Consider the following 123,428-nt stretch of genomic DNA (forward strand, 5'->3'; position numbering starts at 1 on the left):
TCTACTGATTATGAGTTTGCAAAATTCAGGTCATATTACCATTTTCTCCAATTTAGATCTTAAATCCAACAGGTTTCTGGCTGCCATTAAAATGACTTCCTTCGAAATATCCACCTAAAGCAATGTCTCCTTAAATCCCTGACAGCCATAAATTGTTACTTGAAACAACAGCTATTAAAAAAATGTCCTGCCTTAATTTTTTAATAGAGAGAAGGACTGACCAACTGCATATATTCAGTTCCTTAAAAATATTAGTATCAAATATTCTATAGTTTTACTGATCCATTGAGAATTAACAATCTGTAAAATATCAACATATTTGATACCTATCTGGCCCGCTAAAGGAGAATCTACTTATGCAGTGATCTTCAGAAAGTATAAATATATGGTGTGTGTAACACACTCCTCTTATCAAAGTTTCTCTCCATTGTCAGTTTGATGCTTTTCCTACTTAATTGGCCAAAGAGCATTGTAGATGCACTTCTGTAAAGCACCAGCTTTATGATTTACAGTAGACCAGAGTTACAAACTGTCTTTGCTCTCCCCCTATTATGCCTAATGAAGAGTGTGCCAGGCCACTTGCTAGTTAGACAGCAAAGCTGCTGTGCTTCTTGAATGAATCAAAATGCCCTTGGACACAGTGTGGAAGGAGAGAAATATTTGCCAAATGGGTGAAATGAATGCAAAGGAAACGGACAAGAATCTTTCAGAATCATCCTTGAAAAATACCTGCACTATGCAATGCAGAGCAGAAGGCTCAAAAGAGCAAAATCTACTCTACCTAATAACATAGGCCAGTTACTTTATGCATATGTCCCTGTCTTTTCTGAAATATGCAGGGAGATAATTTTATTCATGTATTTGTCACGCATGTCTAAAAGGAAATTATTTCTCTACTGAAATTTTCTGTTCAAGCTATTGCATCCAAGGGTTTGGTTTGGTTTGGTTTGGTTTGGAAGAAGGTTATGGAATTTGGGGGGTTTTTTCCCTCTCTCTCTTTCCCCTCCCTCACTCCCCCCCTCTCTCTCAACAATTACACAATTTTCTGTGAGATTTATTCTGAGCCACAGTTGAAGGCTCAGAAACTATTTTCAACATCAAGCCTTAAGTAAGATGCACCAAGATACATCTGATACTGTTTCTGATAAGGGGCTGCCTTTGTGAATTTCCACTTGTCTTCCCTGGCCAAGAGAAATAGATCAGCCTTGGGCAAATGAGATTCCCCTCCAAGGATCCTCATTCACTTTAATACTTCAGACCGGCACCAGGGCTGTTCCTGTTTAATGGGTGACTCTTATTCCATTTCGGAGATTTCCTCAACCTGGTGCCTGGCAGGTGTGATGAGATCACAACTCTCATAATTCCCACCTGCAGGGTTGCAGATCTTGCTGACTGAGGAATGTAGCAGCTCTGCTTCCAATACTTCTGAAGGACACCAGATTGGGGAAGGCTATGTAGATTAAAATGATGCCATCTCGCCTCTAGATCTCTCTATGTCTTCCTAAGAGAAGGAAGTTTATTCAGTCATCCAAAGAAACAGGAGGAAAAGTGTAGAGTTCTGGAAAAACATTCATTGATATCCATCACTAAGAGAACCTAAGATAGGTAGGGCTTATGTTCTGACATAGAGGGACCATCTCCTGCTTCTCCTGAAGACCATGTGGTCATTTTGTTCTCAACATTGTAGCTCGTTCTACTTTACTATTCTTGGTATCCATTTAATTTTTTATAATATTTATTACTACTATCTAACAACATTTCTCTGCTTTTTTTTTTTTTTTTTTAGTATGCTGTCTAGATTTGCCATAGCTTTAGCGCCAAAGAATTGAGGCCTTTGAACTATGGTGCTGGAGATGGCTCCTGCGAGTCCCTTGGACTGCAAGGCGATCAAACTGGTCAGTCCTAGAGGAGATCAACCCTGACCGCTCTTTAAAAGGCCAGATCCTGAAGTTGAAACTCAAATACTTTGGCCACCTAATGAGGAGGAAGGACTCACTGGAGAAGAGCCTAATGCTGGGAAAGATTGAGGGCAAAAGAAGAAGGAGATGACAGAGAATGAGGTGGAGTCACTGAAGCAGTAGGCATAAGCTTAAATGGACTCCAGAGGATGGTAGAGGACAGGAAGGCCTGGAGGAACGTTGTCCATGGGGTCGTGATGGGGCGGACACGACTTTGCAACTAACAGCAACAACAAACAACATTTCTATGGAAGATATTTCATTTGTTCTAGTCAGGATATCTTATGTACCCAGAATCTCTACAAAAATAGTGTACTTTGCAGGCATAAGTGGGTTACAATCTGAATTATCAATTTCAAAATTAACAGTGGAGTTTTATTTCTGTCTTGGGTTCAGCAACAAAATGCCCAAAAAAATCACACCCAACTTGGGGATTGATATTAGAATTGAAATCACAAAACAGACTAGATTTTGAGTCTCATGAAAGTTCAGTTTGGTTTGGACAGAATTTATTCTTTCTTTCTTCATTGACACTCTGGAGCTGAAAAAATGCTAATCTCTTTGGCATGATACGGACTTTCTGAGTGAATGCAATTGATTGTTCCATATTACAATATATTTTCATGTGCAAGACTATCACAAGAAACCTCGGTTTCCAGAATTTGAAGAAATAAAGAATAGATCTTGATTGAGTCACAAACTGGGTCTGTTCTTGGTCACTCGAGGAATCTTTATTATTGATTCCACCTATCCTCAGCTTTTCCCTGAATTTCAGTAAAAAAGAAAATCCATTCTACCATCTTAGATGTTCACACTAAAGGCTAGGCAAATTCTCTTCTTAAAGCAGATTATTTTCCTTTCTCCCCTTCCTAACGTCTACCACTGCGTTCAATGGCATTAATGCTTAGACAAAATACAAATGGAAGATTAAATAGGGCAACAGGTTCTTAAAAACGTAGAAGCCAGTGTGGGTTGGGTCGTTTGTTGAATCACTTAAAACACCTAATGGTAATTTTGCTCCTCCCAAATGACAAAGTTCTTTCATCCCAGGCTGTTCTTGTTGCCCCACGTTTTAGCATTTTTCCAGTTATTTCTGGTTTTAACAGCGTTCTACTCAGGGCCGGATTTTCCTATAGGCTAACTAGGCTTCAGCCTAGGGCCTCAAGATCAAGAGGGGGCCTCAAGATCAAGAGTGGCCTACATTCAAATTGTTAGCAAAATTAAAATTACACTTGCACTATAGGTGAAAGGGCCTCATAAGTGGAATAGCCTAGGGCCTCTTTTCATCTAAATCCGGCCCTGGTTCTACTGAATTATTGTTTTGTGTTAAAAGGAGGAGGAGGAGCTTCCCTTAAAAAGTTGCTATTGAGCAGTCATCTTGTGTATATGCTGTACTGAACTCTTTAAAGCAGGGGTGAAATCCAGCAAGTTCTGACAGGTTCTGGAGAACCGGTAGCGGAAATTTTGAGTAGTTCGGAGAACCGGCAAATACCATCTCTGGCTGGCCCCAGAATGGGATGGGAATGGAGATTTGGCAATATCCTTTCCCCAGGGAAAATTTTTGGATTTCACGCCTGCTTTAAAGGAATGGAAAGATTGGGTATGTCAACAGCAAAGAAATAAACCCAGCCGGGAGGTATAAAATATAACAGAGGAGGATAGCAGGGGATACCCAAGAGTTTAGCCACTGGCATCATGATGATATTTTCCATTTCTGCTTGCTTCGTACCAGGAAGTATGAATGGTACATTCATAGGACAATTGGTTTGCATTTTACAATGACAGGAAGAACCTTCCCCACCCGGCTGCAACTTCTGCTCTTCCGTCTCATATTCTCCCTCTTTGCCAACACAAAGGCGCTGCACCTTCTCCTGTGCAAATACAGCTTGTGTGGAGCGCTGGTGACATGTTGTGGTTAGGCTAGCTAATCACAGGTGTTGCGAGGTTGCCTTTAGACGCTCAGCTCCTGAGCTGCTTGAAATTGCAAGCTCTGCTCCTTTGCACTGGGAGCCAGAGAAGAGGGCTCAGGGAGTCAGATGTAACGACAAATATCTCAAAGGCAGAGAAGTCTTTTTGTGCTTATCAGAAAGCAAATTACTTGGAAAAAGCTAAAAGGCCCAGAGCTGAAACAAACAAAATTGGGTTGGTATTTGCAAAGTTCTGTCCTATGGTCACTCAGAAGGGGTAGAAATTGGCAAAGTTGCAGAGGGAAGCAAGTTAGGGCATTGTCCACTTTTAAAAGACACTTCTTCCATTCACCATTCACCACTACATTGGCTTTGGTCTGAAATTCAGATGGGAATGTAAATTTCAATCAGAATAGAGCTGGAAGGGACCTTTGAGGTCTTCTAGTCCAACCCCCTCCTCAAGCAGGAGATCCTATACCATTTCAGACAGGTGACTGTCCAGTATCTTCTCCAGTGATGAAGCACTTACAATTTCTGAAAGCAAGCTGTTCCACTGGTTAATTGTCCTCACTGTTAGGAAGTTTCTCCTTAATTTCAGGTTACTTCTCTCCTTGATTAGTTTCCATATTGCTATCATGTCACCCCTAGTTCAGTGGTGGGTTGCCCCCGGTTCAGACCAGTTCACAAGAACCGGTAGTAAAACCGGTGGGAGGCTCCGCCCACTGACCCAGACATCATCATAGGTGATCTGCGCATGCGCAGAAGAGCACGCACGTGCGCGAGCAAAGCAATCACACACGTGCGGGCGCGATGCAAACCGGTAGTAAAGGTAAGTAGAACCCACCCCTACCCTAGTTCTTATTTTCTCTAGACTGGCCATACCCAATTCCTGCAACTGTTTTTCATGTGTTTTTATCTCCAGGCCTTTAATCATCTTAGTTGCACTTTTTCCAAAGTTTTCCAAAAACAGGGGTTCTCTTACCATTTTCTTGCTTTTCTTCCATAAGATCCATAATTTTTTTCCCATAAGATCATGGTGAGAAACTAGTGGTATAAACTAAGGGTTCCTAAAATTTTTGACATCATGCCTTCTTTTAGTGTAATCTTAATTTATACATCTCCCCTAAAAATCTAACCACCAAAATGAAGACAAATGAATAATGAAAATAATGCTATGACACTTGGGTAAAGAAGGGTTTATTGTAAAATGTACGACTAAAACATTCTTCAGATCTCCTCTAGTCTCTGTCTACACCTCCCCAAAGTAGGGATACCTCACTTTGGGAAACCCTAATAGAACCAGATTTATACCACCATGAGCATCTAAACAAAGATAGATTAATGATGGGTAGAAAAAGAATTGCTAGGCAGTTGCTCATATTGGTCTATTGCAATAACAACAAAAACCATAGGGAATCTTAGAGATGAACAAACGTCTACACTTTCATGGTTATTATTAAATCTTGTAGCAATGGTGAACAACTATTTTTGAGGGGCAACTCCCAGCAACCTTGAAATCAGGAGAGCTTGTAGCATGAAATAATACATAAATAAATGAATACTTGCCATTGCAAATTATTTTTCAAGTCCATCAAGACTCGCTGGAATGCACCTGGTGTTCTTCCTCCTCCTAAACATGTTATTAGCAGGTTCTAGAAAATTTCTCCAGATCTTTAAGGTTGGACTAAGGTGGCATTTTTACATTGGATATATATGCATAAGCACCAGGGATATAAATAGGCAAAGAGCACATATTTTGCCAAGGGATCTAAAAACCAGTTCTGTTTGTTTGTTTGTTTGTTTGTTTGTTTGTTTGTTTGTTTGTTTGTATCCCACCTTTTAATATATATAAATAACTCAAAGCAGTGACCATACCTAACCTTCCTCCTCCTATTTTCCCCACAACAACAACTCTGCAAGGTGGATTAGGCCAAGGTTGCCCAACTGGCTTTCAAGCTTAAGGCAGGACTAGAACTCAGAGTCTACCGGGTCCTAGCCTAAAATAGGTTTTATTAAAATATGTAGTTGTAAACCAATAGGAAACTGTTTGTCTGGCTTTCAGCTTATTTTTTAAAAACAAGTTGGTACAGCTCCTGACATTCTATGACACCAGCTCAAGGATTTCATAGGCATTAGAATTAATGTTGCCCAATTAGTTAAATGTTTACTATAATTACCATTTGGGTTATGACATATAACCAAATCAAGATTTTCTTAAACAATCCTGCCTCTGAGCTTAGGGTTGTTTTTGTTTGGTGGGTTTGTTTTGTTGTGTTGTGTTGTGGTGGGCTTTTTTGTGGTAGATTGCCATCGCTGGAAGAGTTAGAGTTTCCTGAACACTTAAGGCATGGCTTGAAGGAGTCTGATGAACTGATTCTGTCAAGAAAGGTTTGTATAATCTTCTGGGCTTGTTAGGAAAAAGGAGGAAAATCTAAATGCATTTTGACATTTGTTTTTCAAACGTTATCTGTCAATTCTGCAAGGAACGGAATCACAAATTTCCAAAGCTGCTCTGTGGCTATCTAAGGTATCAGTAGCAATATGTAACTCATACACATGATTTAGTTTGAAAGTCAAATGTCTAAAAATACAAGGAAATTTCACAACTGCAAATGCATACACAAACATTAGAGTGGTTTCAACAATGGGAAGAGGAGAAAAGTGATGCCCGACAAACTTATCTTAGAAATAGATATAAATCCAAAGAGGTCATACATTTGTGGCACTGAAAGTAATTTCATGGCGTTCAGGTGAAGATACGCAGACTATAATACTAGTCTAGGTGAGGCCGAAATTTCTGTTGCTAAGTGAAAATTTTGTTAAGTGGGTTTAGCCCCATTTTACAACCTTTCTTGCCAGAGTTGTTAAGGGAATCACTGCAGTTGTTAAGTTAGTAACACGGTTGTTAAGTAAAACTAACTTCCCCATTGACTTTGCTTATCAGAAGCTGGCAAAGGGTACTTATGTGATCGTGGGACACTGGAACCGTCATAAATATGAATCAGTTACCAAGCGTCTGAATTTTGATCACATGATCACGGGAATGCTGCAACAGTCATGTAAAAATCAGTTTTGGGTCACTTTTTTTCAGTGCCGTTGTAACTTTCAATGGTCACTAAATGAACTGTTGTAAGAGGACCACCTTGTATAGCTTTGTATACTAAAGCTAGAAATATTAACTATTTATTTGCCCTGAGGAATCAAGACTTAAGACTATTCCACCTTCCTTCACCCTATTTATTCCCATTCTCAGCCCTCTTTAGGGATTATTCATACAAAAGATCTATTGATAAAAACCACATATCCTCAAAGACCTACCCAAGAAAGGACAGCAACCAGTTTCTTTCTGTTGCAATGTTTTCAGGATCAGACTCAATAATAATAGTGAGAGTTAAAGGTTTAAATATACTTCCTTTTATTTACAATAGGCATTCTATATTCACTGAATATTCACAGATAGAAGCGAGGAAAAGGGTGTAGGTGGCTCCTTATATATACAATGGGTGGAGCTGTAAGTGGGAGTGGTGAATTATGAATACATTAAGAAGTGAAGAATAAGTTAACCCCTGATACCCCATTCATATATTATTTACACATTAGAGAATAAGGCATTTATATCTGACAAATCCCCCTCTAAATGCCGATTCGTTATACAACACCAATTACATTCAGATTCAGGACAATACAAGACATACAATTTAGATGTTAAATATTTGTGTTGCTTAGAAGGTAAAGGCTTTGTCAATATGTCAGCTAATTGTTCTGAAGTATCACAATGCACTGCTTTAATAAATCCGTCTTGAGATAATTGCCTCACATGTTTAAATTTTATATCTATATGTCTGGACCTTTGTCCAATGGCATCAGATCTAGATATTTCAATGGCTGCTTTATTGTCTTCATGCATAACAAAAGGCAAAGCAGGTTTTTTCCAAATATCTGAAATTAAATCATTAAACCATACAAGGTTATTTGCAGCTTTGGATAAACAAACATATTCCGCTTCCGTCGTTGAAGTGGCTACTAGTTCTTGTTTACCAGTATACCAGTAAACTGGACAGTCATTTAAGAGAAAAATATAACCAGATGTACTTTTTCTGCATGATGTGTCTCCAGCCCAGTCCGCATCTGCATAACATGCAAGCTTTGGTTCTTTGTTATCACTAGGTTCTAATACTAAGCAAAAATCTAGTGTACTTTTCAAATATCTTAAAATTCTTTTAACAGCTTCCCAGTGATACATTGTTGGTTTGCTGACGTGTCTGGATAATAAATTGAGTGGTAAGGCAATATCTGGTCTAGTCCAATTAGATATATAAAGAAGTGAACCTATGATTGATCTATAAAACGTGTTATCCTTGAATTCAGGTGAAGATTCATCAGTATTTCTAAGAAAATCAGTTTGCATAGGAGTATCACAGGGTTTGGCATTGTTTAAATTGCATTTATTTAAAAGTTCTATAATCTTATCTCTCTGAGTAAGTTTGAATCCCTTTCTAGTCTTATTAATTTGAACACCAAGATATTTGTTCACTTTACCTAGAGATTTCAACGAGAAATGTTCATTTAACTTATTTACAAAAGTTTCTCTTTTCTCTTTGTGTTTTCCTATATATAAAATGTCATCTACATAAATCAACACAAATTCAACGTAATCATCACTTTTTTTGACAAAGAAACAGTTATCAGCAGTGGTAGCGTTGAAATCCATAGTCTTAAGTACTTTTACTAAACAATCATACCATCTTTTACCAGATTGTTTTAATCCGTATAAACTCTTGTTCAACAGCCAAATTTCATTTTTGTTGGTGTATTGACTGTGAGGTGCTCTTACGTATATTTCCTTATCTAGTTTTGCGTGTAGATACGCAGTCTGTATGTCATATTGAAATACATCAAGATTGAGTGCTGATGCTACCACTAGAGCTGTTTTGACACTCTCTGTTCTTACAGTGGGGGAATACGTGTCAGTATAGTCCTCCGGATATTTCTGTGCATAACCTTGTGCAACTAATCTAGCTTTATATAGAGTATTGCCTCCTTCTAAGTTCTTAATTTTATATATCCACCTGGTACCAATAATTGTTTTATCTTTAGGTGCAATTGCAGGTGTAAATACATTTAATCCTTGTAAGCTTTCCATCTCTTTTTTCATAGCTAATTCCCATTTTTCTTTTTCTTCACGAGGGAGTTTTAACACTTCCTCATAAGTATTAGGTGTTATTGGCTCACCATCCATATGCATTATGTAATCTCTGTATTTATTTGGCATTTGATTTCTGTTGTTTCTAATGACTCTTTCAGGTTTGCTATTGTTATCATGCAAATATTTTGCTTCCTTTTTTGTTAGTGTGTCTGTCTTTATTTTGTGTTGGCTATTTGTCCAAGTTTTGGTTTTGCTTTTATATTTGTTGATATTCTGTTTTTCTATGGTCCCTTTCTCATGAGATTTTGTATCTTTACATTTATTTGGAAATATTTCATTAAGATGTAATTTAGACCAGTTGGCCTGTTCATGGAACACAGCTGTTCTGGAAACTATAAATTTGTTATTATTATCAATGAATCTGTACCCTTTGGTGCCAGTTTCATATCCCATAAACCTGAGTCTTCTGGATACGTTTTCTCCCTTTCTTCTCAACTGTTTGGGTATGTGTACGTCTGCAGTGACTCCAAATATGTGCATGTGTGCTAATTTTGGTTTTCTATTATACATTACTTCATATGGTGTCTTATTTACAATACTGGACCAGGTTCTATTTTGAGTGTAATTTGAATAATGTAAGGCTTCTGACCAAAATTGTTTGCTTAAGCCAGCATCCTCCAATGTGCATCTAATCATGGTTTGTAATGTGGAATTCTTTCTCTCTACAATCCCGTTCTGAAACGCAGAAAATGGACTAGACGTGTAATGTAGCATTCCTCTATTCTTTAACCATTGGGAGAATTCTTTAGACATGAATTCACATCCCCTATCTGTCATAATTTGTTTTATTCTGATATTGTGTTGTGTTTCTATGCGTTTGTAAAATTCCTTAAATTTTTGAAAGGTTTCATCTTTGTGTTTTAATGTATAAACAAACCCATAACGGCTATAATCGTCTACTATTGTCAGGAAGTAACGTTTTCTATAGGTGATTGATGGAGTTAATGGACCAACTAAGTCCATGTGTACTAAGTCAAAAATTTTGTTAGTTGATCTAGTAGATTTTCTTGGCCTGGGACTAGTTTTTAGTTTTGTAGATTTACATACTGAGCATTCCAAATAGTTTTCACAATTTTTTATTTTGACACCTTCTGCGTGTTCAGTCATTTTTTGTACTACAGGAAAACTGGCATGTCCTAACTTCCTATGTAAGATGTGAGCACATTCATCATGAATTGGTTTACCTATTTTTGGTTTTTTTTCATTGTGTGTATCTGCGTGATCATGAGATATTTTACATTCATCATTGTCACTGTTGCTAATATTTTCATCATCTGCTTCAATACAATCTTCCATGTTTGAATCAATGTTATGCAACCATTTTTCTTTTGTTATCAGATAAGGTAGGCCTCCTTTAATCATCACAGTGCCTATATTTATTTTATTCTTCTCTAAAGTCGCTTTTCCCTTTGAGAAAACTATATTAATGTCAGAATCTCTACTTAGTTTTATGGCACTTAGTATGTTATGAGGTATTTCAGGTATTAACAATACCCCCTCTATTCTTCCTAGACCAGGCAAGGTTACATTTCCTCTGCCTAATACTTGAACCTTTTCTTGGTTAGCTACCTTTATTACAAATTTATCTTCTGTAAATGAAGACAATATATTTTTGTCATTAGTGGTGTGATTAGTTGCTCCAGAATCAATAAGCCAATTATTGTTCTCATTTTGCTGTATTTTAGTGTTGTCTTGTTTATTTAATCCATTCAGTGAACCAGATTTTCTATCCTTTGAATTATCTCTGCCCCCTCTATTCTCTTTGTAATTTGGTGGGCTTCTATATCTATGTCTATCTATGGAAGACTGTCTATAATTGTATTTGTTCCTATATTCTGACCTATGTCTTTCCTTTGAAATTTTGGGACAATCTCTTCTATTGTGTTCCCTGGATCCACAATTGTGACATTTAAATGTTTCATTATATTTTTCTTGGAAAGCTACTTTCCTATAAGGTTTGTGTTCTGTGTGATTGCTAGAACGATTTCTTCTTGAATTGTCTTCTGCTATCAATTTATTGGATAGACTTTCTATGGATAAATATCCTAGATTGATAGTGTCTAAATGTGACATAAAACTGTCCCATGATGAATCAAGTGAGTTGATAATAACACTTTTCATTGTTTGGTCTGAAATCACCTCCCCCCTCAAATGCAGCTCAGCTCTTATTTTGTTTAAAGATATTAAATGCTCACTTATGGAAACCCCTGGTTTCACTCTAGATGAAAAGAAATCCTTAGACATTCTTGTGGTGGTAGCCACACTATCGCTGTGAAACAAATTAAACATGCATTGAATAATTTCTGAAACAGTCAGATTAGGTTTGATGCTATGATACATTGTAGGAGACACACTAGATATTATTAAGAAAAATGCTCTATGGTGTAAACAATCTATTTTTAAAGTCCAAGGTCTTTTTGGGGGACTAGTGATAAAAAATAGTAAATTTTCCTTCATAAAGACAACCTGGAGTTGTTGATACCATTCTTGCAGATTAATGCCATCAACCCTTAATTTTGGGAAGTCACTGGGTAAATTTCCGACATTATTTTGTCCATTACTTACGACCTGGGGCAGTCCGTGGTCTCGCAAGTGTAGAAAATTGCAAAACGGCATGGGGATGCTCGCAACGAGTCTGCGTGGTTCTCTCGCCAGTTCATGTCTTCCCGGACCGTCTGCGTAGTTTTGCGCATGCGCGTTGTCCATTTCTTCTTTGAAGTCGTCGTGGAAGGTTCTCTCCATTGCGGCTCGCTCGCTCTGCTCAGCTTCAGACGAGTCGGTCTCTGGTTCGACCTTGGGAGTTCTGACGATGGCGGCTGCTCTCCTTTTTCTTTTGGGTGCGTTGGCACTTGCTTCGGTCTGTGGTGTAGGGCGGAATCGACAAGGCTCTCTGGGTTCGGGCGTCGTCGCCTTCGAAGTCAGGATGGGAGCGGGCAGGTCTTGAGGTATCGGCTTGCTCGCTCGTTTCTTCGGTGTCTCTTTGGTAATTTTTAGTTTTGGCCCAAATGCAGCAAAAAGTGTTTTCATTGCTGATTTTATTTGGGATTTTGTTGAGTCATCTTCACTTTCTGATTCTGATTCTTCTGAGGAGTTCGAATCTTCTTTTTCATTTTCGTTGTCTGATAACGTTTTTCGCGCCAGAAATTTTGAATTGAGCATTTTGATTGGCTCTGCTTCGCTCATCTTGGAGGCCTGTTGAAACCAAGATGGCTGCCATTCAAAATTTCGCGCGGGATCACTGTTTTTCTTCTTCGTAATGACTTTCTCTGCAGTTATATTACTCACTATTTTTGGGTCTTTAGACTTCTCATTAGTGATGTTTTTCTCTCTCGCTGCTCCGCTGTTCTTCAGCATTTCTTGGAGGTTCGCGATGAGGCTTTCATCATTCTTCTGGCTTTTTAATAGTTTTAATATTTCTGACCTGAGTTCGTTATTCTCTATTTCGGTTTCCTCCTGGTCTTCATTTTCGTCTATTATTTCTTCGTCTTCAGTGGTGTATTCTTCGGATTCTCTCGAAATTGCGTTTGTGGATTCGTTGATTATTTCTTGTTCTGTTTCCATTTCTTTGCTGTAGGCCCTGGTGTTGGGCCTATCTTTCTTAGACATTTTTAAGTTTTTATTGAGTCAATTAACCATCCTCTGCTACCAGCTTGTTGCAATGTTTTCAGGATCAGACTCAATAATAATAGTGAGAGTTAAAGGTTTAAATATACTTCCTTTTATTTACAATAGGCATTCTATATTCACTGAATATTCACAGATAGAAGCGAGGAAAAGGGTGTAGGTGGCTCCTTATATATACAATGGGTGGAGCTGTAAGTGGGAGTGGTGAATTATGAATACATTAAGAAGTGAAGAATAAGTTAACCCCTGATACCCCATTCATATATTATTTACACATTAGAGAATAAGGCATTTATATCTGACACTTTCTTATTCCAAGTCATTGGTGCACCATGCAGCTTATAACTCTTCCCCCAATGTCCATATAGACAGTAAGAATGGCTTGCTGTGTGTGTGTGTGTGTGTGTGTGTGTGTGTATGTATGTACACCATATGCATAAGCTCACCCAATAAAAGCATAGCCCTGAATTACAGATGTTCTAGCTTTCATCAAAGGCTCACCTGGAAAATGATCCACACTGAAACCCTCTGCTCTGTGGACATTTATTATATATGCCTGGGCGTATGCCGAATCTATGGCCATGATGGCGAACCAGGGGTGGCACACAGCGCCCTCTCTGATGGCACGCAAGCCATTGCCCCAGTTCAGCTCTGCTGCACATGCACCTCCCACCGGCCAACTGGTCTTCGGGTCTCTGCCACGAATGCGCAGGGAGGTGGGGTGTATGCGGGTGGCACACGCATGCTTGGGCAGGGGGTGTGCAGGGGGCGCACGCGCATGCAGGGGGCACATACAGGGGGGCCACACACACATTGCATTTTGGGGGTTCGGGCACGCATGCACACATTCGCACACGCTTTGGGCACTTGGTCCGGAAAAGGTTAGCCATCACTGATCTATGGGATGAGCACAACAGCAGAATGGAGCTACATAGCACTGTCTTACTTTTGGCATGCCTTCCAGAGATGAAATGCAGAAGTATTCTACTGTAAACATGTACAGGTAGTCCTTGACTTACAACAGTCCATTCAGTGACCATTCAAAGTTACAAGGGCACTGAAAAAAAAGTGACTGATGAACATTTGTCACCGTTACGACTATTGCAACATTGCCATGGTCATGTAATCAAACTTCAGATGCTTGTCAACCCACTCATAAGCATGGCGATTGCAGTGTTCTGAGGTCATTTTGAGGTCTTCTGATAAAGTCAATGGGGAAAGCAAATTCACTTAATAATCCTGTTATTAACTACTGCAAGTGATTCACTTAACAACTGGGGCAAGAAAGCTCATCAAATCAGGCAAAACTCTCTTAATAAATGTCTCACTTAGCAGCAGAAATTTTGTGGTCAATTGTGGTCATAAATTGAGGTCTAATTCCTATACATACATATCCAAGGATAGTTTACTTTGATGCTTCTTCTAAGCATTATTTGCACTATTTGTGAGCAAATATATTAATATTATTGAAGGTCAAGGATTATTTTTCTATACATGGAGTTTACCTAGTGGATTTATCTCACTACAGGAAAAAAAAGTACCTACATTATTGGATTTGCTTAGTTCCCTATTTTCACACTGGCCCAGACCATGTAGTTGCTATCAAGCAAATTGCTATCAATTTACATTTAATTTGCTCAGAACACTTTCTGCCATTGCAATCTCATTCAGTCAAACTCACTCCAAGGTGATCTGACTAGAAGCTTCCAGCAGTCACATTAGATTCCTATTTCCCATCTGTGCTTGTCATTTTAACAATATGCAACAAGCCCTATTATTAAATAAAATATAACTGTATTGTTCGGAACAAATTTTGGAAGGTTATATATTTGCATTGCCAATGTTACAGAAAGCCTGACCTCCCAAGCCTGCTGTACATTACATTTGATACTTTGATTTGTACATAGAAACTGCATAAACTGATGAGACATTGTACCGTAAGATTACAACAAAACTGCTGATGAGATATAATATAGAGAACTTCGATGTGATTCAAATAGGAATTCAGTGGAGACACTGGCTCCTCCAAATAATTTGAAATCACACATAGGGTGTTGATGGGGTTTTATTTCAGCTGATTATAATATTTCCAAAACCGAGTGCTATGGTTTCCCAGCCAAAGGAGGATCAAAATTCATGTGTAAATCACCTAATCAAACACCAGCCTGCATTGGTGTTTGATCAAGCATTTATTCTAACAAGCCGGCCTGGCCTAAATCTTTCCCTTTAAAATGTAAATTTTAATTTGTTTTTAAAATTATTGGGTGTTTTAAATTTGTCTTGGCCAAATTGTTTAATTCGGTTTTATTCTGTTTTTAAATTTTGTATTTATGTGTTTTATTCTGTGGCTGTTCACCGCCCTGAGTCCTTCGGGAGTAGGGCGGTATACAAATCCAATAAATGAAAATGAAATGAAATGAAATGAAAATGAAATGAAATGAAATGAAGCTATGAAAATGGCAGGTAAATTAAGAGAAGTATTGAATGAAACCTGAACCCAGACAGAAGAACATGGACCGCTGTGAAAAGTTGGAGTAAGATTTATTTCTTAGTAATTGAATTGAATTTAATTTAAGATCCCTTCCAACTCTGTTATTCTGTTAGTCAATATATTTCAGTCTTTTTTTAGGTGCACTGGGGAGGCATTTTTTCTACAAACTCAGAGGAAATCAAATGTGAAAGACACACACATGCCAGGAAGTTACTGATGTATCTATGGAATCAAAGTCAATCAAAGAGAATATTTATAGCTCAAGATTGAACTGTGGGGTCCTTGTGTTCTCTGAGCTTGGTTGTTTTTCTTGCAGAAGTTTCATTTTCATGGCACTTTCCAGATGTGCACTGTAGTGGTGGAATTCAAATTTTTTTACTACTGGTTTCTGTGGGCATGGCTTGGTGGGTGTGGTGTGGCTTGGTGGGCATGGCAGGGGAAGGATACTGCAAAATCCCCATTCCCTCCCCACTCCTGGGGGGAGGATATTGCAAAATCTCCATTCCCACCCCACTCTGGGGCCAGCCAGAAGTGATATTTGCCGGTTCTCCGAACTACTCAAAATTTCCACTACCGATTCTCCAGAACCTGTCAGAACCTGCTGAATAGCATCCCTGGTACACTGATGATGTTCCCAGCTAAGTAATGAAACATCTGCAAGAAAACAACCAGGCTCAGAGAGTACCAAGGATCTCAAAGTCAATCAATTGTTCTGGATGGGATGAGTCCATCTTTGAAGAACTAGTTCTTGCTTGCATGGGAGGGAACCAGGGGTGGGTTCTACTCACCTTTACTACCAGTTTACAACAGGGCCACGTGTGCGCTCTTCTGTGCATGCGCAGAAGCATTCTGATGACGTCGGGGTCAGTGAGCAGAGCCTCCCTCCAGTTTTACTACTGGATCTATAGAACCAGTCCAAACCAGGGGCAACCCACCACTGGAGGGAACCTTTGGCTGATTTGTTTCAACTATCAGACAAAGTATACCAGTATATCAAAGTATACTAGTATAAATATGCAAACTGGTTTCTGAGTTACATATTGACAGAAGAGTTTCTATGCCAGGTTTCCCCAACATTGGTACTTTTCAACTCAGTGGTGGGTTGCCCCCAGTTCGCAACGGTTCTATAGAACTGGTAGTAAAATCGGCAGGAGGCTCCGCCCACTGACCCTGATGTCATGAAAACATGACATCATGTTTTCTGTGATGCACTTTTGTGCTTGCGTGCGGCCCCATTGCGAACCAGTAGTAAAGGTAAGTAGAACCCACCCCTGTTTCAACTATATGGGTTTCAACTCCCAGAATTTTCAATAATGACTTCAGTGGCTGGGGAATTCTGAAAGTTGAAATCTACACATCTGAAGGTTCTCCAGGTTGGGAAAAGGACTTGCATACTGAAAAAGTTCTTTATTCACAAATTTTACTTTACTCATCTTGAAGTTAGTGTCTCCTTGTTTTCTTTTTCTTTTTCTTTTCTTTCCCAGCAGTTTTTTTCCCCTTTAAGTTCTGAATGTGCTTATATGACAATATTCCAAAAGTAAATATACAATACATTTTATTATTAATATTGTGTGCTTTTGAATTCTCCATCTTCTAAAGACGCAGTGTAGTGTACAGTGATGGGCGAGATCAGGCTATGAAGTTTCAGGATAGGCTTGCTTGAGCAAAGATTCAAATTAGACTTCTCCATTCAAGTTTGCTCTCGGATCTAGTATTCCATAACTCCTATTTTATTCAAAACAAATAATATTTTCCACAGAAATTCTGGGATTTTTTTTTCTCTTTCTAATAAGGTCAGACCAATGAGGGCCCCTGGCATTCTGGTCATGTTAGGAGTTCAAAATTCAATAAGAGCATCAGCAGAACAATCAATCCTATGCAGTAAATTCCTTTTATTGCAGTGACTTCTTTATGGTTGTTAACGCAAATGTCCATGTTGTATCTTTATTATGACTACTGTGGGATTTCAACTAGAATAGCTTTATATAGAATACAGGATACAGAATGACAGGGTTGGAAGGAACATTAGAGTCTTCTAGTCCAACCCCTTGCTCAGACAGGAAGCCCTATGCCAGGGGTGAAATCCAGCAGGTTCTGACAGGTTCTGGAGAACCGGTAGCGGAAATTTTGAGCAGTTTGGAGAACTGGTAGCAGAAATTTTCAGTAGTTTGGAGAACTGGCAAATACCACCTCTGGCTGGCCCCAGAGTGGGGTGGGAATGGAGATTTAGCAATAACCTTCCCCCAGGAGTGGGGAGGGAATGGGGATTTTGCAGGATCCTTCCCTTAGAGTGGGGTGGCAATAGAGATTTTGCAGTATCCTTCCCCTGGAATGGGGTGGGAATGGAGACTTTGCAGTATCATTCTCCTGCCACGCCCACCAAGCCACACCACACCACACCACGCCCACCAAACCACACCCACAGAACTGGTAGTAAAAAAATTTCGATTTCACCACTGCCCTATACCATTTCAGACAAATGGTTGCCCAATCTCTTCTTAAAAACTTCCAGCTTTGATCACAATCTAGAGACAAGTTCAGATATTATCAATGGTTCAGCAAGTTTTGCAAACTACTTGAATAGTTTATAGTTGGAGAAATTCAACTTTAGATGAATCACTGGAGACCGGCGAACTCTTTATAAAGTTTTTTTTTTTTTTACAAAGTTATATGCAGAGCAAACAAATGTTAGCAAACTTTATCAGGCTGTAGTGACCTACCCTGCTGATTTATACCCAGAATTTTATGAGACATCAGCAAGAAACTATACTGAGAAATGTAAAGAACTTCAAGAAAGATGTGGTGGAAAAAACTAAGAACACAGCAACACCTGGAAGAAATCGAAAAATGTGTTTATTAAAATTAGCAAGTTACAGTGAGTTGTGCAGTTGTTAAAGTGAAGAGAGTCATCAACAAAGTTAGTATAGAGCAGGGGTGTCAAACTCGCGGCCCGTGGGCCAGATGCATCACACACTGGCCACGCCCACCCCTGGTTTAGCAAAGGGGGGGAAGTCGTGATACGTCACGTGACAATGATGTGATGATGCGAGTTTCACACCCCTGGTATAGAGTTACAGAGATTGAAGATGAATACTCAATTCATTTGATCATTGATAGACAATTGTTTTACCACTGATAAGATGTACAGATAACAGTACATAGGAATCTGGGCATCCCTGTGTCCAGAAAAAGAACATCTCATAATGTAGGGCATTTAGCTTTTGAGAGTATGATTGCCAACCAAGTTGTTCTAACTTCTTGATCCAGCATCCCACTTAAAATGGGGAGAATTGTAAACATACTTCAGATGTCCTTTGATTTGCAAAGTATGCCTCTGTAAACTAAGCAATCTCCATAAACTAAGCAAAGGAGAGAGATATCCTTGAGTTTATGGAGGCATCGTTTGCAAATCAAAGAACATCTAACAAAGATTGCAACGCCAGAAGAACATACGGTACATCATGAGAGAGGTAACTGTGGCATGAAAACAAGGAAGACTGTTAAGGCTATTGTGACTAGTAACATTGACTTTTAATGTAAACAGGGAAGTAAAAAATAGAGATCGTCCCAAAGGTGCTTTTTCAAGAGGCAACTGGACTTGCTGGTTTTTCTTTAAACACGTTTTGCCTCTCATCCAAGAAGCTTCTTTAGCTCTGGCTGGATGGTGGGAAATGGAAAGATTTATACTCCTTGCAGACAGCTGGTCATTTGCAAAGGGACAACCATGACCCGGATGACTGACAATCTCTATAGACATTTAAAAATTAGCAATATTCAGGAACCATTGATGACCTAGACATGAGCATGAAGGAGGCATTTCAAACAATAAGAACTCCCTCCTTAAAGGAAACCAAAGAAGCAAAATCGATTTCCATAGTTGGCAACATTCCTTTTCATATTTCAAAACAAGAGGGTGAGCCATATAACAAACCAGAAGAGAGAGAGAGAGAGAGAGAGAGAGAGAGAGAGAGAGAGAGAGAGAGAGAGAGAGAGAGACGGGAATTTCCTCCAGAAGCAAAGAGCAGTGTGGTTATTGATGCATAAACTATCAAACTGGACACCTGATGCAAAGTTTGACAGGAAAGCAGACCATACAGCATTTCCAGGATGGGCTTCCAAGCCTGTGTCATCAGTCTCCTTTAAGTAGGGAAACAATAATTCCCAAAAAATTATTGCTACAGCAACTTCTGGTCCATTCTTCTTTCAAGCTGCAGTCAGAGCCAGTGACAATGGCAAGAAAGAGAGAGAGACGGTCTTGAGCAGCTGTCACTCTTTCCTGCACTGTCCTGCTGTCTTCCCTTCTTCACTAGACTGGTGACCTGATCTAGTTCAATCTGGCCTAAGCAATTTATGTTTGAGAGGGGAAAAAAACAATATTTCTATCATATGGAAAGCTTTATTATGAGAGAGTGGAGGAAGATTGATTCCATGGACTGTGACCTGCAATGTGCCAGTACTTTTAGCGGAGGGTATAAAAGGAATTGCTCAATTGATATGTCAATAAGGAAGAATTTCACAGATTATACCTGTAGATTAAACTGTGAGGCAGAAACAGAAACACCCAGGTTCCTACTATTTGGAAACAAACATGTGAGCAGCTTCTCTGTAATTTAAAAGCAGGCAAAGTTTACTGCAGTTTTTTATAGTTTAGCAAATCTGATGAATGTTCCTCTTCCAAATACGTCAAGAGACGAAGAAAGCCTTTATTCATATTTGTTTCTCCAGATGGAAAAAAAAAAAAAAAAGGAGGCTGAAGCAGTTTAACAACCATCAGCATTCTAACTGGCACCAGACAACTATCTATGCTGTAGCACCTTACAAAACTGGACTAAACATTTCTTCCAGTTTTGTTTTTTTTTAAGAAGGCAAACAGAAGCAAATACAGAAAACTACATCAGAACTGTGGGCCATCTTATCATCTTTCTGATTATCTGTTCTGTCAGAGATTTACCATCTATGGCCATCTTGAGGAAAAGTTATAGCCACCTTATTCATCCAATCAGATAAAGCACATTCTGTGTGGATGAGACACCCTACGTTTCATTCAGTGGCTTTGTCCTCGCAACCCTCCTTACAGCATCAAGAATAACAGAAAGTCCAGTTGTATTATTTTGTATTTTTACCTAACAGATGTTGCTTTTTTGGACACTTATTACATGACAAACTATCTCCTTCTTCTGGCAGGTTGTTAAGTTTTTAATCAAAGCACTTTCTATGTGGGTTTTTGTTTTTGTTTTTTTGCTCTTTGGTAATGCATGTATATAATAATAAGAAAATAAAATATATTTGTTTTGTTCTTTTGATGTTATTTTAAAAGCAGTAAAAAGTTTACGTTTTTTACTCATGTTGAATACTCTGTATGATTCTGTGGTTCTGTCTTTGTGCATCGTGTGTGTGTGTGTGTGTGTGTGTGTGTGTGTGTGTGTGTGTGTGTGTGAGAGAGAGAGAGAGAGAGAGAGAGAGAGAGAGAGAGAGAGAGAGAGAGAGAGAGAGAGAGAGAGAGAATGATCTTTCAACTAACATCCTGAGGACCTTCTCTATGTAGTTTGTGTGGGAAGGGGGGAAGCACAATTCACAAAGCTCTATGGGCTGCAAATCCATATTACTGGCTTGTGCTGTTCCTTGGGTTTCACCAATGTTCCTGATTGAAATATGTCTTCCATTCTTCAGCAGACAGGCCATTGTAAATTTACTGTATGTATGCCGATGAAGATTCTCAGTCATCCAGGTATTCTATTCATCTGGAAACTGAATCACAGCAACTGGACTTACCTTCTTGTTGGTTTGAGGCATTTCACTGCCCGTCCAAGCAGCTTTTTCAGTCTGAACAAATAGGTGGAGGGAATCCTAGTAGGCAGAGTCTCATTGGAATGTGCCAACTCCTAAACTGTATGTTTACTGTATGCAAACTCCTTGAGTTTGTGTACAGAACAGACTTAAGAGCACCTGACCTGGTCTCAGTGAATGTATACCTGCACTCACCACCTCTATCTATTGAGTAACACACTATTGAGTAAACCGATTCTATTTCATCCCATACCTGGCCTGCAATCTACTAATCAGAACGATTCTTGAAACCAGTCCTAAGTAGATATATAAACTGGATCTGCAGAATGGGGCAACTATCCTGCTCCAGGCCTTGCAAGCTTCCCATTTTCAATGAGATGGCAGAACACATTTAGTTACATTTTTTTTGGCTCCCTCTCCAAACCTACAGAGGGCATTTTCATACATGTCACTCAAAGCAGTTCTTGATCCCATTAGTTGCTGATGGGACTGTAAAAGAGCTGTGTTGGCCACAGGCAGTTTGAGACATGGTTCTGAAAACACTCATTTGCAGCAGGCCTATGCAATCTGCAAGCTACCAAGATGAATGTAATGCCCCAGCTACAACAGCAGTTCTCTAGGGACCTGATAAAACTTCAATTTTCTTGCCAGCCTGGAGATACACAACCTCGCAAGGCAAAATAGGTGAATGGAAGATTACATTCATTTTCCCAAAGGGAAAATTGTGCCTGTCAAAGCCGTCGTTTCCTCAGGTAGTCTGTTGGGTGCTGCATGGTGTTCGCAGACAGAGATAAAAGTGAGGATGGACATTTGTAAAGGCTCATTGACCTCTTATGCTGAGCCATAAAGTCTGGTTTTGCTTAGCATATTATAAAAAAACATCCAACCATGGCTGATTCAAGAAACAATGATTAGAGCAAACATGGTTTAGTACAATTCAGTGTCTCTTTCCAATACCCTCCTTTGTCTGATAACCCTTTTTCTCCTTCGCTTTCTAAATTTTCTCTCACGCAGTAGATTTCAAGAAAGAAAAATCATCAAACAAATATGCAGGCTGAAAAACATTTGTACATATGTGTGGGGTGTGTGTGTGTGTATAAGGATTTTTGTTATTCCAGGACTGGTAGTAACTCAATAGCAGGACACTGATTGGATTTTGGCCTTTGAATTCTCCTATTAGCATGCGAGCACTGTCTGGCTATTGGTATTTTTCTCTCTTGAGGTCAGCAGAAGTGATAGTGAGCACAGGTTAGTTTGAAACTGCATCCTCTTTGCCTTAACTTTTGAGAGGCAATTGATATATAAACTTATGCCTATTTTTTTTTTGAAGTCACATACCAGTGAGAAGAGATGAACCTTACTTAATTGGCCCGCACAACTCCATATGTCAACTGTGAGCTTACATTTGGCAAGGAAGCACAAGATGCAACCTCCCACATCTGTAATTTCCTTTCTGTTAGGGTGCGGTGTGATTAATCAACACCCAAGCAACTGTACGGTGTTTCTTTTTTAGTACGACATATGCAAAGAGAGTATAGTTTCTGTATTCTGTGACCCTTTGTATGGAAACACGAGTACACAGAAACATAATTTTGTTTGTCACAATGCAGAGTTTTAGCAATTTAAACTTTATTTTTGAGCGTAAATATTAAAAAAATGCAAAGTTCATTTAGAACATCACGCGGGAGATGCAAACTTCAATATCTAGCTAATTGTGTCCCTGCATGAAGTAACACTAGGAGAAGACCATGTAGTTAAGTTTGTATAAAGTGCATTGTATTCCGAAGTGAGCTGGTGGTAGCTCAGAGTATAAACACAGCTGCTATTTTATTCACTTAGCTCTACAAAAGCATTGCTGTCTGGCACTGTGGCCCTAATGAACAGCTGCAACATATTTTACAAACCAAGGGAACATAAGAGGGAACAGAGTCTTTAAAAAAGAAGAAGTTGCAAAATATGTTGACAGCCAAATAAAATATGGTGTTTCATTGACAGCCTAAATATCAACCTATTTCCAAATTCTGCCCTCCATTGAAAAAAGTATCTCACATTCCTATTATAAGTTGCTTTGAGGGGGAGAAAAAATCCCACGGAAATAAATAGCAAAAATGAAAGTAGTTTTAATAGATGCTGCATATTCATCCTTCAATATTGACCAGACATTTGGTACTTCAGTGTAGAAGAAAAGGTTCCATTGTGAAAATTGTAGTCAAATTCCCCAGTGGAACGAATAGCAATATTCAGAGTTGTCAATTCTTTCCTCGGACAGGCCGTGATTTCTTCTCCTACCAATTCAAATTAGTTCTTCATATTCTAGTCTCATTTTTCTTTCATTTACACTTTCAATAAAATTAAATTATTGTGATCTTCTTAGTTTCCCATGCTTCTCTGAACTGTAAATTCAGTGCACGGCCTAATTTTATTCAACGCTTAATTTAAATCTCTTTTTTCTTCCCTGAACCAAAGATACTTTCGTTTACAAATCTTGCTTTCAAGAAGATGCCTAAAAGTGTTCAATTTAGAAGGTCAGTGAAGAAACGTGTCTGGAAAAACTTTTGCTCAGTTCATGTTCAAATTTGATTCCAATCACATATCTCTTCTATCTAATTTCAAGGAATGAGGCTTTTCCTGTGTAGAAATCCACTCTCTTTTTGCCAGATACATTTAATTAGTATGGAAGATGTATGTGCAGTGAAACATACAAATCCCTTTTGTGAGATCTGCTACATAAAAAAGAAAATCTACAAAATCTCAAAATGCCCAAATATCTTGTATTAGTCATTTTAACAAGAAGCAGCAAAACTAACCATGGGCATATCTCTTTGGGGAAAGAAGTTCTAATATTTTAGCCACCCACATATACTTCTTCTGTTGCATGTGGGGGTGGCAGGAGAGATATTCTCATCAGGTCTTCTATAGATGACCAGACTGGGACAAGTTCAATTTTTGCAACGTGCATAAATGGGATTACATGGGAGAGACTGTTTGGGGGAAACAGACACTGAATTCCATCTTTTCAGGTCTCTTGGAAGAGACTCAGTTCAGTGGTGGGTTGCCCCTAGTTCGCACCAGTTCTATAGAACCGGTAGTAAAACTGGTGGGAGGCTCCGCCCACAGACCCCAACGTCATCAAAACGCTTCTGCGCATGCGCAGAAGAGCGTGTGTGCAAGCGAAGCAAGCACACATGCACAGCCCCGCTGCGAACTGGTAGTAAACATAAGTAGAACCCACCCCTGGCTCAGTTCATCAGATGCTTTGAGGGACCTTTACAGTCTCCTCCCAAAATTAGATGTTTGTCACACAGCTGTAATATTTCATGAAGTCAACCATAGTATTTCATGGGAAACTGTGCATTTCCCAAGCGACGAAGGCTTTTTTTAATCCTTTGAAGATTTAAGTCATTATTTATTTGTTTCTTTATATTGACTTTTCCTGAATTTTATATGTACATTCTGTAATCCACCTACAATCCTTCTGGTTTCAGATGATAAACAAAAAATAAATACATGAGTTTCTTTCATTCATACGAAAGAACGAGAATTAAAACCGAGGTCTGTCTTTGAACTATGTAATCCTTTCTTGGTTGGGGTGCCCTTCAACTGTCTAGACTTCAACTCCCATAATTCACAGCCATGGCCAGGACAGTTGTGGATTTCTACAAAGTGAAGCTCTCCCTATCTGGATAAGGTCTCCTCCAAAGCTGCCGGAGGTTTTGAGAGGCATGTAATCCATCATTGTATCTTTCCTCCAGAGACACACTTGGTTGTATCTGCTTACCTTCTAATCAATGTAGTTTTGGTTTCTATCATCCACTATTCTTATCTGATGAACTTGGGGTCACTACTATCAATGACCTAATGATGAAATGTAAATTACTACCAGTTCTGTGGGCATGGCTTGGTGGGGGGGATAATGTGACTGGGTGGGCGTGACCATTTTTTTTTTACTTTTTTAAAGCATTTTTTACAACCTATTCGCCTGAATAGGTTGTAAAAAACTTCTTTTAAAAGTAAAAAAAAAGGCTCTGATGATCACAGCTGTGGTGCGCCTTTTTTTTACCTTTTAAAGCAGGAAGTAACGACACCTGGGTGGATGGGTGGAGGCTCGCACCGCCATCGCTACCGGTTCTCTGAACCAGCTGCTACAATCGCTACCGGATCACCCAATACGGTCCGAACCGGGAGCATTTCACCCCTGCGATGACCCCGGTATCTGATTATGGCAACACAGCTTTACATGTATTTTCTCTGTTGGTATGAGTTTACGGCAATTTCCAAAGAAGCTGCCTCTCTTTTTCTTTACTCAAAATATTTCACCAATCTTCAGTGACCACTTCACTGAATGAGCTAATTAAATGATGTTTCAGGGAGTTTTGTTTTAAAAAGCCATTTCATCTAATCCTTTTCAAAGTGAAGATGATTTTCCCTAAGGAAGTGTGAACAGCTTCTAGGGGATGTGTTAAGACTTTTCTGGCCTGTGAAGAGGTTCTCCATAAGCACGTTTTGCTATCATTTGCAGAGAATGGCAAGGCTTGGACACAATTGTGTCTTCTTCGACTAAAAGAATGAACTGCATTGATATCCCTGCAGGGAAGGGGCATCAAGTGTACACATTAAGGGGAGAGGCTCTATTATTGTAACTCTTCTAATTTAATCTAATTTAGCCTACAGAAATAATACACTGCAGTTTGCTAACCATGCAAAACTGCCCTGTGTCTAGGACACCATTGGCATCAATCAAAATACTTCCAGAATGGATCTGGGGCACCTTGATTTCTGGGAGAAGAGCTATTTATAACTCTGATAATCCATTAAATCAAAAGATAGCTCTAAAGTTGCCCTAGTCAAAGGATGAAATATTTGCATTCCTGATTTAAGAATAGAGTTACAAAAGAGTAACTGGGTAAACATCATTCTTATTTAATTTATGTTGTGTTCAATGGACTTATTCCTTTGTAAGCGGAGTTTAGGCTGTAGGCCTAAACATGTTTACTAGAGAGTAAGTTCTGAAAACAAGAATGTGTTGATTAAGCATGGATAACTTCCGAGTTCAAATGGCTCAGCCCCTACTTTCAACTTGTGTCTTGTTTTGAAAATATTAATAGCAATAGCACTTAGACGTATATACCACTTCACAGTGCTTTACAGCCCTCTCTAAGTGGTTTACAGAGTCAGCATATTGCCCCCAACAACCATCTGGGTCCTTATTTTACCGACTTCAGAAGGATGGAAGGCTGAATCAACCTTGAGCCAGTGAGAAGCAAACTGCCAAACTGCTGGCAGCAGGCAGTCACCAGAAATAGCCTGCAGTACTACATTCTAACCACTGTGCCATCACGCAATAGTTAGAATGGTGTTTTTGTTTTATTATTAAGGTGTTAAGGTGTTTCTTTTCCTTTATTCTCTTTGATCTGATACTAATTACTACTGTCTTCCCTCCATTGCGACCCATTGTGCAGAAGGGTTCCTAGATATTAACTAAGCTCTTCCTTCAACTTTCTAATCAAACTAGAAGGAAGTAATATCTAGGTGCTCAAGAAAGACTAACATGGGGAATCAGTCAGATAAATGTTGCCTTTGCTCTATAAATGAGCCCCCATACTCATCATATTCAATTGGGGTGGGGGCTCCAGATCAAGCCTGCAGAACATACAAGGACATGCAAACACACAATGACCAGTACAGAACATACAAGCAGCCTTGTGCAGCTTACCAGCATTTACTAGTATCGTAAATTCACCATGCCCACCTCCAATATGGGCCTTTATTGCTTCCAAGCATCAGTGTCATACCTTTTTGCGTTTTGGTACTGTCCATGGGGTTTTCATGGCAAAGATACTGGAGTGGGTTGCCATGTCCTTCTCCAATGGATCAGGTTTTGTCAGAGCTCTCCGCTATGACCTGTCCATCTTGGGTGGCCCTGCATGGCATAGCTCATAACTTCACTGAGCTATGCAAGCACCTTTGCCATGACAAGGCAGTAATCCATGAAGGAGGGGTTGGACTAAATGACCTATAAGGTCCCTTCCAACTCTGGAGCCCTGGTAGCGCAGCAGACTAAAACACTGTTATTAACATCAGCTGCCTGCAATTACTGCAAGTTCAAATCTCACCAGGCTCAAGGTTGACTCAGCCTTCCATCCTTTCTAAGGTAGGTAAAATGAGGACCCAGATTGTGGGGGCAATAAGTTGACTTTTTATAAATATACAAAAAGTATGAAGGCTATTGCTTAACGCATTGTAAGCCGCCCTGAGTCTTCAGAGAAGGGCGGCATATAAATCAAATAATAATAAAAAAAAAAACCTCTGTTAAACTGTTAATCACATCAGCTCCAGCAGTGCTGCCATTCTGCTGGCCACCAAACAACTGATCAGCACATCAGGTATTCCTTGTAAGCCCATGTTGCTGTTCCTGTATTAGCAGCCTGGTGCTTTAAACATGCCATCAACAAGATATAAGCACTATGATTCCCAGCCATGTCTTATACTGCCACTATTGGAAACAATAGCAATCGTGTTGTGTCTCCTGTACAACAGGCATGCAGGAGAGTGTGGCAGGCGCAAGGAACATAAACAAATTCATGACTAGGCCAAAGCAGTCTCTTTATTGTTGATCACCTGTATTACAAGAATCTTTCCAGATTGGCTGTATTCCCTTGGGAACCAGTAGATAAGGCTTCACTAGTCTAGTCTATGAAGTTTCCTCCACTGGAACCATTCTGACACACCTCATTACTCCTCCTTCTCCTTTAGTCAGTGTTTCCACCAGAGCCTGACCGATTTGATCCTGTAAGGTTGGCACGCTCAGGATTGCTTTGATTAAACAATGTCTTCTTTCAGAACTTGTAAGCATACTTTCTCTGAAATGGCACCTGTCTTCTGGAATGATGTGACCCCAAGATCCAGGTGGTTCCCCACTGCTGTTGTTTAGGACAATCATTAAGACTGAAGTACTGGCTTTTCTCCCAACCTTCCGGCAAGGGACAGTCCAAAAAAGACCCCTATTTTTACATTTTACGATTTACTGAACTGCAGTGGCACAGTGGTTAGAGTGCAGTACTGCAGGTTACTTCTGCTGATCACCGGCTGCCAGCAATTTGGCAGATGGAATCTCACCAAGGTTGACTCAGCCTTCCATCCTTTCTAAGGTAGGTGAAATGAGGACCCAGATTGTGGGGGCAATAAGCTGACTTTGTATAAAATATACAAAAGAATGAAGGCTATTGCTTAACGCATTGTAAGCCACCCTGAGTCTCCGGAGAAGGGCGGCATATAAATCAAATTAAAAAAAAAAAAAAATGAGGATCCAGATTGTTGGGGGCAATAGGCTGACTCTGTAAACCGCTTAGAGAGGGCTAAAAAGCACAATGAAGCGGTTATAAGTCTAAGTGCTATTGCTACTGATTATATTGTAATTTCTTTGCTTGATTGTTGTGAGTCACCCAGAGTCATTGAGAATTGAGTGGCATACAAATTAATACACTATTATTAATAATAAAAGATATCAACAAATAAAAATTTTGTTCTTCGGGAATTTGTCCAATCTCTTTGGAAACTATTTCTTAAAAGTCATTGTGTGGTAATGAATTCTTCAGCTATCCCAGTGGTGGGTGGCCCCTGGTTTGGACCGGTTCGCAAGAGGCTCTGCCCACTGCCCCGGATGTTGTCATAGGTGATCTGCGCATGTGCAGAAGCTCAGCGCATGTGCAGAAGCTCGGTGCGCGCATGAGCAAAGCAAGCCCGTGCATGCGATCCCGTTGAGAACCTGTAGTAAAGATAAGTAGAACCCACCCCTGAGCTATCCCTATAGGTGAATAAGTCAGAATCATTATTTATTAATGGATTACCAACAGTTGTTTCTTTTTCGAGAAAAGCACGAAATGCATTCTTGAAATGTTTCTCAAGGTTTTTTTTTTAAAAATCCATTTTATCCACTAGGTGGTGATCAGAAAGATCATTCCAACTATGTTCAACAGAATTCTTTCAGCTCTTTTCCTTGTAGTGAGAATGTTAGATATATCTCTGTCACACAAATTGTTATAATTGTATTGCAGGCTAAGGAAATGTCATCTCCAAGAAACACACTTAAACTGAATTTGAACTGAAACAAGAACCCAGTTCAGCAAATTGTTCAGCACCAATTTAGCGGTTTGCTCCATTTTGCACCCTGGCAAAGTTTATGCAGCAATTGTCAAATCCTTTCATTGTGACTTTGCCCTGTGATGTTGCACACAAAATGGGTTAAGCAGTGCCAGTACTTACCTGTCATCGTTCCTGCGCACAGATTTCAAAAGATGCTGCCTGGAGACAAAACAAAACAAAAAAAGCATCGTCTATTTGGTTCACTTCCATATATTTGCTTACCCAGATCTTTACAAAATGGTTATTTTCAATAGGCAATTATCATTGTGGGTAACGCCTGCATTTCCTTTCCCTCTGAATTATTTTTATCTTAATTCCCCACCCCAAACACAGGTGGGTGGATAGCCTTCTTCCTAACCTAACCTTGTCTTTTTTTATATCTCTCAGGACATATTTCACAGAAGACATATTTCAGATAAGAAATCCCCCATGTAACTCAGTGAATTGCTGAAGATTAGTAATACCATTTTCTGTATTTTCATTGGGAAGCTGTTTGCGGCTGAGGCTTTTTGCTACATACTTAAAGAGCAAGAGTCGTAGAGGAATCAGTCATGTTATATTCCTAGAACCAAATTCCTTCGGATTTCCTTTGTCATAGTAATTTTTAATATTTTAAGTAAATTGGAATAATGTTAGCAACAGCCAATGTGTTCACAATGTGCTAATATATTAATTAATATATTCTGCAACAAAAAAGAATCCTTGAATTTTAGGGCAATTTCACATGGCCTCTTTAAGCTGCTTAACTGTAGACACTAGCTAGAAATAAACCATCTGAAGAAATTAATGCCTGGATTTCAAGCTCTGCCAATAAAACTGACCAAATGTTTTCTCCATAGTTACCACTTAGCATACCATTTGTGGACTCTCCTTGGTCTTTGTCCTTCACTCCCATGCAAGGAAAGCAAACATTTCTAGATGGTTCTTTAAGGATGTATGATTTCCACTGATAAACCTTTTGTAAGAGCCCAGCTCTATGGGCTCCCATTCGTGTGCTTGACACTTTCCCATTGGGTGTATCCACTGGTAGTGGAGAAAAGATAACCTCAATTCACCCAGAAGAAGAAACAGGAATAAATCTTGCAAATTTCACCCCCTTTTTTTAAGTCCATAGGAAGAGGGGAGGGAGAGAAATAGAGAGAAAATATAGTCGTTTTATCATTCTTCCTCTCACCCCAGCTAGACAGGAAACTGGCAAAATTGTCAATGTCATCTTTTAAAATGAGGAAGGAAGGAAGGAAGAGAGGGAGGGAGGGAGGGAGGGAGGGAGGGAGGGAGGGAGGGAGGAAGGAAGGAAGGAAGGAAGGAAGGAAGGAAGGAAGGGAGGGAGGGAGGGAGGGTTTTATCTCCCGTTCACTTGAATCAAAAGAGGAAACTTCAACTGGTTCCTTAAAAAAGGAAAGGAGGGACCAGCCTTTCATCAGTCCAAAAGCCCTGGATAAATTGACCATAGAGAGCAACAATTGATAACCAGAGGGAAGGGTCAGCTCACCTCAGCATACAGTAGCCAATCAGAGCAGAGAAATGAAAGAAATTTCCTATTGGGAAATGAAGGGCAGCAGACAGACCACATAGCGGGCCTTGTGCTATGTGGTCTTACTTATATGTGGCACAAGCAAGGACAGGTGGAGCTTTGCAATGAGCTGGGAGCAGGTCAAGGATAGCATTGTGGGTTCCTGTCTTTCTAATGTGGTTAGTGGGCCTTCCTTGCACCAGGGAAGCAGTTCATGCAGATGAGAGCATGTTCTGCTTATCTCAGAACAAGTTGCTGCAATCTAGAAAGGCAGATGTTCCAAGCTCCTCAACGGAAGACAGCTACAGTTCTTAGATTGTTCTGTCACTTAAACAAATTAAGATCTCTCAAATTACATATTATTTAAACACTAGGTATGATCTTCATATCGAAGAGTGCTATTCCATGGAACTCCCATTCCTGATTCCAAGCATTTTTCCTTCATTGGTTTCACTTTTAAGCTTGATTCCACACACACCCTAACTTGCAGATATCTGGCAAAATGAATGCCCCTTATGGCCCATCTTCAGGCTACTTAGTGCAATGCTGGAGCTATGGAAAAAAGGGAACTTGTTATAGGAGTTCACAGCAGCTGTTAAGACACGATTTTCCAATTTATTGTGTGTCTCATGTTATTTCACATGTATGATGACATTGAAGATGCAAACGAGAGAGCAAAATATGAAAATGAGTGGAATCATTTCTACCGAAGGTTTGGAGACTAAAACACATGAAGGTTTGCAGGAACTGGCTATGACTAATCTAGAGAACAGAAGTACTAGGGGTGACATGATAGCAGGGTTCTAATATCTGAGGGGCTACCACAAAGAAGATGGGGTCAACTTATTTTCCAGAGCATGAAAAGGCAAGACAAAAAACAATGGATGGAAACTACTCAAGGAAAGAAGCAACCTAGAATTAAGGAGAAACTTCCTAATTGTGAGAACAATTAACCAGTGGAACAGTTTGCTTTCAGAAGTTGTGGATGCTTCATCACTGGAGGTTTTTAAGAAGAGACTGGACAGCCACTTGTCTCAAATTGTATAGGGCAGTGTTGGCAAAACTTTTAGACACCGAGTGCCCAAACTGCACATGAGTGCATGCCCAATTTAAAAGGTGTGTGTGTGTGTGTGTGTGTGTGTGTGTGTGTGTGAACGTACACATGCGTGAATGTGTGCATGCACAAACATGCGCATGTGTGACCATGCGCATGTACAGACATGTGCACGTATGCACATCAGAGACCCAAAGACCAGCTGGCCGGTGGGAGGTGGGGCATCCCAACACCGGCAATGCGGCAAGAGGTAAGATATTTTTCTTTTATGAGCTTCTGTTTCATCATTTGCAGGGAAACAAAACGCCACAGAGATCTGCCTGGGGCGACTGCATGCATACCAGCAGAATAGGGCTATGCGTGCCACCTCTGGCACACATGCCATAGGTTTGCCATCATGGGTATAGGGTCTCCTGCTTGAAGCAAGGGGTTCGACTAGAAGACCTCCAAGGTCCCTTCCAGCTCTATTCTGATTGATTGATTGATAAGATGAGAAATGAGGAGGGGAGAAGAATAAGACAGAAAGAAACTGAGGGCAGGAGGTAGGGAGGAGAAGCTGTTCAGAAGATTGGTTGAAGGAATGATTGAATGCTTATTCTGCATGGACCTGACATTTTTCAGCAGATTGTACTAGCTGGAAGCTCCCATGGTCCAGGCATCCACAAGGCATCAGGCCATGTTATATATTTAGTTTGCCAGCCAACAGACTGCCCTTCATTCCTTGTCCCCAGGCTGCTTGACTAAATGCCAGGATTCCTCCAAGATTAGAAAGTGATTTTAGGGTAGCAGCCAAAAATAAAAACAGCAAAGCTATAATCTGTTCTGTTTACTGGCTTCCTTGAAACTGGCCCCTTCCCCAATCTGCATTTTCATAAACACAATGAGACAGGGAAAAGAAGAAACAAACATTTTCTTTTATATTTATGCAAATATCCAAGTCATAGTCATCTGCAGTTCTCATGCTGAGTAAATAATGATGCTCCATTTTCTGGAGTAAAGTATGGAAGCTAATTGTGAACTTCATTTGTAAAAGTCTTTACGATTCTGAAATGTATGAAAACTCTGACTCTGTAGCACTCTTGGAGTAACTATATTTAATTGTTAGTGAAGAACACTTAGAAAACAGAGTAGACAGAGGTTGAGAAAATTAGAAGCAGATAAAAAAACAATGCAATATGAGCGGCATGGTGGCCTAGTAGTGAAGATGCTCACCTCCCACTCAGAAGGTTAAGAGTTCAAATCTAGGAAGCAGCAGGTTTTCTCTCTCAGAGCGCAAAGAGAAAATAACTGCTGTGAACTCCGTGTAGGCATCAGGAAGGGCATCTGGGCCAGTAAAAGTTCACCTCCAACTAGCCACACTGACTCTACCCTGAATCAAGGGACTACAGAGTCATTAAAAAAAACAACAATCCAATGCCATTGGTGTTATAGAATAAATACATTATATATGTCCTGTTGAGATTGACTTCATTTGGATAGACTTATGCATCTCTTAAAATAATTAATAAATAAATGAGGGAGCAGCTGGAATTTCAGCACCATAAAGTCATTGCATTGAAATTCACCTAATATGTCTCATAAACTCCTAGCTCAGATATAGCTTCTTTGACATGAATGGAGAGAGTACATCTATAATCATTTTCTCTGATGCTATTACAGCACTACTAGCAGTTAAAATAGGTTAACAGGGGCACACAACTTGCAAATATTTAACCCCCTGAGAAATATTGAGTTGCAAATATAGAATGGCCTTTTCTAGTCACACAATCAACATATCTCACATGTCTGTTATGGGATATTTCTGCAAATGTCAACTTTCACTTTAAAAAAAAAAGAGGAAAAGTTTATAATCTTATACGTATTGCATCAGAATAGCGGAGAATGAACCCAGCAGCATTTGAACAATTTTGTTCACTACAAAGTATGTTTGTCACAGTTTCCAACACCATAGCTATTAAAATGCTTTGGGTGGAAAGTTTTTTGTTTTTTTTTTTATTGAAAAAGTTTTACAAGTACAAATTTTTTCCCCATTTCCCCCCCCCTTTCCCTCCCTAACCCTCCCTAGCCCTCCCCTCCTCCTATGACTTCCCCAAGGTGAAATCCAAATCCACATCATATTATATCATACTTTACCGCCCTTCTAATCTAGTTTTTATCTATAGTAATTAATCTACACTGTGCTTATACTTGATTTTTTTTTCTGAATTGTTTATAGGACAAAAAAAAAGTGACAAAAGAAGTGGAGAAATATGGGAATTTCATGAATTTTGTTAAACATTTAGTAGAATTCCAGAAATGATGTAGGGTGATTATATCCTGAAAATCTCTTCTGGAAATATCCTATGAGGTTAATATTACAATATCAACACTTCCACCTTCATTTTATTAAATGATGTGTGTGTCTGTAATGGTATGTGGAAATGATCTTGGAGGACAGAGGGAAGATCCGCAGCAAGGGCCAGGGTTAAATAAGAGTCAGTTTAGCCCACAGCAAGAATGTAGGCATTGCAAATGTCTCAGAAGGGATCATCCTCCCTAGTTTCTTGGGTTGTAAAGGTGACGGGGAGAAAGGATGGGAGAACCTTGCAAGGTTCTGTTCCTAGAATCCATTCATCTGGGTGTCTTCCCTGGACTACTTCACTAGAGTGACATCAATGGGGCTCTTGTACTCTTCCAAAGAGAGGCAGATGATCCTCCTGACAATTTTATAGACGGCCTCTTTTCCAGCTTGGCTGTAATTCTTCCCTGTCTCCCAAAGTCATTTCCACATGCTACAGCATCAAGTTTGAGCCCATAGAGTGAATAGCTGGAGGTCTTAAGTTCTCTCTCCTAGAAGCCCTTTAGGACTATACAACATCTTGTCTTGCTTTGCAGTTTGATATTACTGCTATCAACCACATATCTTCCAGTGGGATATCTTTAGCTGGCCTCACACATCCCTACTGTCGATGGATGTAAGAATATAAGGTTCACACAACCCATTAATATTACAGCCACGTAAAAGGAAAATTTATTATATAACACCATCTCTTTGTCTTGTGGAACTAAAAGATGTGACTAGGGAAATTGGCCTTTTTCCCCCTTGTGAGTAGACCTATCTCACAAGAGATAAATACAATCCAACTTTATTTTTTTAAATAAAAAAGGGTGAAAGCTAAATGAAAGGAATGCAAATGGGAGCCACTTTGGAGGCAAACAAAATCCTTTATAGTAGTGCGAAACTGATTAGGGTCTTGTCAGGTTCAGGGGAAGCCAGGGCAGCCTTCTAAACAGCTAATTAATGTCACAGAGTTGAGCTTGCTAACCTGACTGTTTGTAGCTGCACCTTTTCCTATCAAATGATTAAATTCGCAAATTTTCCCTTTTTTCACAGCAGGGGTTAAATATAATCTTCTTGGTTATGGTATAATACAGGTAGTCCTCAACTTATGACCACAGTTGAGCCAACATTTCTGTTGCTAAGTGAAACAGCTGTTAAGTGAGTTTTGCCCCATTTTATGACCTTTCTTGACAGTTAAGTTAATCACTGCAGGTATGTTACTAACTTACCTGCAGTGGTTAACTTAACTGTCAAGAAAGGTCATAAAATGGGGCAAAACTCACTTAACAGCTATTTCACACAGTTGTTAAGTGAATCTGGTTTTCCCATTGACTTTGCTTGTCAGGTGGTCATAAAAGGTGATTGCACGACCTCTGGAACACCGTAACTGTTATAAATATGGAACAGTTGCCAAGCTTTGATCACATGACCTTGGGGATACTACACTGATTGTGTGAAAAACTGTCATAAGTCACTTTTACAATGCAACTATGAAGTGGTATACAAATTGTCCTTCACTTACAACAGTTCATTTAGTGACCATTCAAAGTTACAAGGACACTGAAAAAAATGACTTATGACCGCTTTTCATACTAACGACCGTTGCAGCATCGCCATGGTCATGTGAACAAAATTCAGATGTTTGGCAACTGACTTATATTTATGACGGTGGCAATGTCCCGGGGTCACACAATCAGCTTTTATGGCCTTCAGACTAGCAAAGTCAATGGGGAAGCCAGATTCACTTAACAAACAGCTGCAGTGATTCACTTAATAACCGTGGCAAGAAAGGTCATAAAATGGGGCAAAATTCACTTAGCAACTGTCTTGCTTAGCAGCAGAAATGTTGGGCTCAATTGTGGTCGTAAGTTGAGGAACTATCCATGCTATTGCTATTGCTATTGCAACGTCAAACAGTCACTAAACAAATGGTTGTAAGTCAAGGATTACCTACTCTTTGTCTCCCTGCCTTTGGTTGGCAATCCTAGTAAGCATTTGGGGTCTAATCTAAAGGAACAACAAAGTAACAAGAGTTGTGGCCCGCTGGCGGCCAGTGGAGCTGGCAGCAGAGTCAGACAGTGAGGAGGTTGGGGAGGAATTTGGGCCAATCCTGGGGGCTGGGGAAAGCTCAGACAAGGGCTCTGCATCAGAGGCAGAGAGGGGGCCAAAGCCATCTGATAGTTATGTGCTGCCTCCGGAGTCTCCGGAGCCTGACATCAGCGAGGCAGAAGAACAGCGGGAGCCTGTTCCCAGTGTGCACATGCACAGAGCTGCCAGAAGACAAGAACAATTAAGAAAACAGGGTCGACTTGGGAGTAAGGCTTAGAGATGATTGGCCTCTCTCATAAGATATAAAAAAGGAGCGAATGGAACATGAGCTTTTGCAGGAAGCAGTTAGTTCATCTGGTCGGTTCAAGCTTTGAAAAGTTCTGTTTGACTCTGTGCCAAGTTTGGCCTTGCCCTGTGTTTGGCAATTAGTTCTCTGGCAGCATTCCAAGGGAGATAAGGTGGGTGTTTATAAACATTCCCCTGAAAGACTGCGAAGCCTTGCGGACTGTGAATGACAATAATTCACAGCCGTGTAAATAAAAGAGGTTTTGCCAGGACTAAGATTGTGCTTTATACTTTCTAAGGAAGCGTAGGTCAGAACACCAAGTTACTTATCTTATTTTCAGGTCAATGCCATTTCTCCCAGTCTAGCTAGGGTAAATTCTGTTATCAGTCTTTATACCTTTTGGCACATCAGGGGCTGTAAAGGACTGGCTATTGATAACATGCTTTTTAAAAAAAAAAAAATCATCACACCCAGCCACAGAAACAGGCCACATATCTGCAGTATAAAATGGGCTTGCTAATAGAAAATTAAAGCCTGTCTAAGAAGAGAAATGGGTGCTATCTTGTCACAGCATGCTGATGGCAGCATAATCCACCCCTCATTATTTCTCTGTGGGTTTCTGCAAACTGGATTTTGCATATAATCAGCTCAGTGTCAGCAAAGCCGCCTCCTTCGCTCATTTCCTGTCTCTCAAATGCTATTGGTTTAAAGCTTGGTTCTCACAGAATGTGGTACTAACAATACACCAAATCATTCAAAGTGCTCTTTTTCAACAATAAGCTTTCTAAAATGCGTAGGGATGAAAGCTAGTACATCAGGTATCCTAGAGGAAATTTCAGTCTGAATTTTCACGTAGTTTTGCTGACTTTCCACTTGCAGGGAAGTTTGTTGTCTGTTTTCTAGAAAACAAAATGGGATCTGGAAAAGAAATGATACTATTCAATTCAAACAGCTCAGTAGGGGGTACATGTACATCTAGTTCAGTTTTCCCCTGGTGATGCCCAGATGTGTTAAAACTACAACTCCCAGAATTTCCAGGCAACAGTGCTTGGCTGAAAATTCTAGGAAATTTAATTCCAGGATATTTAGAGGGCATTTGGTTCAGGAAATATAATAAGCCTCAGAATGCAAGGGATAAAAAAAAACCTTCCATCCTTCTAAAAATTTCTATTTCTAAACCACCATGAAGTGCTAAGTGTTTGACAATGCTCTTTTCAACTGCTTTAGCTTTCATTGCATACAGGAGATGGTTGAATATTATTCTGAACTGTGATACTATAATTAGCAAATAATCATTTGTAATAGTTTTCTACATTTTGTTTTCTCTTAAAGGCTTCAGAACTCATTTGCTTCTCCAACAGGCTACATACAGTAAGACAGTTGGAGAAGCTTATTTAAAAAAGAAAAACCTGCAGGCCTATGTTAGAAGTGTATATAAAGAAGCCTATAGACACCTTATTAAGTTATTTCTCACAGAAGCAATTCTGAGCAGCACACAAGAGTCAATAAAAACAGCAAATATATAAAACAGTCATTATTAAAAAGAAATTATTGTCATTGTTATGTCCGTATATGGGCATTCCCCACCAGATTGGCTAGTCCACCGGTGGGAGATTTGAAGATTTGTCATTGGCCGGCTTGCCTGCCGACTCCCTTTATAAGGCGAGCCCAGCAGCACAGTCGGCTGCTCTGATTCTCTCAATAAAAGTGCTGAACGGACCACTCGCTGCTCGCGTATTCTTTTTCCCTGCGCCAATATAACAGTCATCATCGTTTTAGCCATTGTCTATCCACTCCATGTTTCCAACCAATATGGTCCTGAGCTTTCTTTTGGCATTTGGGCCAGTAATACTTGCTGATGTCATCGATCCATCTTGTCTCTTTTGTGGACACTTTTTATGAAGTGGGATCCATTTTATGACTGCCTTGGTCCACCTGCAATTAAGAGATCTTGTTGTTCTCTTCTCAAAAGACCCAGAAGCAGGGGTGAAATCCACTTACCTTTGCTAGCGGTTCGCAAATGTGAGTGTGCGCGCCTCCTCCACGCATGTGCACAGCCTTCTGCGCATGCATAGAGGGTCAAAAACGGGACGTGAGCCAGCTGAATTTCACCACTGCCCAGAAAAGCTACGAAGACACATACAAGAGCTGCACAAAGCAGGAGAACCATTTGGCTTAAAAACAAACTTATGTTTAATAAATTCACCAAAGATAGATAGATAGATAGATAGATAGATAGATAGATAGATAGATAGATAGATAGATAGATAGATGTAGGTCTTTGGTTATTCGGGTTTTCTCCCACGTAAAATTGGAAGTGTCTTGGTGACGTTTCGACGAAGTCTCATTCGTCATCTTCAGGCTGGTGTTTTGGAAGACACTTCCAATTTTACGCAGGAGAAAAACCCGAATAACCAAAGACCTACATACAAACACCCACAAAAACCTCAGAAAACATATATATATATATGGAGAAGAACTAGACGTAATGGAATACTACATCTAGTAGTTTAAAAAAAACTACATATACTTTGGCCAACGGATCTCAATGGAAGGTTGTACAATAAAGGAAATTGAACAGCATATTAAAGTGTGGTTGGCAGACATTCAGCAAGGTAAGCATAATTTTCAAGAACAACCTCCCACTATGCCTGAAGAGAAAAGTTTTCGAACAGTGTGTGTGCTACCTGCTCTAACGTATGCCAGTGAAATATGGACACTAACCTCACAATCGATACAAAAGCTACAAGTGGCGCAAAGAGCCATGGAAAAATACATGCTCAGGATTACAAGGCAAAATAGAAAGACCTGCACATGGATTAGAGAAGAAATGAAAGTATATGATATCATCGAGAGAGTATTTATTTATTTAGTGTATGGCTGGTCACACACAGTATTAAAACAGTTCATTTTTACAAGTTAAAAACAATTAAAACAATAAAAAAAGCAGTAAGGTCTTAAAAGGACCGTGGGGTTGTATGTGAAGCCAGGAGATCCTCGTGTCTGGCTACCAGTCCGTCTGTTACTCATTTAGCACCACCCAGGAGGCACGTGTGACTTAAGGATTGCCACGGACGCGAGTAACTTTGCCTCCCATCAAGGGAGTAAAAGAATTGAAATGGAAATAGGCTGGTCATGTAGCAAAAACAGATTATAAAAGATTTAAAATCTACAGACCACAAGGAATGAGTAAAAGATCACCCACAATGGAGCCACCAATAATAAATCATTATTACCCTAAGTGCACTTTCCTTTGTTCTTTCAGTCCTTTCCCATCTTTCAGTGTTGAATGCACTGAAACAAGGAAAGTAGAGCAGAGAACTCCACAACCTCAATTTAAATAGGGAAGTTTCAGCTAATGAAACCAGACTTAAGACCCAGGCGTTAGGTGCTACTCCTAACAGAATCGCTTGCAGAAACCTCAGGAGAGACAAAAGCCGTCTCCAAATTTCGCAAGCACATTTAGCTCTTTCTTCAGAAATCCCCTTTTAAAACTACCTATGCCAGGAGCCATCGCCTCCCCATTTGAGTCCTTTTGAAATATCAACATTGAAGAGTTTTTGAGAACTAAAGCAATCAGAAAGGCAGAGACATTAGTCTACCTGGGGCCTAAGATCCCAACCTATATAGGAGTCTCAGATGAGCTTTTTAAACCAATGTAGAAGCGGTAGGCTTTTTGCCTAGGCCTAATTGCCACTCCAGAAAGGTGAGGTAATAGATTTGCCATTGGAGAGGAAAGAATTAATTCTGATCTCACCACTTTCTATATGGCAATTAGGGAGGGGTAAAAAAAATAGTGTCAATGGACCCGAGACTCTAATCCCTGCAGCATCCTCCATGCAACAATTAGGCTTGAAGGAAGAAAGTTCTCTTCTGTTAAAAGCAATGGAAGCTTTTGAAAAGCCCAGTTACGGGAAAACATCATACCTATTCTCCAAAAGGAAATGGGAAAGAAAGAGATGAAAAAGTCAAAGACAAAGAAAGAAACACATTTACTGTTCAAGAATAAAGAAACAGGCTGGAGGCCTTTTCCTAAATATCATAGTCCAGGAGTGGGCAACTATGACAACTTTATGATCTGTGGACTTCAATTCCCAGAATCCCATGCTGGCTCAGGGATTCGGGAATAGAAGTCCACAGGTCAAGTTGCTCTAGTTGTCCACCCTGTCCTAGTAGAACTTAACATGCGAGACCGCCTTCTGCCTTCTGTAGAACTTAATTTGCAAGACCGCCTTCTGCCGCCAATAGCCTCCCACTGACCAGTACGCTCCCACAGAGAGGGACTCCTCAGGGTGCCGTCAGCCAGGCAATGTCGGCTGACAGCACCCTGTCGGCTGCCCCCAGGGGGAGGACCTTCTCTGTGGCAGCACCTGCCCTCTGGAACAATTTGCCCCCAGAGATACAAAGGATAACAGATCTCCGGGCCTTTCGCCGTGCCCTAAAAACTTTTCTTTTCCATCAAGCAGGGCTGGCGTGAAACACCCCCCCTTTTTTTTAGCTCTTTTTAGCTTTTTAAGTGTAAATTTGGTTTTAATTGGATTGTTTTAAATTGTGGGCCAAAGCTGTATAATTCTTTTAATTGATTTTAAATTTTGTATTGGTATGTTTTTTATCCTTGGCCGTGCACCGCCCTGAGTCCAATAGAAGGGCGGTATATAAATTGAATAAATAAATAAAACATATATTTGTACTATGGCACCTTTTTATGCTCCGGCATGTTCTACACATGTATAGATCATACACAGGGAGAAACAAGTTCTTTCTGTATGGATGTGATCTCTGTGTGTTGCTGTAGAGCAGGAGAATCAGAAGCTGCAGAGAAAAGGGGACATCCAATGTAATGGCTCCTTTCCATCTTCTTGCTCTCTCTTTTCCGCCTTTGCTCAGCCTAACCTCCTTGTTTCAGCTTCCCATTCTTGCTTCATAATAAGCTCCCTCCATCCTCTGTATTTCTTTATAGTCTTCCTCTCACCTTATGTTCCACTTTCCAGCTTTGCTCTTGATACTTTTTTTTAAAAAAAACCATGCAATTATATAAATATGCCTTACGTCTAGGAGTATCTACATATGGTCCAAAAAACAAGATGGCAGCCACCACCAGGTGATTGAAACTCTTAATGTACATAAAAACTAGCAGTTTTGTGTGTGCTGCTGTAACCACTATTTTGACTTTTTGGACCCTATCCTGTGGACATCAGGGTAGCCTGCATCAAATATGATGGCTACCCAGATATGCCTGTGCCACTTCCTTGATACTAAGGCAGTGTTTCCCAAACTTGGGAACTTCAAGATGTATGGACTTCAACTCCCAAAATCCCACAGCCAGCCATGCTGGATGAGGAATTCTGGGAGTTGAAGTCCACACTTCTTAAAGTTCCCAAGGTTGGGAAACATTGCACTTAAGAGACCACCATTGCCTTCCTGCAGGATGATTTCTTCTCTATCTATAGATTAACCCCTGTTCTGAGTCAACTAAGGTCAGCTAGGCACTGCCACCTGCTGTGGTCATTTTTAGCTCGCATTATATTTATGATGATTGTCATGTATGAAAAAGATAATTCCAGAAAAGACTTGGATGAAATGCTGAAGCTGAACCTAATTGAGAAATGAAAAATTGGGTGACCTTTCCTCAGTTACTCTAAGCTTGTTTTGGGATTAGTTCTGGTCAACTGCATAAAGGTCTAGTTACAGCAAAAGTTATCATTTTAAATATGCAGCCTGGGCTTCTATTTATCTCATTAATTGATGGTTTTGTTTTTAATTCTTTTCCTATTCAGAATCATAAATGTTTATTGTAATTAACAATAAAAAGAACCCTAGAAATGTACAATTGAATAGAACAGAATTCTTTACTGGACAAGTGTGATTGGACACCCAAGGAATTTGTCTTTGGTGCATATGCTCTCAGTGTACATAAAAGGAAAAAAGGAAAAAAATACATTCATCAAGAATAAAAAGATACAACACTTAGTCATAGGTTACTAATAAGCAATCAAATCATACTAGGAAACAAACAGAACAATATAAATCGTAAAAATACAAGCAACATGGTTATAGTCATGAGTGCCGGCTTTATTTAAATCTTGATTTATTGTTCACCCCATTTTTACAACATCCCTGTAAGAAAAGCTGAGCTCAAATATAGAGGCTAGTAAACCTGAGATGAGACTGTATACAATTAATCAAAATGATTTTCTTTAATATGCAACAGCATTCCCCAGCCTCAAGTCCCTGTTGAGCTACTCAACTCCGTGTAAGCTTTTCTTCGGAGCCAAACTGAAGAGGCTTCCCTATGCTGACTTCTAGTGGTGGTGATATTAATTTGCGAGTCTACCCTCCAGCCTTGGATTTCTTGGTGGTCTCCTTCCCGAGGAGAAACCAACTCAGACCCCGCTCAGCTTTTTCAAAATCAACGTAGAGGCTCCCTTTGTTTTGCACACAACTTTTATATAATATTGACTGCATTTATCTCTCGGAGCTCAAAGGGTTTTTACTCTTTAGTATCTCGACGGAGGTAGAGATTCACCTGAGATCTATTGGCCCCGCAAGACGTGGGGGGGAGACACAGCTGTTGCAAACCAAACCCGATTTGGGTCGAATGAGCGACATAATTAGCTCCCTTTCGGGGAGATTATTTAATTTAGCTTTGCCTAGTTGTAAATTAAACCTGGTTGTTCGCCATTTGCACACGCGCGTTTCTCCGGATAAAGCAATCAAAAAGCCAGGCTCGTATCCCAGGAGCCGGAGCTCAGGATCCACCGTCCCACCAGAGGTAAGAGAGCGCGGCGGGGCTTTGAGCCACCCACCGGCCGCTTTTCCCCAGCGTTTCGGATCCCGGGAGAGGCGACGAAGGGGGCAGCTCCACGGTACTTCCCCAACAGAGGCCGAAGCCCCCCACGCACGTAACACGTGCACCGGCGCCAGCCCCGGATCAGGAACGAACGAGGCAGGCAGGCAGGTCGAGCTCGCTCGTGGAGTGAGGCGGGGAAAAGCAACACGGAGCTGGCGGGAGGAGAAAGGGGGAGGAGTCCGCCGTTTTTAATCCCCTCGCCCTGCGAGCGCGGCCAAATAAAATAAAAAAATATATATATTTTAAAAAAGCGCCCACTTTCAACCTCGCTTCGCCGTCTGCCCCCCACGGACCCCGTAGAGCGGTGAGTAGAACAGCAGCCCGAGCGGGGGAAACCACGAAAAAGCGTCCCTTGGGCTTGGACTCCCGATTCGGTCGCTGCGTGGCTGAATGCCATTTGCTGGCCGTGCGTGGAAGACCCAGCGGAGGGAGGGAGGGAGGGAGCGAGGAGCGAGCGCTTGAAGAAAAGCGAGGGGAAAGGGGCGCTCAAAACGGGAGCCCCTAAGGCGCCGGAAAGGGCCCGGACGACAGGCGACGCTGCCCTCTCCTCCTCCTACCCCGCTTTTCCCCTTCCTCGGGTCCCCTTGCGAGCCACAGGCCGCGCCCCTCAATGGCAGGTCTCAATGGATGGCCGCCCCTCAATGGAAGGGCTTCGCAACCAGCTGCCTCCCCCCCCCCCCCCGCACCCCAAACGAGACACGCTTTGCGAGACGCATCCCGTCTCGATGTCTGTCTCCCCCCCCCCCCCCCCTTTCACCCTCCTGCTCTCCACATTAGCTCGCCTCGCCTTCCAGTTCCGGGCAAGTCTCCTCTCCTCTCCACGCTTGCATTTCTCTCTCCGCTTTACTCTAAAAGCCATGATTTTCCTATTTCAAAGAGTCTGGCGTGTAGAAAGAGGGAAAAAAAGAGTCAGTTTTTTTTCTTTTTCATCTTCCCCGCCTCATCGCTCGGCAGCTCTCGAGTCTTAGAGGAATCATCTGCAAGATAAAAAGAGGGCCGTTTACCGGGCTCCGCTTTCTGAAGCTTGTGTGTAGCAGGGTCCGGTTTGTGGTGGGTTCCGTTTTAAAGCGACGGTGTAAGAGTTACCTGAAACCTGTTTGGGATGAATGTCGGTCTTGGGGTGTATATCGCTTGTAGCGCTACTCCGTCGCCTGCTCCTCGTTTTCCACTCGGTGCACCTGGATTACTTTTCTATAGTAAAAGTAGGCTGTGTTGCCTCGATTCGTTCTGTTGTGGCGACCTTGCCCCAGTAGTAGGGGGGAAAAAGTTTCCAGTAAAAAGCTTTACGTTTACGTTATTTATTAAATTTATTTGATATGTTGCCGTGGGGGCTACTCTGGGTGACTTATAATAACAAACAGGAAGAAAAATGGAAGGAGTGTAAACAGAAGTAAAACTAAACAATGGCAAGGAAGGAATACAGTGAGGATAATACGTCAATAGAGTAGGTAATTTTTAAAAACGCCTACTTTTTCAGTTAGTTCTGTATCTCAAAGGGGAGACCCATTGAGAGCTCTAGGCAACGAAATTTTATTTTCATGTAAGTTGATTAGTGTATATTCAAAGTGACAAAGTTATTCTAAGTCTTAAGTTCTAAGTGTATTAGCAAGATTTATTAAAAAATAACTGCTGGGCTCGCTCTATTGATTGATTGATTGATTGATTGATTGATTGATTGATTGATTTGATTTATATGCTGCCTTTCTCTGGAGACTCAGGCAGCTTACAATGCATTAAGCAATAGCCTTCATACTTTTGTATATACCTTCTTAGTAGGGCTTTCGTCCCACCCCCCTAAGCTGTGTTCTTTTTTATACAAAGTCAGTTTATTGCCCCCACAATCCGGGTCCTCATTTTACCTACCTCGAAAGGATGGAAGGCTGTGTCAACCTTGAGCCTGGTGAGATTTGAACTTGCAGTAATTGCAGGCAACTAGTGTTATTTAACAGTGCTTTAGTCTGCTGCGCCACCAAGACTCTGATGACTTCATCATGGACCTGATTTTGTTGGAAAGAATAGGGGAGTTGTTTACCCCTGCTCTTTTCCATGATATTTTTTTTTAAGTTCCCAGTCTAACTTGCAGCCTTATGATTTCCGGGTGGTCCCCCATTCAAACATTAATCACATCGTGTGTTGTTGTTTTTTAATCCACAAAGCAGAGTTAGATGGTGGCATCTGAGCAAGGCAGACTCAAAATACTTAACTGCCTGAATGCTGGATTAAACTATTGTGGAGAAAATTATACCTATCAGCTGCTATTTCATACCTATTGTGAACAGTGGATTAGAGTAGGAAGGCATGAGATTTTTCACCCTGTGAAAGTAATATGAGGGAAAAGATGAGCTTTTGAATGAAACACTCCATTGATTCCCCTCTAAATGTTTTTATTGTGGCATAAACTAGCCTTCCCAGTTTGGTAACATCAGGATTTGTTAAAGACTACAAATTTTAGGCCATGCTGGTTGGCATTAGCTTTTATGGATGAAAAACTTCATTTAAGAAGTTTTTTTTAAAAAAAAAAAAACTCTGTATGTTCAGTCTACTCATTGTGAATTTCTCTGCCATCAATTCTTAAATATTTCCTAACTTTTTAAATGTGGTCACAAAAGAATCAATTATCAGACATCAAACATTCTCTACTGCACCTCTCTTGATAAGAATTTGCCTTATGCCTGCGAGTATATCTTACAAGCAACATCTTTCTTTGCCTAAACCATGTTCCTCAACCTTGGCAGCTTTAAGATGTGTGGACTTCAACTCTCAATATTCTTCAGTCAGTATGCTGAGTAAGAGTTAAAATCCATATCTCTTCAAGCCACCATGGCTGAGACACTTGGCCTAAACTAATGATTGAAAGCTAGTGTAGTGTAGTGATTAAGGCACCAGGCTAGAAACTGGGAGACCGTGACTTCTAGTCCTACCTTAAAAACAAAGCAAAGCTGAGTGACCTTGGACCAATCACACACACTCAGCCATAGGAAGCTGACAAGGGCAAATCTCTTCTAAAATCTGGCCAAAAAAACCCAGCAGAGACTTGTCCAGGCAATTGCCAGGAATCAACATTGACTGGAAGGCAAAAAAACAAAAAAAGCTAATGATTAAGAGAACAAATGTTTATATGGGTTGTTATACATGGCAAAATGCCGATGGCCAAACTGTAAGTTAAAAAGAGTAGAATTTTGTCAGAAAAATTGTACTTCTCGAGCTTTTTTGCCTTTGTTAAAAAACTTGTTTCAAAAACTTCTTTTTTGGAAAAAAAAAAGTAGCAATAAGGCAGATCTTGCATCCTTAGTTTCAAAGGAAAAAGTTGAAAACTGCTCCATTTACTGTTTTTTTCTCGTAGTTGCTAACAGTTGGCAGGAGGATACATGGATCGATTCTAAGTTTCAGTGTTCTTAAGACGTCCATTTAGCTGCTTTGGTATCTGTGACAATAAGTGTCCCACATTCTCCCTGTGTATCAGAATGGCTCTATGGTAACAATTACTCCTGGAATAAGATGAAGTTCTCTTGGCCAGTTCATTGCAGGATATAATTCCATATCACCTGCACCAATGCCTGTACACAACAATTTGTGACGATGTTGGCCAACAGACTTGGGGAAGGAGAAATGTCATACTATCTTTAAGATCTCCAAAGGTCCCTCAGATTCAGAAAAGGGAAGAGGAAAGAGTATCAGATACATTTTGGTAACATGTAAGGGCAGAGGAGGTTAGAGATCAGGTGTGACAAATTGCTTAGTTGAAGAAAGTTAATGAATGTATGTATCAGTTATCTTTCCATTTGCCATTATAGTCTTTATGGTACACTCTCTTAACTATTATTCTAGCCAGGGCAGATATGCATTTATTACAGGAATGTGATCTTTTCTCCTAAGAACATTTAAATTGAAATAAACCATTTCTCTCCCCCCCCCATTTATTTATATATATTTTCTTTACATACAATAAGTGCTTAGTAAACAGCGTACTGAGTCAGTTGCTTACATAGTATAATACTCTTTAAAATCCTAATTTCTACCTCTGTTATCCAACCATTGATAAAACAAATCCCATGTTCGATAGTACTCTGTGTCTTCCTTTTCTTTTATCTTCAGTGTTAATCTGTCCATTTCTGCACAGTCTAATATTTTTAAAATTATATCTTCTTTTGTTGGTGTTTCCTCATTCTTCCAGTATTGTGCAAATACAGTTCTTGCTGCTGTCAAGACATTTATCATATTTTTCTGCCTAACAGAAATAGTTCTGGCTTATAGTCTATATCCATGATGGTGAACCTATGGCACGGGTGCCACAGGTGGCACACGGAGCCGTATCAGTTGGCACGCGAGCGTTGCTATAGCTCAGCTCCAGCGCACATGTGTGCGCTGGCCAGCTGATTTGGGGGCCTTTTGGTCCTACCAGAAGTTGGGAAATGGGCTGTTTCCAGTCTCCGGAAGGCCTCCCGGGGGGTGGGGAAGGCTGTTTTCACCCTCCCCAGGCTCCTAGAAAGCCTCTGGAACCTGGGGAGGGTGAAAAAACGGGCCTACCGGGCTCACTGTGCCATCATGTGCTAAAAGGGGGGGCATGCACAGGGGTGGGGGGCATTGAATTATGGGTGTGGGCACACACATGGGCAACCTTCCCCCGCTTTTGGCACGCGACAGCAAAAGTTAGCCATCACTGGTCTATATGCTGTCTTAACATTCTTTCTAACCACTTAAAGTGAAAAAAAGGCCAAATAGAGTGGAGGAGGCAGTAACATAACAGTGTTAAATTGTCTCGACCTTATCTTTGTTTGTTTTTTAATGTATTAGGCTTTATTGGGCTGATCACAGTAAAGATCAGTATTTGATCAGTGCTATTTTGAAAGTCAGAAATATATGTATAGCAAAAAGTAAAGGGGCCAGAAACACTGTAAAGATTGCCAACGCGAACATGGACTAATATGGGAATTCACCCTGTTGAGAAAGCAAGTATTAGACTGTACTGGTAATTATACAAGGAAACAAGCTGTATACTACTAAAACTGTCGTCATGACTTTTACTTGGACAAAGTAATGCATCATAGGTCAACAATTTTTGAATCGGGGAACCACAAGTAAGCTAACTTACAGAATGTGTCCAAAATCTGGAACCCATGACCCAGCATTTGGAGAAGCTGTGGCTGCTGCTGTGCCACTGAGCTGCTCCTGCAGTCAAGTGATCTGCATTTTCAACAATCTAAGACATTTTCCCAGTCACCCATTTCCTCCCCTACTCAGCACTTACCTGCCTAATGGAAAGCGGAGGTCACCCTATGTGCCTTCCCTGGCTCACACAGGATCTCTTGCTCATCCCCATGATAGGCCAAGCCCAAAGAACCCAACAAGATTCAGTCAAGTTTAATATTTTATTTTGCTTAACACTTAATGACCAGAGTTTTGTCAAACTAAAGCTATAACTTTTTAACCTACTAGATACATCCTGACAGATTCTAGGGTGTGGCTATCCTGAACCTCTTCTTCCCTCTCCCATCCAGCTTGATACAGTGCAGTTTGTTGCCAAAACCTTTATCCACTGATTCTTCAGGTATATATTCCATCCTTAACCCACACGGCACCTCCTGCATGCCTCCATGCACCCTTCTCAATCCACATCAGCCCTGACATGTGCAGCACATCTTGGGTAGTCCATGCACCCTTCCCAACTAATGCCAGCCTCCTGTGCACCATCTCTGGGCTGCATGGCACCTCATGCACATTCTTGCACACTCCCAAACAACTTTCTGAATCCATATTGCCATCACCCACACACCATCCCTGACCTGCACGACACCTGTCACATTCTCCTGTGACCCCCATTGATTCTTCTTGACCTGTGCCGTCCCCCTGACTGTCCACCCTGCTTGACCCGTGCAGCACCTCTTACACATCCTCATGACCCCCCATTTCTCAGCCTATACTATCAACCCCCTCCCGTGTGCCCTACCTAACTCGCACATTTTGTGGATACCAAAGCACCCTTCCTGACCTACAGTATACCCTCCCCAATCATGTGGCACACACCACACACACACTTTCCAACCATCCAGCACCTCTCACACAACCCCATGTACCCCCTCATCTCCTCTCTCACCCAGCAACAGCCACTTGCTTGCTTGCTAGCCTTGGACCAACAGGTGCCCCCCAGCTTCCCCACTGACTTCTCTCTGGCATCGCTTCCCAGAAGCAAAGTTAAATTCTCATAAAATATTTTCAGAAAATAATCCACAATGAGAATTCTGGAAAAAGTGTTTCATTTGCTATGCCCAATTCAGCAAACATATCAGTGCTAGATCGTCAATAAATAACTGCAATATTAAGACACAGTATTTGTGACACTGAAATCATGGCTGATCTATGTTGAGTAAAAAGGTACAGAAATTGGGTAACTAAGATAAAAAGCAACAGGAAGCATCAGTCATATATTACCTCGTATTAGAAATTAATAGGGCGATTGATTTTTGTTTCTTTACTGTCACTGGGCAAATTTCCAAGAGATTTAACTTTAAAGAATGCCAGAGAGATGGGACTTCAGATCAATTAAGCCTCTCTTACTTGATTACCCATAATGAGCAGAAACAAGCATCATGGAAAATACGATCAATTCTACCTAAGCCTTTTTGTAAGCAATGGGATAGGTAATTTTACAACAAAAGTAGGGAACAGGGAACATCTGAATTTCCACAAATCCCTTTTTGACCCAGTTTTATTATCTAATGCAGCTCAGGCATCCAAGTTTACAGATCAGTTCACATTTTGAATTCAGTCCAATAGAAGCTTTCAGTAGCAAAAAAGAAATCTCATTCTGAAAGCCTTTCTGGCTGAAGAGCAGAGTATAAATGCTCTGAATAATATATAAACGGCAGAAATATATTGATTGTCAGCTAAGTCCATATTACTTATTTATAATCTGTTTTGCTAACTTTTCCATATGAAGATGGTGGGGTGGAGTGAAATGTACCTTCACAGCAGCCCTGCAGTGTAGGTCAAGAATACAGGTAATCCTCATCTTACGACCACAATTCAACCCAACATTTCTGTTGTTACCTGAGACATTTGATAAATGAGTTTTGCCCCATTTTATGACCTTTCTTGCCACAGTTGTTAGGTGAATCACTGCAGTTGATAAGTTAGTAACCTTGTTGTTAAGTGAATCTGGCTTCCCCATTGACTTTGCTTGTCAAAAGGTCGCAAAAGGTGATCACATGACATTGGTACACAGCAACGGTCATAAGTATGAACCAGTTACCAAGCATCTGAATTTTGATCATATGATCATGCGGATGCTACAAAAGTTGTAACTGTGAAAAATGGTCATAAGTCACCTTTTTCAGTGCCATTGTAACTTTGAATGGTCATTAAATGAACTGAAAGAAAGACCACATTTTCTCTCCAAATAAGTTACCTTTAAACTTAAACTGAATTATCAGTTTGCTGAGAACATGGTGATGGAAGCAGTCGAGGTCTTTCCCCCACATGGGAGAATTAGTTTAAATCTATCTCCTTTTCAGATTATTATCGACAGCTCAATGATCCCCAAAAATAATTTAAGAGAATCCTTTAAAATCTAAAGAGAAAAAAGTATTTTGCAAACTAAATGAAAGATGTCCAAGTTTCCATATCAATATTAAGGCCAAGATAAGCAATTGAATCAACTATGAAATACTTCTGATTTGCCATAATACTTTTTTGTACTATTATTTGAACCTTTTTATCATTTTATTCCTATAGTACTGTACTATTTTTTATTGAAAAAAAAATAACAGTGATCATACAAAACAACAGGTCTTTCACCTGGATGAATGCTGTTTATTGATTGCATAAATTAAACAGTTCATCAAAAATTTAGATAACTTATATATTACATTTAAAGGATTGCTGTATTGTCAACGGAATGATTCATCAAGTAAAGATTTGTTAATAGAAAGTTATAAAGTAGCAATTATCTGGATAGAAAAACATTTCCCAAAAGCAGTTACTCCCCACCTCTCAATCCAAAATAATATGGATTAAGGAGTTAGACTATGAAAAAGGATTTTGGGGTAATTGCTTTTGTGCATTTCTTGGCAATCAGATAGCAATTCAATTTTGTTTTTCAGGGCAAAGAAGTCAAGTTTAATTTTTTTGACCAGACAAAAAAGAGGGATAGGGTCTAACTTTAAATCTTGCACCTGCTGTTTGGAAGAGAAGAGAGACGAGAGGGTTGTGGGAATGAATAGATGTTCCCACCCAATTTGGTTTCATGGTTTCATTCAATACACCCATCCACACATACAAAACACACACCATGGCCCTCAATTTATTCCCTTTAAGTACACAGCTCTCTCAAAATACTTTTTCCAAAGTGGCAATTGATTGATTTAATAATATAATAAATAATTATTTATTATTTAATAGTAAAGAAATTAACTGTTATTTATATAAATGAGATGATAGATAAATATCGTTTTTTCCCAAAAATAAAACCCTGTCTTATATTTTTTTGCTTGGCCTTATTGCCATGCGCTCAAAAGCCCAATTGGGCTTATTGTCAGGGGATGTCTTATTTGGGGGGAAACAGGGTGGACAGACAGACTGAATTACTCAATAGCTTTTGTCCAAAATGATATTTATACACATGAGGATAGTCAATTGTGGGAATTATCAATAAAGCTAATAGTGAGCCAATTGATCTTCAAGCTATAGATTGACAATGCTACATTAATTTTGCTGCCATGCTAATTTTTTAAATACTGAGGATCCAGTAGGAACATTCTACAGAATCTTCTGCAATGTTTTGCAATGGAGACCCTAGCCTTGTACAGGTTGCAATCATTCATTTGGTGATGGTTTGAAGTTACAACAGCCCTGGAAAAAAAGTGAATTATGACCGGGTTTTGTGACACTTAACAACCATTGCAGCATCTCCATGGTGATCATGGATCAGAATTCAGGCGCGTGGCAACTGGTATGTGTTTGTAGCGGTTGTACTGTCCCAGGGTCACATGATTACCATTTGTAACCTTCCCAGCTGGCTTCTGACAAGCGAAGTCAATGGGGAAATCTAGATTTACTTAATATCTGCATGATTCTCTGAACAACTACAGTGGTTCACTTAACTGCAGCAAAAAAAAAAGATAGACTGGGGCACAACTCACTTAGCAAATGTCTTGTTTAGCAACAAAAATGTTGGGCTCCATTGTGGTCATAAGTCAAGGACTATACTGCCAAATTCTGTAAATCAGGGCTTAGTCAGATCAGATCAGTTCTTAAGAAACTGAAGACCTGGAAGGGAGTTAGAGATGAGTTAGAGTTTCCCTGTTAGTAGAGAAGTTTTGAAGAGAACCAGGACCCTTACAGAGTCAGGATCCCTTATCATACATGAGTTGTAACTACAGTTAGGAATATGGTGTCAGTATTTCTTCACTCCTTTTTTGTAAAATTCAAGCTTTAACTTTCTTCCATGTGTCTCTAGTTTTCTTTAGGTTTAGTACACAAAACACACCTGACTATGCTAAATAGGTTTGGATGATTTGTGGCTCACTGTGCTATGAGTCAGATAATTGTATTAAGCAATCATTTTTGGGGGCAAAGAATGTTTTATAACATTGGTTTAGCATGTGTGGACCCAGTCTCAGGATTTCTTAAATCCTGCTTAGGCTAGAAAAAAGCCAGGCTTCTTATGTATGCTAACCTAGCAAGATCCTCCCGTATTTCCCCAAAAATAAGACCCAACTGGAAAATAAACCCTAGCATGATTTTCATGATGCTCGTAATATAAGCCCTACCCCAAAAATAAGCCCCAGTTAAGGTCTTCAGCCAGACGGATGCATTTAGTACTGTATTCCCCTGAAAATAAGACCCAATCAAAAAATAAGCCCTAATGCGTCTTTTGGAGCAAAAATTAATATAAGATCCGGTTTTATTTTCGGAAAAACAAGGGTATAATTGCTTGGGAAACAGTTAGCCAAGCAACAATATTTTGCAAACAGGCACAGGGAAATAATTTAAGGGATGAATAAATACAGTATATCCGAAGGCCTAGTTAACTCAATAATAATAATGACCCTTGAAACTAAGCTTGATTTTGCTATGGCAACCCACAGGACTATTATCGGATTCATGATGTTGGATGATAGAGTGGGTTTGCTAGGACCAGCTTGCTCACCCTTCTGCATAAATGGGACCTCTTACCAGCCTTTTGTAGTCTTTCCACTAATCCCTTTTTTGGCATTGCACTGACTCCTTTCGGGAGATTTAGTGGTAACAGAGCTGATGTCACAACTTTCCGGCTGCTATTTAGAGGCAAAACATGTTAGGTCATAAATTTGAATAGAAACCGTGCCTAGGAAAACAGATCAACTTCAGGTGCCAAAATAAAGCACCTGAAGTTGAAAAAGGTGCCCTCGGGGATAGCGGGGAAAGGAGGAGGCGTTGAGCAGTGAGGAGAGCTAAACAAAGCCTTTAGAAAAATAAGAGCACCCCGCCTTTGAACAGTGAATACAATTTGACTGGGATCGGAACTTACAATATAAATGATTACATCAATTATATCAAACCAGTCAGGGTGAACGACCATTTTCCTGTTGAGGGCTGTGTATTCATGGGATTGATAGGAAGGGTATATGCCAGGGGTCCCCAACCCCCAGGCCGCAGCCCACTACTGGGCTGTGGCCTGTTTGGAACTGGGCTGCGCAAGTGGCGGGCCGGTGTGTGCAGGCCGGTTCCCCTCACACACACACTCCGACCTCCAGGTCATCAAGTCATATGCCATCGGTGGGAGGCTTTAAAGCCGATGGCGATAATGGCAAATATGAGCAAGATTTCCTTCGTTCCTTCCATATCCCTTCATGCTTTCTTTCCACTCTTTCTTCTAAAGACTGCCAGGAAGGGGGCAAATAGCTTTTGCCAGCGGTCTCAATTAGTCACGGGGGTGGGGGGGAGGCTGTTTTAATTAGGCCAAGGACAGCATAAGGCCCTAGAGCATCAAGCTGATCATCTCTCCAGCTAGTCCACCAGCCACACGTATCGTATTTTCTCTGCTAGAAAATCCGGGATTTGGCTTGCTTTGGAATATGTGACTTCCTAGAAGCAGCGCAGAATTTGGGGGAAGAACATGTAAATTGCCTGCTGCCCTTTAAAAAGAAAGAAGCAAATGCATTGAAAGTACCCTTAAGTGATCAGTCATTAGCGGTTGCTAATGTGGGCAAGGAAGCAGCCTGTGTTTGTGTGCCAAAAGCAGGCTGTTGTGTTGTATCCTGTTGGTGCTTTGTTGTGCCTGCTTACTTGCTAGCAACCTTTGCAGATGGCCGTGAATGTGTCTTGCCTACAACAAAACATTTATGGTTTTAATCTGCAGATTTAGCTAAACCTGTAGAAAAATGATTCAGTTCCAAAGGGATTCAGTAGCTGTGTCAGTACAGAAGAGAATGCTGAGTATCACTCCTTAACTCCTTATCTGCTTCTAAAGAAGCAACTACAGAATATTTATACCCAGTAAGTTATATAATATGCCTTAAATGTGGATATTGTGCTCCAGTGAACAACAGTATTAGAGAGTAAACTACCAAACATTAGAGTTTCGGTTGTTGGACTAAACAGAATGTGGTGTGTGTGTGTGTGTGTGTGTGTGTGTGTGTGTGTGTGGCGCAGTTGTTTAGTCCAGAGGTAGGTTTCAAAAATTTTCGCTACCGGTTTGGTGGGCGTGGCTAGAGGGCATGTGACTGGGCGTGGCCAACTTGACGTCACCCTCGCCCACTCAGTCACATGACCCACCCCCACCTAGCCACGCCCACAGAAAAAGGTAGGAAAATGTTTGGAATTTCCACTTATCTACCCCCACCCTCCCATCACCAGTTGCCCCCGGTTCCCCTCCTTTAGCAGTCCTGGCCCTAACCACGCTTCCTCCCCCACCACCGCCTCTTTGTTCGGGCCGTTTACTTCCACGGTGGCTGGTCCAGAGTCTGGAAGGAAAGCTGACCGGAGATTTTGGCAGCCTGCAGCCAGCCGCCGCCTCTTTGAGAGCCATTTTGCAGCTGCAGTGGCAAAGTACCGGAGGTCGCGGAAAAAGCTGCTGCCATCACCGCCATGTTCTTCGTGCATGCACATCCCATTGGACTTGCAAGGCAATGGGATGCGCTTGCGTGAAAAACATGGCGGTGATGAACATGGCGGGCAGGGCGAGCGACCGAGGGACTAGTTTGGGGGTGTGGCCAGCCAGCCATCGCTACCGGTTTGGCGACCTTGGCCAAATTTCCGCCAACAGTTTGTGTGAATCGGTGCAAACCAGCTGAATATCACCTCTGGTTTAGTCCCAGTTGTATTTGCTATATGCTAGCTGGACTGGTAGCAATTCATCCTATTGTGCCAGGATTTAATTAAGCATCCAGGCAATATTGTGAGCTATATGTGAGGATTTGGGAACATTTCAATGTATGGAGGTAGGGAAAGTGAGTCTCTCTTAATCAAGTTTGATTCCTATCCTGGTGACTCCATGGAGAAGTTGATGTTATATGATAACAGTGATAGGCCATTTCTGGATTTTCATTCAGTAACTCAGCCCAGCCTACAGCTTGCGATATCCTGCTAGTCTCCCATTCAGGGACTAGCCAAGGATGACCTTGTTTGGTTTTCTTTCAATCTAGGTTAAAAGAGCCTTGGTAGTACAGTGGTCTAAGGCACCGTTATTAAGCTGGTTATTAAGACCAGCTGCCTGCAATTACTGCAGGTTCCAATCTCACCAAGGCTCAAGGTTGACTCAGCCTTCCATCCTTTCTAAGGTAGGTGAAATGAGGACCCAGTTTGTGGGGGCAATAAGCTGACTTTGTATAAATATACAAAATGATGAAGGCTATTGCTGAGCACATTGTAAGCCGCCCTGAGTCTCCGGAGAAGGGTGGCATATAAATCAAATTAAAAAAAAAAAAAAGTACTTGGTCATTGAGCCATGGCCTGTTCTTGTAAACCTTCCCATTTCCAAAGCCATCAAAGAAATGTACTGCAATCCTGCCTCAGTAATAGAAAACTTTGAAAGTCAAGGGCAGAAAATAGAGAAGCAGGACCACACCCACATAAGAAATAAAGACATGAAAATTCCTAATATGCAAGATTTGGCAACAGTCATTCAAAATTATGCACTCTTAAACCAGAATTTTATCTTGTGTGTTTTTTTTTTGTTTGACTTCAGATACGTAAAAGAAAGTGAACTCCTTTTCAAACTGAAGTCATCCCATGGTATTCCATACTTGATCCCGTGTCCATCCCATACATCGTGGATGCATCTATATCAGTGTTTCCCAAGCTTGGCTATTTTAAGATTTATGGACTTCAATTCCCAGAATTCCCCAACCAGTATGCCTGGTTGAGGAATTCTGGGAGTTGAAGTCCATACATCTTCAAAGGGTCAAGTTTGGGAAACACTGATCTATATAATATAGTTTTCTTAGCAGCATTATTAAAGTTGATTGTTGTTGCTTTTTTCAAGAAGTTTTTAAGATTTCCCTGTCTGGTTGACAATTCTTAAATTCTCTGGCTGTCTTCCATCCACATACCTAACTTTGCTTAGCTTAGTTTGGTGTCCCTTCGCACCCATAGGAGACCCAAGTCACTGAACCTTATGTTCATTTTGAAATACACAAGGGAATGGTCAGGAATACACAGGTCTGAGTTCCATCATGAGGTATACAGGTAGTTCTTGACATACGACCATAACGGAGTCTGCCCATAATGGTTGTTATGTCATGACAGTTTTAAAAATGGGTCGGTGACATGAGCCAACTTTATGACTTTGTTGTTAAGTAAATGCTGCAGTCGTTAAGCAAACCACTGGTTTCTTATAGACATGGTTTTGCTGAAAACGGGAAATGTGCTGCTATTTGGCAAAGGTGTTGTAAAACATGGGATGCTGCCAACAGCCATAAAGGAAGCTGTGTTGCTCAGCTCCTTAAACTGGGTCACATAACCATGGATCATCGTAACTTCGGATCTGGGTCATAGGTCCCCTTTTTAGAATCCATCGTATCTTTGAATGGTCATTAAGTGATTGGTCATAAATCAAGTAAATAAAGTGAGGTGATAGAAGTTACAGGTAGTCTTCCATTTACAACCATTTGTTTAGTGACTGAAGTTACAACGGTACTAAAGAAAGTGACTTATGACCAGTTTTCACACTTACTGCCGTTGCAGCATCCCCATAGTCACATGATCAAAATTTGGACACTTGGCAACTGATTCATATTTATGACAGTTGCAGTATCCTGGGGTCATGTGATCACCTTTTGTGACCTTCTGACAAGCAAAGTCAATGGGGAAACCAAATTCACTTAACAACCATATTACTAACTTAACAACTGTAGTGATTCACTCAACAATTTTTTTTAAGAAAGATTGAGAAATGGGGCAAAATTCACTCAACAGCTATCTTGCTTAGCAATAAAAATTTTGGACTCAATTATGGTCAAGAACTAGCTGTATTTATCAGTATTTTTTTCTCTCTCCCTCTTTCCCCGAAGATAAGCGATTAAACTAATTTTCAATGGTTCCATCAAGCTCTTAATAATCTCATGGAAAAACTTGCAAATACATACACCCAAGTCATCATCTAAGTTTAAGATGATCCATGTCATCCATGTTCAGGGAAACTGTACTGTTCTGACGCTTCAATTTTCTTGTATAGTAATTTGGTTTCTTTTATTTTGTATCCAAACAACATACTTGCTAGGTGCCGGATGGTGTTGTTTTCCCCTTTATATTTCCAACAATAAGGAGCTGCAGATTAAAATATCCTGAAATATCTGCTGCATTGGACAACAACAATAAAAGCTTAACTCTCCAAAGTTGTTTCCTTTTATAAAGACTGTTTTGGCTACCTCTCTCATAGTCTGTAATTATTTATCTATTTAAAAGATTTGTAGACTGCCATTTAGAATAAAACCTCCCAAGATAGCTCCCTGTATATGTTTTTACAATAAATAATCAACTATGAATTTTTTAAAGCATAAAGCATTACAGCATTAAGAAAAATAATTCAGAATGAGCTAATCGTTCATAACATGGTTTGTTAAAAAAAATAAAATACAGCTAGAATTGCATAGTACTTGCAGCAGATAAAGAAATACTAAATATATGCTATAATAACTAGGCTAGAAACCAGGAGTCTGTGAGTTCTAGTCTCACTTTAGGCATGAAACCCAGCTGGGTGATCTTAGACCAGTCACACACTCTCAGCCCAACCCACCTCACAGGGTTATTGTGTGGAAACAATAGGAGGAGGAAGGACTGTTAGAAATGTTGTTGCTTGAGGTATTTATAAAAACTAACAAAGGCAGGATCAAAATAAATATTGGGAAGCTTTAAAAGCTTGATGTGGGAATGGAGCCCTGCGTATACCTACTAAAACTGAGTTCCATAAATGCGGATCCATCACTGCTCCTTCCATTTTACCAACAGGGTAATGATTGTTACCAGTAGGTTTGAAAAATAGATTTACTGTTGATCTAAGAATGCAAAAAAGCAGTCCTTCATGTAACTTGAGTACAAGCTACTTAGAGGTTTCAAGATTCTTTTCTTGGGTGTATTCCACCAAGTGAGATTTTCATTCCTGGGCCTGAAAAAGTCTCTTCAATTTTCTTGGAATGATTTTGGAAGTGGTTTGTCATTGCCTCCTTCCAAGGCAGTGACTGGCCCAAAATCATCAACTGGCTTCATGCCTAAGGTAAGACTAGAACTCATAATGTCCCAGTTTCTAGGTGGTGCCTTAACGACTATTGGCTCCTCAAGGTGTACAATATCAGTATATGAAATAATAATACCAGCTAAGTATAAATTAGTATGATACAGACCCCAAGTTCAACTGCCTAACCATAATCCCAAATGCAGAAAAATTCCCATCAGTATCACACTCCTGGTAATTTTGGGACTGCTCTTAAAAGTGATTTTTATTTTTAAAATATTTCAAAAACTGCATTTTGAAAAACGGACACTTTATCCATATATCCATGCAGCCCTACAAAGAAATAAAATGAATACCCTTCCACCTAGCAATTCAGAAGCATGCAAATGAGAATAGATAAAGAGGTACCACTTTGGTGGGAAGGTAACAGCGTTCCATGCGCCTTTGGCATATAGCTATGCTGACCACATGACCACAGAAATTGTCTTCGGATAACACTGGTTTCCTTGGCTATGAAATGGAGATGAGGACCGCCCCCCTAGAATTGGACATGACTGGACAGAGGAAGCCTTTTATCTTTAGTTTTTATACCATCTTGTCTGTGTTTACCCACTAAAGAATTTCTCCCAGGGCCATTGCTAATTCTCTCTGCCTGGACCAAGATGCCAGATCCTTCTAGCTACTCCTGTGATTGGAAAGAAAGGAGAAGCGATTGCAATTAAAACATTTTGGGTTAAAAAAAAAATCACCTTGCTCTTTCCCCACCAGTATCATATGAGTTCCAAACAGCATCAGAACAAATGGTACTGGGAGTCATTTTCATTGGATTTACGTTAATTCCAATTTTGGAAAACAGGAACAAGTCATCTCTGTATATCCAAGACTGTCTTGCCACAGATAATCACTGCATATGAATCAGCAAAAATAAAGGCTTAGTGGACCACCAATGGTGTCTGACTCACCTGTTTTAAAAAGCCGTACTAGACCACATTCCTTTATAAAGGATCTTCGAACAAGCTGTCTTAATCATGTTGACTTCAAACAATGGTCTTAGTTAAATCTACCATTAATGAGAGTCCAGACTTAAGCTAGCCCCCTCCTTTGAAAATACCACTCTTTTGCTTACACTTTCAAAGGGTGTAATGCTTCAGATTTAGATGTATTGCATCATCCATTGTCTTGGCCTATCAAAACAAGAGAGCACAATGTTTAATTTAAAACTTTGCAAATCTGCCCTTGCTCATTTTGAATGGCAGTTTGCAAAACACGGGTGCCAGACTATAAAAGAGACTAGGACAGTTTCTTATCCGTAGGGAGAACAGCTTGCACGTTTGAGGCATCGCTGGGTCACGAGACAAATCTCTAGGTAAATTCTATCTTGACATTACTGAATATTTATATATCTTAATTTCACTTAGACAGATAAGGTTCTGTTTGTTTGAAGTCTGAACTGGGCAACAATTAGCTCTGAGGATGTCCTTAGACTCTCATTCCCATCTTCTCTAGCTAACATGTCCAGTAGTGAGGGATAATGGGAGTTATAGTCCAAGGTCAGACTGCATGTCAATCATGCCTGCTATAAGAGAATAGCTTTTAAGAGTGCTCTTAAAAGGAACTTTTGAAATAGAGCTCAAAAACTGATCTGTTTTTTAAGCTGATAATTTTGTTCATTGGATTAAATGAGTATAATGTAAGAATGTTTCTGCTGTAATTACAGGAATGGCTTCTCAAATCAGGGGTTTCATATTATGAAATTCAATGCTAATCTATATTTATTCCAGAATCTTTATTGCAGATAAGTTTTTGAGGTTTTCTCTAAAGATCATGCAAAAACAATAAAGGCTCTTGGACCGTGTTTTAAATAAACTAATAAGCATAGAAACATCATGAAACTTATGAGCTAATCGTGGAAATGTGTAATATTTTCTAATTCATACTTATTCAAGTGCTAAAAATATTCTGTTAAACATTGTGTATTTATAAAATCGTATTAAGACTTGCTTTTAAAGTAAAATTTAGCTCTTCATCAGGAAACACTAAAGATTTTAGAAGTAAGTTTAAATAAAGTTTGTAAGTAGGTGTGTTCTTCTTTAATGAATTAATAATTAAGCTTAATCCAGAATTTTAATGACAAATTCTGAAGCCTGATTTAATTATTTACTGATTAGGCTTATAACAACATTTAGCACTTAACTTTATACCATACAGTTGCATGATATAAAGAAATTATTCTGATTTTTTAAATTATTATTTGAGATGTTCAAAGAACTTTCAGTGTGGGACTTAAGCTATATACTGTCAATAATCAAGCAGATGCTTCATGAAAATAACCAATGTGGGTGTTTGATATGACCTTGTGTTTATTTGCTTCAGCTTTACGGGATGCCAGGAGGCGACATGGCCAAACCACTGCTAGATCATCAGAACACGGACAGTAATTTAAGCTTGGCCCCGGCTGCTGGGAGCAGGACAATTGGGATTCTGGGAAGTGGCGACTTTGCACGCTCCTTGTCTATGCGCCTGGTGTGCTCAGGTTTCAAAGTGGTGGTCGGAAGCCGGAACCCGAAGCGCAACACTAGCCTCTTTCCTTCTGCAGTTGAAGTAACATGCCAGGCAGACGCCATAAAGAAGGCAGATATCATCTTTGTTGCCATTTTCAGAGAACACTACACCACGCTCTGTGACCTCAACAACGAGCTTTCTGGCAAAGTACTGGTGGATGTTAGCAACAATGCTGAAATAAATCATCACAAAGAATCCAATGCAGAGTATCTAGCCTCAATTTTGCCAACCTGCACTGTGGTCAAAGGATTTAACGTCATTTCAGCCTGGACCCTGCAGTCAGGTCCCAGAGATGGGAACAAACAGGTAATGGGTTTTTTTCCCCTTTGGTACGTTGTGGACATACCGGCGTCTCTGGGATTCTGAGATTCTCCCTTCCTAGGAAGAAGTCATAGTATGTTTAACCAGTTTGTTCTGCATACACTTCAAACCCATCAGAGACTGTGAATTTAGCTTGAGAAAAAGGGAAAAGCATCAACCATCTCTACTGTGATGGGGGAAGATCCCAATGGAGGAGGTTGAACAATTAACAACAGATCCCACCTCCCCTCCCCATTTGTAATTGACTTTTAGCAATTGGATTCATTTATTTATGATATACTGTGTATGTATGTGTATATATGTGTGTGTACGTGTATATATACACAAAGACACACACACACCATCATATATGTATGATTGTAAGTCATCAGTTATCTTGTAGTAACATGGGCAGCCAATTTTTTTTCTTTTAACAACCCCTTGCATCGAGCTGGAATCAGGGTGACTGAATGGAACTGAGCATTTACTGGCTGGATGCCCTTCCTGATGCCTACGCAGAGTTCACAGCAGATAATTTCTCTTTGCTCCCAAAGAAAGAAATACCTGCTGCTACCAAGGATCAAACTCACAACCTCCTGCTTCTGAAGCCTGAGCTCTACCTCTGCCAACATGGCGCTCATAAGATGGGCAACCAATAAAATATATAAGATGCTCATATATATATATCATGGGACGTAAAGGCATCCAGGAGCAGAAAAGAAAAAGTTGTTAGGTAAATCATTTTTCACTGCTGTTCCTGCTGCTGCTGGTGTTGTCATCCATCCATCCATCCACCCACCCATACATTCACATTTATATCCTGTCTACAGTATACAAGTGGATTTCCTCTCATTTGACTCTGTGCGGTAGGTTGGAGTGAAAGAGAATAAATGGCCCCAAATCAGCAGTGAATCCCATGGTTGAATAGGAATTTAAAACTGAGCTGCTCTGGTCCAAATCTAAAACCTTAACCGCTAGGCAACACTATCCTGTTAAGATTGCTTTGGTTGCATCATTGCCTGGGGATTCTTGTTTACAATTTCCCAGATGTTTCCCCCCCCCCTCCTTTCATTGCAGGTCTTCATTTGCTCTGACAACCAAGAAGCCAAACAGGCTGTTGCTGAAATTGCTCATGCCCTGGGCTTCAGCCCAGTGGACATGGGTGCCTTGTTCTCAGCTCGGGAAATAGAGAATATTCCCTTGCGTCTCCTTCCTGCCTGGAAGATTCCCGTCTTCTTGGCCCTGGGCCTCTTCCTCTGCTTCTACACCTACAACTTCATCCGGCAAGTCTTGCATCCTTACATTCGAGAGAAGAAGAACAAATTCTACAAGATCCCTGTGGAGATCGTCAACACCACTTTGCCTTGCGTGGCCTACGTCATGCTCTCCCTGGTCTACCTTCCTGGAGTGCTCGCAGCCATCTTTCAGCTGTACCACTGCACAAAGTACCGGCGTTTCCCTGACTGGCTTGACCAGTGGCTACAACACCGGAAGCAGATAGGCCTCCTGAGTTTCTTCTGCGCAGCGTTGCATGCTGTCTACAGTCTGTGCCTACCCATGCGCCGGTCCCACCGCTATCTCTTGCTCAACGAGGCGGTCAAGCAGGTACGGTATCCCTAGGAAGGAGATTGGAAAAGTGGCTGCTTACTCCTTTCATTGTGTGATCTTAGGAATCCCTAGATCCACTGGTTCATTCCAAATTGCCACAACCTTGTGTTAACTAGTGGGCTGAATAGGTAGTCCTCAACTTACAACCATTTGTTTAGTGACCGAAGTTACAACAGAACTGAAAAGGGGACTTATGACCCTTTATCACATGAGACTAGCAACATCTCCATGGTCACATGATCAAAATTCAGATGTTTGACAACTGATTCATATTTATGACGGTTGCAGTGTCCCAGGGTCGCGGGATCATCTTTTGCTACCTTCTGACAAACAAAGTCAGTAGGGAAGCTAGATTCATTTAACAACTGGGTTACTAACTTAACTTAGCTGTGGCAAGTAAGGTCATAAAACTGGGAAAACTCACTTAACAACTGTCTTAGTAAGAGAAATTTTTGGCTCCATTATGGTCATAAGTCAAGGACTATCTGTAGTTGTATTTTGGCAGGATGGGAGCAGCAGTCAGTGGAGTGGTGATACGAAATGGACAGGATCAGAATGCCATGGGAGCTTTTACTTAGATTTGGGAGTGAAAGAGTTTGGAGATTGTTTCTTTAAGGAGAGAAAACACTTCATTGAGCTCCTATCAGGATTAGCCGTACAGTTTTTGAATGTTCTCAGAAGGGCTTCTTTGATTAGAAGAGCTTAAGGCCACATTCAGCCCTGGAAGTTTGAATTGCCCACCATTCACTTTTTCCACAGTTGTAATCAAAAGAAGAGAATATTTGTAGCTCAAGGTTGAACTGGGGTGTCCTTGGTGCTCTCTAAGCTTGGTTGTTTTCTTGCAGATGTTTCATTAGCACTGATTTTGTTACCTACTTTGGTAATGAAACGTCTGCAAGAAAACAAACTCAGAGAGCACCGAAGACCCCATCGTTGCGACATTTGTACATTTAAAAGATACAAAATTGGGGTTCTTTCTGGCATTTTGTTCTGACTAACCATGCTATCTTATTTAGAACTGCAACAAAACACGAAAGAGATTTTAATCCCCTTCCATTCTCATTTTCTGGATTTCCCATCCCCAAAATTAGCAAAAAAATTCCATAGCCATTCTTAGTCTATATTCTGTATTCCAGAAAACTGGCTGTTATATTCTAACTAGCTTAGGCTTCCAAGCATTTCCCAAAGGCATGAATGATTCAGCCCAGATTCCCATTCTCCAAGGACAAAAAGAAGGAGATCCTGGACATAGCATTCACCTGAGCCAGTAGGAGGAAAGCTGGGTCAGAAGGCATTGTCCAGTGTGAACTGGATTCCTGGTTTTCCTTTGTGTCCTTCTGAGAGTTAGAAAAGTGGCTTCTTTCTATATGGAAGCCAAGATAGTATACCTAACCTCAAAATCTAAGATGTGAGTAGATTATTTCTATGAAACATTTTGATAGAATGATTTCATTCCAGTTTCTAAATTAACACTGGTTGTTTCATATATCAGCTCTGGCCAGAACATACAGAATCTAGTACTGATGGTATTATCTAGTTTGGTAATGAAATACCTGCAAAAAAAAAAAACTACCAAACTCAGTGAGCAGCAAGGACCCCATACTTCGAACCCTGAACTACAAGTATTTTTCCTATCAATATAGATTCTAAACTAGATGAAGTTTCATTGATGCCAATGAAGACCTCAGTTCTACTTAAGTGAATAAGAGATGCAGTGTAGAAAAACAAGAATTTTCATTCCATTCTAGCTTGCCTGTATGATCCCTTGCCCATTCGCCTTCCTGTATTTGCTGCTAGGAACACAATATCCCCACCCCGGCTTTTAATTCTGTTCCTGTTTCTTTTTGGTGATTTTTGTAAATAAATCTCAGGCAAGCTTTCCTGGCCTGTTTGTTTCTCTTCTTATGCTAGTTATTTCTCTCCCCCCACAAACGTCATGAATCACATTGATTTAACAGAATAAATGGAAGGAGCTAAGTGTCAGTCTCTGTAATATAGTACAAATCCCATTTCTGAGAGGTTTTTTTTCCCATTAGCCTGAAGACTTCTCTCCTAAAAGCATTTAAACCAAATCCCATTAAGCCCCTAAGCTGTCCAGCATTCGGAGAGTGATGTTTGTGGTCTTTGCTTGAAACTAGAGCTGCTTTGCCATTTTAACTGTATCTTTCAAATGGCAAAGAATGGTTTGATCTTCCAGGCACCAAGTTGCTGGCACATTCATCCAGAGGTCGGTGAGAATTACAGACCTTCTGTTTCCTTTCTGCTGTGTTTCAACAATATGGGGAAACTTGTTCGGTGGCTTCTATACATGTGACTGGGTTTAGAATAATGGTTTTGTTGCCAATCCAGCTGTCAGTCTCATCCAGATACCTATGTGTGGCTATAAGTGGGATTCACTCTTTTTATTGGTACCAGATGGTAAGTGACGGTAAGTGGGAGACACAAGCCTGCAGCAAATTCACATTTTTGCTTCAAGCCACATGTGTCCACCAGGAAAAGGAATCAGTCAAATCTTGCTGGTTGATAAAAGTTTTTGCCCAGCCCTAAGCCACATGGCACAATTACGAAGTTTAACTGAGCTCTGAAGCTTTTCCTTTGCAATATTTTTATGCCAAGATATATAGTTGCTGATTGATGGATTGATACATGCACATCTCTAGGGAAATCATTTCTAAACAGAACATGATCCAGAAAGTGTGTTCCATTCAGCCTATGAGAAGCAAAACCCTAAGTACACTTAGATGCCAATAAGTGACTTAAAGGAAACTTTTGGAGGGCAATATTAAAAATCCAATATGTGCACACACAGTCTACTGCATTGAAAACACAGGTGAACACTCCTTTTATGCAGTATTAAGAGCAATAGGAAGGAAGCTGTAGCTAATTGCCAGTGGCACAACTGAAGTACTTGTACGTCAGTTGTGGGAGTTAACCATGTGCCAACTTAAACTATTTAAACCTCACTATCATTGACGAACGATTATGAAACAGCCCCACATTGTGTATGCGAGCTGTGTAAAGCTGCCTGGGGCAATGGAAGGAGCGGGCTAAAACTGACTGTTGGAACCCTTGTGGCTATTCCCAGCTATGAAAACTTCCCGCTCCTATTTCTTCAAGTCAAATGGAGGTTAGGAATCAGTATCTCATCAGAAAAAATGTTGGCTGAAGGACAGGCTTCCTTTGTCCAAAGTTTCCAGATATCCTGCAGCTGGCAGACATTATATGAAAATTAAGTCCACCCTTGAGCATTATTCAGTTTGCCACCCTGTTTCCCACTTCTTGGTTTATTCAACGTGACTTTCCCATTGTTCTTTCAGATGGAGAAGAGAACAGACGCTTGGGTGGAAGAGGAAGTCTGGAGGATGGAGATATACATCTCTTTTGGCATCATGGCTCTGGGCTTGCTCTCGTTACTTGCCATAACCTCACTCCCTTCCATCTCGAACTCTCTCAACTGGAGGGAATTCAGCTTCATTCAAGTAAGTGCTACAGATCAAGATTGTTCTCCAGAAAGAAAGAACTGGTGGTGAAGGAGACCGTGTTCTTAGGTCCATTCAGTATACACGTAAAGAATTTCATCACTATTCATCCTTGTTGCTAACCTCCATAGGTGAATATATCTTCTGTGGCAGCATCTCTTGAATGGAGAAGCAACATGCTGATGATCCCCCCATAAATAGGGGGTAGAATGGCTCCAAGCCACCATCCTGTGACTTTTACAGGGAATCTTCCAGTTGCACGAAGATTGCACAGCACTGCATTAAATAGGCCTAGATGAGTTGAAGTCAGAGGTCGGTTTCAGCAGGTTCTGACCAGTTCTGGAGAACCAGTAGCGGAAATTTTGAGTAGTTTGGAGAACCGGTAAATACCACCTCTGACTGGCCCCGCCCCCATCTATTCTCTGCCTCCAGAGTCCCAGCTGATTGGGAGGGAATGGGGATTTTGCAGTAAACTTCCCCTGGATTGGGGTGGGAAGTAACAGTTTTACATCTTTAAGGACCCTTTTGGCAGCAAGGGTGAATATTTCAGTGATGGCAAAATTCCACAAAGCGTACAAGTGTGTCAAGAAGATCCTGTAGTGCAGGGGTCCCCACCCTGTGGGCCATGGCCCACTAGCGGACCTTGGCCACCAGGCCACATGAGTGGCTGGCCAGTGGGCGCGCACACATCACCCACTTACACTAGCGTTGCATGAGCGTGGTGCAGATGCTACCATTGCCACAGGCACTACCGTTGCCGCAAGCGTCACACGCTCGCAGCCCTGTTTGTGCATGCACACATAAAGCCACCTGCCCCTCGCCCTCCTCCAGGCCGCCAAGACAGAAAGGTTGGGGAACTCTGCTGTAGTGTACCAACATGATTTCCTGTAGGAAATCTTGACAGTTTCAAGAGAGACATTGATTTTCACTACAGCCTTAACTGACATACAGCAGGCTGCTCTGGTGAAGAAGTTGCAGGCATTCCCCATGGCTGAAAAAACAAGGGAAACAGAAAGGGATACTGGTGAATGAAAGCAGTTGATTCTCAGAAGAGAGAGTTTTTTGCTACCCAGAGCTGTCTCGTCCTCAAAAGAGATCCTAGCAAGAAGCTGTTCCAGTTTAATGAGAGAGAGATTTAGCTTTTGTGAGAAAAAGACCAGAGCACTGCAAAAAGAAAAAAGAAAAATCACCCAGAATATAAATAGATTTTCCTGGTTTTGAAACAAGTCCTAATTTCCTAACAAAATCAAACAATGTCACCAATTACTTCTGTACATCCACTTTGGTTAGTCTTTCTGTTTCCTGCTCTGACATGGCTTTCTGGGCTCTTGTTCTGATTACAGCACTCCTGTAATAAGCCAGAAAAGCAAAATCCTTTCAAGGTCAATGCTAATGACTCTCTCTGACAGGCAAGGAATCTTCCTGCCAAACAGCCTTGTGCGCTTTCGGAGATGGCTGCGGTACCATTGTGTGTAATAAGATAATGCGAAATACATAAAAAGACTAGCTGAAAATACCGTGATCCTTTCAGGAAGGATGCTTGTTGAGTCACTTTCTTAGACTAAAGCCCTGGTTTTGTTCTAATTACTGGAAACAGTTAAGTCACAGTGACTGGATTCAGCCGTACTAAGGCATATAAGCAAAGGGGAAATCCATCCATCCATGGATTTGCTTAAATTTATCAACATAAATAATAAAGAGGGACTCATGTCCCTCTCCAACAAAGGTTGATCCTCTTGAATTTTTTTTCTATTGGCTGAGGCTTTGCTAAAAGATTACATCACACAAGGGCTCCAAAGTTATTGCCCCACATAAGTATTTGATTCAAGATATATGTTGGGTTAGATCTGAAGGAGGTTTAGATGATATTTGAACCAAGAGCTCTGTTAACCTAGCTACGTATTGTCTATTATGTGTAGATTTATGGAACAGAAATTGAACCCATGTGAAAGTTTTCAGCCATGCCAGCCTCAGGCCTCTCAAGTGGCAACTGCTTGTAAATCAAAACAAATATTTCATATTACCAGTTGCTGCTCCTTCATAATATTTGCTCAGTCCTTATTTCTAGAAGAAATGTGATAATGATTCCTTTTTTTAAAAAAAAAAGAATGAACTTCCATCCCTTTCTTATTTAAAACAGTGCTCCAGCAGAAAGGCCAAATCCATCTATTACAATTCAACACAGGGCAAGATGCTTTAACATATGTCAGAGCCTTGCATATTTACAAATTACTGTTTTAAAAGGCAAAGCAAGTCAGATTTGCAATCTGCTATATCATTTGGGACTCATAACAGTCCCTGACTCTGTCATTGCAAACCCAGGCCTCCTTCGCATCTTTGGCTGCTGATGAGGAGAGAGTTCAGGCCAACATCTAGTTTTATCTCCATCCAATTTGAAGCACACCTGGCATTCAGCTCAACCAATCTCTACCAGGTTATAAGCTGTAACTTAAGTCTTTCGAAGTGGCAGAACTGAACCTTTTGCATCCATGATATGCTCAGTTTACAAATGGTAATGGGATCAGAGTTCCTCCCAGAGCCAGTGATGGGCTTCAACAGGTTTAACAATCGGTTTTGTGAGCGTGCGCTTCGTGCGCCTAAGGCATGCTCAGGAGTGAGGTGGTAATGGAGATTTTGCAGTATCCTTCCCCTGCCACACCACACCACGCACACCAAGCCATGCCCACAGAACCGGTACTAAAAAAATTTGGATTTCACCACTGTGGAAAGGGCTTGACTACATCCTAACAAAATTAAGAGTTATGTTTTCATTAACTTCTACAGAATTAATACAATCACATTTCAGGGACATTTTTCATGTGTAATTTAACTGCTTGTGGGTTTACTCAGGACTAAATTCTGTTGAGTCAAGGGATTCAGTGATAAATGACTGCAGTGAATCAGGATAAATATCCAGGTATGGATGTATGTTTGAAGTAGAGCAGAGGTGTCAAACTCAAGGCCCGCAGGCCAGATCCAGCCTGTGGGGTGATTAGATCAGGCCCGCAGGGCCGCCCTGGAAACAGCGAAGGACTGGCCCACGGGGCCTCTGCCAGCAAAAACTGAGCTTGGGAGGGCTGCGCTCCCAAGCTCCATTTTCGGCTGCGATGGCTTCCTGCAACTTTCTGCCAGCAAAAACAGAGTTCAGCCCTCCCGAGCTCCGTTTTTGCTGGCAGAGCGCTCACAGGCGCCCCTGACACGAGTGACGTCAAGCTGGCCATGCCCACCCTGGCCACGCCCAGCCAGCCCCCTGAAGTCAAACACGACCCCGATGTGGCCCTCAATGAAATCTAGTTTGACACCCCTGAAGTAGAGTATAAAAGTTAACATTACAGAAAATAATAATAGGTCTTTATTCCTCCCCACTTTTTTCAGTCTACCCTCGGTTTTGTTGCTCTGGTGATCAGCACGTTCCACACCTTGACTTACGGCTGGACAAGAGCCTTTGATGAAAACCAATACAAGTTTTACCTGCCTCCCACTTTCACCCTCACCCTCCTGGTACCATGCACCATAATCCTAGCTAAGCTGTTTTTCAACTTTCCTTGTATGAACCAAAGACTGCAGCGCATCAGGAGTGGGTGGGAGCGGAGCAGGTACGTCAAGTTCACGTTGCCGAGAGCATCTGGGGAATTTTCCAGTGGAGAAAGCAGCAGCACTGTGTGATGCTGATGAACCTCTGTTTCCATTACAATTGTCAAGAAGCACTATGATTCTGTTTTTATTGTGTGCGTCGTCTTTTTTTTTTTAAGCCTATTGGGGATCATTAAATGGTGGTCAATGTCTTACTCCAAGAGAAAGTTATCAAACAGAGTAACATTGAGAATACACTGATAATTTCCTAGGTTATAAAAAGGTTGCCTTAAAAACATCAGTGCAGAATTTTCACTTAGACCATTGAAACATACATAAGGAAACACAAGCATTCTGCTTCTTCAATACAGGTAGAACACAACACTAGAAACATTTTGTTTTTCCCTGATACCAGTCTTTTTTTTTTTTTCATAAGGCTGCAATCAGACACACATTCATGAATAACATTTGAACTTCCTTCTGAGCAGAAGATTAGCTGCTTCTACGGGACATTTAGTGTGCTAATGTTGTTCACTGATATATTAGCTAAGGAGATTCTCTAGCAAACAAAAGATGTTTTAAGTTCTGCGAAACTGACTTTTGGCTATACCCAGCCCCTTATCCATCAAACAATGAGAACTAATTCTCACAAATAACAAACATCTACTTATTAAAGAAAATACTTCAATTCACAGGAGAAGGGGGAATCAACTGTACTGCCTAGAAGTTAGTCAACAGAGGTCAGGGGGCGTTATTTTAAATACCCTGCAGCTACTGATGTAGCAACTGTATTTTAATTCCTTCCACTCGTTTCCAAAACTTTTCAGCATAGTTATTATTTCTATATACAATATGGTAGGGGCAAAGAAGCTTTGGGGCTACAATAACAGCTGTTATAGAGACAGAATTAAATATTTTACATATGTATACATAGCTGCAAAAATATAATATTCATCACATTTCTCTTACATGGACAAATTCACACATAGGTTACTTGATTCTTCTGAGCAAATGCAGCTATTAAGTATGCCACGGATTCAAGATGGTATCCATTTTGTAATCTGGGAGCCACTTATATTCCCTGGTGTGGTTAGCGGGGGGGGGAGGAAAGGAAGGAAGGACGTTTCTTCCATCTATTTCAAAATCTTGGGAGATCACCAGGTCTCCTAAAATTTTGGCATCCTTGCATAGAATGTCATGAGCTTTAAGATATCATGATCTCATGGCAATCTGAAATTGGATCTTGTTCTCTTGCAAAAAAAAAAAAAATTGAGATTCTGCAGATGCCAAGTTGTCCACAGATGCTACATTACAGTGGCCTTGAAAAGCATTTAATGACATAGTAAATTCACATTAAGGACAATTTTGGAATGGCTGCTCTAGATCAGCAGCCTTTTATCACTTCAATCAGTTAGATAAAATGGACTTTGGATTCCTTCTATAATTGGTATTAGCAAAAGCTGCTCTTCCGTTCCAAAGAGCTGGCCCTCAAGTGTGCAGTATCCACTGTTAAGAGGTATTGTAATTACGCCATTCTGAATGTTTTATCCTGCATCTTTACCCACTAGCTCTATCATTCTCTTGTTTCCTCATTGTCTCAGCCATGGAGTAATATAGAATGAAGGGCTGGCTTTTCCTAAATAGTTTGGGTAAACTGCTTAGATTCAGAACTTGAGTGAGGGTTGTTCTTTCCTCAGTTATCCATAGCAGCACTGAACAAATGGAGACAGAAACTGCTCAAAGAAGATAAAGCTTGGGCCTATAAACTGGACAAGTGGCAGCAACTGTGTATCGGCAACCTATTAGCGTATACAATGACAGAGAAATTAACTTAAGCTAGGCAGGTAAATACATTTAACAGATTTAAATTTAACAAATAAACTAAATAAAGGTGACATTTTGAATGGTCTTACAACTTTGAAGAATGAAAAGTGTTCCAATGCTATCTTACTGCATATAGACGTTGTTATTAATTGATGTCTGTACACCCACTCAGCCTCTGCATTGCGATGCCAATTCTTCATATATAGTAAAATAATTTTCGTTTCAGTGTGAACTTTAAAAGAATTGGCAGTGGAACACAATAGAACAAACAGTTGCAATTGCCGCATAATCCAAGGAAAAGTCATAAGGTGCTTTTACAGAGAGGTTCTGTGTACTTCAAAGCATCTTTTTTTAGTATGAATTGGACCCACTGAATGGCCCAACTACAAATAATTTGCCAAATCTTTCAATTCTGAAAGTGTGCAATGATCCAATGAAGAACTTGGCTGTACTGTAGACACACTTGAAGCAAGACCTGCTTGCTCCAAATTTTGAAGTCGGGAACCGAGTCCCATTGGCAAGCTACTTGACTTGGGTCACACACATCACTAAAGTAAGATAATAATATATATAACATTTGGCTTAGTTTCATATAACCAAGTTTGTTCAACAAACATGGTAAAAATGCTGGTTTAAAGGTGAATAGACTATTGAGATTTAGTTGAGTTCACAGAAACCTTCTGACCTGCTGGATCCATAAACCCTTGTAGGGTGCCATTTATCTTTCCCAGCATCTATTTTACACATGGAGTCTGACTAGCATAAGTGATATATAAGTCTTAAGTGCTATTGCTATTGCTATTGCTATACAAGGTTGGAACACATACACATAGTATTCTTTACATTACCAGACAAATTTCTGCTGAGATTGGCACAGTTTAAACAGACTATAAAGTTATGCAGCAAAGATTTTCAGGTAACTTTGCAAAAATTGGTCCTGAGCCATCGTTCCCATGGAAGCTGGCAACAAGAAATGTAATTTCTGTAATTATTTCACAAGCTTGGCATGGATATTGACTGGAAATAACTGCAAAGTAGCCATAAGAATCGGCTGCACATCATTTCTTTACCTATTATTTCAAACTGGTTCTTGTCTGCCTGCACCTGGGATGCTAGCCCATAACCACAGACCCACAGTCATAGTGACCGCAACAGTTTTCCAAAATGTTCAGAACACCCTTATTTTTAGAAATGGACTGCTCCAGTTGCAAATAGCATTTTTCCCCCCACCAATAAGAGTGTAAGCAGCATCTTGCTTGCGTTAGTTATTTGGTGTTTTCTGTAGCGGCGTTTGAATTTGAATTTCAGTCATTTTGACTGCAGCTCTTTGTTAACATATATATTTTTTATAATGTCGGGGCCATGTTTTCCATCAAAAAGAGTGTAATTTGGTGATCCAAACTTTGAAGAAACTGTTCTACAATGGTATGAAGAAGCAGAGAGTGATCTGAGTGAAGTGGAATTGGATTGCAACAAAAATTTTGGAATGGGCGATGAGGAACCTGCCGCTGATTCTGACATCAGCGATGATGAAGCTCCCAATGAAATTGATGACCAGGTACAATCCACATCATGCAATAATTTATATGGCAAGAACAAATTCAAATGGTCTTCTGCACCTTTTGGAAGCAATAGATCCAGAACCGCTAGTCACAATATTGTACTGCAATTACCTGGACTAAGATCAGCAGCTAGAAATCTCAGAAATTCACCAACTCCACTAGAGATTTGGAAATTATTATTTTCTAAAGAAATTATTAGTGGCATCATTCAGTGGACCAATGTAAAAATTAGAGCAGAAAGATTGAAGTTAAAGGATGGAGAAACAAAAAGTGACCTGCACGATGTGGATTTGATAGAGATCAATACATTTTTTGGTTTACTGTTCTATACATCAATTTTTAGATCCAACCATGAAAACATTGAATGTCTTTTTGCTACTGATGGAACTGGTCAAGAAATTTTTAGATGTGTAATGAATCAAAACAGATTTGCTGTTCTTCGATGCCTTTGATTTGATAATCCAGATGACCGAAAGGAGCAACGGGCATTGAATCCCTCCATCCCGATTGCAGAAATTTTTGCACAATTTATAAAAAATTGTCAGGAGGCTTACACGATTGTGATGTCAGCCACCATTGACGAGATGTTAATTGGATTTTGTGGGAGATGCAAATTCAAAATGTACCTTCCACTAAAACCTGACGAATATCGGCTAAAGCCTTACAGATTCTTGCAATAGCTATTTTTTCAATGGTTATTTATATTTAGGCAAGAATTCAGATGGACGATCTTTATCAGAGAAGGACTGCAAATTTTCCAAACTTACTTAATCTGTATTGAGGTTAGCCAAACCTCTATTTCATAATAATAGAAATATAACCACCGATAACTGGTTTAGTCCAATTGAGGTAGTTCACGAATTAAGAGACAGAAGTTTGACTTATGTAGGGACTCTGAAGAAAAATAAAGCTGAAATTCCTCCTTCATTTCTTCCACATCGAAGGAAAGCTATTGGCTCTTCCATGTACACATTTACAAAAGAAATAACCCTCTTGTCATGTGTTCCGAAGAAAAATCGTACAGTATGTTTAGTATCCTTGATGCATCATAATGAATATACCGATCCCGATAGCAACAAACCTGAAATTATTTCTTACAATAGTAATAAAGGAGATATTGATTCATTGGACAAAAAGTGTGCCATATATTCTAGGGGGAGGCGTACCAGAAGATGGCCTATGGCAATATTTTTCAGAATATTGGATATTAGTTCAGTAAATTCTTTCATCCTTTACAATTGTTATGATAACACCAATAAGAAAATAACCAGGCAACTTGTCAAACAATTAGCAGAAACATTGATTAGAGATGAAATGATAAGACGACTGGATTAAAAAATAACAAAGTTAAAGGCTTGAATTTGAAAAATTCTGCAAATAGAAGAAATGCCGCAAGACAAAAATTTAGATAAACTTGAAAAAAGAAAAAATGTGTTCTGTGTGTGATCCAAAGTTAAAAGGAAAAACTTTTCATTTGTGTTACATGTGTAAAAAGCCAATATGTAACAAATGCTGTAAAAGATTCTGCAAACATTGGAGTGACTAACTAATTATTTATTATTATATTTGTTTTTCAATTTATAAAATTTGTTAATTTGAAAATTTTAAGTATATAAAGTAAATTTAACAACATATCCCACCTATTGTTTTCATAGATTAAGAAAATTGTATGAGCGGTCATTATGACCTCATGTCTGTAATAGCATAGCCCAAATAGTACGTCTGTAGTTAAGGGCTAGAAATGACTTACATTTGGACTGTGACATTTTGAATTTCTAAAAAAACTCAAAATGTGTTCTGTGCCACAGTAGCTAAGCCAATTTTAGATCTCCTTTGAGAAGCTTTCTCGCAGATAGAAACTAATGAGTAGCATGAAAGGGGGTGCTTATGTATTAGGGCTCTGCAGAAGTTCCAGAAATGACGCTTTGTAACCCTGTAGAAGTGCAGTATGTGTCAAGCCTACTGTACAGAGCTAGTGGGGAGTAGCTTCCAAGCCAGCCACGCAGTCCCTCCAAATGACACGGCTGCTTAAAAAATTTACAAAGAGGTGTTTTTTATATACGCTCTCCCTTATATTGAAAGCTTTACATTTTTTGGAACCTGGATGTCTTCCCCCAACGTAAGGATTTTAATTCCCAGAATTCTCTAGCTGGCCAGGGCCATTGCTGAAAGAGCACTTGGATTGATGAATACAGTCTAAAACACGGGTGTCAAACTTGCCGCGTCCCATGACGTTTCACGTTTTTCCCCTCCGTGGAGCTGGGGTGGGCATGGCCTGCACGCAGTTTGACACCCCTGGCCTTAAATCATTACTAAGAAAATGGTCCAAGGGTTCATCACTTTGACTCTGATGGCAAGAAATTATGTGGCAGCATCCTGCCTAGCAGATGTCTGTTTCTATCAAATAGTGCAAAAATCCTTGTTAAACAGCCAGGCCAGGGCAAGGCAGGCCAGGCCAGGCTTCTTGCATACAGTGTATATAAGATATACAATCTTGGCAAGTACAATTTAATAGACCATTTGTGTCTATTATCCAAAGATGCCTATACCGTTATTACATTAGTAGTTGACGGTTGCCAAGAACGTCACATGTAAATGTTGCAAAGCATCAGAATTGCTTTAGTTTTTGTGAAACATTCCTGTCTGCATGAAGCATTTTAAAAATGACTTTGATTTTGTTAAAGAAACCAGCCATGTGTTCTCTCTCTCTCTCTCTCTCTTTCTCTCCCTCCCTCCCTCCCTCCCTCCCTACAATAGGAAATACAACCTCTTTGTAAATAGTTTCTGCATTTTTAACCAATCAATATTGGGACAGAAAGGTTTGTGTAATGCTCGCTTGAAGATTATTTTTATATCTATATTCTGTATGAATATCTGCTGCAAAACTAAAAAATTGTAACATACTGCCTATATCAATGTTTTTCTGCACTGCCTAATTTGTGCCTTGGTAATTGTAAAGTTACCATCCTGCTTTACAGTGGATGTTTTATTATTCCTGTTATCATACTGTAAAAAAGAATGTAATCAGGATATATCTATGAACTGATGCAAAGAACCTGCTCTCTCTCTCTCTCTCTTTTTTCTTATTTGCAGTAAAAGACTATTTCTAGATCTCCTTTTCATTTTATCCTAGTTTTTCAAACTTGGGGAAAAGAAGGGAAAGGTACTGAAGATATCTCAGAAGTTGCAAAGTTCCTGGGAAAATTTGGAATTTGAGCTTTTTTCTAAAGTAGGTTGAAAATTCCTGCTTAAAGGCAGAAAGGGAATTAAAAAAGAATGGAATGGACTGAATGCTTCTGGCAGGGGATTGTCCTTGGTCCACATAGTACTTTTGAGAACCAGAGCAGGTTGCATTGCCCACTTCAACAACCACTTAGGAAAGAGTCATTCCTTCAATATTTACTGCCAAATATATATATATAAATAACTGAACTAGTCGGGGAAAATGGCAATGGGTCAAATTCAAGATTCATCATTTTAATTTTTAACAAGTTACCTCAAAAGAACCCAAAACATCAGAGACTCTCTTGGTTAGAGGGCACAGGAGTTTAATGAGCTCATTTGGCAGCTGTTTTGTTTTTTTAATGAGTTTGTTTCAAATTCAGGCAGCAAAACTTAATCTCTGCAGGTAAAGCTTATACAGGTAGTCCTTCACTTATGACCACAATTGAGCCCAAAATTTATGTTGCTAAGTGAGGCGTTTGTTCAGTGAGTTTACACTTAATGGTCGTAAGTGTGAAAAATGGTCATGTCACTTTTTCAATGCCTTGTATCTTCGAACAGTCACTAAATGAACTGTTATAAATCAAGGACTACCTGTAACATTCCCTAGGTATCTGGACTGGAATTTTAGCAATTGCATTTCTTTCCACTAAACTCAATTTCTTCTTTAAAACAATACACACAAGCCACAGCATTAATTTGATATGGGATTTAAGGGATTATATTTTTGGTCCAGCATTAAGACAACTCCTACCAACAATTCTATTGGATGAATACAAAGAACTGTAACTATTTGGAATCCTTTAAGCATCGAGTAACTTTACAAGGCATGTTATACATTTATACATACAACTTAAAAGGTTTACATTGACCACATTTATTCAAAAGTAGCACTCCAATTAATTTTGGAGTGAAATCAAATCAGACATGCAACCTAATCTTTTTTTTTTTCTTTTCAAAATAATGGTACCAGGGCATGCTCCTTGAAAAATGTGCAGATTAAGCCTTAAATGTTTTTAAAGATGACATGGTAATATAGTAGCAAACAAGACATGACTAAACATATGAAGAAATCAAGTTCACATCCAATCACCATATAAAGACAACTGTGCTACATGATATTCACAGCTTTACATTCATTTTTGTATTAGTAGCAATTCAGGATTACATAGAGTTAAAAAAACGCATAGAGCATACATTTTTTTTCCTCAGCCGCCTTTGGTACCACACTAAACACTCACTGTCTACTTCTTTTCCCCACTCCTACATGAAAGAAAAGCTGTGCTGACACCTTGTGGTTTTTGATGAAGACAAAATCCATTGCAGTACTTTGTTCTAGCGTTTGTGTAAACTGCACTGCTATTTCAAGGTAGCTTGTTTCTTGTAGAAGTGCCTGTTGTGAATAAACCAGGTGCTTGGTAATAACCGAGTGACTCCAAGGAGATGCGGAATACTTGAGAACATTAGTCTTGTAAACTAAAATAAGTTGCCTGCATCGTCTTTCAGTTAACTACAAACTTCAAATCTATCCAATTAAATTTTAACAGAATTTGACTGCGTTGATCCCATATCATGTGAAATCAAAGATCTGGGAAGATCTGCTCTTATGAAGATATTCATTGGTAGCCTCATTGCAATGAACAAGGACATACATTCAATTTCGCAGCTACTAAGATTGTTGGCCGTGCTGGTACAAAGATAGCCAGGGACATGATTGAAGCCTGAGAAATGGGCCTCTTCGTCAGTCAACAGGACTACCAGCTCATCAAGTACTTAGGAGCCGAGGACTTGGCAGCACAAGAAATCAACAGCCAATCACAGGCCATCAGCTCACCAGTCAATAGGAAGGCACCACAAAAACATGAAGCATAGAATAGCCCAAAGCACATATTCCAGTGGAGAGAAGTTCCCTGAGGACGGGCTCCAGCACGAGTCCAAAAGCCCGGAAGACTAAACCTCTGATCCAGATTGAAACTTAAAATATCTTTTTATATATATATCTTTTTATATATATATATATATATATAGGGGGGGGAACAGTAGTGGAATTCAATTTTTTTTAACTACCGGTTCTGTGGGCGTGGCTTGGTGGACGTGGCAGGGGAAGGATACTGCAAAATCTCCATTCCCACCCCACTCGGGGGCCAGCCAGAGGTGGTATTTGCCGGTTCTCCGAACTACCCAAATTTTCTGCTACCGGTTCTTCAGAACCTGTCAGAACCTGCTGAATAGCAGCCCTTGGGGAAAACCTCAGCCATCTAAAGAGAGTGAGTGAATTTTTCCTTCAAACACTCCCTGTAGTGCCAATACTAAAAATGGTAGGCAACCTTCCAGTATTTTTTGTCCCATTCTTGGCATATTTTCAGTACTAGCTACAAATTCATACCAAATTAAAAGCTTGGGTCACTGAATCCAGTATATACTTGGCCCAGTATAGCTAGGTTGCAAAAATCCTTACTAGATGGCAGAAAAGAGTTAGAAATTTCTATATAGCTCTACTGGGGTAGCCTGGCTTTTGCAGTCAGATCTGGTAGGCCTATTTTCAACTATCTTGATTATTTTTCTTCTTATTACAGCTAATTGGATTCTTTGCAGCATTATTCTTATAGCTAATTAATTTAATTTTGGCATTCATTCTAGGATCCAGCAATTTAGTTTTCACCTTGAAGCCAAAGATTAACTAAATATTCCAATTTCTCTGGAAGAAAAGTTATTTCTCATGTGACAAAGACAAAATCACCTTTTTTATATCCAAAAATGCTGAAATCCTATAGTGTAATAATGCAAAACCAGGATGGTTTTGCTAGCGAAAAGTTCACATACAAAAGGTTCCTTTCTCTTCCTTATAACTGCTAAATCTCAAACATTCTTGATTCGTTGCCAAGTTCAGATGCGTATTTTGCACCAAAGAAATCTCCCAACTGAACACTTATCTTTGTTTAAGTTCTTCTTTTAATCAAGGGGCCTAAACTGAGCATTTTTTGCATACAGAATTTTTAAAATCCTAAAGTCATACTTATCTCAAAAAGTGTATAAAGTGGCTATTACATCAGAATAAGGGGTTTGTTTTATTTTGGCTTAGTAAAATTGCATGAAGTGGACCATATCAATCCTTGCTCCCTCCCTCCAAAGTCGGTCTGAGTGCGTATTTCTCCCTCTTTTTAGGTAGTCCTTCACTTACAAGTTCGTTTTAGTGACCGTTCAAAGTTACAACGACCCTGAAAAAAGGAACTTATGATCATTTTTCATATTACTGTTGCATCATCCCCAAGGTCATGTGATTAAAATTCAGATGCTTGGCAACTGACTCATTTTTATGACGGTTGCAGTGTCCTGGGGTCTTTTGAACAGCTTTTGCCTCCTTTTGATAAGCAGAGTCAATGGGGAAATCAGATTCACTTAACAACCGTGTTATTAACTAACAACTGCAGTGATTCACTTAACAAATGGTGGGGCAAATTATGGTCTTGTTAATGATGTTTATTATGAATCTCCAAGTAGTGTTTATTGTATTTTTTAATAGTTCTTGGCAAGAAAGATTGTAAAATGAAGCAAAACTCACTTAACAAATGTCTCCCTTAGCAGCAGAAATTTTAGGCTCAATTGTGGTTGTAGGTCTAAGACTCTCTGTATATGCTACAAGCAAGCACTACAGGAGGATTACAAGATAGTCTCTTTCAAGTCAAGCCCAACATTGGGGACTCCATGGCCATTACCATGCAGCAATATAGAAGTGGTTTGTACTGCCTCCTTTCTGGAATGTTCCCCCTTGCTTCCCATCTAGCCTTCAGCCTCTGTTCTGCAGAAGCACTACCCCACACCAACCTTACTTAGCTTCCAAGCCAAGTCAGTGTCAGCCAGGTGTTGCCATCTGTTGAGACCAATTAAAAGAGAGCTATTAAAAATACACTAAACACTACTTGGAGAGTCATAATACGGAAACATCATTAACAAGACCATAATTTGCCCCACCGTTCAACCCTGGGAATAACCCCGTGCTCTTTATGAAACAGCAATATTAACACTTCCCTTTGAGTTGATTCCTAATGTTTTTCAACGCAGGCCAGCACAACTAAACTATCAGGCAGAAAGTGAAGTGATGCAACCCACCTTTCAAAGGAAGTTAACGCGTTAGAGGCAGTATCTTTTCATAATGAAAGGAATTTTGTCCCGGTCTGAACATAATCCAAACCATTGTTATATCCTTAAAAGAAGAGCAGCAGAGATGACAAGCTTGTCATTCTTGACCATATTGGTACAGAAAAGTTACTGCAAAGGACTCCGTTAATAAGACAGATGCATTCTGATATCAAATCTCATCATAGTTATCATACCACAGTGACCATATCTCATAAATCACAGTGGCCAACTCTGACTGTGATGGGAACTAGATAGTTATGGCTACACCGAAAAAAGTTTTACCCAGTGAGAAATCAAAGAAAATGGGAGAAGTTACTTGGTGATTAGAAACTGTTAGGTGCCCACTCTGCAAATGACATTTTTTTAGCTATTTTTCTCCTTTTTACAGGTTTAGCACTATATAAACACCTCTTTGGCACTCTGCCTAATTTATTAAAAGCAGCATAAACCCTGAAACAAGCCCAGCATTTACCCTCATGGATCTGTCAAAGGCATTTCTCACAGTTCCTTCATCTTGAAGAAAACGCTATGGAGAGACAAGGGAAGAAATGCAAAGGACTCTAAACAAAAGCTCCAGTGTGGTAAGATTGTCCAGAGGTTTTTTTTTTAATGCTTGGTTCTTTTTTGCAGCTGATACATCTTCATTTTGGCATAAATGACTGTGTCAATCTACATTCGAATTCCTATTTGCAAGCCATACAGAGAAGGCATCAACGTATGTTTATTATAAAAAAAACAAAACCACACAATTCAGGAAGTGAAATTAGCCTTGTTGGAAAGCAATATCATTGTTTGTAGTCGTCCCCCGTCCCCTCTGCAATGGGTCTTGCATTGCTGTAAATAAAAGTCTCAATGCTTGTTAACATACATTTTTAGGATTTCAGGATAACCCTACTCATTAACAGTAGAGAATTTTTTTTCCCTTCAATTTTCTTGGTCTTCACCAGGTAGTAACAGGATTGGTTTTATAGTTTCTGTAATCGTCCATGCAGAAAAATGCGAGCTCTGTTTCATTCGCTGAAATGAGGAAAACACACATATTTCACCTATTTGATAAAGACCAGAGTTTTCCCATCACGGGAAAAATATAATAATAATTAAGCTGTCATTTAAGGCTGTTGTTGATTAACATCTTTTTACAACCGATCCCAATGGTAAGAAGACATAGTAGGCTTGGTATAGAAGGAACAGGGAAGGACCCTTGCTTAAAAACAAAATTCAAAACAAAGACATTGATGTAGCATTCCAGAAGCTGAAAGCATTACTTCTTCTCTTTCATTGTATTCTCATTTCAAAATATAAGAAATAGCTAAACCTATATTTTAAAGTTCCTTGTTCTATTTAGTGAGAAGGGAGGGAGGTTCCCCCTGAAATTAACCTGTAGCAGTAATAATTTAATACTTAGAGGATCAGTAGAATATTTTACAGGTCACTTTACATTCTCCCTCATGACCCATCAAATGCGAGACTGAAGCAGCTAATTTCCCCCCCTCCCACCCCCGCCAATGATTAATTCATGAGGCTTCAACAATATGCAAAGTGAAAGACACAAATTGGCTTCTCCAGCAATACCTTCAAATGCCTCTAATTATTCACAGGGGATCTGGCAGAGCCCAAGGAACCACAGAGGTTCAGAACAGGCACAGTTCTTCCCACCAGCAGGTCAAGGACTTCTTCTAAAACAGTAAGTCAGCAACATTACTAATTCAGAGCAGACACATCGCTGATGGAAAGTCATCACAATTAGAAGACGTGGGAGCCTTTTGAAGTGCGAAGCGACCAAGTTCGGCACTCGCTTTTTAAAATTAAACCGTAAGTTAATGAAGTCTGCCTGTGTCGTGAAGAAAGGAGCAAGGAGCGGGGAGAGCTGTGACTGAATATCGACTTGGAAATCAGCAGAAAGAGAAAAGACGGGTCCTCCTGGAGGAATCCAAAGTGAAAGCAGACACTTTGTATAGAACTTTTGGGTGAACTGCACCCTGTTTAGGCCTTGCTTATCAGATCATTATTGCTCCTAAAAAGTTATTCTATTCTCACAATTTGTTTTTCTCCAATGAGAAGGTCACATCTGGGTTTGTAGACCCTTGACGTCATGAGGAGCAAACTTCAGATTTGCACCCTTATTTTAAAACTTCTTCAAATGAACAAAAATATTACATGCTTATTGAAATGCTAGACCCCTCTGTTCAATTTTCTATGAAAAAAGGAGATTAAAGCATCAATGGTTAGATGCTGCCCTTTATAGACTTCAGCTCAGCATTCAATACCATCACTCCAGATATTCTTCTAACTAAACTAAATCAGCTAGCTGTACCTGACCACACTTGTAAATGGATCATAAGCTTCCTACCAGACAGGAAGCAGCAGGTGAAGCTAGGCAAAATCAAATCAGATACCTGTACAATTAGCACAGGAGCCCCCCAAGGCTGTGTGCTCTCTCCACTTCTCTTCTCTCTGTATACCAATGGCTGCATCTCAAAAGATTCCTCTGTTAAAGTACTGAAGTTTGCAGATGATACAACAGTGATTGGTCTCATTCGAGACAACGACGAATCTGCATACAGACAGGAGGTTGAACAACTAGCCTTGTGGTGCAATCAGAACTTGAACTAAATACACTCAAAATTGTAGAAATGGTGGTAGATTTTAGGAGAAACCCTCCTACACTACCACCTCTTGCAATACTAGACAACACAGTATCAACAGTAGAGACATTCAAGTTTCTAGGTTCTATCATATCTCAAGACTTAAAATAGACACCTAACATCAAAAACGTCATCAAAAAAGCACAACAAAGAATGTTCTTTCTGCGCCAACTCAGAAAGCTCAAACTGCCCAAAGAGCTGCTGATTCAGTTCTACAGAGGAATTATTGTGTCTGTCATCTGCACCTCTATAACTGTCTGGTTTGGTTCTGCAACCCAACAAGACAAACACAGACTTCAACGGATAATTAGAGCTGCAGAAAAAACAATTGCTACCAACCTGCCTTCCATTGAGGACTTGTATACTGCACGAGTCAAAAAGAGGGATGTGAAAATATCTACAAACCCCTCACATTCTAGACATAAATTGTTTTAACTTCTACCCTCAAAACAACGCTATAGGGCACTGCACACCAGAACAATTAGACACAAGGACAGTTTTTTCCCGAATGCCATCACTCTGCTAAACAACTAATTCCCACAACACTGTCAAACTATTTACTAAGACTGTATTACTATTCTTCTTCTCATCCTTCCTATTACGTATCTCCTCCCACTTATGACTATAATAACCATGTTGCTTGTATTTTTACGATTTATATTGTTCTGTTTATTTCCTAGTATGATTTGATTTCCTAATAGTAATCTATGACTATCTCTAAGTGTTGTATCTTATGATTCTTGGTGAATGTATTCTTTTTTCTTTTTCCTTTTATGTACACTTGAGAGTATATGTATGCACCAAAGACAAATTCCTTGTGTGTCCAAACACACTTGGCCAATAAAGCATTCTATTCTATTCTATTCTATTCTATTCTATTCTATTCTATTCTATTCTATTCTATTCTATTCTATTCTATTCTATTCTATTCTATTCTAAGCAGTGTTCCTCCCAAGATTAAATTGGGTCTTATTCTAGTGGGTTTTTCAGACAGGTATAAAAACCTGGATTTTCTGAAGAGCTGTGAAATATTTTTATTTTTTATCGTTAAATTTCCATACCACCCATCTCAGCTAAGTGAGTCTGCGCTTAATAGATGCAGATGAGAGCAACCTTAATAGTATATAAAATATGTAAAGTTTATTGTCATTGTACGTATATACACAGTATAACCATACAACGAAATTCACATAACATCCAGAGACCAAGCCCAACATACATGACAATCCCCAGACACACCCCCACCCACCAAAAATTCCCCACCCCTAAACCACCCAAGCATCCACACAGCAGACCAAGTAATGCTGTCCAACAGCTCACTGAGTGGCCCTTTAGTTCATTAAATAGGGTGATGAGAGCAACTTTCTTGCTGTGGGTTAGGCTGCTATAGCTGCTCTACAAGGCACTGTTGCTTCCTTTTTCTAATGGTTATTATGACTTATTATTTTAATACAATGGAATGGAATGGAATGGAATGGAATGGAATGGAATGGAATAGAATAGAATAGAATAGAATAGAATAGAATAGAATAGAATAGAATAGAATAGAATAGAATAGAATAGAATAGAATAGAATAGAATTCTTTATTGACCAAGTGTGATTGGACACACAAGGAATTTGTCTTGGTGCATATGCTCTCAGTGCACATAAAAGAAAAGATATGTTCGTCAAGAATCATATGGTACAACACTTAATGATAGTCATAGGGTACAAATAAGCAATCAGGAAACAATATCAATATAAATCGTAAGGATACAAGCAACAAAGTTAGTCATACAGTCATAAGTGGGAGGAGATGGGTGATAGGAACGATGAGAAGATTAATAGTAATAGTAATGCAGACTTAGTAAATAGTTTGACAGTGTTGAGAGAATTATTTGTTTAGCAGAGTGATGGCATTCGGGAAAAAACTGTTCTTGTGTCTAGTTGTTCTGGTGTGCAGTGCTCTATAGCGTTGTTTTGAGGGTAGGGTTGTAGTTATTCTTAAGGTTACAGTCCTGGTTATTGTTATTCAGGTGAGATGAATTAAGCATCGTTAGGCATATAAACCTCAGAAAATAGATAAAAATGAACGTGTCTGATACTCATGCACTAAATATAAGAAAGTTGTGTTTCCTTTTACCTACAAACTAACTCTATCTTATAAAGAGCGATGTTCAAATAGTTTCCAAATTATCTTATTGGAACGATACATTCTCTTCTGTTGTCAATTTAATTGTTCAGATAAATTTTAGAGGGTTTCATAACCACCCTTCCTTGGAGGCTTAAAAGCTGAAAGAAAAGTTCCCATCAAACAAACGCCAGAAAAGACAGCCTGTCCAATGACCAGAAAACACTCCACTTTTCCTGTCCTCTCTTCACCATCACAAGCTACATTTTCCTGAGGTCTTCCTGGATCAGATCCACCACTAATTATTTTATGGAATACTTTTATGAATAATCTTCTCCTCTCCTCCTCCCCATCTTTATTTATAACTTGTATTTTATTCTAATTTTAATGTGATTTTCTTTGTTTGTAAAAATTTATTAGCCGCCCATCTTACTGCAAGGCAACTCTGAATGGCTCTTTTATGCATATATTTACGGTTTCATTTTAATGCTGTAAGCTGCCCAGAGTTGCCTTGTGGCAAGATGCACAGCAAACAAATTTAATAAATAAAGACAGTCACTGAACAAGGATTACCTGCAATCCAAATCAATATCTAACTGGCACCCTGCAGCCACCTGGTTTGGCCTACACAATCCTCTTTCTCTACATTTCTTACTGCATAACATACCCCAGGGCACTCTGCTTCAAACATCGGGGTGATTTCACTGCTGTGCTTTATTAAACAGATGCCTCTCTCATGTCTCCTCGCTAGTTCCCCTTCTTAAATTTCCAACCAAACCGTCCATTTAAATGTTACTGAAAAGACGAAGCAGATGTAGTTCTAATAACCAAGCTGTCAATCATTTAAAATTACTCTCCACAGAGTTCTAGGCATACCTTCTTTTCTTTTCTTTTTTTAAAGAAATGCCTTCGTTAGCATTCTGTAGGGAGAGACAGGGTGCCCTCAAGCCCAATGATTTGAATGTACATTAAGCTGGCCTCCTCTCCCGCTCGTGAATAATTATTACCAGTTTGTGCACCGAGCACACCAGGAAATAGTGTTTGCTTTTCGGCTGGCTATCCAAATACGGCCAGCTGTTCTCAGAATAAAGGCCAGCACAATGAACCACATCTTCCACGAGTTCAAACGAGCAACTTACCTACTCCAGCTGCTTTTAAGGTGCTGTCTTCCACCAAAATGAGTTTGTCATCATCCTCTAAACTCAGAACAAGTTCGTTGGTCTAGAAATATGGGGAAAGGAAGGGTGGAATGAGAGACTATCAACATTTTCCAAGATCAAGAAGAAGAAAAAACATTAGACTGATCTAGAGCAGAGATGGAGAACTATGGGCCCTTTATGACTTGTGGACTTCAACTCTCAGAATTCCTGAGCCAGCCATGCTGGCTCAGGAATTCTGGGAGTTTAGTTAGTTTAGTTTAGTTTATTTGATTTGTATACCGCCCTACTCCTGAAGGACTCAGGGCGGTGAACAGCCAAGCAATAAAATACATAAATACACAAAATTTAAAAACCAGATAAAATCAAATTAAATCATTTTGGCCCGGACAGATTAAAACACCTCAATAATTTAAAAACAGATTAAAATTTACATATTAAAAGAGGGAGGAGATTAGGCCAAGCCCGCTTGATGGAATAAAAAGGTCTTCACAGCGCGGCGGAAGGTGCGCAGATCCGGGATCCTCGTATCTCTGGGGGGAGCTCATTCCAGACGGTAGGTGCCCCCACAGAGAAGGCTCTCCCCCTAGGGGCCGCCAGCCGACACTGTTTGGCTGACGGCACCCGGAGGAGTCCCTCTCTATGAGAGCGTACTGGCCGGTGGGAGGCTATTGGTGGTAATAGGCGGTCCCGTAAATAACCAGGTCCTAAGCCATGGAGCGCTTTAAAGGTGGTAACCAAAACCTTGAAGCACACCCGGAAGACCACCGGGAGCCAGTGCAGCTCGCGCAGGAGAGGTGTCACATGGGAGCGCCATGACGCTCCCATTACCACCCGCGCGGCCGCACTCTGCGCCAGTTGGAGCCTCCAGGTGCTCCTCAAGGGGAGCCCCATGTAGAGAGCATTACAATAGTCCAGGCGGGAGGTGACGAGGGCATGAGTGACCGTGCGTAACGAGTCCCGATCCAGAAAGGGACGCAACTGGCGAATCAGGCGAACCTGATAAAAAATCCTCCTGGTCACGGCCGTCAGGTGCCCTTCTAAAGACAGCCGTGAATCCAGGTGTCGAGCGTCAAGAAGCACTCGACATCATGTCCATGCACCGGCAGAACATGGATACCCGGCTGGAAGGGGGGGGGGTTGAGCCACATGGGTGATGGTGGTGGAATAGGCTTCCGAGTAGGCGTTAATGTGCACGGGTGCCTTATGGGGTCGCGTGGGGTTAGCTTACTACTCTGAGAACACTCTAGAAAAGTGACGGCATCCCAGTACGTCCGAAGGAAATGAGGAAGTACGAGACCTTCCAGCTGAATGTAATCTGGAAGGAACTATATAAGGACTCGCTTGCAAGGGCGTGACAGCTGCGTCTTTGTTTTGCTAGCTTTGCATTCCGGTTTCTGTAAGCGCTGATTGCCACGATTAAATGAAGATACACCAGCTTGGCTTTAAGCGTGTTCTTTGAGCGTGGACACGGTCCTAGGGGAGCCGAGAGGAAGACGCAGCTCTCCCTTTTCACAAGCCGTTTTGGAGCCCCCCCCCGTGAAGGAAGGAACGGGATGGCAGAGGGCGTAGCGGCCGACGTGCTGCCGGAGGATACAGCGGAGACCGTGGGTGAAGCGGAGGAGGAGGTTGACGCCGGGATGGATGGGGCGGCCAGCCCGCCGGTGGTGCGGCCGAAACAGCATGAGCCCGGGGTCGACGGCGCCCCTAGTGAACGAAAGGAACGCGAACGCAACGCCCGGGAGACGCCCGGCCCAGAGACAGGTGGGATGCGTCTTCAAACCCCGCCCTATGCCGGTTCCCAGTTCCAGGATTGGAGGGAACGGCGATGGCTGGAAGACGAGGAAGGGGACTGGAGCCACTCCACTGGCCTGGGGCCTTCCACCCTAGAGATCCTACGCGACCGTTTTGGCGAGGCGAGCTTTCGCGATGCGCCCTCCTGGCAGCCATGGGCGCCCAGCATGGAGGGAGCCACCTCCTGGTCGGGAGGCGGTACGGCGGGTGGGAGTTCTGACAGCAAATTCCGCCTTGCCAGCCCGAAGCTGAAGTTGGAGGGGCGTGAACAATGCTGGGTGAGTGGAGAGCGGAGACAGGCTGTACATTCATACGGTGGGGGCGAGGGCAGCCACGCAACTTCCGGTGCCGCTACACAGCCCGGGAGAGAGAGGAGAGTAGATCCCGTGAGAGACGCCCCTCGACAGCTACCCGGCACAGGAGATAGGCCACCACAACAGCGTTACAGAGACCCGCTACCGGCATGGGGCCACGGTCCCTGGGCACCCCCCCTCCAGCAACATCCCTGGGGATTACCGCCTGTGCAGGCTGCATTTGATGGAACTGCAGGAAAGGTGGCACTGTTCCTGAGTCAGGTAATAAGCCATATGGACCTTTATGGCAGATTATATCCTTCGCAGTGGTCCATGGTCGTGGCGGTCACAGCAGTGCTCACGGGGGAGGTAGCTGAATGGGTTGCCGATTTACATAGTGAACACGCCCGCGAGTTAACAGATCTGGGCCTGTTCCTTGAAGCATTACGCAATAGGTTCGAGGATGAAACTCGGACCCAGGTCATCGAAGGTGAATTGGTCAACCTACGACAGCGTGGTCGCCCTGCCAAGGATTATGTCAAGGAGTTCCGTAATCTGGCAGGAAAACTCCATTCGTGGCCAGAGCGATTACTTATCCACCAATTCCAGGCAGGGCTAGATAGAGAAATAAAACAGGCCTGTGTATACCGGGGTCTAGGCCCACGATTGTCCGAATGGTACAAGGCAGCGGTGAGCCTAGACGTTGGTCTACGAGAATTCAGGCCTCGGAACACACCACCGTTCCAGTCCCGTCGTGGTCCAAGTGGCAGATCCAGTGACCGCGGGGCGTTTAGAGGAACCCCGGCATTCGGGCCGACCGCTACCGAGGCGAACAGACGCCCGTTCCGGTGCTTTCGATGCAACCAAGAGGGTCATAGAGCTGCGGACTGCCCCGTCGCAGCCCCGCGACTGTCAACTTCCCGGCCATCCGTTCCGACTACCACACCACGTGACCGACCCCTACGAACACCAGAACGCTCTAGGGCGGCCACGCAGACGCCCTCGTTAGAACCGACAACCCGGTCCAGTAATACCATGCCAGGGATGGCTCGTGTCCCCGACGCATCCGAAGAAAGCGACAACGGAGATGAGTTGCAGGATCCTATGGTAAGTGACCCTGTACACCCCTTCCTGATACCAGTGACCCTTAGACATCCTGTCACTAAGAAGGAGTGTGAACAAAAAGCCTTAATTGATACAGGCTGTACTCGATGCCTTATGCGGCAGTCGGTAGCTGAGGGCTTGGGCCTTCGGATCCTGACTCTTCGTACCCCCATTAAATTCGAGCAGATGGATGGGTCCATCCTGGGAGGCACACCTACTGCCAGTGTTACAGAACCCGTATTCCTGCAAATAGGAGCCCATCAGGAAATGATCCGGTTCATTGTAGTAACCCAGATGATCGAACCCATCATTCTTGGGCTCGCGTGGTTGGACAGGTGGGAACCACACATATGGTGGGAGGGGGGTTATCGTAGGCTCAGACTGCCATGTACAAAAGAGAGGGTGGCTCTCCAGCAAGAAACAACAAGACAAGGTACATACCCCCAAGCATATAATGACCTCGCCCGAGTATTTAGCGAGGAAGAATGTGACATCCTGCCCCCCCATCGGGATACGGATTGTGGTATCGAAATACTTCCCGGAGCCCGGTTGCCAAAACCCCGTATGTACTCGATGACACCACAGGAACTGAAGGAATTGCGAACATATATAGATAAAAACCTGGCCCGGGGATTTATTCGTCCCAGTCGTTCGCATTTAGCGGCACCCGTCCTCTTTCGAGGTAAGAAGGATGGCGGCTTACGTTTATGTGTTGACTACCGGGGATTGAATGCTGTCTGCGTAGAACCGTTGTACCCCCTGCCGCTGATAACTGATTTGTTGGCTACCCTGGCGTCAGGGAAAATCTTCACGAAATTGGACCTCCGCGAAGCCTATTATCGGGTACGGATACGTCAGGGAGACGAGTGGAAAACCACATTTAACACTCCCCTCGGCAGCTACCAGTTCCTGGTGATGCCTTTCGGTCTACAAGGGGCACCAGCGGTGTTTATGCAGCTTATAAACGGTATTTTACATGAACACCTATATCGGGGCGTCTTAGTCTATCTGGACGACATTTTGATCTACTCTGACACAATGGAAGAACACGTCCAGCTGGTTAGACAGGTCCTGACCAAGTTGCTGGACGCACATCTTTTTGTAAAACTCTCAAAATGTGAGTTCCACCGGGAGGAGATCGATTATCTAGGTTTTCGAATTAGTCGTACTGGTATCCAGATGGACCCGAAGAAAGTAGCTGCGGTCTTAGAGTGGAAAGCTCCGCAAACCCGTAAACAACTGCAAAGTTTTTTAGGTTTTGCAAACTTTTATCGACATTTCATTCCGTCCTTTGCAACAACAGCATTACCATTAACGGAGCTATTGCGAACAAAAGGTGTGGTGGCCCCTGGGAAAAAGCCTAGGCCGGGATACAAACTACAATGGTCATCTGAATGCCAACAAGCCTTTGAAAATCTTAAACGGGCTTTTGCCACTGAACCCATATTAATACACCCTAACACGTCACAACCGTTCGTAATACAAGCGGATGCTAGTGACGTGGCAGTAGGAGCTATTCTAATGCAGAAAGATGCGAATGGTATGTTAAGGCCTTGTGCATACACCTCCCGAAAATTTACAACCGCAGAAAGGAACTGGGCAGTGTGGGAGAAAGAGGCCTATGCCGTAAAATGGGCGTTACAGACATGGCGGCACCTACTGGAGGGTAATCCCATACCGTTCGAGGTCTGGACAGATCACAAGAATCTACAGGCCCTCCAAACACCTCGGAAACTGTCCCCAAAACAGGTGAGATGGGCACAATATTTTCAGCGGTTCCGTTTTGCCCTCGTGTATAAGCCAGCTAGAGGAATGTTTTTAGCGAATGCGTTGTCACGGATGCCGCAATATCACAGTAAACGAGATGAGGGTTTACAAGCAGTAATCTCACCCCTAAAAGCGTATGTATTGACAGCCCCGCAGACCGAGGATTGGCTCACGCTTTTACGGAAAGCCATTCGGACGGACGCATGGGCACAAAACAATGCAGCATCCCTAACCCACCATGATGGCCTAGCGTGGTGGGGAGATAAACTCTATATTCCAGCAACATTGAGACAACGAGTGTTACTCCAGTGCCATGATAGGAAAACCGCCGGACACTTCGGGTTCCTTAAAACCCTACATCTGACGCGCAGACAATTCTGGTGGCCTAAAATGAGGAAAGACATTGACCAATACGTCCGGGGATGCCACACATGCGCGGTATCCAAGCCACAACCAGGGAAGCCACTGGGCTTATTACAAACCGTAGCCGAACCAAACAGACCATGGGAGGAAATAGCCATGGATTTCATTGTAGACCTTCCCAATAGCAGAGGTTATACCGTTATTTGGACAGTAGTCGATCTTTTCTCAAAGCAAGCCCACTTTATTCCATGTAAAGGCTTACCCTCTGCCCGACGCCTGGTACGTTTATTCCTACAACATATTTACCGTTTGCATGGAGTGCCTAAGAGGATAATATCAGACAGAGGGGTACAATTCACCGCCCGATTCTGGAGAGGGTTTCTCCGTGATATAGGGTCAACCCAGGGCCTTAGTTCAGCCTATCACCCTAGTACGAACGGTGTTGCTGAACGCACGAATGCCATGATAGAACGATACTTACGCTCCTACATTACCTACCAACAAAACGATTGGGTTGATTACCTTCTATTTGCTGAAACGGCATACAATAACGCAGTACATCGGAGTACCGGATTTACTCCGTTCCGGGTAGTCATGGGGAGGGACTTCCCTGCTATCCCGGAGTTAGACCTTTCCCTCCAAAACCCTATGACTCCCAACGACTGGGCTACTAACGTGAATGCTGTGTGGCCTCACGTAAAAACCGCTTTGACACGGGCAGCCGATGAATACAAGCTCCAGGCAGACAAAAGGAGGGCTACATGTCCATCTTTTCAGATCGGAGACCTGGTTTATTTGTCAACAAAATACTTAAAGCTACGATTACCAAGTAAAAAACTAGGACCCAAATATATAGGCCCATTTCCTATCATTAGAGTAATTAACCCCGTAACATTCATGCTAAAACTACCCCCCTTATTGGGAAAGACCCATCCGGTTTTCCACTCTAGCTTGTTAAAACCGGCCACTACACCCACTACAACACCAAAACCACCTCCTGGCCCGGTAACCGGTGCCCACTATGAAATACAAGACATCATCGATTCCAAACTACGTAGAGGCCAGTTATACTATTTAGTCCGCTGGACAGGGTATCCTGATAGTGAAGCATCCTGGGTACCTGTAAAAGACATAAACGCCCCCAGATTACTGAGAAAGTTCCACAAAGCAAACCCCCAGAAACCACATCCCTTACCTGACCCTTAATATCATCTCTTTTTGTCTCCTCCTCTTAGACGGACGCCTGGTAGGGGGAGCCGCCTGTCGAGCGTCAAGAAGCACTCGACATCATGTCCATGCACCGGCAGAACATGGATACCCGGCTGGAAGGGGGGGGGGTTGAGCCACATGGGTGATGGTGGTGGAATAGGCTTCCGAGTAGGCGTTTATGTGCACGGGTGCCTTATGGGGTCACGTGGGGTTAGCTTACTACTCTGAGAACACTCTAGAAAAGTGACGGCATCCCAGTATGTCCGAAGGAAATGAGGAAGTACGAGACCTTCCAGCTGAATGTAATCTGGAAGGAACTATATAAGGACTCGCTTGCAAGGGCGTGACAGCTGCGTCTTTGTTTTGCTAGCTTTGCATTCCGGTTTCTGTAAGCGCTGATTGCCACGATTAAATGAAGATACACCAGCTTGGCTTTAAGCGTGTTCTTTGAGCGTGGACACGGTCCTAGGGGAGCCGAGACCAGGAGGACACCCAAGTTGCGAGCCCTCTCCGTGGGGGCCAATGATTCGCCCCCAATAGTCAGTAATGGCGTCAACTGACTATATCGGGACGTCGGAAACCACAGCCACTCGGTCTTGGATGGGTTGAGCCTGAGCCTGTTCCTCCCCATCCAGATCCGTACGGCCTCCAGGCACTGGGACATCACTTCAAGGGCATCGTTGGGGTGATCCGGGGTGGAGATGTACAGCTGGGTGTCATCAGCGTACTGATGGTACTCCACCCCGAAACCACGGATGATCTCGCCCAGCGGCTTCACATAAATGTTGAACAGGAGAGGCGAGAGGACCGACCCCTGCAGCACCCCACATATGAGGGGCCTCGGGGTCGACCTCTGTCCTCCTGTCAACACAGACTGCGACCGGTCAGAGAGAAAGGAGGAGAACCACCGCAACACAGTGCCTCCCACCCCTAACTCTTCTAACCGGTGCAGCATGATACCATGGTCGATGGTATCAAAAGCCGCTGAGAGATCTAACTGGACCAGGACAGAGGAGCACCCCCTGTACCGAGCCCTCCAGAGATCATCAACCAACGCGACCAATGCCGTTTCCGTGCTGTACCTGGGCCTGAAGCCCGACTGGAACGGATCCAGATACGTCGTTTCATCCAGGTGCTGGGGGAGCTGTTGCGTGACCACACTCTCAACAACCTTCGCCACAAAACGAAGGTTGGAGACCGGACGATAATTTACCAACATTGCCGGGTCCAGGGAAGGCTTCTTGAGGAGAGGCCTCACCACCGCCTCTTTCAAGGCGGCAGGAAAGACACCCTCACCCAACGAAGCATTTATAATCCCCTGGAACCAGCCTCGTGTCACCTCCCGAGAAGCCAGCACTAACCAGGAGGGACACGGGTCCAATAAACAAGTGGTCGCGTTGTCTACCCAGAATCCTGTCCACGTCCTCAGGGGTCACAGGATCAAACTCATCCCAGATAACATTCTCAAGACCTGCCCCAGTCCCTCCCCCTGAGACTACCCAGTCAGAGTCCAGATCTTCCCGAATCTGAGTGATTTTGTCATACAGATATTGAACAAAATCCTCGGCTCTACCCTCCAAGGGGTCCTCCCGCGCTTCCTGGTGGAGCAGGGAGCGGGTCACCCTAAACAGGGCAGCCGGGCGATTATCTGATGACGCAATAAGAGCAGCAAAGTAACTACATTTCGCTGCTTTTATCGCCACTAGGTAATTCCTAATATGAGATCTTACCAGTGTCCGGTCAGAGTTGAAGTCTACAGGTCAATAAAAGGGCCATACATAGTTCCCCATCCCTGATTTAGAGAGAAATTGTTCTGACCCAGCTCCTCAAACACGACAAACCCTCTGAAATCAATAAACGATTCCTTTATTGGGAGTGCCAGGAGCCCCGGCAAAAAGTCTCTCCCTCACAGCAGGCTAACAAATCTGTCTGGCAGGAAGATGAATAGTTGTCTGCCAGATCTATTCATTTCTGCTCCCTGCTTTTTATCGCCAGAGCTAGGGTGGGGTTTTCATGAGCAGCAGTGGCTCTTCCATCCCTAGGATAGCCCACAGATTTCCACTGCTCTCCTCTCCTCTGCCTTCTACACATCCGCACATCAGGCACGGGACCCAGCTGTTCCTCCTCTTCTTTATCAGCCACCTCCAGACCTGGGGGATGTTGACTCTCCAGCTGAGGACTGACAGACAGCCCAGGTTTCACCTCTATCTCTCTCTCTGAGAGCTCCACTCCCACTTCCCCCTCATTGCTCTCAGGTTGCCTTGATGCTGATCCTGACTCCCACGCCTTCTCCTCATCTGATTCGGCTATTGGTGGGGCCGGTAGCCAACAGGCCACAACAGAAATAAAAGAAACCAAGCTGTCAAAGAACATGATGGCTGGACACCATCAAAGCTGACACCAGCCACAGCATAGAAAAACTCAAAGAAGCAGTGGAAGATTGGAAGATGTGGAGAGACCTGGCCTACAGAGTCACCAACAGTCGGACACGACAGAATGGATAACATCATCATCAGAGGCAAATAAGGAAACAATGGTAAACGCACCTTGGAGCCATGTGCTTGATGGATAATCTTCATTGTGTCTGAAAGAGATTATTTACTTTGAGACAGGTTTGACTACTCATGGACACTTCCCTGATTTTGTGCATGCTTCATTCATTCTGCAGAGTATTACTTTTATTCATTTTGCTAGAATTAGACAGGTATCACAGTTTGAAATATAAAACCACTTCTTCCAAGTGATGCCACTTGGGATAAATTTAGACCCATAAAAAAAAGAAGGATTTGGGTTATCAATGGACCCCAAATAAGAATACGGAAAGTTTACAGCCAGTCATTATTTATTTCATTATGATTAATTTGAACTGGCTTTGGAATTTATTTCAAAAGTTTTTAAGTTTAAATTATAAAATTATAAGCCGCTTATATTTGTCTGTTTCATTGCAGCTTAAAAGCACAATAAACAAATTAAATCAATACAATTGGTACAAATATACCCTTGCATGGGTTTTAACTATTGATTTGTTGCCAGCTTTAAAAATATTATCAACTACGACCCCTCTCTCCAACATTTTAAGAGAGATTACAAATTACATATATAAATATACCCGAAATGCACTAAACACACAGAACAGCATTGTTAAGATTATTCAAATCAGCAACAACCAGCATGTCTTTAGATTAGTCAAATTCAGGCTCCAATGTGAATTTCAATGTTCGGTTTTCTTATGCTTGTTTTATTGTAATATGGTTAAAAAAGAAACCACACAAATATATTTTAGTTTAGAGAATAGATTGCTAGGATTATTTCTAGTTCCAGTCAAGTAACCATCATGTGATTTTTAATACCCTAATTCAGCATGTTTTAAGAATTTAGCCAGTCCACCTAGCGACACAAAAATTCTGCTATTATACATACTTTACTCATTATTCCTCATTATTTCTCCACTTATAATGCATGTGCTTAATTATAAACACAAAGTATATGCATATGGTATAAAGCAGGGGTGTCAAACACAAGGCCCAGGGGCCAGATCCGGCTCACAGGGTGCTTAGATCTCACTCGCAAAGCCACCCTAGAAACAGCAAAGGACCGGCCCACAGTGCCTCTGCCAGCAAAAATGGAGCTTGGGAGGGCCATGTGCGGCCCTCCCGAGCTCCGTTTTCGCTGGCAGAAGGTTGCAGGAGGCCATCGCAGCCAAAAGCGGAGCTTGCAAGGACCGCGGGCAGACCTCTTAAGCTCCGTTTTGACTGACATAGGGTTGCAGGAGGCCATCACAGCCAGAAATGGAGGTCGGGAGCCCGTTTTCGCTGGCAGAGTGCTCAGGCCACCACAGGTGCCCCCGACACCAATGACATCGAGCTGGCCATGCCCACCCTGTCCATGGCCACCCCAAGGTCAAACACAACCCTGGTGCAGCCCTCAAAGAAATTGAGTTTCATTGGTATAAACTCAACCTAAGAATGTGGTTTATACTGAACTTTGTTCATACCAAGAAACTGAGCTGCCATTACAGCAGCTGATTTTTTCTTTGTCAATCAACTTATTTGGGGGGGGGGGACCCTAAACTATTTCAAACATATGAACAAATTCTTCAAGTTCACTAATTTATTCACTTATAGAATGACAATCTATTTTTTTCCTCACCTAACTATAAAAGATTGCTAGGAATTACCGGTAGCCCTTGACTTACAACCATTCATTTAGTGACCCTCCAAAGTTATGACAGAACTAAAAACAGTGACATGACTGTTTTTCAATAGTTTACAATAGTTGTAGCATCCCCATTGGTCTTGTGATCAAAATTCAGAAGCTTGGCAACTGGCATGTATTTATGATGGCTGCAGTGTCCCGGAGTCATGTGGGTCACATTTGGCGACCTTCTGACAAGTAAAATCAACGGGGAAGCCCAATTCATTTAACAACAGTGTTACTTCACTTAACAATTGTGGCAAAAAAAGGTCATTAAAATTGGGCAAAAGTCACATAACAACTGTCTTGCATAGCAACAGAACTTTTGAACTCAACTGTGATCATAAATCGAGAACCACCTGTACCAGGCTTCAGATAATTTAGATCTAACAGGAGGAGAAATCTATTTCCTTGACAGCAACCCATCAGGGAAGACTTTAACTCTGCATCACTTTGAAAATACAAGATGTGTTTAATGTTTCCAAAAGAGGGGAAAAAAACTACACTGTTTTCACCACAAAGAGAAAGTTAATCAAATCCTCAAGGGCTCTCCTCTTACCTTCCATCCCCTCTGCATCATTTTATAATAAAAGTATTCAGTGGCATAAGAAAACAATGGAACTAAAATGTATCAACTATATTAATCAATATCTTGTGATTTCAAGTCATTATCAGATTGTGGCAGAAACTAGCATCTATTAAAAGACCACTTTGATTTTTTTTTAACACTAATACACAATTTGTTGGTTTAATAAAAACAAATTAATAACAACAAATAAAAACAAATAAAGAAAACTTGAAAACATACTACCATAATTCCTATTCAAACTTTACTCTCAGTGTATCATGCAAGGGCTTTACTATAGAACTCTGCCATCTACTGTCTCTTAATCTCAATAGGCTGGTTATACAATATTGTCAATTCTTATTATTTTTTTGAAAAAAACAAATTCTAAATCAGTTTAGTATATTTTGCTTTTTTAAAAAAAAAACCCTGCAAAAACGTGATGCAATTTTCCTGGGAGAATGTTAACATTCATACATTTTAGCACTATATTCTCTGAATTAGTTAGATACTATATAACAGACATTCATAAACCATCTAGGTATACTGTATAACTTTTTACTTGTCTGAAGGGATGTGCATTATTTGATTTATTTTTAAACATTTGCCAGCTAGTGCACTCTTTTTACATTCGCATGGTCCATTACATTATAACATGCAAATTTATTTACTGAAAAACCTGGCATGGTGATTAAATGAATATTAACAGATATACAGTCGAACGTTTAATTGTTTCAAACCATCCCATACTTGTATAATTGGCATAATTGGACTCTTACAATTCATTAATTTATCTTTTAATTTAATGATTCATTTTGATTTAAATATTACTTCATCTTAGAATCCTATTTGTTTATCTCTGCTCTCATGTGCGCCTTACTTACTATGTAAATTCTTTCAGCACATAATTCTTATTCATTGCTTCCAGCTCCTACTTGATTCCCCCTTCTTGACCTCACAATTAGTTGCTGGCTATTGAAATGCAGAAGCATGGAAGAAACTGAGTTCAAAGGATTGTGGGTCATGAATGGCATTTCAGCTTATAAATCAAGTCCAAAAAGCATTTTGGGATCATATTACAAAAATTATACCCCAAGGACAACTCTGATAATTAATATGTGGAAGTTGAATGCCAAGATACAACTCCAGAAGGAAAAGTTCTCAGTACAATGGAATTGCAATGCCTGATACTTTTCAATCAATCAATCAGAATAGAGCTGGAAGGCACCTTGGAGGTCCTCTAGTCCAACCCCCTGCTCAAGCAGGAGACCCTATACAATTTGAGACAAGTGATTGTCCATTATCTTCTCAAAAACCTCCAGTGATGAAGCACCTACAACTTCTAAAGGCAAGCTGTTCCACTGGTTAATTGTTAGGAGGTTAGGAAGTTTCTCCTTAATTCCATGTTGTTTCTCTCCTTGATTAGTTCCCATCCATTGTTTCTTGTCTTGCCTTTGGTGCTTTGGAAAATAAATTGACTCCCTCTTCTTTGTGGCAACTCCTCAAATACAGGAATAGTCCTATCATGTCATTCCTAGTCCTTTTTTTCTCTAGACTAGACTACCCAGTTCCTGCAATCTTTCTTCATATGTTTTTGTCTCCAGGCCCTTAATCATCCTAGTTCAGGCATGTCAAACTGTGGCACGCAGGCCAGATGTGTCATGCACAGGCCATGGCCACCCCAGCTCCACAAAGGCAAAAAACCTTGCAATACGTCACGATACGTCACGTGACACACGATAGAGTTTAACACCCATGTCCTAGTTGCTCTTCTCTGCAGTTTTTCCAAAATCTCAACATCTTTTTTGTAATGTCGTGAACAAAACTGGATGCTGTATTCCAGGTGTGGTCTTACTAAGGTTTTTTAAAGTGGTACTAATACTTCACATGATTTTGATTCTATGCCTCTGTTTATACAACCAAGGGTATCTTCGCTTTTTTAACTGCTGCAGCATACTGCTGGCTCATATTGAAGTGATCATCCATTAGTACTCCAAGGTCCCTCTCACAGTTACTATTTCTGAGCCAGGTTTCGCCTAATCTGTACTTGTACCTTTGGTTTTTCCTGCCTAGGTGTAAAACTTTGCTTTTCTCCACATTAAATTTCATTTTGTCGGATAGGAATTATTTTTCTATTTTTAAATTTGGATTGTTGTTGTTCTTGTTAGTTGTGAAGTCGTGTCCGACCCATCACAACCCCATGGACATTCCTCCAGGCCTTCCTGTCCTCTACCATCCTCTGGAATCCATTTAAGCTCACGCCTACCGCTTCAGTGACTCCATCCAGCCACCTCGTTCTCTGTTGTCCCCTTCTTCTTTTGCCCTCAATCTTTCCCAGCATTAAGCTCATCTCCAGTGAGTCCTTCCTTCTCATTAGGTGGCCAAAGTATTTGAGTTTCATCTTCAGGATCTGGCCTTCTAAAGTGCAGTCAGGGTTGATCTCCTCTAGGACTGACCGGTTTGATCGTCTTGCAGTCCAAGGGACTCGCAGGAGTCTTCTCCAGCACCATAGTTCAAAGGCCTCAATTCTTTGGCGCTCAGCCTTCCTTATGGTCCAACTTTCACAGGCATACATTGCAACTGGGAAAACCAGTTTGGATAGGAAACGTTTTGTCAGGAATGAGTTTTCCTGGTCTTGCCAGGAATCCAACATTGTTGGCACCAGTGGGAAGATGGCAGCTAACAAGTCACAGAATTCAGTGCAAGCAAGAATGTTATTAACTGAATAACAGAATTAGAAAGAACCTTGGAGGTCTTCTAGTCCAATCCCCTATTTAAGCAGGAAACTCTATACCATTTCAAGCAAATGGTTGTCCTATCACTTCTTAAAAACCTCCAGTGTTGGAGCACACACAATTTCTGGAAAAATAATTAAACATTAAAAGAAAAGACTATGCCAAACCACATCCCTTCAACTTGTCTGGACCTCCAGAATGACAGCAGGTGTACATATGAATCAGTTGGCAATGGTGTAATACCTTTCTCTGTGTCTTTAAGTCTATGATAGGTTCAGAATCAGGGGCCTCTTGTCTCCAGCAATACAAGTATAAACAACCCAACACCTGCAGTTGGCCTAGTGACACATCTTGGTAATAATTTAATTCAAACAGTTGATACACTGCCAGGGATATTTTTGAGTAAAACTCGGTCTCCATTCCCCAACACCTGGAGATATTCTGATGACGTGTCCTGTAATAACGTGGGTACCCAGATACTTGATCCTCTGCCATGAGACATTATTTCTGACATTCCTCTACTTTATCCCCTCTATAGGTATCATACTAGAGAACATGTATTGTTCTCTTGATCTTAATTGTCACAAGCATCAATACAAATCAAGAGATGAAAGGCAAGACTGATTTACAAATACAGTGATGCAATCTGCAAAGTTTGTTAAGAAAATTCTTTGAAGCATGGATAAGCAGGAAATTAAAATACAAAATTTGATAGAAATGATTAATGCTGCCATCTTATCGGTGCAGGCCGAAAATGTAGACCACATCATTAATAACTCACCAACCTTGTCCACTGATAGAGTAGGTTACTCTGTTTCCTACCAGGAAATCTTTAAACCCACATCGCTAATGCAACTACTATCAGCTCCAGGGAAAAGCCAATTCAGTTATGCTGTTTACTCAAGAGGAAGCAAATGGAAATTCTTCCTTCAATAGCTTTACTCACAGGAATACATGCATTAAAGACTGGCAACATTGACCAGCATGATCATTACTAAGTCAATAAGATTGCAAGCCTTTATTTATTGATTTAGGATTTTAAAACCAGAGGTAAATTAAAAGGGGGAAAAGGGAAAAAAAGAGAAGAGAGAAATGAAGTTGTCTTTGGAAATAATTGATTTCAATCACCTGCTTCCCCAGGACAAGGTCTCTCACAGCATATACATTTCTATAGTTCAGATCATTGTTTGAGACATAAAATTAAATGTACACTACATCTGGCTCCCCTGATCCCCACCTTACTAGGTCATTCCCTGATCTCCAACCCTGACTTTTATGGGTTAAATCTTCAAAGAAAATTTGAATGAATTAGAAAACCAAGCCAAATTGATATCCATGCTTTTGTGGATTGTGCCTTACTTTATTCAAAGCAGAATTCATTTAAACAGGTTGTTTAAAAAATAAGGAAAGGAAATTACCATACGTATATTTTCTGAAAGGCGGCAAAAGTTCTGTCCTCGATGTGATATCTAGAGGGGGAGCAAAAATGAAAATCAACATTGTGTTCCCTTACATTTAGCAATTTAGCAATGTACATAAGCACCTGGACCATTATTTTAGACCAGGGGTGTCAAACTGGCAGCCCATGGGCCAGATGCATCATGTGCATGCCTCATCCACCTCATCTCCACGAAGGGAAAAACGTCATGAAACATCATATGATGGCAACGTGCCACCGTGAGTTTGACACCCTTTATTAACCAAGAGAAAAATAAGCTGCTTTTCAATACCAGTCAAACTCCACCAAATCAAATGAAACTCACAAAAGAATTATATATATGGTAGGCAGCAAGATCTTAGGAGACCAATGGGTGGCAACACCTAGTCAACTTTCAGTGATCTTGAAAGGTTAAACCGGGTCAGACCTGGTTAATACTCAGATGGGAACCCACCAGAATTATCGGCTAGACTGAGAAAGCATCGCTCAAGAAGACATAACAAAACACTCCCATGTCAAGAAAACTGGATAGCGGTATCTATGTACGTATCAGAGATTGATATCAGGCCGATGAGGATCGTCATATTTTAATAAAGACATGTTTGAAGCAGGCTTGACGTCTGCTGACTACATGGGTATTCCACAGAGTTTTCATGGCAATAGCATGAAAGGTTTTTGCCATTTTCAAGGTTTGGCAGTTTTGGTTTTTTTCACTTTTACATCCAATACAGGTGATTCTCAATTAACAACCACTCATTCAATGACTGTTTGAACTTACAACAGTGCTGGATGAGTGGTAGTTACGACCAGCTCTCATACTCATGATGTCACAGGGTCTTGGAATCACGTAGTTGCAATTTGGAAACCTTTCCTACCGGTTTCCAACCAGCAAAGTTGCAAGCCAGAATCACATGAGGACTTCATTCAATGTCCATCTAATCCTTTCTTTACAACAGCAACCAGGACTGCCATAGCTAAGTGGTGCAGTTGTGTTATTTTTCAACTTATGCCCCTGTCGTTTAACCATGGAGTTTCTGGTTCCAATTAGCATGGTGGGGTCCTTGGTGCTCTCTGAGCTTGGTTGTTTTCTTGCAGACATTTCATTACTCAACTAGATAACATCATCAGTGCGAGAAGGGAGTGGGTTTGCTCTCGTTTTATATACTAGTGGCTTGCCCTCTCACCACTGGCGAGTGGTCTTGGTGTTTCCTTGATTGGGCTGTTTTGGGTTTGATTGGGTTTACTGTTCAGCTTGTTTGTCTGAGTTGTTAGTTCCTTGATTGAAATATTGTTTGCTTTTTGATTGTTAGCATTGTTAAACAGAGGACTACCTGTAAACATGTAGTTAATCCATACAAAGGATTGTAACAAATCATATAGACTGAAATATTATCATTCAGAATCTGCCATGACTTGTTTTTTGTTTATTTGTTTGCAGCCTTTAAATCAGTGTTGACTCCTGGTGACTGCCTAGAAGAGTGCTTGCCTGCAGTTTTCTTGGCAAAGTTTTCCAGAAGTGGTTTGCCATTGCATTTTTCTAGGGCAGAGAAAGAGTGACTGGCCCAAAGTCAGTTAGCTTCATCCCTAAAAGAAGACCAGAACTCATCACCTCTCTGTTTCTCATCTGGTATCTTAATTAAACTGGCTCTCATAATCTCTTAACATATGATACTGTAAAAAAAGTTGCCTTGTAGCTTGATTATCCCTTAGAAAGCATATATTCTGAGAGAAATAAAGCTTTACTGAGTTTGACTTTTCTAAAATATGGTCCAATAGAAACACTGTAGGAACAAAGGAGATTATAATCAAATCAGACAACTGACCCAACCAACACATACATGACTGATGTCCTGGCTGGCTGGCTGCAGCACTCTAGTTCTGGGGATTTTTTTTCTCCAGCTTGCCTAAATATTCATTTTGTAGGCAAAAATGTGCATGCTCCAATTCTTCTGCCAAAGAGCTGTCAGCAAAGTCCTCCCCACCCCCCCACACACCTCTCTTCCTCCAATTAGTTTTTCAGTGCACTGACCAGCAAAGTCAAGCTTCACAGCTTCTTACCCTTCTTCACAAACTCAATAAATTCTTTTACAGTCTGGTCCAGGTTAACATTACGGTACAAAACAGGCCTGAAATTACGATGCTCAAAAGAGCGAATAAGCCGAACGGTAACTATCACACTTTCGGATGACATGTGAAATTATCCTGGAAGGCAAAAGAAAAAGAAAAAAAAAGAAAACCATTGAATTATTGCCTTTGAAAGAACTGATCTTCTTTGGAAAATAAAAATATAAGAGATCAACTAAGAGGCACAGAGAGATTTTTAGAAGGTACATAATTATTTCATTCATTTACAGTAATCCTTGTTTCAGAGATTTTAGAAACATTTGAATACTATTTTGAAAAGAAGCATTAAAAGCTGCATAAAGAAAAGGAGCCCTAAAACAGTGATGTTACCGTGTTTCCCCGAAAATAAGACCCTGTCTTATATTTTTTCGAACCCTGAAATAAGCGCTTGGCCTTACTGCCATACGCTCAAAAGCCTGATTGGGCTGATTATCAGGGGATGTCTTATTTTGGGGGAAACAGGGTAATAGAAAACTACTAATAGAAAACCAATGCAGAGATCTTCAAATTTGGCAGCTTTAAGACTTGTAGACTTCAACTCCCAGAATTCTCCAGCCAGCTGGCTGGAGAATTCTGGGAGTTGAAGTCTACAAGTCTTAAAGCTGCCAAGTTTGAAGACCTCTGATCTTAGTGGATACTGACCTACTTTGCCTTCATATTCTTTCACTGTCCACTACTCTGTGTGTGTGTGTGTGTGTGCGCATGCATGACAAAAGCCTCCTGCGAGCTCACCACTGCAATCACAGCATCACAACTATACGGAGCAGCGTTTAATTCACTTATTTTACCAGCAGAAGAGAATACTATTTTCATTTATTTTTGTTAGCCACCCAACTCCAATGGGCTCTACGCAAAAATGCCCACCCAGTTGCGCGCACCGGCTTTCCCACGTGCTAACGCCTCTCAGCTCCAAGCACACAGGAGGCACCCCTGTCCACATCCACATTCAGCTTCATCGCAATACGTGTCTTTCTACCTCCGAAGTCACCTGCCACTCCCCGTGACAGCTTCGCTAAGAATCCTACAGTTTCCTCCCAGGCGAGTCAAGAGCTTCACTGCCTCGCCTCGCCTTGCAGGTTCGCCCCAGCGAAGTCACTCAAATGAATCCCGCCCCTGCCTTGGAATCACGTGGCTAGAAGGCTTCCTCGCCTATCGCCTGTCATTTCCTGGTGGAGAAAGAAGGCTCGCCTTCTACTGTTCTCCAACTCTCTCGCCAGCGATTAATTGCTCCGCCCACTTTTTGCGTTCCATCCAATGACAAAGTTTAGAATTCCCTTTCTGCAACTACTGTCCGCCCCTCTCACCAGCGATTGGCTGTTCCTCCCACTTTTGCGTTCCACTCAATGAGAAAGCTTAGAATTCCCTTTCCCTTTCTGCGACTACTCTCCGCCCCTCTCACCAACGATTGGCTGTTCCTCCCACTTTTGCGTTCTACTCCAAGACAAAGCCTAGAATTCCCTTTCCCTTTTTTTGCTGACTATTCTCCGCCCCTCTCAACAACGATTGGCTGTTCCTCTTACTTTTTTACGTTCCACCCAATGACAAAACTTAGAATTCCCTTTTCACATTTTCACTGCCTTGCCTTGCAATGAAAGGTGCTGCTGTACTTTTTCTCCCTTTCCTACAATGAAAATGTTTCGCTGGTCATCTAAAACTTTCAGGGAAAATGTTACGCGCTTGATATCTATGCCGATTGTATTGTGATACACTTCGAGACTTTTGTGAACAACGAAAATAGTTAAATTAGTTATTTACATTTAAGTTATTTAAAATAGTTATTTAAATTAAAGTATGTCTTACTTCCAAAGAACTTTCTCACCACGTGATTGAGGTAGGATTGTTCCCCGCCCGGGACGCTTATTCTCCCGTCTGAGTTGCAAAACTGGTTTGGTGGCTTTGAGGCAGTCACTACTCTCTCTCAGCCCAAGTTCCAACTCACCTCGCAGGATTGTTGTGGGGAAAACCAGGAGGAAGAAATATTAGGTATGTTTGCCACCTCGAGTTACTTACAAAGTAATAAAGGCGGCATAAAAATCTAATAATAAAATAAGGATGCAGCAGAAAGAGCATTTTATGCAAAGCACTGCAGTAATATATTCAGATTTGAAAGTAAAGCCTAGAATTCTCAAAAATAAAATATCGTCCTTACACCATTGTACCCTTTGCCCATTTTGTAGCCTCTCCAACCTCAATGTTCTTAATTTTTGTGATATTATTTGATTAGAAATAAGACCTGGACCAGAAGATAAAGATTGCTGTCTTATTAGGGATGACCACAGTTTTATAAAATACCAGGATTTTTTTCCACTTGTCTACCTGCATTATTATACATCCTGGAAAGACAACAAATCACACAAAGAAGTTGCAAGGTATATGAAGACAAAAATTTTCTCTTGGTTAAAAATGGCTTGAGTTCTAAGGTCATGCATCCATGTCATCATTTCCACAGCATTTTCTGATTTGGCCACATGGAGTTCTATATTCCTCCTCCACTGCAGACTGACTTGGGTGGATGCCGAGTAACGTATCAAAGAGTTAACCTCAATTATTTTGCAAGTAAACTTCGGGTTCCTAGTTGCAACATATAGAGTGCTTTCCAGAGGATGAAGAACAGGATGAATGCAGAAGAATTCCTGAAAACAGAGTAATGAAATGGCAACATTTGCATCTTCATGAGAACCTAGCTAGGCAGCCTTCATTGGAAGTGTGGGCAAACCATGACCCAAAATGCATTTAAAAATGCATAATCCTAGGAATCAAAGAAGAATCTATGGATGCAGATCGAACTAGGAGGTTTTAGGGACACAAAGTGAGCCTTTTGATTCAAAGACTCTGCTAATCTCTACGGATTAAACATTTAGCTAGAAATCTACATTACTCTGGTAGTCTATTGTTCTTACATCCAATGTTTTTAATTGACTCTAATATGTTGGTTGTGCTCTGATATTGTATTTATCACAGCAAATTTAGTTTTCAGTGAGTTTTATATCACTTGAAATCTCTGGGCAAGAGAAGTTTCTGATAGCAAATCAATGCTGTCACCTATTTTGTGCAGAATCTTCCAGTTCTAAACTCCTCCTACATATCCTTTCTTGATACAAAATTCTCTAGAGACACTTTCTATGTCCTTAATTTCACATGATAACAAAATAATACTTAGGATCATCCAATGCAAATTAGAACTCTGCATTGAAAAAGAGATGCCATATGTTCAAGCTGACTTTAGAAAAAGCTGACAAATATAAGACATGTCAATGCATGCTAGATAACTGAGAAAGGCCCCAAAAAACAAAGTCATGTGCTTCACTGATTACATACAAAGGCCTTTGAATGTGTCAATCACATCAAGTTGTAGAATGGATTAAAAGGGGGAGGGCGGAATCTCAGAACATCTCATTATCCTTGTGAGAAATTTATATATAGGTCAGAAAGTTTCAATATTGACAGAACATGATGAAACCAACTGGCTCCAGATTGGCAAAGGAGTGCAACAGGGTACTTTCCCCTTATTTATTCAATCTATCTGCTGAGTTACGGAAACTGGATTACATAAAGATTAACATGATTTTAAAACTTGAGAAAGAAACATCAGTAACCTGTGTTATGCTGATGACATTACAGCGCTAGCCAAGAATGCAAAGGATCTGCAAGCCGTAGAAATAAAACTCAAGGAGCCCAGTGAAAAGGGGGGACTAAAATTATTATAAAATATAAAAAAGACTAAACTAGCCTTAGAACAACCAGCCTTAGAAATGACACTGAAGATATTGAAGTGGTGGATAGCTTCTGTCTCTTAAGATTATCCATCCGTAGTAAAGGCAAAAGTAAAGTCAAGAAATACACTGCAGATTAGCATTGCAGTTTAGCACTTGGCAGCCAGGAAGGCCTTGGAAAAAGATACTGCATTCAAAATGCCAGGATGTATCTTTACTTACAAAGATAAGGATTGTACAAGCCGTGGTGCTCCCTGTGACACTCTATGGAAGCAAAAGTTGAACTTTAAAGGAGCAGGATAGGCAGAGTACTAATGCCTTTGAATTGTGGTGTTGAAAAGATTCCTGAGAAAACCAAGGACAGCCCCCACCCACCCACCCAAAAAAGCAAACCAATGGCTCATCAAACTGGGAGCTTTTACTCAAGGCACCTGGTTCAAATTATCCTACTTCAAACATATTCTATGAAAACCTACCCCTCTAGAGAAAGCTTTAATGCTGGGAAAGATGGAAGGAAAGGGAAGAAGAATCTTTTGATATTTTTTTTAAAAGTCCCCCAAAACCTGGTTAATGATGCCAGATCTGGGGCTCGCAGGGGGATTTGTCTCAATGGGCAGTATTGCTAAGTGGGGCATTTTTATCCTCCCTACATGTCTGGCCTAAGCGCAAAGACGACTCAAAGAAATCCAGTCAACTCCAGTTCTTTATTTGCTTACACCTAATAGATAGAATCTCACCAGATTAAAGCTATACTCTTCTAAGCTAAAAGACCTGTGAAATACTAGGGTGTGGCTACGCTAAATCTTTTCCTCCTTATCCCCATGGATATATGCACAGTCTCATATATTGCGCCTCTCTCAGGAATGTGCTGCCTTATCTATGTCTAATTTAATGAAAAGAAGGACTAGGGGTGACATGATAACAGTGTTTGATATCTCAGGGGCTGCCACAAAGAAGAGGGAGTCAAGCTATTCTCCAAAGTACCTAAAGGCAAGGCAAGAAGCAATGGGTGGAAACCAGGGTTGGGTTCTACTTAGCTTTACTACCGATTCGCAATGGGACTGTGTGTGCACGTGCTCACTTCTGCGGATGCACAGAAACTTCCTGATGACATCTGGGTCAGCGGGCGGAGCCTTCTGCCAGTTTTACTACCAGTTCTTGCAAACCGGTCCAAACGGGGGGGGGGGGGCATCCCACCACTGGTGGAAACTAATCAAGGAGAGAAGCAACCTAGAACTAAGGAGAAATTTCCTGACAGAACAATTAATCAGTGGAACAACTTGCCTCCAGGAGTTGTGAATGCTCCAACACTGGACGTTTTAAGAAGATGTTGGATAACTATTTGTCTGAAGTGGTGTAGGGTTTCCTGCCTAAGCAGGGGGTTGGACTTAAGACCTCCAAGGTTCCTTTCAACTGTTATTCTATTCTATTGAGCCACAGTGTGATTGTCAAAGTTCCTCTCCACATTCCTTCACACTCAGCCCATGGTTACTATTTTCATTTTTATGTTAATTACTGTAGGGGGTCTTTTTATATTTTTATCTATTTTTATATTAGCTATTTTATTTATTGTTATGTGCCACCCGAAGTTGCAACTCTATGAATTTGATTAATAAAGAAAGAAGAGGACAACCAGTACAAGGTATACTCAGTTACAGTGCTGATGAGTGCCTTCTTTAGAAGAGCTGAAGGACCAGGTTAGGGACAGAAATCTATGTGGTCACTAAGACAATAACTTGGCACACAGACAATTAGTCAATCTCCCTTGAAAGGGAGACATTCAGGTTGTGGGTTCCCTATCTGCCTAACATGTTGAAGATATGAGGAAGGTGCCAGGTAAATGCATCTCTCTGGAAGATAGATGATGGCAACAGCATCCACCAAGCACACCACCACAAAATGGGCCATAGCATCTAAAACTCAGAGAACCCTGGGAATAGGAGGGTTGAGATTGCTTACCTTTCACTCTACAGCAGGAGTGTCCAACCTTGGCAACTTTAAGACCTGTGGCCTTCAACTCCCACAATTCGCCAGCCAGCCATGATGGCTGGGGAATGCTGGAAGTTGAAGTCCATAGATCATCCTTGTTCTACTTATGCTTCCTAAGTTCCTGCCTCAACTTAGGGGGATAGTTTAAAAGACCAGCTATTGGACTCTTGGTGTTTGCCAAGCTGGGTTATTTTCCCAGGCATTTTACTATTTTAATGAGGGAACCATCAAGGAACCACACCCCAAGTTTGATTGGTAGGGCAAACTCTACGAAATCAGCCAGGAAACTCACTCCTCAGGCACTGATTATGTTACCTAATCTGGTAAAGAAGAATCTGCAAGAAAACAATCCAGCTCAGCAAATGCCAAAAACCCAACATTTCAACACTGAACTACATATATTTTCCAATCCTCTTTTCCAATCCTGAAGGCCCAATGCAACCATGTTAACAATTAACCTTGTGATCTGGGCTTCCACAATACTCTCAATCACAATAGCTCAACACCGAGTACCTTTATTAAATGCTGTCATAAACTGAGCAATCATATTTTAAACCCGCATGCCATGCAAATCCAACTTTGGCATACTTTCTTGTTTTAATGATGAAACAGGGCCCTTATACTTTCATCATACCATTTCACATTTTGCATTGACTTAAGTTCTAGCACTATCAAAAAAAAATGTTTAAAAAGAAATTGGGGCCTGTTTTAGCAGGCCTAGCATTAAATGTAGTTGAAAGCCATGCCTGAATTTGTTGTAGAAAAAAAAAACTAATGTTGGAAAACAAGGAAGTAAAAAGATGAGGATCTGTACAATAACACCCCTTCAATAGGCTGTGGGATCTTGAAGTCTAGCTCCAGCTGTGCAGCTGACACACAGCATGGACTTTGTAATACTTGAAATATGGTGTTTGTAGTCCTGTCGCACTGACTAACCAACATAGGTTTCCTTGATTTGGCCATTACCAGCTCTGCAGATGCTAAGACAGCTGAACACAATTGAACTTGATTGCTAATTACGGGAGAGTTCGGCAGAAATCTTAAAAACTTCAGGCAAAGGGGGAAGTTTCTACAATGGCAGACTGTATTGCTATAACGACCCTCACCAGAAATAGAGGATCCTTTTTTACTTTTATATTTTATTCTGTTGATGAAAATCCGATGTTATCCTCTTCTTTCTAGCCTGGGACTTGGCCGGAGCTCCCCTCAGGAACCGGACGTGAGGATCTCATCGCCACTCTTCACTGAGCGAGAACTCTTGTCTCCAATTAAACCACGCCGTCCATCAGCTCCTTTGGGGAGACGCGATTGAAGGAAGGCGCGGGATTCTCCGCCCTCCCCCTGTGATTGGTCGGCATCCACTGGGCTGATGAGTGAAATAGTGGCTCTGGCAAAGCAAAGAAGCTGCAAAGGGGAAGCGCGTTCTCACTAGTTTCAGGCGGTCTTCGGTCTTTTTCTCGTTCCTGTCGACTATCTTGCAATTATGACGCAGGTGAGTTCTAATACGACGAATATTATTTGGGACGAATAGCCCCAAAAGCGTTTTTCTTCCTCTTTTCTCTCTTTTGAATTACTCTTTTGTCTTACACGGAGGGTGGGGGGGGGAGAGAGGGAAATACGGACGTGAGTGCCATGCCTTCTAAGTTCCCCACCCCCGCGCCCATTTTCTTTCTTCTCTTTTCTTTCGTCGCTGAAGAAACCTTGCTAAATGAATTAAATCTCATGGGCTCAAATCCCTTGTCATTCTTCGGTTTCCTATCGCTGGCGACCCGCCCTAGCAAAGCTGTGGGGAGGGGTGGGAGTCGTCCCTGTAGGTTTGTCGGAAGTGATTTTCCAAGAAGAATTGTTTGAAATTTGTTCGGCGTCTTAGAAAAACCCATTCAAGGGAAAATAAACTACCTTAAGTTTTTGCCGGCGGCTGAAGTGCGTTCAAAAGTGCCTACATGAAAGCAGCTTCTGATCCTTGACCGGGGAGGAGGAGGGGAGGAAAAGGGCGGCAAATAAGTACTTTGTTTCCAGTGCATCGGTGAAACAATTGGCAATTGTGGCTACAGTTGAACGCTGAAGCGGGTGGTGCTTGCTAGTGTAACTTCTTTTGATACTGTAGTAACAATGTTCAGTGGAAGGGACGTGTCGGAATTAATGGGAATTGTAGGGGGTAGACCCAATTACAATTCAGGAGCCTCGGCTGCCTAGCCTTGGAACTTGATGTGGCAACATTTCACAACCCATATCACACTTTTGATCTATGTAGGCATTGTTCAAGCAAGCAACTGGGTAGGTTGAAAATAGAACCCTCTGTACATGCATCCCTCAATTCAAGTTGAAATTGGTGACAGGTGCATTGTGTTTAGTGTGCCTGTAGTTAGGTTAAAACTGAAGAACATTTTAGAAATGGCAATCCTTGTGTTGAATACAATTAAGAATGGCCATCTTTCAACCATGGGGGAGAATTAAAACTTTTTCTTGTTGCATCTATTGAAATAGGCAGAGTTTGATAAAGCAGCTGAAGAAGTTAAGAACCTGAAGACACAGCCATCAGATCAAGAATTGCTGGATCTCTACGGCCACTTTAAGCAAGTTACAGTTGGAGATGTAAATACAGGTAAGAACGACCAGTAGTAACTATGTACACAAGGTTGCAGCATCTCAAATGACTAAAACCACCTTGATTGAATCAAAACTTTTCAGAAGTGATATGAACAGAACTATTTCCACAAAGCCTATGTGCTAAAAATACAAATGGCTATTGGGCTGAAGTTAAGATCTGGCTCATTTTTAGCTACACACTCTTAACCTACTTTCACTTTAATATTTATGTTCATGACAGACTTGCTAATAGACTTCAGTTTGAGATTGAAAATCCTTATTTGGTCAAAGATAAGCTACAGGCAGAGATGCGCACCACTTTAATATGCCTAAAAGATCATTATTCCAGATAGTATTAAAAGCATTAATACATAGTCCTCAATGAACCATAACTCCCTGTAATATTAACGTTAATTTCTTAGTGAAATATATATTTAAATTTTGTTTGATTTCTTCCCATCTTGTGTCTAAGACCTTGAGGTATCTCTGACCAAGCTCCCTAATCCAACATGCCAGCCACTACATCATATATGGCATAGGCGCAGCTATTACATAACTATCACAATATGTTCATTCATATACTTCGCTATTATGAATTTATACTGTGCCTTTATTTCGTGCATCTCAGGGTAAGAACATAATGTTCCAGAATGTAACTTTCCACACAGCAGCTCTGTTAAGGAGATTGGATTAAAAGAGAGAAAGACCTAAAGTCATCCAGCCAGCTTTCATGCCAATGGGGAACTAGAACTTCCCTGGTTTCTAGTCCAGAACCTTAATCATGACACCAAAGTGTTTCTATAACATTAGTCACAGTGATTGCAGTGGTATTTGGACACAGAGATTGATAGCGTTCAAGGTAGCCATCTCTCCCAGCCATCCTGGGACAACATCTTCTAGAATTTCCTAGCCAATATGTTTCTATGTTGCTTCTGAGAATCTGGATGAGATTGCAAACAATGTGATACTGCAGTGCATCTTAGGTTTCTTGAACTATTCATTTTAGCTATTCTTCATAAAGCAATAGAGACCAAGTATGATGGAACTTGTGGTTAATGCCTTAAGCAATATTCCACAAGCAGACTTGGCATATTATGATGCTAAGGAAGATATCATGTTCCAAGCAAGATAGACAATCAGAGATAGGAATTAAAGCATTGCATAACTAAGAAATCTGCCTTATTGGCAAAAGTTTTTTAGCCAGCATGCTGTTTAAGTAACTTGTGTAAGGACCAGCACACTTCAGGCTTCTACTGCTTTATGAGGATTAATTAAAATGACTAGACCAAGAATCTTGGCACATATCATGGAACTGTTCCAAAATAGGAGTTGTGGGAATTGCAGTTTCAACTTATAAAATCATGATGGTTATGCAGCCTTTTACATTGAGCTTTCAGTTATAGAACAGGTAGTTACACTGAAAAATTGTAACCTAATTTTGCATGAATTGTGATATAAGAAATGATTATAGAAGCCATGCCATGTTAGTGCATGAAGTGTTTGACTCTGCAAATGCCAGGAAACTGAAACCAAAATACCAGAAGTTTGATTTTAGTTGTAACAGAACATGATGTTATAACAGATAAATGGTAGAAAATATAAGCATGACTCTGCCTAGCTTTATATGTTACAAAGAGTACAATCTGGTGCCCTGATAGAAGAAGGGAAAATATTTACTGGTAATAACATTTAATTAATACCTTACAATTAACTAAGGTTTCCACTACAGACCTACATGATTATGTTACAGGATGGCTATCTAAAAACAACTCAGGTTAGGTAAAATGAGCCATAAGCATCATAAACCTTTAAACTGGAATAAGCAGCCTAGAGAACTCCAGATATCTTGGCCTTTGTAAGCCATCTTCCGTGTTCAGCATAGCCAATGTTTGCACTGTGGTCTGATATATGTAAATGATACCAGATTCTCTGTCTCTGCTTCAAGATCTGTGTGAGAACGGTAAGTTGTATGAGAATTTGGAAAGAAACTTAGTCTAACAGTCCAATTTTTAAAAAAAAAAATCATGAGAATGCACTTATGTTAATCATGAGAATTGAGCCTGGAGGCAACTCTTTATCATTATGTCATAAACCATTTCAATCACCGCCTGCTATTATAATATCCTCGCTTTCTTAAGATTTGGCCTATTGTGCAACTGATCCAAACTTTGGATGTTTGTTTGAAATACTGTTCCTCTTTTATACTTAGATGTTCCTTAGAATTTCAAATAATTTTGCTTACTCGTGTAAGAAAGGGAGTCTAAGGGCAGCCTGGAGATCAAAATAATGAGACACAGAGGCCTCTTCCCTCATACAGTTGCAACTATACTGATACTGTTGGACATTTGAGGGGGATATAAAGCTCCCAGCTGAGCATTGCTGGCATCTCTGCTGGGGAAGCAAGGGACAGTAGCTCAATTTTTCTCTGGGTTAGTGCTGCCAACTTGAGCTCAAGGTCATCCATTCTGCCTGGTGAGCAGCGGATTTTTTTTCAGATAGTCTCATTGCCAACTTTGAGAATTAAAGTTTTAAAGTGGCAGATTTGTTGAACGACCCCCCATTGCATTTGAGGCTTTTAGACCAAAGATTTAGGCATAGAACAGATCTCCAAAATATGTTTCATGTGGGATAAGTACATAACCCTGATTCTTTCGTTCTGGTGACCTGTTGGAAGAAAAAGTGCCCAAAATGAACAGATTGTCAAGGAAAGGGAGACTACTCTGCTCAGAAAACTATCTCACTAGGCAGAAGCACACATTGTTTACTGAGAAACAGAGTCCATGTTCACAGAACAACGTGTAAAAAAGAAAATCCTGGTTGTATGAATGTACACAGGAATATTTTCATCCACATGCTTTGTTTTTACAAAGGTTTCAGATGCAGTTCAGGGTGGGTGTGATATTACATCCCTTTCACTTGGATATTATATATAGTTGTATCAATGAATAACTGGTTGGACTTAACCAGGAATCTAAAAGACTATTCTTGTTGAGTTCACATAATACACCGAGTCTAGAGTCTTGGGTAAAGCAGGCACAGCAAAGGGTTAAAAATGGCACTCTGTTTAAAACTGCTTAAGTTTTTCTGGTCAGCATAAATATGCAAACATGGCCAGAAAGTTCCATGGAAGTTTTCTAGAACATGGGTGCCTTCTTTTGTTCTTACAATGACTCTAAGGATCCTAGGACCCAATGTCAAACTAATTTGAATTCTTGAAATACAATTGCAAATGCAATTAGCTGTATAGCAATTATAAGTAATATAAAATAAAAAGCATAATCTATTCTTCCAAAAGGAGATGGGGCTTTAATGTGAATAGTTTCAGAATAGAATCTTTTTCTATCTTTAATAGAGGAACTACTTGCTTGAACCAAATAACCCTCAAAATTGGGGATATATGTTTTCATTTGTTTGTTTTATATCTTGCTGTTCCATTCACTGGGATGATAAAGGAGACAAGGAGATATAAAATAAAGCAAATTATTTTTTGGAAATTTCCAAAGTTACTCTGGAAAGTTCAGGAATAAATTTATAAGTGCAAAACTTGAGTATGAAAGGCAGGTGATTTCATGTGGAGGTAAAAGTTCGTTTTTTAATGGTGTACGTATACTCTACCATTTCACACAAAAAGTGTACTTTTTAATGCAATATGCAAGTAGTTGACTTGCAACTGCTTGAAGTTATGATGGACCCCTAAAAGCTACTTGCAACCCGATTTCAAAGTTCAAATGTTGTGCACACACACAGTGTCATGTGACTGTATTTCAGGCACTGGGCAGCTGCCCCACATTTGCAGCCATTTGCAATGCTCCGTGGTCATGTGACCATGATTTACAGTGTTTTACCAGAAAAAAAAGGGTTTACTTCCGGTTTCCAGCAAAAAGTGCTTCATAGCAAACAATTAACAACTGCTTAACAGTTGCTTAACAACTGCTACAAAGAAGGTTGTAAAATTGGATCTAGTAACATGGTGAATGCTTTACAACTGTCATGACTTACAAAGCATAATTGCCAGGCTCAAACACGGTCATAAGTCAAGAACTACCTGTAGAGCCTGTTTTCAAATCTTTGTGAGTTAATCTGCAGCAGAGGAATCTGACTTCTGCACGAGCGTACATGTCGATAGGCATGTTAAACTGAATGATGCAAGCAAAGCTTGCCCGTGTATGTCAAGATCTCCATTGCAGTAGAAGCCATGCTCAGCTTTTCATAACAATTCATGGTAGCTGGTTTTCCAGCTGTATAGGAAACCTCTTTGACATAAGTACTGTTAGCACTAATTAGCAGATCCTCTGTAGTACTCTGACCTAGCAACAGCTATGCTATATTGATTGGGTGGAAAAATATTACAATTATCAGCACCATTTCTTCTCTGGTTTTCTAATAAATGTCATGGATCACTAAATAGTAATTGTCCCACGCTGGCAGGATGTTTTAATTTAAGTTAGAACAGCTACAGGTTTTTTTTAGCAGATCACAAGAATTTGTCCACCCTACTGCAATGAAGCATTTTTAGTGTTGTGGCTGGTAATCTTTTTTTTTTTTAATGTGCGTTCAGTCTCTCAGTAAGCAAGATTTAAAATATATAAGATCTTAGTTTATCATATAAAATAAAACCAGGAGAGCCTTACATTTTTTTATGTCAAAACTGTCTGATTCCATATGATTTTTTTTAAAAATCACTTGTTCTGGTCATACCTCTTGCATAGCCTGTAAAGTTAAAGCACATTATTTTTGCTCGTGTGAAGTCTCCTCAAAGCTGTGCTTTGTACTATAGCACATCTAACAGCCATGTGAAAATGTTTTGTTTCAGAACGCCCTGGAATGTTTGATTTAAAAGGCAAAGCGAAGTGGGATGCCTGGAATAAATTAAAAGGTAGGCCTTGGCAAAGACAATGAAATGACAAATGACTTAAAAGCACCAATTCTAACCAAATCTTCAGCCTGCAAATGGAAAGAATGTCATCTCTATGCTCTTAACAGATTATATGTTGATGGCATGAAAGACAATTAACTTTTGTACATGCTTCTTTTGCACAAGGGGGGGGGGTGTCATTGAAATTCAGTGCCAATCTAAAATTCTTGAAGCAATAAGAGGATAGAAATCTCTTACATTAGCCAGTATTGTTCTCTAGGCAAATTCTTATTTGAATATTGATAGTTTTACATAAGAAAGTTTCTATAGTAGAACTTGACAATGATAAGAATCAGAAAGTTCAATTAATTGGTCATGATTCCCAGGTAAATTGAACTGATGAAATGCATTGTTTGTTCTTACCAAAAGTTATGGCTTAAATCAAAACTCGATCTCATTAACCAAAAGGCCATAAAAGCTAGGAGTAAGAGCCCTGTTAAATGCACAGTGCTCAGCATAAGTTAACATTAATATATGTACTATTCTTTTAATTGTTATTGAACTTTTCCCCCCAGGAAGTTTATAGGGGAGGAAAAGGAGATTTTTCAGGGAGCTGGCACACTGGAACCATTATTTACACAAGAACTTCCCAGTTAGGTTTTCTCAAGCTAGTTGCAAAAGGGAGAAATTGGGGTAGTAAATAAATGGGAATTGCAAAATTTTTCATGCTATATTTCTGCTCACCCATCAAAAAACTTTTTTTTTCCTTCAGGTATGTCCAAAGAAGAAGCAATCAAAATATATATAGCCAAAGTTAACGAGTTGAAGGAGAAATATGGAATGCAATGAACTCCTGCCTGAATGAAAATATGCTTTACTAACAATATGGATACTTAAATTGTATAGCACACAGTACTGCCAACAGTGCCAAACATTTGCCACTTCTGAATAGCAGTGTACATTTTTCTTCTAATGGTTTATAGAATAAAAATACCCAGTCAGTGTTCAACTGATTGGTAACAACAGCTTCTTCTACTTGTTATCATTAAAGTGCTACAGTAATTCATACTGTAAGTATGAATTTCCCTGGTGGGTTCACATCATATGCTTATTCACAATAAACAAACCACATTTAGTTTTGTGTATTACATGCGTCAGTCCCTGATTCGCCTGTTTCCTCCTTTGGGTCCTGGTATGTAGGCTGTTCCAGCAACTCGGCAACAATTGAAACATAAACTGCTGGCCTAGGATCTGGGGAAGGCAGATAAATTCACCCCTCCAATTAAGATGCTCTCCTAGATCTAAGACTATCCCATACCAATTGCCATGTTAGCATTAATCCTAAACCATATTAAAACTGAACTACTGACAAGCAAATATACATCATCTGGTTCCTTTGCAAACAAGATAATTAACTGGATTTTTTAAATGCATGGTTTGATTAGGATGATCAGGTACAAGACAGGCACATCCTTGGGTTGTGCAACATACTATGCAGGTTTGTTAGAAGTATCTGTTAATTGCACAGTCAATGTTAAGAGGAGTCACCATATACTTTATCCTACAAACTGGGTCTCTTGTGCTGAAACATTGAGAATTAGCAGAAATCTATGGCTCAGGAATTCAAGGTGAGCTAGTTAGCTGCAGGAGGAAGAAGCAGCAGTGAAATCCATTTACCTTTACTACCAGTTCGGGAATGGGAGCGTGCATGCCTCTGCATGCACAGAGTCTTCTGCGTATGTGCAGAGGATCAAAAATTGGATGTAATGACATCCCGGCGGGTGGGCAGAGCCTCCTGCCACCGGTGCTGCCAGTTCACACGAGCCGGATAGATCTGGCTGGATTTCACCACTGGGAAGAAGGCAAAGATCTCACAACAGAGGTAGAAGGAAAAGGTTGCTCAGGGCTCATCTTGTCCATATATACACTGGTTAAAAGAAGAAGAAATGAGAACTTGTACCAATAGATTTGCTCCACTAGTTAAAAAAAAAAACTATTCAATCCTGTCTGATTCTTGGCGACTGCTTGAACAAGTCCCTACAGTTTTCTTAGCAAGGTTTTTCAGAAGTTGTTTGCCATTGCTGGCTTCCTAGAGCCAAGAGAAAGTGAGTGGCCCCAGATCTCCTGGCTGGCTTTATGCCTAAGAGAGAGTTAGAACTCTGTCTCTCAGTTTCTAGCCTGGTGCAGTAACCACTACAAACTGGTTCTCCAAACTGCTATTAATTATATTTAATTTTAAAAATAAATCCAGAACAAACACTAAACTGGGGGATGACACCAACACAATTGGAGTAAACCAGGACTTTCCTGGGGAAACTACATCATATTGCTTAGCATGATCCACAAGTCTAGTACTGTGAATTTCACATTGCTTCTATTCCTTAGCAATGGTATGTCTAAGGGGTATGGCAATTACCACTTAATAGCAAGTGGTATTCTGTTGAAACCTTACACTGATGTCAGGCTAGAGTAATAGAAAAAGTAAAGTTGTAACCTTAACTTGTATCAGATTAAATCCTTTACTGATTGTCTCTTTTCAAAGGCAATCTTCATATTTGTTACAGGTTTGCTGACTGCAGTCGCAGCTGAAATTATCTGCTGCCTTTGCACTAAATGTCAAAGCTGCAAGCTGACACTGGCTGTGTTATTCTATATAGTAATTGCAAAAAAGCCCATCCAAAAAAAGGCTATAGAAATAACATCTTTTGCAATATTGAGTGGGAGATAATCCAACATGTGCATTATTAGACTTAATAAGCCTTCAGTTCTATCCATGCACTGTGTAGTTTACTTATTGAATAAAGCAGAATTGGCAGGGTTTGTCCACATATTAGGCCACAAGGCATTATGACAATATGTTGCATGAGCCTAGTCTTATGTTGAAAGCATGCAACATATTGAGCCATAAATTGCTCAACTGCATTTCAGCTGCATGTTGCATGAACCTAGTTTGCCGGATTAGCTGATGGTTAAGTATGTCAAACAAAACTATTATATTGTATTAATTGACCATGACAAATGAACATAGGCATATATGTTCCTGAACAGACTTTAGGCCAGAAAATAATACACCAGGACTGAATTAAAACAGAGAAATATAGGAAGACATATCTGGCCAGACTGCATAAAATATTTTCATCTTGCGAATTTGTTATCAGCCTTGTTATACAGTATATTGCATATAATGAGTACAACAATGACCTACAAAAATGGAATCCAAAGATTAACACTTTAGAAATAATCTTGCCAGCAGAGGGAGCCAGCTCCCTTTGAATATATAACCTATATAAATTGAGCAGTAGCTTTTTCATCCTGGTTTAAGCTATTGTAGCAAAACTTTTAAAGAACACTTGAAGAATCTAAGAGTACAGTAATTGAAGTAATTCTGTATAGGAAGAATTGGTAGTATATTTTGTTTTCTAACTCTTAACTCAGAAACCAAAAGTTGAGTATTTAATATAAAAGATTAGCTTTGCCTTCTAGAGGAGGGGTTCCCAATCTTGGCAACTTTAAAACATGAATTTCAACTTCCAGAATTCTCCAGCTGGCTAGAGAATTCTGGGAGTTGAAGTCACATGTCTTAAAGTTGTCAAGATTGGGACCCCCTGCTCTAGAACAACTAAAAGTATATGAAGTTTGGGATCAAGAATGGATAGCAAGAATTAGCAAGACTCATATATATAGAAGACTATGTAAGGAAGTCAAAATATGAAGATCTGGGAACAATTGTAGTAGAATGTCCCAGAAGGACTACAACACTGAAAACTTTTCATTCACTGGTAACTCAAGTCACTAGTAACTCAAGACTATTGCAGTATTCCATTAAATTTATTAAATAAAATTTACTAAGTAACAGCTACTAAAAACAGATCTTATGACCCTGAGCAATTTCACTTTAGTCAATGAGCTGGAAGCATATATCACTTGGTAGTTTTATTTTATAGGTCACCATGTAATATTTTGGCAGAATCATACTTAAGGTAATATACTGGTAGTCTAAAAATCCTGTTTCACTAATAGTTGCCTGCATTTTGCTTTTCTTTTTTTCCCCCTCTGCTTCTTTCTTTTGAACTCTTGTCTGCCTTTCTGTCTGCTCCCTGCTAGAGAGAGACCATCCTGCCTTCCTTTGAAGAGCAGAGAGATCTTGCTTGCTCATGATGGGGGTACAGGTAATCCTCTAATTACGATCACGTGAGCCCAAAATTTCTGCTGCTAAGCAAGACAGTTGTTAAGTGAGTTTTGTCCCATTTTACAACCTTTCTTGTCACAGTTTTTAAATGAATCACTGCAGTTGGTAAGTTAGTAACATGATTGTTAAGTGGATCTGGCTTCCTCATTGATTTGACTTGTCAGAAGATCACAAATTGTGATCATATGGCCTGGGACACTGCAACTGTCACAAATACATGCCAGTTGCCCAGTGCCCAAATTTTGATCATGGGGATGCTACAATTGTCATGCCCCTGTTGGAGCCTGAATCTGCAGAGGAGGATGAGCTAGAGCTGGAGCCAACAGAGATTGAGGGTTGGCTTTGGAGGAATGTGGGGAGGAGCAGGCCGAGGCAGCCCAGGACCCCTCAGGATAGGGAAAGCTTGTTAGCAGAGAGAAACAGGGGCAGGATGACAGAGAAAGGGCAAGCAGTGGAGTTGAGGAGCAACGGAGCTCAGGCGATGAGCAAGGACCACCCTCTCCTGATCCCTGAGCACAGAGAGTGGAGAGAATGCGGGAACAGCACAGGCCAACCTGACGACTTGGGAGGAGAGCACCTTGCCCCTCTTCATAAGGCACACCTGGAGACTGAGATTTAAGGAGATGCTGTGGGGAGGGGCATTTGTTGGGAACAAATGCTGAATTCATAGAGTTTGGTGTGCTGGTACAAACATTTGGCGTTTGCAGGACTGCTTGCTTGCTTCCTTCCTTTGTGGACTCAGAGCCTTATTCCTGACTTCATGAACTCAGTACCTTGTTCCTTACTTTGTGGATTTATTGTTTGTTCCTTGGTTCATGGACTCATTTCCCTGTTTGTTTTGCTGGACTGGGCACAGCCAGAGGCTGCTCTGTGTGTGTGTGTGGGTGTGTGTGTGCGCATGTGCGGGCGTGCTTTGCTCTGGGACTTGCCAAGAACATGGGAGCATGGGGGGGGGAATTTGGAGCATTAAAGGGGAGTTTGAACTCTCAGCTGGCTGTGTGACCTTCGTGCCTTGTCCCGGGTCAACACAGCAATGGTCATAAGTGTGAAAAAACATCATAAATCACTTTTTTCAGTGCTATAACTTTGGTCACTAAATGAATGGGTGTAAATTGAGGACCACCTGTAGACAGTCCTCAGATGGTCTCAGCATGTTTTGGCAGACCACTCCCAGAAGCAGCACCCACCTTGGGTGGGGGGAGAACAGGCAGGAGGGCTTGTTCACATGGGGCAGCACAATACTGTGAGAGGCCTTGGGGCATTTTTTTTTTCCTGGTAAATATAATTGTTTTTATTTATTTATTTTATTTTTTTTATTTTGTCAAGCATATATAAGATAACAGATATAAGTATAAACATAATTTGAATGCAGGATAAGGATACAAATAAATGGGGACAGTAGGACAGGGATGGTAGGCACGCTGGTGCACTTATGCATGTCCCTTACAGACCTCTTAGGAATGCGGTGAGGTCAAGAGAAGACACTCT

The 123,428-nt window shown here is 40.8% G+C and overlaps 4 protein-coding genes across 10 annotated transcripts; 3 read left to right on the forward strand and 1 right to left on the reverse strand.

Annotated features, from left to right (window-relative positions):
• Positions 1-43,412: 43,412 nt before the first annotated feature.
• Positions 43,413-70,492, forward strand: STEAP3 (STEAP3 metalloreductase). 4 transcript variants are annotated; one of them, XM_070957051.1, is made up of 5 exons: positions 43,413-43,491; positions 61,210-61,704; positions 62,776-63,303; positions 66,624-66,785; positions 70,161-70,492. In XM_070957051.1, exons 2-5 carry the CDS (start codon positions 61,219-61,221, stop codon positions 70,449-70,451), a joined length of 1,467 nt encoding a protein of 488 aa, XP_070813152.1. In that variant the 5' UTR covers positions 43,413-43,491; positions 61,210-61,218; the 3' UTR covers positions 70,452-70,492. The 4 variants fall into 4 exon arrangements, with proteins under 4 accessions (XP_070813152.1, XP_070813154.1, XP_070813153.1 ...); XM_070957053.1 differs by lacking the exon at positions 43,413-43,491 and adding an exon at positions 44,146-44,237; XM_070957052.1 differs by lacking the exon at positions 43,413-43,491 and adding an exon at positions 44,164-44,262.
• A 3,176-nt stretch (positions 70,493-73,668) lies between these two features.
• PGBD4 (piggyBac transposable element derived 4) lies at positions 73,669-75,079 on the forward strand. Its single transcript, XM_070934416.1, has 3 exons — positions 73,669-73,740; positions 74,290-74,417; positions 74,557-75,079. Exons 1-3 carry the CDS (start codon positions 73,669-73,671, stop codon positions 75,077-75,079), a joined length of 723 nt encoding a protein of 240 aa, XP_070790517.1.
• Positions 75,080-81,708: 6,629 nt separating this feature from the next.
• CUNH2orf76 (chromosome unknown C2orf76 homolog) lies at positions 81,709-105,746 on the reverse strand. Of its 4 annotated transcripts, none has more exons than XM_070957061.1 (6): positions 105,594-105,746; positions 104,540-104,683; positions 102,462-102,512; positions 96,096-96,133; positions 87,002-87,083; positions 81,709-82,123 (listed from the first exon to the last, which is right to left on the reverse strand). In XM_070957061.1, exons 2-6 carry the CDS (start codon positions 104,670-104,672, stop codon positions 82,047-82,049), a joined length of 381 nt encoding a protein of 126 aa, XP_070813162.1. In that variant the 5' UTR covers positions 104,673-104,683; positions 105,594-105,746; the 3' UTR covers positions 81,709-82,046. The 4 variants fall into 4 exon arrangements, with proteins under 4 accessions (XP_070813162.1, XP_070813159.1, XP_070813160.1 ...); XM_070957058.1 differs by having other exon boundaries at positions 105,582-105,746; XM_070957059.1 differs by lacking the exon at positions 105,594-105,746 and adding an exon at positions 105,484-105,542.
• A 5,940-nt stretch (positions 105,747-111,686) lies between these two features.
• On the forward strand, positions 111,687-118,780 carry DBI (diazepam binding inhibitor, acyl-CoA binding protein). Its single transcript, XM_070957055.1, has 4 exons — positions 111,687-111,799; positions 112,795-112,912; positions 117,710-117,772; positions 118,524-118,780. Exons 1-4 carry the CDS (start codon positions 111,791-111,793, stop codon positions 118,598-118,600), a joined length of 267 nt encoding a protein of 88 aa, XP_070813156.1. The 5' UTR covers positions 111,687-111,790; the 3' UTR covers positions 118,601-118,780.
• The last annotated feature ends 4,648 nt before the right edge of the window (positions 118,781-123,428 follow it).

Source organism: Pituophis catenifer, unplaced genomic scaffold, assembly GCF_029215685.1.
Source record: "Pituophis catenifer annectens isolate HBS135680 unplaced genomic scaffold, rPitCat1.0.hap2 SCAF_1, whole genome shotgun sequence".
Lineage (NCBI taxonomy): Eukaryota > Metazoa > Chordata > Lepidosauria > Squamata > Colubridae > Pituophis > Pituophis catenifer.

What these genes read in the sequence shown, in the direction of transcription:
- STEAP3 (XM_070957051.1), top strand. Translation starts at nt 61,219, where the DNA reads ATGCCAGGAGGCGACATGGCCAAACCACTGCTAGATCATCAGAACACG. An exon ending in TCAACGAGGCGGTCAAGCAG is followed by an intron (nt 63,304 to 66,623) that starts GTACGGTATCCC and finishes TTGTTCTTTCAG; the next exon opens with ATGGAGAAGAGAACAGACGC. An exon ending in GGGAATTCAGCTTCATTCAA is followed by an intron (nt 66,786 to 70,160) that starts GTAAGTGCTACA and finishes CACTTTTTTCAG; the next exon opens with TCTACCCTCGGTTTTGTTGC.
- PGBD4 (XM_070934416.1), top strand. Translation starts at nt 73,669, where the DNA reads ATGGGCGATGAGGAACCTGCCGCTGATTCTGACATCAGCGATGATGAA. An exon ending in CCAATGAAATTGATGACCAG is followed by an intron (nt 73,741 to 74,289) that starts GTACAATCCACA and finishes AAAAATTGTCAG; the next exon opens with GAGGCTTACACGATTGTGAT. An exon ending in CTAAAGCCTTACAGATTCTT is followed by an intron (nt 74,418 to 74,556) that starts GCAATAGCTATT and finishes TCATAATAATAG; the next exon opens with AAATATAACCACCGATAACT.
- CUNH2orf76 (XM_070957061.1), bottom strand. Translation starts at nt 104,672, where the DNA reads ATGTCATCCGAAAGTGTGATAGTTACCGTTCGGCTTATTCGCTCTTTT. An exon ending in TTTCAGAAAATATACGTATG is followed by an intron (nt 96,134 to 102,461) that starts GTAATTTCCTTT and finishes AATCTCTTTCAG; the next exon opens with ACACAATGAAGATTATCCAT. An exon ending in CTTAAAAGCAGCTGGAGTAG is followed by an intron (nt 82,124 to 87,001) that starts GTAAGTTGCTCG and finishes TCCTCATTTCAG; the next exon opens with CGAATGAAACAGAGCTCGCA.
- DBI (XM_070957055.1), top strand. An exon ending in AGTTGGAGATGTAAATACAG is followed by an intron (nt 112,913 to 117,709) that starts GTAAGAACGACC and finishes GTTTTGTTTCAG; the next exon opens with AACGCCCTGGAATGTTTGAT. An exon ending in TGCCTGGAATAAATTAAAAG is followed by an intron (nt 117,773 to 118,523) that starts GTAGGCCTTGGC and finishes TTTTTCCTTCAG; the next exon opens with GTATGTCCAAAGAAGAAGCA.